The sequence below is a fragment of the Hyperolius riggenbachi genome, chromosome 3, assembly GCF_040937935.1.
Source record: "Hyperolius riggenbachi isolate aHypRig1 chromosome 3, aHypRig1.pri, whole genome shotgun sequence".
Lineage (NCBI taxonomy): Eukaryota > Metazoa > Chordata > Amphibia > Anura > Hyperoliidae > Hyperolius > Hyperolius riggenbachi.
Window position 1 is genome coordinate 82,399,244 of NC_090648.1, and position 120,290 is coordinate 82,519,533.

General features: G+C 46.3%; 3 protein-coding genes across 4 annotated transcripts; 1 reads left to right on the top strand and 2 right to left on the bottom strand.

Moving 5' to 3' along the window:
• The first annotated feature begins 17,206 nt into the window (after nucleotides 1–17,206).
• LOC137561021 (zinc finger protein 485-like) lies at nucleotides 17,207–41,412 on the top strand. The gene is made up of 8 exons (XM_068272232.1): nucleotides 17,207–17,327; nucleotides 20,934–21,271; nucleotides 23,825–23,992; nucleotides 24,075–24,198; nucleotides 28,650–28,774; nucleotides 34,450–34,620; nucleotides 37,092–37,209; nucleotides 40,143–41,412. The coding sequence occupies exons 2-8, from the start codon at nucleotides 21,194–21,196 to the stop codon at nucleotides 41,225–41,227; spliced, it is 1,869 nt and encodes a 622-aa protein (XP_068128333.1). The 5' UTR covers nucleotides 17,207–17,327; nucleotides 20,934–21,193; the 3' UTR covers nucleotides 41,228–41,412.
• A 9,135-nt stretch (nucleotides 41,413–50,547) lies between these two features.
• On the bottom strand, nucleotides 50,548–52,174 carry LOC137562170 (kelch-like protein 31). Its single transcript, XM_068273503.1, has 2 exons — nucleotides 52,068–52,174; nucleotides 50,548–51,904 (listed from the first exon to the last, which is right to left on the bottom strand). The coding sequence occupies exons 1-2, from the start codon at nucleotides 52,172–52,174 to the stop codon at nucleotides 50,548–50,550; spliced, it is 1,464 nt and encodes a 487-aa protein (XP_068129604.1).
• Nucleotides 51,815–105,003, bottom strand: LOC137562767 (kelch-like protein 18). 2 transcript variants are annotated; one of them, XR_011030184.1, is made up of 6 exons: nucleotides 104,888–105,003; nucleotides 97,551–97,654; nucleotides 93,021–93,099; nucleotides 90,601–90,828; nucleotides 68,386–70,661; nucleotides 51,815–51,904 (listed from the first exon to the last, which is right to left on the bottom strand). XR_011030184.1 is itself a non-coding variant. In XM_068274435.1 (5 exons), exons 2-5 carry the CDS (start codon nucleotides 97,645–97,647, stop codon nucleotides 69,233–69,235), a joined length of 1,833 nt encoding a protein of 610 aa, XP_068130536.1. In that variant the 5' UTR covers nucleotides 97,648–97,654; nucleotides 104,888–105,003; the 3' UTR covers nucleotides 68,121–69,232. The 2 variants fall into 2 exon arrangements, 1 of the variants encoding a protein (XP_068130536.1); XM_068274435.1 differs by lacking the exon at nucleotides 51,815–51,904 and having other exon boundaries at nucleotides 68,121–70,661.
• Between the last annotated feature and the right edge of the window lie 15,287 nt (nucleotides 105,004–120,290).

Sequence of the window (120,290 nt, forward strand, 5' to 3'; positions counted from 1 at the left end):
GCAGGGAATGTGTAATGTTTCTCAGCAGTTCATCTAAGCTGTGGCAAGTAACTAGAAACTTAAGACTAATGAGACAGATTCAGCAAGAGCAGAGGCAGCACAACAAATATAAAAGGCACATGTATAGGGATGTCGGTGCTGCCTCCTTCCTATTGTAATGCCCTCACTGCACGGACCTCTTCGGTAACTTACCGAACATCTACCACATGTGTGAAAATATTGATGAATTAGCACAGTGAAGTGTAAAATACCGAATGCGGTATTTTAAGGACTGGGATTTTGTTATCGAACAGCCTTTGATGAATTGAAGCCATAGAAAGCATTTTAAAGACACATGGCAATGCTCATTAACACACGTCAATATACACGCTTTTTATGATCCATTTTTGAGAACTTTTGTAATAATGCAGACGTGTGCTCAGGCCCTAAGTGAACGCTGCATGAGTTTACTGAACTTTTGTGTACAACATGTGGATATGGATACAGCACATGCTTCAGTGTAGTTTAATATATGTAGCATCTCACAAAAATCACTACACTTGTACAGCTTGTATAACATGTAAGTTTGCTGTTCCATCAATAACTCAACACTCAGCCATAAATGTCTGAACCGCTGGCAGCAAAAGTGAGTCCATTCCTAAGGGAAGAATGTCAAAATGATGCCCAAAGTGTCAATATTTAAGTGCCCACCATTATTTACCATTATTATATTTATAAAGTGACAACATATTACACATCGCTGGACAATAAATACATACTATGGTACAAATGATAACAGACATAACAAGGTTATATAACATTGGACAAAGTTATACAAGGCAAACGGTACCAAATACATGATCATGCGATTCTGGGTGGGTTAGGTAGGCCGAGTAATACAAGTACGAGGCAGTCATAGGAAAGGAGCAGAGGATCAGGTAGGATACACTAGGGAAGGGAGGACCCTGCTAAAGGCTTACAATCTAAGGGAAGGGGAGATGGGCACACAAGGTAGGGCTGTAGAATAAGTATTCAGTAGACCTACCTCCCAACTCTTTGAGATAAGACCAAACTAGGGTATAATAGAAGAGGGGTACACAGCAATCAAAAGCATTGAGTCAGAGTTAAATATAAAATATAATTTTATTGAATAAACAAACTGTATAGGAAAGACCGCCAGGTTGACCGTCTTACCCATACCTGACCAACCACTCCTACAGCGCAGACATGCAGAAGACATATAGATGTAATGGTGATCACCATATAATCAAACCCAGGCCTGTATGATGTCCAAACTGCACCGTATTGATGGTGTGCCTCAATATAGCTCCGTACTGAAATACAAAGCAAACATCACATGCTGGTATAGCAAACGGGCAGTTACAAAGCCAGAAGAAGCGCAGTCAACAGTTACTGAACAGGCAGCGAACACACTTGTCAATCAGTTTTCTGCGTACGTTTTCTGCACACCATGTGTATTTCTATGCAGTGCACGTTTTTTTTCACACCAGCTAATGTAATTGATAGAGAAAACTGATAAATGTGCAGAATAATGATGCAGAATGCTATTTTTTTTTCTGTGTGCGAAAAACACATTCATTAACACTAGCCCATTCATTAACATGAGTTCTCAATTTTTCTGTGCAGAAAACGCATAAACACAGTCAAGCGTGTCCCCTGCCTCAGTGTATTGCAGAAACTGTGAGCGGAAAGCAGCGACATGCAGGTCACAGCTCACATAGCAAAAGCACATGAACGATGCAGGCAATATCACAGTGGCAATTGTGATGCTGGCATATTGTACTCAATCAGTCGAACCGGTAAGGCCAGGGGTCACACTTAGCAGAATCGCATGCGTTTTTCCCATAGAACATTTTGGAAATCTCATGTGATTTACTAAATGTGACCCTGGCCTAAGGTGTGATGCCTGTGTCCTGCTGTAATCCCGATAGTAAGAGGATCTTGTGGTGACTGGACAATGTTCAGAACTTAGAATGTCCTCCATACGCAGGCCCAAGGCCAGTAACTACACGTAGCATGGGTGTGTACCGCAGTCCAAGCTGGTCAAATGAGACAAGCCACAATGTGGGAGGCAGCTGACAATTGGAGGATCAGAGTGGAGGAGATCTGGTGTGTGAGCCAAGAGCCACAGGTCCGGCAAGCACGACTAAAGAGCCCAACCTGTTTCGCCAGTACAACTTCAAGGGGGCATGGATAAGCTCACACATCATCACACATACACTAATCTCTCAAAGCTCCCGTGGACCAATTTGATGCTACGCAGCCCTCAGTCTCTTCCCCACACAGCAGAGATGCCGGCCAAAGGAGGTTGGACAGGAGGTGGGGCAGCACAGAGATCCTAATTGACCAAGGAAGGATACAAGATGGAGAATAATCAGTCAGCTTAGTGCTTACAAGGGCGCTCATGCCCAGCATGGGATCAAATATAATTGTTAGAGAAGAAAAAAGTGGATAGTATAAAAAATACATTACATAGTTACATAGTTTTTTGGGTTGAAAAAAGACATACGTCCATCGAGTTCAACCAGAATTCTATGCTTTCGATTATAAGTTATAGGGGCTAATCTAGGCAATTTCTAGCTGCCTGTAAAACTTGATTATATATTTACTGTCAAGTGTATAGTGGGGCTGTGATTCCCCTAAAAAGACATGGGATGCCTCAGTCCCCCAGACGAAGTGGGTGGTCGCCAGAATCACGCCTGTGCGATGGTAAAACTTGCACGCGATTGACCACCAGCACCAGGAAGTGCAGTATATTTTGGGATAAGAAAGACAGGCACTTAAAGGGAACCAGAGACGCCATACTAATAAAAAGAAAAAAGATTTTATACATACCTGGGGCTTCTTCCAGCCCCATAAGCCTGCATCGCTCCCACGCCGCCATCCTCCGCTTCCAGGATCCACCGGTACCGGGTCCAGTCACTTCTGGCGGACGTGTCCAATTGTCCGCATGAGCAGGGGCTCCCTCCATACCCTTACGTGTGCGGCTGCGCAGTATGCAGCCGCACGCCTAAGGGTATGTCGGGAGCCCCTGTGATGCGGACAATTGGCCGCGTGCTGCTGCCGACTGGCCGAAACTACGGGACTCGGTACCGCCGGATCCACGACGCGGAGGACGGCGGCGTGGGAGCGATCCGTGCGTATGGGGCTGGAAGAAGCCCCAGGTATGTATAAAATCTTTTTTCTGGGGCCTCTGGTTCCCTTTAAACCATGCTTACCCACACCCCGTAATCACACCTCCAAAAGAGATCCTAGTCACGCATACCATAAAGATTTCATAAGAAAAAATGTTGTTTTATAATTTAAACCACACTGGTTCTTTCTATACTGGTCTTCGTATTAACATTTGAAAATAAGAAATATATCAATTTAAAAGAAGGAAATAAAGTTAAGATTCAATTAAACACATTTTTCAGTAAATAAAATACATATAGTTACACAGATCTGTTTATGAGTCCTGAAAGTGGGACACATGAAGTTTCCAAAGAGTGAGTGTCCCTCCAAAAGAGGAAGGGTTGGGAGCTGTGAGTAGACAGTTACTGTGTGGTAGGGATTGGGTACGCCATCTAGATGAGGTGGTTTTTAAGGGCTTGCTTGAATGGGTTGAAGGAGGGTACAAGTCTGATGGGCAGTGGAAGTGAGTTCCAGAGGGTGGGGAGGCTCTTGAGAAATCCTGCAGGCGTGCTTGGGAGTGGGAAATGCAAGAGGCAGCCTGGTGTATATTTGTGAAGAAGCTCCGAGATTTAGGTAGGGCAGGTTTTGTGGGCAGATTTATAGGCCAGGCATAGGCTTCAATTCATCAAAGGGTGTTCGATAACAAAACCCCAGTCCTTAAAATACCGCATTCGGTATTTTACACTTCACTGTGCTAATTCATCAATATTTTCCCATGTGTGGTAGAGGTTCGTTAAGTTACCGAACTACTAGGCTTCAATTCATCAAAGGCTGTTAGATAACAGCAGAGTGGTGCAGAGCAGCTTGGAATGTCCGTGTGTTGTTACAAGCTGATAACAATAGAAGGCATCCAGACATCCCTTTAGATGTAAAGGTGTTATAGTTACTGTTATTTATACTGCCTCTGCTGCTCTGAATCTGTCCATCAGTCTTTCTTAACATTTTATTTATTTGCCACAACGTAGATGAACTTCCTGGAGACATTACAAATGCCATGCTTGGTGATTTCACCACCAGCATCTTTGCATTATCAAACAGGGCCTGAAAGGGTTACACCACCGAAGGGAATCTGGGGATATATTTTGACCCGTTCTCTCTGCTCACTGCTTGGGGGGTCTGAAAGCTTGTGTGGAGAAGCCTGTGTGACCTATCAGCGGCACTTGCAGGAGAACAGGGGCTGTTTCTATTGGCTGCCTGCTCCTGCTAATCATGAAAACATTCACACAGAAGGCTTTCGAAGCCTGTAACGACAGGGGAGAGCTTGAGATAAACACCGAATGTGTTAGCGAATGTGGGAACCTTGATGAATTAACATTTGTTGAGCACATGTCGGTAATTTATCTCATTGCTGTGTCATTTCAGCTTCTCATTCGGTAACAGCTTTGATGAATTAACATTTTCTAAAGTGCTTCGTTAAGTCAGCTGTTTTCAGCATTACCGAATGCGGTAATGCTTGATGAATTGAAGCCATAGAATCTTGAAACTTTTTTTTCCAAATTCTTTATTTATTCATATATAGAAAAAAGTTCATATACAAAAAATTTCCATACAACTCCAAAGTGAATAATATATCCATCCATCAGCTCTAAATTAGGTCGACAAACATAATAAATCTTCCAAACAATATTCATTCATTATACATTTGCTTATAAGACATATCAAATCTCATATCTAAATTCCAATAATATCTAAATTCCAATAAAGCAGGAAGAATCTGTTTTATAAGTATAAGCTCTCTAATTAACAATTACTCTTCACTTAGCATTCCTCCCCTACGATAACATTTTAGTTCATACAGTACATCTATTTCCCCATCTCATACAAAGAGAAAGGGAAAGGGATGATGGCATGGACCAGAAAAAACAAACTGACACACATACCCAATCATACCAACATCACTTTCATCTCCATTAACATTTATTCCCTCACATTTCACGACCCGGATCCCATTCCCCTTCTCAAGGCCTGCTGTTATATTTCTACGTTTTTATCCCTCCCTCTCGTCTGTGGTCACAAGGATCCCATTATCCATTTATATTCATCTAGTTTAGTAAATTCTTCCCATTTTTCCCATATATCTTTAAACTGTTGTTCTTTGCCTTTCAATGCATATGTCAATCCTTCCATGCGTAGTATATGGAGAATCTCTCGGAACCATTCAATTAAAGAGGGCGCTAGATGTGACTTCCAGTTTCTCCCAATCAATATTCTCGCCGCATTAATCATATGGCAGCTTAGAGTTTTCCTATATTTATTCACACTGCACTCATTATAATGTATTAAAAAAGTGGCTGGTTCGTCTATTATTATTGTATCTGTTATCTTAATTATATACTCTTTAACGGCCGTCCAGAAGCCTCTTATCCTTGAACATTCCCAAAAGATATGGAAAAAGGTACCCTCCTCCTCCCCACATCTCCAACAGGTCCCATCCACATCCACATATATTTTATTTAATTTAGCCGGCGTCATATACCATCTAGTGAGTACCTTATAACCAGACTCCTGTATCCTTGCTGAGATTGAAGTTCTATATGATAACTCTATTATTTTCCTCCACTGCTCATCTGAAAAAGAGCAATTCAAATATGTAGAAGCTTTCCAGAGGCGCCAATAGAATAAAAGTCACTTAAACGAGCTTAAAACCGATGGGGCAGTGGTGGGCCTCTCCCATCCATGCAGACAAAGCAAACAAAGGAAGGACTGTGGCATCAACAGTCAAAAAACAATTTATTTATACTCCACAGTAAAAAATAGGCAACGCGTTTCACAGGCTCAATCCCGCTTCATCAGGCCAATCAAAAAGGAGCATACAGCTGAAAACAAAGTGTCAGAGGACATAGTGTAAGGCAGGTTTTGTGAGTATCACTCATGTTCACAAACAATTCAATGTCAAAACATAACTATATGAACATCAAAACATATTCAGAGGTACTTATTAGTGTAAGGCAGGTTTTGTGAGTATCACTCATGTTCACAAACAATTCAATGTCAAAACATAACTATATGAACATCAAAACATATTCAGAGGTACTTATTATGCAACACTCTTAAATCATGCAATTCTATGCAAAGTGATTTTATGCAGAACATTGTCATGTAGAAAACTCGGGAAAAACGCGTTGCCTATTTTTTACTGTGGAGTATAAATAAATTGTTTTTTGACGGTTGATGCCACAGTCCTTCCTTTGTTTGCTTTGTCTGCATGGATGGGATAGGCCCACCACTGCCCCATCGGTTTTAAGCTCGTTTAAGTGACTTTTATTCTATTGGCGCCTCTGGAAAGCTTCTACAGATTGCTAAATCCACCCTTGGTGGAGGGTTGTACCCATCTTCTTCCCATCTACAGAGAGCGACTTTTAATCCTGAGTGGAGTCAGGTTAATCTCCCCACCTGCCTTCACAGTGGTTGCCTAATGGTAACCCTGGTTTGTGAGTATTAAATTGTTATATTACTCATTATTAATTATCATCTATACAATATCACACTATTGGGCTCTTGGTGTCCCCCTTCCCTTTAGCAATTCAAATCTGTTTGCCATTTTTGTCTTAATTGAATCGTCTGATCTTCTTTATTCAGTGGTTCTCTATAGATTCTTGTCATCACCTTTTTAACTCGCATTGATCCACACATCCGCTCCATTCTTGTGAGATTTCTGGAGAACTCACCCTTCTTCCCCTTTGACACCACAAAATAATGAAACTGCATCAATTTCCACCAATTTAGATTAAGGGATGGAAATTCTTCCCTTAATTCTGTTAGTGGTTTCCAGTCTTCTCCCTTCAGTAGTGCACCCGCTCTAATTCCAAATCTATCCCTGACTTCTATTCCCCCTGTTTTATCACAACCTAACTTGAAGTCTGGGTTATCTATAATTGGCATAAGTGGGAAGGGAGTTGGTGCAAATAGATTTTTATCTCTAAACTTATTAAATATCTTTATTGTGTGATTCACCAATAGACTCGCTGGGTTCTGACTCTTATAGGGAGAGGTGTACCATAGTATATTATATAGTGGGAATTCTACCATATTTTGTTCAATATCTATCCATCTCCTCTTTTCAGGGTTCCCATGCCAATCAACTGCTCTTGCCAAGACCGCTGCATTATAATATAAATATGGGTCTGGGACCGCTAAGCCTCCCTTATTCTTAGGTTGAGTTATTCTAGTGAATTTTTGTCTTGGCGGATTATCCATCCACATAAATCTTGTGAATTCTCTTCTCAGATCTATAAAACACTTCATAGGTATTGGGATGGGTAATGTTTGGAACACGTATAAGAGTCTTGGCATAACATTCATTTTCAGGATATTAATCCTTCCAAGCATCGATAACTTAATCTTTCTCCACCTTAACAGATCTTTTCTTATATTGGTCAGCACTCTGGACCACTGCTACACAACCCTCAAGGGCGCTTACAAGGCTGTCCCCCGAGCAGCCCTCGGCAACTCAGACCACTGCCTCGTCCAACTAATTCCTAACTACAAAAGGCAACTTGAGAACTCCAAGCCAGTCCTTAAGACAACTAAGAAATGGACGACGGAAGCAAAGCTAACACTGCAGGCCTGCTTTGACTGCACCGACTGGCCAGCCCTTGCACCACCAAATGGCGACCTTGATGAATGGGCAGACAACATCACGTCCTACATCAATTTCTGCGAGAACATGTGCATTCCGTCCAAGACCTACAGAGTTTATCCCAACAATAAACCCTGGTTCAACAACAAGCTACGCCTGCTACGCAGAGCCAAGGAGGCAGCCTACAAGAGCGGCAATCTAGACGAGTTCAGGAAGGCCAAAAATACCCTCAACAAAGAACTGAGAGCGGAAAAAAGAAGGTTCTCTGATAGACTGCGAATGAGCCTCAGCTCCAACAATTCACGCGAAGTCTGGAAAGGTCTCAAGGTGGCCACAAACTTCAAGAGCCCCCCTCAACACACGACTCCCAGCGCTAAGCTAGCAGAAGATCTGAACAGGTTCTACTGTAGGTTCGAAGACAACCAAGTAAACGTACTGCAAGACCTGGTGCCACTTACCAAGACCTCCCCTGCTCACACTAGCCCAGGCGTTCCAGTCTCACTGAATGTGGCAGAGACCGAGGTACTGAGACAACTCAAGATACTCAACCCCAGGAAAGCATCGGGCCCGGATGGTGTGTCCAACCTCTGTCTAAAAACCTGTGCGGACCAACTTGCCCCAGTCCTCTCCTCCCTGTTCTCACAATCCCTAAAAGAACACAGGGTTCCCTCCTGCCTAAAGATCTCCACCATTATCCCCATCCCAAAGAAACAAGGTGCCACGGACCTAAACAACTTCAGACCTGTCGCACTAACATCAAACATCATAAAGGTGTTCGAGAGGCTGGTCCTTTCCCACCTGAAGCAGACCACAAAGGATTTGATGGACCCACACCAGTTTGCCTACAGGGCCAATAGGTCCGTGGAGGATGCAATCAACATCAGCCTGGAGCACATTCTGAGCCACTTAGACAGACCAAACACCTATGTCAGGATCCTCCTCTTGGACTTCAGCTCTGCCTTCAATACCATCAGCCCCGACATCCTCTGTGACAGGCTAGCCCTCCTCAATGTGCATCCCAGCCTCTGTGGCTGGGTGAAGGACTTTCTAAAAAACAGGACTCAGGCAGTCAAACTTGGCACCTTCTCCTCGCAGACACGAGTCACCAATACGGGTGCTTCCCAGGGTTGTGTCCTGTCCCCTATGCTGTTCTCACTGTACACGAACTTCTGCAACTCAACAAACAACTCGGTCCAGGTCATCAAGTTTGCGGACGACACCACCATCCTTGGCCTCATAGACGGGAGTGACGAACGAGCCTATCGCCAACAGATTGAGAATATCTGCAACTGGTGCAAGGAAAATAAGCTGGTCCTGAACACAGCTAAAACCGCAGAACTGATCATCGATTTCAGGAAAGGCCACCCCGCACTCCCCCCAGTTCTCATCGAAGGCACTGAGGTTGCCAGGGTCCCGCACGCACGTTTCCTAGGCACCACCATATCCAGTGACCTTAGGTGGGAGGTAAACGCCACAACGATCGAGAAGAAGGCCCAACAAAGGCTGTTTTTCCTACGGCAGCTGAAAAAGATTGGAATGTCGCAAGATATTATGACCTGCTTTTACTCTGCTGCCATTGAGTCAATACTCTGCTCTTCCATCATCGTATGGTACGCAGGGGCCTCTGCGAACGTCAGGTACAGATTACAAAGGGTCATTAAGTCTGCGGAAAGGATCATCGGTACTCCCCTTCCACCACTCGACCTCCTCTACTTCTCTAGACTGCGCTCTAGGGCCGCCAGGATAGCAAGAGACCCCACTCACCCTGGCAACTGCTACTTCAATCTTCTCCCCCTAGGCCGTCGCTACAGGTCCTTACTCACCAGGACCACTAGACACAGAAACACCTTCTTCCCCCAAGCTATTGATCTCCTCAACCTTCCCTCCCAATCACACTCCCTTGCTCCAGCGTTCACACCTGGGTAGACTCCCGCCGACGACACATATCCTTAGGTGGTCTTGATCTACTAAGTACTCTATTGTCTTCTTGTACTACTATCGCATGTATGTTAGTCTACATTACTGTATATCTTATCTTGTGTACTACTTTGAGCTTGTCTGTGCTAAAAACAATTCCATGTACAAACCCCTGTACTTGGCCATTAAACTTGATTCTGATTCTGATTCTGATTCAAAGAGCAATAGTTTAGCTGGTATATTTTTTGGATCTCACTTGAGATTTTTACCCCCAGATATATACATGTCTCCCCTACCCATTTAAATGGAAAATTTGCTTTTATATTGTCAACTTCTATTATTGGTAAATTAATCCCCGTAGCCTGACATTTTTCCCAGTTAATTCTGAAATTCGAGAGTTCTCCATATCTCCCAAATTCTAACATTAGATTTGGAAGCGGGATGTGTGGATTTCATAAATAAAATAATAAATCATCCGCGAAAGCCGCCACCAGATGTTCTTTTTGTCCCACCTTTACCCCATTATGTCCCTATTGTTTCTAATTGAATTCAAAAATGGCTCCAGTACAATAGCAAAGATCATTGGTGACAGTGGGCACCCCTGGCGTGTTCCATTATGGATCATTAAAGACTCCGAGAGGACCCCATTAACTCTCACCCTAGCTTACAGTCCCCCGTACAGGGCAAGGATCCAGGTCCTCATGCTCTCCCCCAGGCCAACATGCATCAGCGTCGCTTTCAAAAAATCCCAGCTGACTCTGTCAAATGCCTTTTCCGCATCCATTGACAGCAGCATGACAGGGTCAGCTGAGGCCCCGACCCACTGCGCAAGGTCCAACGTTCTAATGGTATTATTGCGCGCCTCCCTATTCGGCACAAACCCTACCTGCTCCGCATGTATAATCCCATGTAGCCAGGGGGACATTCTGTTTGCCAATAGCTTAGCATATATCTTTAAATCAACGTTTAGCAAGGATATTGGCCTGAAGCTAGAGCACAAGGAGGGATCCTTACCCTGCTTATGTATTACCGCTATATGCGACTCCAAGGATTCTCTTCCCCACTTACTCTGTCTCCCCCCCTGCTCAACCAATGAGTTTAAGGCCCTTAACCAATGGGGTTCTAATTCCTTACTGAACTGTCTATAATATTCCAGGCAGAAGCCATCTGGCCCAGGGGCCTTACCACTCGCCATGTTCTGTATGGCCGCTCTTAATTCCATAGCTGTAATTGGGCCCTCCATTCTATCTATCTCACTTTGATCTATTTTTTTCAAGCCTGAACTTTCCAAATACAACAATAGTTCTTCCTCACTAGGTTTCTTTGTTTTTAAGTTATATAATTTTTCATAGAATCGCCTAAATACTTCAGCCTGGGCCTCACTACTATGATGTTTTATTCCCTTGGGGTCGCATATAAACGGGACATAATTTGCTGTCTGTTGGTCTTTTAGAGCTCTGGCCAACATCTTACCTGCTTTATCTCCATACTCATAGAAATGTCTTCTACGTCTCTATGCTGCATATCGTGCCCCTACAAACATCATGGATCTCAATTTCTCTCTTTCTGCCATCAGATTGCCCAAAGTCTCAGGGGCCTGCATATTTTTATGTTCCCCCTCTAAAATACTTATTTTATGTATACTTTCCAACATATCCCTCTCTCGTTCCTTCTTTACTGTGCTACCCTCTTGGATTAATATCCCACGAATCACACACTTATGTGCCTCCCATACAACTGTAGGAGAGGTATCTTCACAATTATTGAAGTCAAAGTACTCCTCTATTTCTCTCGTTATTCTTTTGGCCGTTTCCTCCCTTCCCAGCAAGGATACATTAAGTCTCCAGCTATAACCTCTTTTTTTCCAGCCTGTATTTCCTATTTCAAGAAATACCGGGGCATGGACTGCAAAAGTAGTTACTCCTATTGCTGAATGTATTCTCTCAGAGAGCATTGGGGGCTGGATCCCATTGGTCGTATAAACACACCAAAATATAGCCCAACACCATTCTGTGAGGATCCGCTTGGCTGCCTGCGCAGGCAGGCAGCCTTTTGACCACTATTCAGGTCTGCATTCTGCAGGTCTCTGGAAGAGAGACTTTTTGTCAGTATTGCAGCTTGCTGCTGAGGAGTTTGCATACACTCGTTATGCAAATCCCCTACCTGCTTCCTTTGATGACTGGCAATATAAAGAGCTATGTTTCCCAGAGTCCTTTGCTGGTCATAAGGGTTAGTCCTGTGGAACACTCTCTTGGAGTGTCAGCCTTGCTCATTGTTTGAAGATTAGTTTAGAGTAATTCCTGGAACTGCACTAGGCAGATTCCCTAGTGCAGTTAGGATTGCATATCTGTTTTGTTTGTCTGTTGCGATTGTCCTGTCCCAGCGGTGGTCGACAGGAAGTCGTTCTGATCTTTGTTCTTGGAGTATAGCTGGAGCAGCGGTTGCTACCAGCTATCTCATCTGATCTGTCTTGCCAAGATCGCACTCGCCTTGCGCTAGTGCTGTGGATCCGTCTGATCTCCATCTCTCTTTCTATACTTGGATCGCACTAGTCTCTTGCGCTAGTGCTGTGGATCCTTCTGTTCTGTCTTCCTGGATCGCACTAGCCTCTTGAGCTAGTGCTGTGGATCCTATCTCTCGCTTATTCCTGTTTTCGTGTATCTGTCTTGTCTGCTACGAACGCTTGCTGGAGGCTCGGTGAGGTAACCGTTAAGCAAGCACTCGCGTCCTCTGTTTCATGTATGTCTGTCTGTGGTTAGTTAGGCGTGCTTGTCTCTGTTGTGCTTATCACGCGGAGACCGCGCATGAACGCGTGCACTGTTGCGAATGAGTGCGGTGTTTGCGTTTAGCCAGCGTTTGTTATTTTCCTTATCTTCTCATTGTATGATTTGCTGTGCCTTTGCTACTCTCGTGCTCTGCCTTGCTGTAGCCTTGTGTCACCTCTGACAATCGCCTCTCTCGCGATTGCGTTCCTACTTCATATCTGCTGTTGTGTATGCACCGTCGCAGGGTTGGCGACTAGTTTGGTGCACGCACATACAATCTGTCCCTGTGCTCATTCCCTTTCGCAATCGCTTCTCTTGCGATTGCGTTCTCACTTGGTTTCCTTTGTTGTGTGTCCGCCGTCGCAGGTTGGCGGCTAGATTGGTGGACATACATACATTCCTCATCTGTGGTTATTCAGTCTTGTGTCGCTGTTAGCAATCGCCATCTTTGGCGATTGCCTTCTCTCCTGTTCTTCATGGTTGTGTATGCACTGTCGCGGGTTGGCGACTAGATTGGTGCACACACATACCCTCTGTCGCTTTGCCCTCTCTCCTTCAGGGCTATCTTGCCCTGCGTTTCTTCCCTTCGTACAATTCCTGTCTGGCGTCTGTGGCAGGGCAGAGGAGCTGTTCCTCTGCACTCCACAGCTCCACCTGTCGACAGGAATTTCCCTCTACACGCTTGTGGAGGATTTCCACAGTGTCAGCGCACGTCTTGTGCGCTGATCACGGAGAGAATTCCACAATCGTTACACATTCACTCCACTTCACATTCATTCCAAGTATTGACATAAGCCAAACAAACATCCCTAGTCCTCCTATAAAACCCATTATTGTGGTTTCTGAGGGTAAAGGGGTGCACACGATTCGGTCACCCGTCCACCCCACCAGACCCGCACCTTCCCCGATATTTCCCATCCCCCCCCCCCGCCCCCAGCGCCCAACAGCATACCCCCGGCGGCGTGTGACCGACCGGCGCCGAGACAATTCTCTCGCACGCACGTTGGTCGCAAAGCCCCCAAGGGGGCCGCCCCCCAGCACCAAGGGGGGGGGGGGGGGGTGTCCCGAAGAACCTGCACCTCCCATTATCCACATTACTCTCTCGCTCCTCCTCCCAGCCAGACGACAAACATCAAGCAATAAGGGCATCTGCCCAGACACCAAAAAGAGCCCCCCCCCCAAAAAAAGAAAGGGTGGAGAGGGAGCAGGCCCCCCCCGCACCCCCGGGGGCCGCCCGCCTCTCGGGCGACCCCCGCGGGGCCCCGGGGGAAGCCCGCCCCCCACCACGAACAAGACACAAACAAGACACATCTGCAACAAAAATCACTATTTCACATATCTTTTTGATTCACTTCCCTCCAGGTTGTGAGTATATTAATAGCTATTAACTGTACCTGTGAAAAATGTTCTTTACTAACACTTATCAATCATATACGTGCATATATTATCAACACATTTTCCCTTTTCCCCTTTCCCCCTTTCTCCCTTATCTAAGTGCACTTATTTTTACACCTCTGTGACATTTTTATCTGTGTTCACTTATTGAGATTATACTATCAATATTAATTCATCATACAATATTTCCTCTCTTAATACCATATATTCATCATAATTCCATGTATACAAATATATATAATTTAAATCACTTAATGATTTTATCGTACACCAGGTGCACCCGTATTCATTTCAACCCTAATCCCAAATCCATGTCATTCGGACTCATAGTCCAACCTAAAGAGAAAAAAAAAAAAAAAAAAGCTCCAAAAAACAAAAAGGAGGGGGAGGGAGGCATTACCACACGTTAGGTGTCTCTAGGTGCACCCTCATGTAAAAATAAGTCCACTAATTTAAGAGTCTCTAGGTGCACCCCTCCTCTTATCCAAAATTAGATCCTCTGGGTTCCAGTCGGGTAGCTCCATTGCTGGCAGCTCCATTGTCCTAATCATCTCTGGCAGGTCAGCTGGATGCTTTAAAGTGAAAGTTACAGGGCCCTTTCGTGTTATTAGTGAAAATGGGAACCCCCATCTGTATGTCACATCAGCTTTTTGCAGTGCCTGTAAAAGCGGGCGCAGTGCCCTTCTCTGCCTCAGCGTAATTGGGGACAAATCCTGGAACAGAACTGACGCTTTACCATCGTACAGGAACTGTGTCTGTTTGCGTGATGCGGCCATAATGCTTTCCTTATCTGAGTAATAATGCAAGCGGCATATCACATCCCTCGGCTGATCAGCGTTCCTAGATGGCAGTTTTAATGCTCTATGCACTCTGTCCAGCAATATTTGCTGCTCAGGTCCCCTTCCTAAGGCATGGTTAATTACTTTCTGCAAAGTGTCAGCTAACACGTCAGGGCCCACCGACTCAGTTAATCCCCTGATTCTAATATTATTTCTGCGAGATCTATTTTGTAGATCCTCCACCTGCGTACATAATGTCCCTGTTAGCGTTTGTTGTTTCACTCTTTCTTTCCGTAAATCTGCAACCTCCCCCTGCATCTTTTTAAAGTCCCTTTCCATCTGTATTGTCTTGTTCTTAATCTCCTCCATCTCTAGTCTGATGGATTGGACCTCTTGCGTGGTAGCCACGAGTATCCTGTCCATCTGTTCTGTTAGGTCCTGCTTTGAGGGGGAATGGAGGGAGGAGTGAGCGTCACGACGTAGGCGCGCTCGTGCACGCGCCCGCCAGCCCGCGTCCCCCGAATCAGCGTGTGAATGCTGGCGTGAGGTAGATCTCTGGACGGCCTACCGCTGGTGTCGCCGATGCCTCTATCTTCTGCGCCCGTCAGCCCGCGTCCCTTGGATCAGTGTGTGTACGCTGGCGTGAGGTGGACACCCTGGACGGCCTACCGCTGGTGTCGCCGATGCCTCTATCTTCTGCGCCCGTCAGCCCGCGTCCCTTGGATCAGTGTGTGTACGCTGGCGTGAGGTGGACCCCCTGGACGGCTTGCCGCTGGTGTCGCCGATGCTTCTGTCTTCGGTGGAGGAACTGAGAGACCAGCCTTGCCAAACTGAGCAGCTGATGGCAGGAAAGAACAGGAAGAAGGGTGTGGAGAACGCCGCCCCGGCCTCGCCCCAACAAACAGCGAGTACAGCCAAAGGTACGCAGCGCTCAGCGGCTGAGTTCTTCTCCCCGGGGCCAGCAGCCAATCCAACTAAAATGCCAGAGAAAAAGGCCCAGCAGGCGGGAGGCTCTCCAAGACTTGCAGCGGCAGATAGAGTGGGGCACAGCTTGGAGGAAGTATGGACTTATTTAAAGAATCTTGAAACTTATCCTGAATCGGATAGGGAGCCAGAGCAGGGATTTACAGGGAGATATGGATAGGAAGCGGTGACCTTCAAACAAGCTCTCAAGACTCACCTCTTCACGCTCGCATACCCCCCTACACCAGCACCATAATATGTTCTGTTAGACACCCTCTCAAAAGATGCACCTATTGTCTCCACCCCACCCTTTAGATTGTAAGCCTCTGGCAGGGCCCTCCTCCCTAATATATCCAGCTTGATTATGCAATCTCACTTACAACCACCCCTCTTGTAGACTCGAACAGTCTCTATCTTGACCTATGACACTGTATTGTTATCAAATCATTTACATGATCTTGTTTTGTTGTGAGTTTCCGTATGTTCTACCTGTATGTTAACCCATTTATCTATTGTGCAGCGCTGCATAATATGTTGGCGCTTTATAAATACAATAAATAATAATAATAAATTAGGATCCAGAGGCTTCCCTCTCCTTAGTTAAGTATGTGATTTTAGTACTACAGTATTTTGAGCCTCTGCTAAACATTACACACGCCTGTTAGCATAGCTCCCAACTGTCCCTCTTTCGGAGGGACAGTCCCTATTTGGGAGCCCTGTCCCTCTTTCCTCCTCATTTGTCCCTCTTTCAGGACTTTGTCTCTCTTTCTATGTAAATATATATATTTCTCTACTAAAAAATGTGTTTGATTGACTCTAAACTTTATTCCCATCCTTTAAAGGACTTACGAGGCCAATTTTAGAAAAAAAAAATAAAAAAGTTAGATACCTGCATCAGTTTGGAAGGCTTGGAGGACGCTGTCCGCGCCGGGTCCCTGCCGCTCAATAGCCCCCTGAACGGCCCCCGACCACACGGCCCGGGTCGGGCTTTTCAGCCTGCACAAAGATGGCCGCCGGAGCTGGCCGCGGTACGCATAGCCGTGAGTGCGGCTGCGCAGCTCTAGGGCCAACCCCCTGATCCACGCTACAGGCAACAGCCTGTTACGTGGCTTGGGGGGGTTGGCCCTAGAGCTGCGCAGCCGCATTCGCGGCTATGTGGACTGCACAGCTGCGGCCAGCTCCGGCGGCCATCTTTGTGCAGGCTGGCTGGCCGGGCCGTGCGGTCGGGGACCGTTCGGGGGGCTATTGAGTGGCGGGGACCCGGTGGAAGGGCACTGAGGGCGCGGACGGCGTCCTCCGTGCCTTACAAACTGATGCAGGTATCTAACTTTTATTTTTTTTTTCTAAAATTGGCCTCCTTTAAATTGATATATTACTTAATTTTAAAATGTTACTATGAAGGAAAATGAACCAGGATAGAAAGGACCAGTGTGGTTTGAATTATAAAACAACATATTTTTTCTTATGAAATCTTTATGGTATGCGCGACTATGGGTGTGATTAGAGGTGTGGCTTAAGTGTCCCTCTTTCTCATCTCAAAACGTTGGGACGGGAGGTATGTGTTAGCTCAGCTCTGCTGAGAAGTTATTTCGCGCATGCGCATTGGGCTGTCCACTCCTGGATGCCCACAACAGATGTGAAACTAAATCTCTCTCGTCTCCATCATTATCCGCGTTACGTACACCGAGCGGCAGGTCACGTGGTGCTCCTCTCCGCAGATATTGCCGTGCGGGCGGGTAATCTCCCGAGCTGAGGGTGAGTTATGCACTTTGTTGTACAGCAGAGCAGTATTGTGAAGTTAGGATCCTAGCAGCGCTGCCCGCAGCCATGTTCTTGTAGCCCTCATCTCCCTGCAGTGGCATCATTGGGTTTCCCCGGGCACGAGAGATGTCCCGGAGTCTCCAGTGTGGGGCGTTGTGCTCTGTAGTCACGTGGTGTGAAAGCAAACGCTGGGGAGGCTGAATGAGATGCAAGTTATGAGCTAATCAAATATAACAGCATTTCCAAGCTGCTGCTAATTATAGCAGCTTGTAATTATTTGCATCTCATTGACAAAAGGAGGCAGCTGTGAGCTAAAAAATAAACCCCACACTGTTGTGAAAATTGCCATGCATTGCAAGAAGCATTTTCTGTGCTGCTGTCACAGTGATTGTCTGTGGTTCATTTTCATAGTAGAAAACTGTAAGCAGTATTATTGTTGTTAATTTAAATTTGAAAGCACCCTTTAGGGACAAATTATTTTCTGTTGTACCAAAAATTAACTTTTCCATAAAGGAAACAGCTGAGGATTCATAAAAAAAGAACTAACCTGGGGCTTCCTCCAGCCCCTGGAAGCTATCCTGTGCTCTCGCGGCATCTCCAGTGGCCCGGGATCCCCTCCGTTCCAGATGTAGACTTTGCCAGGTTGACATCTACTGCGCCTGCGCAGAATGCTCCAGACCGGAGCAGTGCTTTTTAGCGCTGCTAGATTTGGGCGCAGCCGGCGCCTCCATAGACTTCAATAGGAATCATTCCTATTGAAGCGCTCAGTGAGTAACGTCGGCTCCGTCAGAAAGACGGAGCCGAAGTTGCTTAAAAACATAATAATTCGGCCTCCAGCAATCGCTGGAAGCCGAATTATTTCATTCCCCCACTATCCATGGCGGCCTGGAGGGGGAATAGTAATTAAATCGGCCCGGACTTGTGCAGAAGCAGGATCAGCCGTATAACAGCTGTATCCTGCGCCCAAGTCTCCCGACGCCGATTTCAAATGTACTCCTCCAGACCACGTGAGTGGTCACCAGCGGCGCTGGCGCAGTGGATGCCAACCTGGCGAGGTCAGCATCCACACAGTGGGGACCCCGGGCTACCGACTAGGAGCAGAGCTGCGGCGAGGGCACAGGATGGCTGCCAGGGGCCTCAGGTAAGTAGATCTTCTTTTTTTAATTTATCCTAGTCGGACATTCCCTTTAAACGGGAACTTTAACACAAGACTGAACTTCATTCCAATTAGTAGTTGATACCCGTTTTCCCAAAGCTTTAACTTTTCTCAAATAAATCATCAGGGGGTCTGTATGCCTGGTGCTGTGGTGAAACCCCTCCCACAGTGTGATGTCATGACCATGGTCCTGACAGTTTGCTGTCTGCAAACCTTGCTGCATTGTGGGAAATAACGTCTTTATTTGGGGGGAACTCAAAAAGGCGATGGAGGCAGCATCACGAGGCCAGTGCCAGAGAGTTTTCATGCTGAAATAGCCAACAGATATCTCTCCGATCAGAGAAAGATCTGTCTCATGGTTGGTCTCTAGCAATGTGTGAGCACCTTGGCCATGAACAATCAAATTCTTGTTTTTGGATCGATTCCATCAATCAACTTTCCCTCTATTGTGGGCCTGAACGATCATAAAGCTGCACTGCAATAGCAGCGCGAGCTCCATGACAGTAGCTCAACCTAAATCCAGGGCTGTTGTTAATTAACAGTAGCGGCCGTGCTAGTGGAGTATTGCGGTTGTGATACTTCACAGCAGCACCCGGATTTAAAGGGACACTTATGGGAACCTAAAATAATTTTTTTTAGGTTGCCTTAAAGTGAACCAGAGACGAAGCACCCTCATGTATTTTACCATGTATATCAGTGGGGACATTAGAGAAAACACCTACCCTGCTTTCTGTTTCATTCTGCACTCCTCAGCCTGCTTCTTATCAACCCTGATAAAATCCCAGACTGAGCATTCAGTCTGGCTTTGCTATGACTCAGCTAAAATGATTCATGAGCAGAGCCAGCAAGGGGCAGGCCTGGGCTTGAAAAGACACGAAAGAACACAGACTGAGCTATAAATATTCCTGAGCAAAGCCAGACTGAATGCTCAGTCTGGGATTTTATCAGGGTTGATAAGAAACAAGCTGCGCAGTGCAGAATGAAACAGAAAGCAGGGTAGGTGTTCTCTAATGTTCCCACTGATATATATGGTAAAATACATGAGGGTTCTTAGTCTCTGGTTCACTTTGTGTCCCTTTAAAGGAGCGCACAATGCCATGTAAGCAGTGTGCATAAGGAAGGCATGCAATACAGCACAACCGCGTGTAACATGCAGCCCTGGATTCAGGTTGCGGTGCTGTCATTGAGCTTGCACAGCAATAGCAGTGCAGCTTCATGAATCAAGCCCTTCACACAATAAATCACCCAAGTAGTATGAGTTTAGTGGACTAAAATGTTGGTGTAGGCCTGGTTCACAAGGGTGGTAACAAAAGCTCCTGAACACCGCCCAAGCAACAACCCTCCCCAGCCAGCCTGGTGGATCACTCGGGCCAAGAGCGTCATGTCTGCCCATTTACCCAGCCGAGTGACGTCACTTCTATGCCACTCAGGGGAGTACCTAGAAATCCCCGGGCCCCCATGCAAAAAAAAAAAAATCCGGCCACCACCACCTCCCTAGGGCCCGCTCAGGGACTTTTGGGGGGCAGGAGGGGTCGCAGCATAAGAGGAGAGTGTGGCAGATCGGTGGGGGAGGGGAAATCTCCCCCCCCCCCTCACCTCGGGCTCTCCTCTCAGCGCTCCCCCTCCTGCAATCAATCATTGGTGGCAGCGGGCAAGCAGCAGCGGCAGGCTGAATACATTACCTCATTCTCGCTGGAGGTCTTTCGATCTCTAAGAGCAACTTCCTGTTTACACAGGAAGTTGCTCTTAGAGAACGGAAGACCTCCGGTGAGAAGGAGGTAATGTATTCAGCCTGCCGCCGCCGCTGCCACCAATGATTGCAGGAGGGGGAAGCGCTGAGAGAAGAGCCCGAGGTGAGGGGGGGGGATTTCCCCTGCCACACTCTCCTCTCATGCTGCGACCCCTCCTGCCCCCCAAAAGTCCCTGAGCGGGCCCTAGGGAGGTGGTGGTGGCCGGATTTTTTTTCCCGCATCCCCTATTGTTACGCCAGTGATGCCACTCCATCCACCACCCCCGCATGGCAACCGGAAACGTCTGAACAGCCTCGGCCCGGCAACGTCACGCATGGGATCGGTTCCAATCACCGCTGGGGTACATGCCTCGTACTTTAGTGTGAGACTTTAGGGTGCTTACACACATCCAATTTTGATTGGCCAATAATTTGCCTACTTTACCACCTCCATGTGGTATGAGGGCCTGCAGATTATGAATACTAAGCACAGATTGTAAACTCTCATACTCCATGGTACAGTAGTGGCAAAATTGGCCATGTGTACCAGGTTTTGGGGTGTGAAGGACAATGCTGTGCTTACTTTGAAGGCAGAGTTTTAATTTAGATCAATTTTCACTTATGATCACAGCATGGTAATTCTGGGCATTGTTCCAATCATGAGTGTTCAAGTTCAACCAATGGTGATGGTGCCATTTACTGGAGATCTTTTTAGTCTTTTCAGACATCACTAGCTGCAGCAGAGTGGAGGCTATTTCACAGCCCAGCCTTTCCAGAACACAGTACAAGAAGTTGATGGAGAGGCATCACTAGCTGAAGCAAAATGGAGGCTATCTCAGAGTCCAGCCTTTCCAGACATCACTAGCTGTGGCAGAGTGGAGGCTATCTCGCAGTCCAGCCTTTCCAGACATCACTAGCTGCAGCAGAGTGGAGGCTATCTCGCAGTCCAGCCTTTCCAGAACACAGTACAAGAAGATGACAGAGAATGAAAACAAGATGACGGAGAGGTTGCTAAATCTGGCTACTCAGCTTGTCTATCTTCAAACAGGAGAGGTGACGCCAGAGTGTGCAGTACATGTAAAATGAGACAGTGCAGCTTGTGCTATGGCTAAGCTGCTGTACGCTAGCCTTTTATGTGTAATTGTTTTTGCAGTTGGTCAAAATCTGCTGTACAAATTCTTTCTCTGATTCCATGTGATCCCCTCCCCAACTTTTCATCGAGATTGGCGTTGCTGGGATTGAGTAGATCCACCCGGCAGAATCACTCAGGGGTTGCCGGCTGCTGTACACACGCCCGATTTTCAGCTGAGGTGGTCATTATCGGGAAGCTTACCGCAACTCACGTAGATCAGCGTCTTCTGCGGTTCGCCCGCTATGCCTCCCATTACTCATGTTCTGGTTGGCACTCTTTGACCTGGACATGCTGCGCTGCACATGCTCTGTATGTCCTATTGGGCTTCCTGTGACAACACTCGCAGGTGGAGCATGTGCATACCCCGGGTACATCCTCATGCTGGCGTGCGCCTGCTCCACCGGCGAGTGCCACGAGAGACACTTACCTCTGGATCCTGCAGACTCTGTAGAAAAACCACTGCACAGGAAGCCTCGTGCCTGTGCATTAACACAGAGCTCGGGAGCTTGCGCTCGTCAAAAAAAGCCAAACCCAATCAGCTGCTGCACCAGCGCGAGGGTCGTGCAGTGCGGCCATGCTTGTTCACGGATGGCTTGTTGATGAGGTTTGGGGGGGTCCTAGCGCTGGATTCGTGGATGCTGAGTGGGGGTGGGGGAAGCCTCTGGATTATCCCTCTCTGAGGGAAGTACCTATTTGGGGCTTTTTTCCTGTCAGGTTCACTTCAGGGCCCGTTCACACTGTGGTGGTGTGGCAAATCGCCGCACTGCTACCGCAGCCTAATGAAAATCTATGGGGAAGTTCACAATCCCCACGTTGCGGTACGCTGCGCCGGAAGTGCCCTATCGCACTTCCATACCTAGGTTACTGCACGGCTCCTGTGGTGATCTGCATCAGGCAGGAAGTCATGTTAGTGTATAGTTCCGTCTACACGGAGCGACGTTACAAAGATGATACATATCAATCGAGCCGCTGATGCGGCTCGATTGATAAGATCCGACAGGTCGGATCTCGCCACCGCCGATTCGCTGCTCGTTCCCCACGAGGGGACAATGGCAGGGAATCGAGCGGAAGATAAGCGGCGCCGGCAGGGATGAGCGGGGGATCGAATCCGACGCACGCTCGGGCGAGCGGATACGCGGCGGGTACGCCCAGGGATGCGGAAGAGGCGATCCGGCGGCTAATCGAGCCGCCGGATCGTCTCGTGTAGACGGGGCTTAAGGGTAACGCACGCTTTAAAAAGAAAAACCCACCACCTGCATTACGCATGCGCTGAAGTGTATTTTAGAAATTGCCGAACAGGAAGTGAGCATCACTACCTGCGACTGGGAATACTGTTAAGTAACGTGGTATTCTCCAAAGACCTGTTTCTGGCGGGTGCGGTGCGACTGCCTCACCGCACCGCCAATATGCAGTATGATAGGGGCCTTAGGGTACAATGTTGCATTTTAACAGCAGAGGAACCAGGAAACTTATTTTTTTTTTACTGTGAATAGGATGACGCTGGGCATCGAGGAGTTAATGCTTACTCAATTTATTCCAAGAGGTACATAGGTTACAAGCACAAGGGTGTCGGGGGGGGGGGGAATAACAGCCATTTCACAGGACTGAACTGCTTCTGCAGAGGCCAAAAGGTCAAGTGAGTGGGAGAGCTACCCCAATATATATGCATACAAAAGTTAATGTAACTCATCACCCCTCAGCAACGCTGGCCGCTAATGCAGAGTCCAAACGCCGAATAATATTATCTTACCTAAAAGAGGTAAAAATCTCCCTTAAAGAGAATCTGTATTGTTAAAATCGCTCAAAAGTAAACATACCAGTGCGTTAGGGGACATCTCCTATTACCCTCTGTCACAATTTCGCCGCTCCCCGCCGCATTAAAAGTGGTTAAAAACAGTTTTAAAAAGTTTGTTTGTAAACAAACAAAATGGCCACCAAAACAGGAAGTAGGTTGATGTACAGTATGTCCACACCTAGAAAATACATCCATACATAAGCAGGCTGTATACAGCATTCCTTTTGAATCTCAAGAGATCATTTGTGTGTTTCTTTCCCCCATGCACTGAAGTTTCAGGCTGCTCTTTTCTTCTTGCAAATAGCTTTGCCCTTGTTTGTAATTCCTCAGTATGTGAAAGCCCAGCCAGCTCAGAGGACGATTTATCCAGCTGATTAGAGCAGCTTCTCTCTTCTCTCTTATCTAAATAACACACAGGCAGTGTGCATAGAGGGGCCAGAAAGGGTGAGTTCATAGCAGAACCACAACACTGAAGAACTTGGCAGCCTTCCAGACACAGGCCGACAAGTCTGACAGGGGAAAGATACATTGATTTAGTACAGAGATAGTGATAGCAGAAAGTGCTGCAGTTAGCCAGAACACATTAGAATAGCTTTTGGAACATGTAGGATGATAAAAAACAGGATGCAATTTTTGTTACGGAGTCTCTTTAAGTTATAATCCTGTGCTTTATTTTTAGGATCATGTTATAATGAGAAAATATGGTGCCTTAAAGAATCAATGCAGTGCAACGAACCGAGCCCAGAACACTGATGGGCCTCCCCCACATTCTCAGATAGTGGAATGTAGCAATGACGAGAAGCTTCTAAAAGCCATCAACAAGATCACCGATCTGCTGACTGGAGAGGTGGGCGTGATTTGGAATTATGGGGTGAACTACTATGGGGTGGGAGGTGTGAGGATAATGACTGTATACTTGTGTATGTCAGGTCTCTGTACGTTGCCAGGATGTCACGGTCTACTTCTCCATGGAGGAGTGGCAGTATGTGGAAGATCACCAAAATGTCTACAAGGAACTCCTCATGATGGACCGAGAGCTCTCCAGATCAGCAGGTAAGTGCAAGGATAATAGAGCCCATTACCGTTTTTTCATCAGATGCGATCTTTTGGTGCACTTTTTACAATCAAATTGTACAGAAAATGTATGCAAAGGATAAAAGCGCTACAGTTCGCTAGAAATGCCTATAATTATAAAGTCAAAAACCGAAAATCAGGAGATAAAAACCATAAGGCATAATATATATTAATAGTGGAGTGCTGTTGGTATTCCACTTAATTCAAATGTATGCAATTGGATTAGCGCACATCCATTATAAAAACGTACCACCAGGGCACCCGCTGGCAATCAAACTCGTCAAATATTTTGCAACCCCTAATAGATGGGTTGTATGTCGTTCAAGTGCCTGGAAACCTCAGCTCATTATAGCTGAGGAGTGTCTTCACTCTATCTTTGAGGCATACAGTGTATGGCAGGGCCGGCCCTAGACTTTTTGCCGCCTGAGGCAAATTTAGAAGAAAATTGCCGCCACCCCCCCCCCCCCCCACTCCGTGGGGGGCCGCCGAGCCGGAGGGGTAGCGGGCAGGACGGGGGTATTGGGCCTAGCGGTGGGGAGGGGGGTCGGACCCCCCCCCCTCCCTCGCCTGGGTCCCCCGATCTGCGCTCCCCTCCAGCTGTACATAGGAAGCAGCCGATGCCCAATAGTAAGAGGCACGGGCGGGGAGGACTCACCTTTTCCGCGTTCCAGCGTGCGCTCCACTGACGTCACTTCCTGCATCGCCGCCCACTGTATTGTAAGTGGACGGCGATGCAGGAAGTGACGTGAGTTTGCGCCTGAGGCAAACGTTTCACCCCGCCTCATGAGCGGGCCGGCCCTGGTGTATGGTGAGCGGCTGGGAGAACCCTGGAATCTGAGGAGCTGAGGTATCCAGGCACTTGAGCGATATACAACCCATCTAATGGGGGTTGCATAGCATTTGGTGAGTTTGTTCCCCAGCGGGTGCCCTGGGGGTGGGTGAAATCCCCCAGAGATGTTTGCAAACTAAGCTTTATGGAAGATTGCAATACAAAGACTGTCTTGTGATAGGGACTTTTATAATTGATGTGCGCTAATCAATTGCATACATTTAAATTGTACAGAAAACTGCACAGTGTGTGGTGAAAATCTCTGTAAAACAATTCTATGGTCGATTGGAATAGAAAATGAAATTGATCCGAAAGTTGAGAGAAAATTCCCCAATTGACCTGTTTATAAGAACAATCGATAATTACCTATCGATTACTTCACATCACATTTGATGAAAAAAATGGTACTGTTAATGGGCTACATGTTTGTTGGTTTCCTGCTGCCTGCACCAGAAAATGGTCGGGCAGCAGATCAAGTATGACTTGCTCTGAAGCTAGGTGCACACATAGCATAGAAAATCCTGCCTTTTCCACAGGTGTGTTTGCGTTTTTGTATTGCGTTTTTGGTACGTTTCTGGTTTGCTGTTTTTTTTTTTTTACGCAGATGCGTTTTTCATGCGTTTGTACGCATTTGCGGTTCGCTAATAGAAAACGCAAATGCGTTTTTAAATATATGCAAATCATTAGGAAGACAACAGGAAGCGGAAACAGGTCAGAGATCTTTATTTTTTTAATTAAAAATGCTTGGAAAACGCAATGCATATGCGGTTCCATAGACTTTCATTATGTGCGTTTTGGCAGCCAGCCTGCATATTATGCAACACTGCCAGCATCTGCAGAACACTTACTGTAAATTGCAGGTGGAACGCTGGTCCTTCTGCGTCCCATAGACTAATATTGCTGCGTAAAACGCAGCGTTTTACGCTCCGTAAGCGTTTCTGCTATGTGTACACCCAGCCTGACAGGGAACATAAAGTAAGGCTGCCATATGTATTACCCTTTAAGCAGTGTCAGTTGCCTGGTTATCCTACTGATCTCTTTGGCTGCAATAGTGTCTTAATCACACACCTGAAACAAGCATGCAGCTAATCCAGTCAGACTTCGGTCAAAGCACCTGATCTGCATGCTTGTTCAGGGTCTGTGGCTAGACGTATTAGAGCCAGAGGATCTGCAGGAGAACCAGGTAACATGCATTGTTCTAACTCATGTCACATAAAAAATGGGTAGTGACAAACTGACTCCAACATAAAAAAGTAACTTTCAAAATTATGAACAAACTTGGGAAAGTCTTTGCAAAACTACAAAAGACATATGTGGTAACATTTTAACCCTGATAAGTTGTAGAATAGAGTTTAGAGAGTTTTAGGGGTGAGGCCCATGTCTTGTGTATTCTTTTTAGCAGAGCCGGGACAAGGTCCTCCAGCACCCAAGGCTGAGAAACCAAAGTGCGCCCCTCCATCCCTGCCACCCCAGCCATCACATACTGATTGCTATTAGACTCAGAGGCGCCACAGGGCCCACAACCTCCCCAACACCTTAATATTTAGCTATCTGGCTTGCAGTCACTGCCATGTATCCCCTTTTCTTATTTCTTTCTGCTTCAAACACAATTAGGAATGACAACTGAATGAATTCTGCGCCCCCTCCTACACTGCGCCCTGAGGCTGGAGCCTCTCCAGCCTATGCCTCGGCCCGGCCCTGCTTTTTAGTCACAAACTGAATCAAAAGCAGTTAAAATTTTGCATATTCTGTACCAAAATAAAAGACTTGTAAAATGAAAACAAAGTGACAGAATATAAGAGAAAAAACATCTGTTACCTCAGGAACTTGGGTTTTTAAATACATATACCATGAGGGTATATTACTGTTATTTTTGCAAATAAGGTCTCGCAATCATCAATAGTGTGCAATGAGAAAGCAAAAAAAGACACCTTTATTTCCAAATGCAATATTGTCACCATACATCGTGCTAGGGACATAATCTAAATGTTGCAATAACCCGGATGGATACGGAAATAAAATTTGTGGGTTTAACTTAGCACGTTTATTGTAAAGCTATAATGGATGTAAATGGAAAAATAGTGTCTTTTTTCCATTTTTTTACCCTCTTTTCCCTTTAAAATGCATAGAAAATATGGTAATTACTTAAGAAAATTTTCACACAGTAAAAGCCTAATTTGTCCTGAAAAAAACCCATATATAGATAATTTGGATGTGATAAGTAGTAATAAAGTTATTGTCGAATGAATGGGAGAAGAGCTGATATGTGAAAATTGGTCTCGTCCTGAAGTGGTTAAAAGGAAATAAATATGGCAGCCTCTATATCCCTCTCCCTTTAGGTTCCCTTTAAGATGCTTATATATCTAACGATATATGTGCAGATCGAGAGAGACAGATCTCGCTTTGATCAAATCAGATGTTGGCTGCTGACCACAGGCTGCAGGCCGATTATTGATTTAAGCATGAAATATCTCGGGAATCGGCCTTGCAATGCCCTCCCCAGTACCTCCCTGGTGCCCGTGCATTGTAATCTCACCTACTCCAGCTGCGGTCTCATCTGCTGCTTTCCACAAGCACCGCCGTCACACATGCCACCACGTGATGGGGTGTGCAGCACATCTCATAAGCATCTAGTGCTGCTGGGGGAAGCAGCAGACGAGATCGGGAGTCAACGCTGCTGGAGCAGGTGAGACTACAAGGCACGAGGTGGAAGATGGGGGCACATTTACATTTGTGGAGACAGAGGTCGGGAGTCTGTCACATTTGTCGGTTGGCACAGTTACCGCTGCGCACCCGATCGACCTCGTCAGACCGAGATTTTCCACCATGCTCGATCACTACATTAGACAGTCGAATCCTCAATTGGGCATGCTTGTTGCAGCACTGGTGTTCATCCGATTCAATAAAATAATTGAATCAGATGGTCGATCGGGCTGCAACATCGCTAAATGTATGGCCAGCTTTAGGCCTGGTGCACATCATGCAATTTTCAAGGAGGAAGTATATTCAGAACTCCTGATAATGCCAGTGGCAGAGTGGTCTAGTTATGGTCCATGCAGCCCTCCAGTATAATCTAATGATATTGGACAAGACCTCTTCTGAAAGGGAACCCAAGGCCAAGGTGAGAGTGATATGGAGGCTGCCATATTGATTTTCTTTTATACAATACCAGTTGCCTGCCAGTCATATTGGTCTTCCCGATATCAGTAGTGTTTGAACCACACACCTAAACCAAGCATGTAGCTAATCTGGTCAGACTTGAGGCAGAACACCTGATCTGCATGCTTGTTCAGGGTCTATGGCTATAAGTCTGAGGATCAAGAGGACAGCCAAGTAACTTTATGCATTTTTAAACAGGAAATTATTAAGGCAGCCTCCGTATCACTCTCACCTTCGCTTCACTTTATTCTAGTCCTTCTCTAAAATAATTTTTGCCTCAGTTCTGCCTCCTTTTTGTGCCTTTGGTTGGCAGCTCCAACAATACATTGTAAAGTTTTTTTTTTTTTTTTTTTTTTTTTGTTTTTTTACACCACCATTTGATTTTCTACACAAATGTTTGTACAATTTTATCTCCTGGGTTTTTTTTTTTTTTTACTTGCAGGTGCCTTAAAAAGCCTATTTCATAAGGACACCGATAAAAGAAGTTGCACTAAGGAGCAAGAGAGCCTTAGAGATGAAGCAGTGTTGAATGCTACTAAAGAGTTAATTGACCTTCTAACTGGAGAGGTAAAGGATTCTCATTATGAAGAGTACATCATCTGACTTGAGAAGTTGTGGAAATCTCCTCACTTGGGGCTTGATACACTTAGCTGCCTTATCAGAGTAGCATAGCGAGCACTACGATCAGGGCAGGACGAGTGGAGCTCTCGTCATTGCCAATTAGCAGGCATAAGTTTGCTGTGCTACTCTTATAAGGCGTGTTAACTTTGATAAGGCATGCTATTTGTCTTAGTGAGTCAAGCCCTTAGTTCCTAATTTCCCAAACCGTGTTGCCCCATCCATTCTCCAGTGGTCCTTCCCCCAATGCCTGTACCCCAAGTCTCATATCTTTTTGCCATTGACTCTACTACAAATATGGGAGGTAACATAGGCCTCAATTCACTAAGCTTATCTCCTGTCTTTAATAACGTTTCTAGTGCTATCACCATGGTGATAAGGCATGTAGTATTCAGGAAACATTTTACCTCAGGCAAACCTAAACTCTTCTTTCTTTAAGTTAACTCTTCAATCCTTAAAATAACTCCAGAATTTTAACGTTAAAGGGGCACTATTGCGAAAAATTGTAAAATTTTAACCACTTAACAACCTCTGCCACGCTTATCTACGCCCCTTTAAAATTCACCTGAGTCACAGGGGCGTAGATAGGCAACTCCTGTTTATTTTCCTGCTGTGCGCGATCGCGTGCGCGTTCGCGTCCGCGTTCGCATGCACGCGGACGTGCATACGCGTCGGGCACCCGCTGGTCTGTGATTGGCTGATGTGAACATGTGTTCACAAAGCCAATGACAGTGCTTATTCATGCAGAATGTGTGTAAACATTGTATCAGTCACTATGCTGTTACAGTTACTAAGATCACTCGTGAGAGGATCTCAGATAACTAACACAGCAATAGTGACTGATCAGCATCAGTGAGGTTTTTTTTAAAATAAATTATACCCCCATTAAGCCCATTAACCCTTGCCTCCTTTAAATGTGAAAATTGCTGTGGTTTTTAGGTGAAAAACCCAGTGGTAGAGAAGTGGTTAAATATGTGCAAACATAAACAAATAAGAAGTATGTTTTTTTCCAGAGTAAAATGAGCCATAAATTACTTTTCTCCTATGTTGCTGTCACTTACAGTAGGTAGTAGAAAGTGACAGGTTTTGGACTAGTCCATCTATTCATAGGGTATTCTCAGCAAGGCTTTTATTCTTTATAAAGATATTCCCTTAGAAGGATTTAAACAATGATGCTGCCCAGCTTCCCTGCTCGCTACACAGTTTTTTGGCAGTTGGACAGAGCAACTGCCATTCAATAAGTACTTTTGAAAATAAATCCCTGAGAATCCCCCCATGAAGAGATGGACTAGCCCAAAACCTGTCACTTCTGTCAGATTTCTACCACCTACTGTAAGTGACAGCAACATAGGAGAAAAGTAATTTATGGCTCATTTTACTCTTAAATTTTTTTGCCATAGTGCCCCTTTAAAGACAGGCTGTAAATTAACTGCGTGTAAAAATAACTACAGAGGAGGAAACTTATCTACAGAGGAGGTAACTAAAGGTAGCCATACACTGGTCGATTTGCCATCAGATAGACCAACAGATCCCTCTCTGATCGAATCTGATCAGAGAGGGATCGTATGGCTGCCTTTACTGCAAACAGATTGTGAATCGATTTCACTATGAAACAGATTCACAATCTGTGGAGCTGCCACTGTCACAATTCACTAAGCAGTTTAGACTAGTCTACTAATGGTTTTAGTCTACTGATGGTGTAATTCAGCTATCAGTCGCATCAAAAGGGAATTCACTAATAATTACTGAATGTTTTATACCTGTTTTTAGACCTGGTTTAAAACATTCGGTTATTAGGTCTAATTACCGTAGGAGGTCTAAAGATACAAGTAGCTATGACTGACCTCCTTCTCCTCTGACGAGCTCTCCTTTGGATACAATTAAACTCTTGCATAATTACCATATTTTTCAGAATATAAGACGCGCTTTTTCTTCCCCAAAAATGAGGGGGAAAAGTGGGTGCGTCTTATATTCCAAAGATGCAGTAAATGTGGCCCCGGAATATACTTACCGGATCCTGTCGCCGTGATACTCTCCTCTTCGTCTGGCTCTCTTCATCCCAGGATGTCCTGTCAGTAATTGTAAAAGTCTTCAGAGCCCCAGCTGCCCGCGTTCCTCCTCGCTGCAGTCTTCTTATAGACTGCAGCCTTGCGATATACACATGCTGCCGCCGCCATCCTTCCTAGTTATGGCGTCCTCCCTAGTTACAGCGTCCTCCCCCGACATCCTTCCTAGTTACAGTGCCTCTGACGTCACACGCAGACGTGCGCCGCAGATCAACCGGCAGAGGGCACTGTAACTAGGAAGTACGTCAGAGGAAGACGCTGTAACTAGGGAGGATGTCGGGGGAGGACGCCGTAACTAGGAAGGATGGCGGCGGCAGCACATGTATATCGCAAGGCTGCAGTCTATAAGACTGCAGCAAAGAGGAGTGCGGGCAGCTGGGGCACTGAAGACCTTCACAATGACTGACAGGACATCCTGGTATGAAGAGAGAAGGAGACTGCAGCTGAAGAGAAGCGCAGCAGCTGGGACCCTGAAGACCTGCATCCTGAATGACGGACCCCCTCTGATGAAGAAAGCCAGATGGGGGAGGAGAGGATTGCGGTGACAGGATCAGGTAAGATGTTTCATCAGGGTTTAGCCAGTGTAGTGTATTTAGTGGTGGCAGAAGGGGTTGGTTGGTGTAGTGTAGTGTAGTGTAGTAGGTGGTTACAGCAGCAGGGGTTAGTTAGGAAAGTGTAGTGTAGTGGGGGCAGCAGGGGTAAGTGAAGAGTAGTGTGGTGTAGATGGGCAGTGTAGCTTAGATAGTGACAGTTTAGGGAGAAAAGGTCCATAAGACGCCCCTGCACCATAGACGCACCTAGGATTAGTTTATTTTTTTTTCTCAGATTTTTTGCCCCCTAAACCTAGGTGCGTCTTATATTCTGAAAAATATGGTAATTCAAGAAGCTCCATCCTCACGTCTAAAATACCTCACAGAATTACTTTACCGACAGAAATCAGCTGGTCTAATCTCTGTCAGAAAAGGTTACTCCTTGTTTGCCTTTGTGAATTGTGTAATTACTGAATGTTTTAGACCAGGTCTAAAAACAGGTCTAAAACATTCGGTAATTATTAGTGAATTGCCTTTTTGATGCGACTGATTTACACCAAACCATCAGTAGACTAGTCGTAAACTGCTTAGTGAATTGTGTTCTTCAAGGGTTTTTAGAACTACCTTAGGGGAAGGGCACGTTTGGCATCAGCTATAGTGTAAACCTCAGAAAGCGTGCTTGATCACAAAACACAGTTGGTCGAGATTACTTTTCAACAGGATTTATGCCTGGTACACACCATGCAATTTCCCATCAAATCAACATTCTGAATTGAAAATTTTTGACAGGTGCAATCTCATTTTGGATTGATTTTGTAGAGAAGTGATCAGGAAATGGATTGGAAAAATGATCGGAAATCAGATTGGACCTGTTGAAGATTATTGATTTGACGGGAAATTGCATGGTGTGTACCAGGCATTAGGAGAAGTCTCTGAGGTCCGAATATCAGGTGGTCTAGAATTGGCTGAGATATAAAGAATAAATTCTCATTTAACTAACTAAAGGACTTTATAATGAATCAAAAGCACTGCATATGGGCGTACAATTCATTCAGATTTTTCATTTTTGGCTTAAAACAGGAGGATTAGCTATATTTATGCCAGGGGGACAAAAACACTTATATAAGTAGATAAATACTTGATCTACTTACATAACACATGTATTGTACTGTCCACTTTTGATTTCAGTGAATTTCATATAGGAAAGGAAGAGAATTCTGTTCCTGGTGGGAAACGTCTTTTGCCCACCGTTTGAGGCTGAATCCTGATGTCATTTCTTCCCTTAACTTTTTTGCTTTTCTCCTCCAATCGCTCAGCCTTGCTTGTAAACAGGAGTGAGCAGAGGATAATGTTTCAACTAGACAGCAGTCTGCTCAGCCAATCAGTAAGAAGCAGGAAGGTGGGAGAATCATTGGCAATGGCACAGAAAAGAGCTTGGGGGACTGAGAAAATATAATAACAGCAGAGAGATTCCTGAATAGATTGGAGAGCTTGTACTTGCAGAAAGAGATTCCTGGCAGCATTTTAAACATACTGCAGTGTTATAGAATTTGGTTTTGTGGCTGACAATCCCGCTTTAAAGGATACCTGTAACCACCTCCCAGAAAAAGACTTAGATACTCTCTTTGGGCCCATTCACACTTGCAAAACGCTAGCGCTTTTGCTAGCGTTTTGCTCTGGCGGTTTTTGGCAATTAACGTGAATAAATCGCCATTCACACTTGGCGAATTTTTCCGCGACCACGTTTAGCGCTTCTATAGCACTAAACGTGATCGCCGGGAAATCGCCTGAAAATGGTGCAGGATACAAATTTGCGTTTGGCGATTTGCGTTAATCGCCGGCGATTAACGCAAATCGCCCAAGTGAGAACAAGCCCATAGGGTATTATGGCACTAGCGCTTTAAAAAGCACTAGCGCTCGAGCGTTTGGCTGAAATTGCTGGCGAAATGTTTAGATGTGAACGGGGCCTTAAGAAGTGGGAAGCCTCTGAGCCCCTTAGAGCAGGGGTGTCAAACTCCATTATGGAACGTGTCAAAACCTAAAACAATCTAAGTCACAGGCCAAAATTGTTTATGAAGAATGAACATTTATTGAACTGCCTTAATTTAAGTGGCATAACTATTGAAAACATGAGGAGCCAGCTCCTCCCCTTTTGCAGAGTAGTGCAGTGGAGCAGTTTAATATTTACCTGCCCCAGGGCTGCTTTGGCAGAAGGATCAAGATGAAATGCGGCCCAAGGAAAGATGATAGCCTTCACTTCCCCCATAGTCTTTTTGGTAAGCTAAGGTGGTGGGGAAGGGGTGTGGGGGTTTACTGGGCACACAAGGGGACTTGGCTTCCAAGAGGGGTCCCTTGCTAATTTGGAGGGGGGGGGGTTGTCCCATTGGATGTTGCTACACTCCACCTCAAACTGACACATTTGAAGCTCTGGAGGGCCACATACGATGGCAAGGAGGGCAGCATTCGGCCCGCGAGCCTTGTGTTTGACACCTGTGCCTTAGAGCCTTCCCGGTCCTCTCTGCATCCCCTCATTCCACCGCCAGGCCCCCTGTTGTAGTGTTCAACTTTTTCGGCGAAGAAGCCTTCGGGTCTCCTCGGAAAGTTACGGGAGTATTCGGGTCTCCCAAGTACTTACAAAGACAAGCAGCTCTGAACTGAGCACGTGTGAGCGCAAACTTGCACATGTGCAGTACGGAGCCACTTATTTTTGGTAGTACTCAGAGACTTAAAGATGCAGCCGGGGGGACATTGAAACGGGTCCCGGCGGTGGAATGGACAAGGACATGGAGAGAGGCCTGGGAGGTTCTAAGGGATCCAAAACCTTCCCTCTTCTTGGTGAACATCTAACTTTTTTTTCGGGTGGGGGGCATGACTGCAGTCACCTGAGAAATGTGTTTCCCAAGCTCATGGCAAGGTCAGCTCAGACATCAGGCAAGGCTTGCAGAGATGTATCGCCTATATATCTGTGCATAGGCTTAATTCTAACACTGTGTGACCCATGACACATATCTCTTTTCTCTTTATTTAGAAATATCTACTTGTGAAGAAGTCTAGTAGAAGAATGACAGATAAAAGAAGCCCAGAAGATCCAAGCAGCCAAAGCTCAATCAGGAAAACGTCATGCAACTCCCTGATGGCTGAAGAAGACCAGAAGATTCTGCAGGTCACCAATAAACTCTCTGAGCTGCTGACTGGAGAGGTGAGGTCTGTTTAGCGTTATAGGACCTTATCCAGTAACAGTGAAGGTGGCCATACATCGGACGACTTGGCGGCTGATCGACCATCCGATTCGATTATTATAATCGGAATTGGATGAAAAACGGTGCCGCCAAATGCATGCCCCTTTCGACAATGCGGCCAATTTCAGGCAGAAATTGGTCGCATGTATTGATTGGACATGCCGCAAGACGTCGGGCCGTCATGGTCGGGGGGGGGGGGGGGGGGGGGGGGATGTGGCTGATTCCCAAGAGATTCCATGCTAAAATCAATCAGGAATCGGCCTGCGGTGTGTGGGCACCCGACAGATCTCTCTCTAATCCGATTCGACCAGAAAAAGATCTGTCTCTTGGTCGAATCTGCCCATCATCCCTAGATCTATGGGCGCAGGGGTCGAGTCCTGCGTGAACGCGGGGGGACGCAGTGGAGAGGAGCATTGGGCAGAGCAGCGGGGAAGGGCGGACGTCTTCCCCCCCCCCCCCCCCCCTTTCCCTCACCTTGGGGCTTCTCTTCCTGGCTCTCCCCTCCATAACGATTGCGGCGGTGGCTGGCAGCGGCATCAGTGGGCGGGACTTGCCTCCTCCAGTGTTCCGGCAAGTTGACGCTGTGCATGCTGCTGCTCTGGTCTTCACTAGACCAGACTAGCTGCACGAACAGCGTCAACTCGCCGCAATCGTTATGGAGGGGAGAGCCAGGAAGAGGAGCCCCAAGGTGAGGGAAGGGGGTGGAGATGTCCGCCCTTCCCCACTGCTCTGCCCAATGCTCCTCTCCACTGCGCTGCTCCCCTCCAGCTGGGGGGACACCTGGCTATATATACTGGGGACACCTATACACCTGGCTACATATACTGGGGTCACCTATACACCTGGCTACATATACTGGGCACATATACATCTGGCTATACTGGGGACACCTATACTCCTGGCTACATATACTGGGGACACTTATACACCTGGCTACATATACTGGGGACACCTATACACCTGGCTACATATACTGGGGACACCTGTACACCTGACTACATATACACCTGGCTACATATACTGGGCACATATACACCTGGCTACATATACTGGGGACACCTATACACCTGGATATACTGGGGGCACCTATACACCTGGCTACATATACTGGGGGCACCTATACACCTGGCTACATATACTGGGGACACCTATACACCTCGCTACATATACTGTGGACCCCTATACACCTGGCTATACTGGGGACACCTGAACACCTGGTTACATATACTGGGGACACCTGGCTATACTGGGGACACCTATAGACCTTGCTACCTATTCTGAGGACATCTATACACTTGGCCTACCTATTCTGGGAATATCTATACACCTGACCACCTATTCTAAGGACATCTATACACCTGGCTACCTATTCTGGTGACCTCTCTACATCTGGCCACCTATTCTGGGGACAACTATACACATGGCTTCTTATACTGGGGACACCTATAGACCTGGCTAGCTATACTGGGGATACCTATTTTGGGGGAACTGCTGTCAGATCTGTATTTTTGGGGAACCGCTGATGCCAGATTACGTGTATTTTGGGGAACTGCTGCCAGATTGTGTATGTTGGGGGACCACTGCTGCCAGATTACATGTATTTTGGGTGTTACGTGTATTTTGGGTGATCCACTGCCAGGTTTCACGTATTTTGGGGAACTGCTTCCAGATTATGTGTATGTTGGGGGAACTGCTGCTGCCAGGTTGTCTATTTTGGGGGAACCACTGCCATATTATCTGTATTTTGGAGGAACCTCTGCCAGATTATGTGTATTTTTGGTGAAATGCTGTCAGATTACATCTACTTTTTGGGGATACACTACGACAGAGCTCAAACGTCCCCTGGCAGACCTTTTATACCACTGCTAAGGCCATGTATATGTGGCCCCACCCATGACCACGCCCATGCCCATGCTATGCTTAACCACGCCCATTTTTGGCGCTGCGCAGAGGTTTTTAGGGTGAGTCCACTCACTTCTTTTTCCAGGACTAGACCCCTGTATGGGCGCCTTTAAAGCGGACCCAAACCAAACTTTTTTTTTTAATTCAAAATATTTCGTTTCACCACTCTGACACATACATAGATAAATAAACACTCCTTCAAGCCTATGAGCATTTCAGTGCATGCTTTTCACCATTTTCTTTTCATAACTAGGGTTATACAGGTGGCAGCCATTATCAATTCCTCCTTTGCTGGACACTATCTACAACACAAGTTTGCCGGATTCTGTCCCGGCAATATGAAAGGAAGGGAGCGGTTTCTCCAATAAATGTAAAATATTTTATATTTGTCTTCATGCGGCTGCAAAAAGGCTGCTATTTATTATTATAATTTAGAAAATAGATTTTATTTCTGAAATGTTGTATTTTTAATTTGGGTCCACTTTAAGGTTATGTCTAAATGGTAACTGCATTGCTCTGTGTACATCAGGTTTCTGTAAGGAGTGATGATGTAGCTGTATCTTTCTCCACTGAGGAGTGGGAGTACTTAGGACATAAGAATCCCTACGAAGACATCATCAGCAAAAAGCACCTCTTCAAGTTAATGGGTAGGTGTATTTTATCTTCTATTGCCATCACTGGTTTGGGTAGCTTTGTGTACTAAACAAAAGTGCATTCCAACTTGCAAAGTTCCACTAACAAGTGGTCCTACAAGTCACATCCATAGCTGTAGTACATGACCCCAGGGAGATGCCAGTATGGTAGGAGGTGCAGCTAGCTATGCAGTCAATTCTCTAAAGCCTGTTTACATTGACCTTGAGCTGTAGCATGCATTGCTTCTATAGTTTCCTAACAAGGACCAGCTCCACTTTCTAAGTAAGCTACTAAAGAAAACTGAAAAGACCATGATAGATATCCTCTTTGTTGGAGGGTTTTTTAATTCAATTTACTCTCCTGCTTAGCCACCTGGTTAGCCTGGCATTTCCGGACTTATAGAATTCTTCCACGATTTACCAATCAACCAATCACTGGTCTGAGCCATGCTTATGCGCTTTGAGTCCTACCGGGAGAAAATGTTATTTGTCTTGTCTTCTTCTTTCTCCCTTCTTTACCTCATACACCTTTTTCTCTTCCCTCTTTTCTAACTTACTATCTCTTTCAATGTTTGCCAAAGTTCTTTCACACTAGTCCTCCACCCTTTTACAGGAAGAGATCACACCAGCAGCAGTCCGATGATATGACCTGCTCAGACATGTATAGCAGTCATATATAATTTAGGGCTGGGACTCAATACATGTGCTTTGTGAAAGTGCCCAGGATTTGCATAATCACGGAAGTGCCGTAATTTCCCAGAGCGGTTGCAATTTGGCTACTGTAGCCACTGATGGGTTTGCTACCAAACTGCTGCAATTGCAACGCTGCTAGTGGGACCATGCCTATCAGGATCCACAGGCAAAGCCCTGCCAAGGTGCACTTAGTGGGCTCCAGCTTAGTGTATGTTTACAGATACACTTCACAAATCTTTATTTGCAGTCTTCTGTGCATGTACATTTTTGCAGAAGTACAGTGTAGGTAGTGGCTGGATAGTGTACTTGTTAAAAGACAAGTTAACCTCCTTGCCGGTTATCCCGAGCTGAGCTCGGGGTAAGCTGCTGCGGAGGATTCCTCACACCCTAGTGGGCCGATTTGCATAATCTTTTTTTCAAACACGCAGCTAGCACTTTGGTAGCTGCGTGTTTGTGCCGATCCGCCCCTACCCGCTGCGAAAGAGGGAACGCCCCCACAAACCCCTTGAGCATGCTGGCCAATCAGCGCCAGGCTGCGCTATGGGGAGGATCAGGACTCCCTCTGACGTCATGACATCAATGATGTCAGTCCGATCGTCACCATGGCGACGGGGGAATCCCATACAGGAAATCCCGTTCAGAACGGGATTTCCTGTTGGGTATTTGCGCCGGCGCAATCAGAGGGGTGGGCAGGATAGCGAAGGGAGGGGGGAAGCATGTAGCTAGCGCTAGACTAGCTACATGCTAAAAAAAAAAAAAAAAAAAAACCTCCCACCGCCGTGTGCCACAATTAATCAGAACGGCAGGGAGGTTAAGGGAGAAGAATATGGAGGCAGCCATATTTATTTCCTGTTAACAATACCAGTTGTCTGGCAGTCTTGCTGATCTGTTTGGTTGTAGTAGTGTCTGAGTCACACCAGAAACCAGCATGCAGCTAATCTTGTCAGTTCTGACAATGCCAGAAACACCTGACCTGCTGCATGCTTGTTCAGGGTCTATGGCTAAAAGTATTAGAGGCAGAGAATCAGAAAGTCTGCCAAGCCACTGGTATTGCTTAAAGGGAACCAGAGAGGAACGAAAAAAAGAAAAGAAAAAGCTTTCATACATACCTGGGGCTTCTTCCAGCCCCATAAGCCTGGATCGCTCCCACGCCGCCATCCTCCGCTTCCTGTATTGGCGGTACCGGGTCCCGTCACTTCCGGCGGACGCGGCCATTTGTCCGCATCACAGGGGCTCCGTCCATGTATGTACGCGTGAGGCTGCGCAGTAGGCAGCCTCACGCGTACATACATGGAGGGAGCCCCGTGTGATGCGGAAAATTGGCCGCGTTTGCCGGCCGACTGGCGGCCATGACGGGACACGGTACCGGCGGATCCAGCCAGCAGAGGACGGCGGCGTGGGAGCGATCCATGCGTATGGGGCTGGAGGAAGCCCCAGGTATGTATAAAAGCTTTTTTGGGGGCCTCTGGTTCCCTTTAAAAGGAAACAAATATGGCAGCCTCCATATAACTCTCACTACAGTTGTCCTTTAGGGGCTCTGCCTTTGACATGGGAGACCAGGGTTTGGATTCTGGCTAGGGTCAGTACCTATTCAGTAAAGTCCTTGGGCAAGACTTCCTACCACTGCAGGGTGGCCTCTTGAGCGTGCCCTAAGTGGCTCCAGCTCAAGTCCAACAGGAGAAAAGCGCTATACAAATGTTAGGATTATGAAAATAACTTGAAGAACTCCAGTGAAAATAATGTAATAAAAGTGCTTCATTTTTACAATTATGTATAAATGATTTAGTCAGTGTTTGCCCATTAAAAAAAACTTTCCTCTCCCTGATTTACTTTCTGACATTTATCACATGGTGACATTTTTACTGCTCGCAGGTGATGTCACTGGAAGGAGATGCTGCTTGCTTTTTTAGGGCAGTTGGGAACAGTGCAACAAGGCTCCCACAGTGCAACAAGGCTCCCACAGTGTGATGTCAGAACCATGGTCTTGACATCACACTGTGGGAGGGGTTTCACCACAATATCAGCCATACAGAGCCCCCTGACGATCTATTCGAGAAAAGGAATAGATTTCTCATGTAAAAGGGGGAATCAGCTACTGAATGGGATGAAGTTCAATCCTTGGTTACGGTTTCTCTTTAATATTACTAAGCCTGAGGTTCTGTGGTTCTCACCTGACCGGGATTCTGTAAACTGTAAGTTGTTTTCAGGTTTGGCACTTGACACCTGCTAATGTAATTATATCTTCTTTCCTTTAGATGGGGCTGTGCCAGGCCATAAGCTCAATGGACACTCGTTTACCTCTTGCCACTCAGATGACAGAAGCACAGTGGCCAGTGTGTTTCTCGGTACTCCGGCCAGAGCTGTGGTCATGGGAGATGAGGGGGATTCTACAGACAATGGTGAGGGAACAGTTCCCTGTTCTGACAGAGGCATAGCAGACAACACCATCTATGGAAAGACTCCCGCTTCTCACACAGCAGCACAAAGTGGAAAGAAGCCTTTTCCCTGCTTGGGATGTGAGCGGTCTTATTCTAGCATTGCTGCACTTAAAGTCCACCAGCGGCTTCATACTATGGAAAACGCATTTCCCAAAGCACAATTTGATATTTTACCGCGCAAGAAGCGGTTTAATGCTTACCCAAAGCATCACGCCATGGCTATGCCATTCAAATGCTCACAGTGCTCCAATAGCTTTTCTACTGCCAAAGCTCTCTCTGCACATTGCCAGAACCACTCTCCAGCCAGGCCATGTTCCTGCCCAGAGTGTGGCAAGAACTTCCCCACCCAAGCCCAAGTCCAGAACCACATCACTTATTTCCACAATGCTATGAAATGCCGGGCTTGTGGAGAAGACTGTAAGGACAAGTCCAGCCTTGAGGAACACCTCAAGAACCACCCGGACTTAAAAAGCCAGTATACCTGCAGCGAATGTGGCAAGTTCTTCTTCTATCCGGGCAACCTGGCAGCCCACTACAGAATTCACACGGGTGAAAAACCGTTTTCATGTTCTGAGTGTGGAAAGACTTTTACGTACAAGTCCCACCTTGTTTCCCACCAGCGCTTTCACACAGGGGAGGGGCTAAAGTGCAGACACTGCGGTAAGTTCTTTGTGGACAGGATTCGTCTTGTGGAACACGAGCGTATACACACTGGAGAAAAACCCTTTACTTGTTCGGAGTGTGGGAAGGGCTTTCGCCGAAACACTCAACTCCGGCTGCACCAACGCAAGCATACCGGCATTAGGCCTTTCAGCTGTGCCAGCTGTGGGATAAGCTTTTCATGTAAATCAACGGCTCAAAAACACCATAAAAAAGAAAGCTGCAAAATGAATGTAGCCTGAAAAGGATGAAGTTAAATAATTATATTGTGGTGCTGAACGCGCATTGTTTCCAGCGCACGGTTTAATTACAGTGGCGTAGCAATAGGGCATACAGAGGTTACGACTTCATCGGGGCCCTCCTTCATCCATCTTACCAACTTTTCATTGGTGCTATGCACGTAATGAACACCAATGTACATACATTGAATAGCAATAATCCTTAAAGGGATACTGTAGGGGGGTCGGGGGAAAATGAGCTTTACTTACCCGGGGCTTCTAATGGTCCCCCGCAGACATCCTGTGCCCGCGTAGCCGCTCACCGATACTCCGGCCCCGCCTCCGGTTCACTTCTGGAATTTCTGACTTTAAAGTCAGAAAACCACTGCGCCTGCGTTGCCGTGTCCTCGATCCCGCTGATGTCATCAAGAGCGCACAGCGCAGGCCCAGTATGGTCTGTGTCTGCGCAGTACACTCCTGGTGACATCAGCGGGAGCGAGGCAACGGCGACGCAGGCGCAGTGGTTTTCTGACTTTAAAGTCAGAAATTCCAGAAGTGAACCGGAGGCGGGGCCGGAGCATTGGGGAGTGGCTGCGCCAACACAGGATGTCTGCGGGGGACCATTAGAAGCCCCGGGTAAGTTCAGCTCATTTTCCCCCGACCCCCCTACAGTATCCCTTTAAAGTGGACCCAAATTAAAAATACAAGATTTTAGAAAGAAAATCTATTTTCTAAATTATAATAATAAATAGCAGTCTTTTTTCAGCTGCATGATGACAAATATAAAATATTTTACATTTATTGGAGGAACCCCTCCCTTCCTTTCAAATTGCCGGGATTTTTCCGGCAAACTGGTGGAGTAGATGGTGTCCGGCAAAGGAGGAATTGCTAATGGCTGACCCCTGTATAACCCTAGTTATGCATAGAGGAGGGTGAAAAGCATGCACTGAAATGCTCATAGGCTTGAAGGAGTGTTTATTTATCTTTGTATGTGTCGGGGTGGTGCAACTAAATATTTTTAATTAAAAAAATGTTTGGTTTGGGTCCGCTTTAATGGTTTTCTTACTTGTATTTTACCTTTCTGATACTGAAACTCTTTAGTAGGTTTTGGGGCTTCATATCAAGTGTGCTTGGGGCCCCATGTAAAACTCACACTGAGGCCCCAAGGCCCTCAGTTACACCGCTGGTTAATTAGATGCCAGAACACTGACTTTTGGGGGTTGTTGGGATGGCTGCAGAGTTTTTAATGTATATTTACCTAGGATAACCGTTCTTGGTGCTTCTTATGTCTTCTTACTGCTACCGATGTGTCTGACCCTAAACGGCCACTTGTTTGTGCTCTTGGCCTGTTCCTTCATCCTAACTGACCATTAGGCCTCTTTTCCACAGGCAGTGAAATGCCTCTCACAACTGCTTGCTTTGGCCTGGTAACTGCTCACTGCTGCCTGGCAACTGCTTGCTGAGAGCCAAGTTCAACTGCCTGTGGAAAAGAGGCCTTAAAGAGGAAGTCCAGTGAAAATAATGTAATAAAAAAGTGCTTCATTTTTACAATAATTATGTATAAATGATTGAGTCAGTGTTTACTCATTGTAAAATATTTCCTCTCCCCGATTTACATTCTGACATTTATTACATGGTGAAATTTTTACTGTAGGGCAGGTTATGTAGCTGCTGCTAGCTGTTTTGGCAGTTGGAGACAGCTGTAAGCAGCTATTTCCTGTCTGTGAACATTGTTACATTGTGGCAGTTTGCCAGGAGCACTGGTCCTCAGAGCTTCTTGTGTGAGGGGTTTCACCACAATATCAGTCATACAGCGCCCCCTGATGGTCTGTTTGTGAAAAGCAATATATTTCTCATGTAAAAGGGGGTATCAGCTACTGATTGGGATAAAGTTAAGTTAAATTCTTGGTTGGAGTTCCTCTTTAATGTGCAAGGGTTGTGGAGTCAAGGAGTCAGCAATATTTGGTACCTGGAGTTGGAGGTTTCATAAACTGAGGAGTCGGATGACTTGTATAATCTCCACAGCCCACAGATGATAGGCAGTGAAATGCCTCTCAAACTCTCACAACTGCTCACTGCTGCCTGCAACTGTTTGCTACTGCCTAGTAACCACTTAGGGCCCGTTTCCACTAGGAGCAGTGTGATGCGGCTACATAGCCGCATTGCACTGCAGTGTTTCCTGAAACACATGCACAGCAATGGAAGAGTTTCCACTGCGTGCATGTTGTGCGGAGCGATCCGAGAATCTGCAGTGTGCTGTAGATTCTCGCACGGCCGCGTCCGCCTGCAGCCGCGTCCCATCTCCTCCAATACACTTCCGCATCGGGAGAAGTGATGCGGCCGGCGGCGGAAATGATGTGATGCAGCTAGGCAGCTGCATTCGCATCACTTAGTAGTGCAAACGGTCCCTTACTGCTGCCTGGTAACTGCCCCTGGAAATGAGCCCTTAGTGAATTGGCGTTTGGCTCGATGTTCAGGAAAATCAGCAGTTTTCTGCATTACCGAGTGCCTAAATGGTTAATGAATTGAAGTCCGTTATTTCTGAAGGAGGAGAAGAAAAATTAGAGGCTTCAGTCTTATTTAGAAGAAATTTCAAAATACTTGTTAAATGGCCTCTAATACATTACGTAGAGGTCAAATTAGAGGGAAACTGACAATTTCCTGAATTGTAATTAATTTATATATTAAACCTGAAGGCATTGTAGGTATTTTAAGCGTCCATTTATTTTGTGTGAACACATTTTCTGTAACGCTTTGCAGAGACCATCCAACACATCACATACATTTGCAAACTGTTGTCTTTCATTACTGGATGATTGCATTACATTTTTATGTGTATAATAAAGCTTTAACACAGGACTGTAGCCAAGATACTCATTTTGCAAAGCTTCATTTTTTTTAATTTTTTTTTTTAATAAGAAACAGCAAAAAGCGATAGCCCTTATGTTCGACCCACCCTAGCAAGGATTCCTGCTGTGCATGGTGCAGCGGGCGCATGGAACCCTTGTTCAGAAATTCCGGTCGTGTCCGTTACTAGGTATGGTCAATGAGCTGCAAATAATTTTGAGTTGATGCAAGATTATGCAAATTTCATATGCAAATTTATGCAGCTTGAAAATGGACCAACTGAATTTTACCTCAGCGGGATTTGATTGGTTCATTTTCAAGCTGCATAAATATGCATACAAAAAAGGCATAATCTTTCATCAATTTGAAATTATTTGTATCCCATTGATCATCCTTATCCGTTCCATCAGACACGAGACAATACACTGGTCAATGGGATGCAAATAGTTCCAAGTTGATGTGGGGTTATACAAAATTGTGTATGCAAATATATGCAGCTTGAAAATGGACCAGTCAAATCTCATCTTGGAATTTGGTCAATTTTCAAGTTGCATAAATTTGTAACAACTATTTGCATGTCATTGACTATCCTTACTATGTACAACACTGACATGGGATCATTGGATTCATTGGCAACGGACATGTATGTATGGCTCCTCAGCGAAAGTTGTACATAAGCTAGATAAAACTCAGCCATGTGTGTACGGTAGCCCCCCCCCCCCCCCAGTGGGTTTCCTCCAGGCACTCCAGTTTCCTCATACATCCCAAAAACATACAGATAAGTTAACCACTTCCTGTCCCTATGAGGTGAATAGAAGTCTCTGCACTCTCCTCCCTACAACACTGTTTATTTATCTCTGAGCTGATAAAAACTATAGAGTTGAAAAGGAACGACAGCAAACCCCTCTACTCCCCCAGGGAATTCAATAGCAGAGTTAAGTAGTAAACAAGTGTAAAATACACATTACAGGAGCATACAGTAGCAGATTGTATACATTACTTAATTGTTACATCTAATACATTATCAAAACAAATGAACTGTTTAACCACTTGATGACCCACCCTTTACCCCCCCTTAAGGACCAGCGTGGTTATTAGTGATCTGTGCTGGGTGGGCTCTACAGCCCCCAGCACAGATCAGGGTGCAGGCAGAGAGATCAGATTGCCCCCCTTTTTTCCCCCCTATGGGGATGATGTGCAGAGGGGGTCTGATCTCTTCTGCCTGCGTGTGGCTGGCAGGGGGGGGCACCTCAAAGCCCCCCTCCGCGGCGAAATTCCCCCCTCCCTCTCCTACCTGTCCCCTCCCCGGTGATCCGGGCTGCACAGGACGCTATCCGTCCTGTGCAGCCAGTGACAGGCTGTCCCTTGTCACATGGCGGCGATCCCCGGCCGCTGATTGGACGGGGATCGCCGATCTGCCTTACGGCGCTGCTGCGCAGCAGCGCCGTACAAATGTAAACAAAGCGGATTATTTCCGCTTGTGTTTACATTAAGCCTGCGAGCCGCCATCGGCGGCCCGCAGGCTATTCACGGAGCCCCCCGCCGTGATTTGACAGGAAGCAGCCGCTCGCGCGAGCGGCTGCTTCCTGATTAATCAGCCTGCAGCTGGCGACGCAGTACTGCGTCGCTGGTCCTGCAGCTGCCACTTTGCCGACGCACGGTATAAGCGTGCGGTCGGCAAGTGGTTAAATAAACAGGAGGGATAGACAAATAAAATGTGTGGGTTTAATGCACAATAGAACTGTTAGAAGGAAAAAGGGAGTTCCACTTACCTGGCTCCCTGCTGCCATCCTGTGCCCTTGCCAGTCCTCAACGATCCTCCGTTCCCCCGCCGTGGGTTAGTTTCATTTTTGCCGACTCTGAGTTGGCGGGCCACGTGTATCCTTCACATTCCCGTTTGCAATAGCATCCTGCGCAGGCATTGTCGTCGAGGACCGGCGCGGGCACAGGATGGCTGCAGGGGCTGGTAGAAGCCCCAAGTAAGTGAAACTCCTTTTTTCCTTCTTGCCTTTAGGTTTCCTTTTAAACTGATTTTTTCATTTCACTTTAGATTTTCTTTAACCCTTTGGGGACCGGCCGCCTAACCACCCTTAAGGACCAGGCGACTTTGCATACGGGGGGTTAGGCAGCCAAATCCCTGCTGGGGCTTGCTTGCCATCGTGTCCCCTTTATGGCCAGGTGTATGCAGCAGCATTTACTCACCTCCCAGGCTCCAGCGATGAGCCGCAGTAGAACGCTCCAGCCGGCATTACCGCTCGTACTGACTGGTCAGTGCCGAGTCCCGGCTTGATATCAGAGGGAGCGGGGATGCCGGCAGAGCGGAGTGCCAATAGTCGTGGGAACATCAGGGAGGTGAGTGGATCCCCCCTAGCACCGCAGCTGTCACAGTGATCACTATGTTCTGCCGGCGCTCCTAGTGATCACGTGATCAGAAGCCATACGCGATGGCTTCTGATCACTGAGGGGAGATGTCAGCTGTCATATGACAGCTTAATCTCCCCTCTCAAGTGCGCATGATCACGTCGGGAGCAGAAACGGTGGGACGGCGAAGATCTTACGCCGCATCAGGCTAGAACAGCCACAAGTGCAGCGTATGCTCTAATAGCTGTTGATGTATACATCTCAGTTTCAATTGGAAAGAAAACATTTTAGAACCTACAGTAAGATAATGACCCAAGACATAAGTCCAACCTATCTGATTCAAATACGTCCTGCTAAATATTATCCAATGAAGTTACATATACTTATGTCCCTTTAGCCCTCATAAGATGCTAATCTTGATATGGGCATATAGGGCTTTTGGGGACAACCAGCTTCTCGATGCATTCAGAGATCCTGAGACAAGTTTTGCATCAGATTATCTAATAATTAAAACATTTTATTATAAACACATCCTATATAATAATGTTGCAATGTATCTGCGTCCCTGCACTTCTTGTGTGTGTGTGTTTTGCGCTACTGCGCATGTGCAGGGAGGGACAGAGACACTGAGGAGAGCTGAGGATAGGGCCATAAGGGGCAGGCGTGTGCGTAGCGGAGTGGTGACAGACCTAGCCTGTTTTTAAATGGGCTAAGGTTACTAGTAAAACATTTAACCACTTGAGGACCCAGCCTTTACCCCCCCCCCCCCCTTAAGGACCAGTGCTGTTTTTTATGATCTGTGCTGGGTGGGCTCTGCAGCCCCCAGCACAGATCAGGTGGCATGCTGAGCGATCAGATCGCCCCCCTTTTTCCCCCCCTATGGGGATGATGTGCAGGGGGGGTCTGGTCGCTCCGGTCGGCAGGCATGTTGCGGGAGGGGGGCACCTCAAAGCCCCCCTCTGCGGTGAAATTCCCCCCTCCCTCTCCTACCTGTCCCCCCTGGTGATCGGGGCTGCACAGGACGCTATCCGTCCTGTGCAGCCTGTGACAGGATGTCCCCTGTCACATGGCAGCGATCCCCGGCCGCTGATTGGCCGGGGATCGCCGATCTGCCTTACGGCGCTGCTGCGCAGTTCAATGTAAACATACGTCTCCTGCGTTTACATTTAGTCTGCGAGCCTATGGCTATTCACGGAAACCCGCTCCATGATCTAACAGGAAACAGCCGCTCGTGCGAGCGGCCTTTCCTGATTAAACAGGGATGCACCTGGCGACGCAGATCTGCGTCGCTGGTCCTCCAGCTACCACTTTGCCGCCGCACGGTATGAGTGTGCGGTCGGCAAGTGGTTAAGAGAATTCACATATAGCTAGAACAGACACAAGCTGATATAGCCATCACAGTAATAAGTGTTACATATGCAATAACAATAGTTCATCATATAATTTTTTTTTTGATTGCATCACAATTGGAAGCAAGAAGTGTGTTACTTGTATGTGGATTGTTAGTCAGGGAAAACCAGCAGGTTCTGTCTAAGCAGTTGTCTGCAGAACAACATGGAATGGAGGCTTCAGCGTGCATCTCTTAAATCCAACCTATGCCAACTAATTTAGGATTAAAAAGAATGACATGGTAATGTTGTAACACTGAGCTTCAAGCTCATATGAGAAGAACTGGACAGAAAAGTGAAGCAACACAACTTACAAGTGCTACAACTTTATGGGAACTTGGGAAGAGCTTTCTTGAAAAATATTTGATTTCCATTGTAGAAAGAATGTCATTAGTGTGTTCAGCAGTTATATCTAACAAAGGTGGCTACGTTGATGAGTCAACAATTTAATATAAGTGGACCAATGAGAATCCTCCTCGGAATACTGTCCAATAGGAACTCATCTCCTGGAGGATACATTTTACATTAGATAAAGGGTGGGAGGAAAAAAATGACCCCCTTTACCTATTTAAATGAAGGGTATCTGGGTGCCTCCCAGCAGCTGAAAAGTTACTGCTCATCTGCCTTCACATTTGACAGGAAGTTTTACTTCTCTGGCCTACATGATGGGGTAACTGGATAAGGGAAAAGGTTAACTTCCATGACAAAATCACCCAAGTGTGTTTTTCTTACCCCCTGCCAGGTGCATTAGGAGCAAGTGACGTTACCAGCTTAATCACTTTGTCCTCCTTGACATAGAACTACGTCAAGGAGGCCATGTGCGCTCACACGGCCGATCACGTGCGCAATCAGCTGCGGATCGTTAGCCCAGGAATTAATGAATCGGGCTATGGTGCCCGATCACTGATTCCTCTCCCCCGCAGAAAAAGCGTCAGCTTCTCTCGGAAGCTTCGCTTTTTCTGCCTCCTAGGTCCCTCTAACGCTTAGAGTGACGTCATGTAAACAAACTCAAGGTTGCCATCTTGTGGCCAAAAAATAAAAATACACATATATTTACCCAAAACAAATACTATTTACATCCCACCCTCCAAAAAATACCCAAATAAAATGTTTAATAGTAAAAAACAAACAAAAAAAACAACAACACACAAATATTTACCTAAGGGTCTAAACTTTTTAAATATCTATGTAAAGATGAAATATTTTTTTTTTCTAAGCTTTTAAATAGTGATGGATGCAAAATGGAAACAATGCTCTTTTATTTCCAAATAAAATATTGTCGCCATACATTGTGATAGGGACATAATTTAAACAGTGTAATAACCGGGACAAATGGGCAAATACAATATGTGGGTTTTAATTATGGTAGCATGTATTATTTTAAAACTATAACGGCCGAAAACTGAGAAATAATGATTTTTTTCAGTTTTTTTCTTATTCTTACTGTTAAAATGCATTTACAGTAAGGTAGCTCTTAGCAAAATGTACCACCCAAAGAAAGCCCAATTGGTGGTGGAAAAAACAAGATATAGATCAGTTCATTGTGATAAGTAGTGATAAAGTTATAGGCTAATGAATGGGAGGTGAACATTGCTCGGATGCATAAAGTGAAAATGACCGAGGGCTTAAAGGGAAGGTTCAGGGACGCCTTGAAAAAAATAAAAATCCATATCCACTTACCTGGGGCTTCCTCCAGCCCGTGGCAGGCAGGAGGTGCCCTCGCCGTCGCTCCAGAGGCTCCCGGTCGTCTTCAGTGGCCGACCCGACCTGGCCAGGCCGGCTGCCAGGTCGGGCTCTTCTGCGTCCCACACGGGCGCGCTGACGTCATCGGACGCCCGCCGGGCTGTACTGCACAGGCGCAGAACTACTGCACCTGCGCAGTACAGCCAAGGACGGGCTCTTCTGCGTCCCACGCGGGCGCGCTGACGTCATCGGACGTCCGCCGGGCTGTACTGCGCAGGCGCAGAACTACTGCACCTGCGCAGTAGAGCCCGGAGGACGTCCGATGACGTCAGCGCGCCCGCGTGGGACACAGAAGAGCCCGTCCTTGGAGCGCAGAAGAGCCCGACCTGGCAGCCGGCCTGGCGAGGTCGGGTCGGCCACCGAAGACGACCGGGAGCCTCTGGAGCGGCGGCGGGGGCACCTCCTGCCTGCCACGGGCTGGAGGAAGCCCCAGGTAAGTGGATATGGATTTTTATTTTTTTCAAGGCGTCCCTGAACCTTCCCTTTAAGTGGTTAAAGTGGACCTGAACTCAGAACTTCCTCTCTGCTCTAAAAGATACACAACTGCATAATAGCCTTTACAGAAAAAACATTTGTTACAGTTGAAACAAATCCTGTAATAAATCTGCAGTGAGTCTACTTCCTGCTTCTATAGAAGCAAACATAGTAACCCTATCCTGCATTCACAAGTTATCTGCTCTGCAGAGGCAGCCAGTTGATATAGCTGAGAGATTAAATTACACTATTGATTAGTCACAGATGAGGGAGATTTAGAAAGGCTAAACTCTACATACATATAGGGTGTAGTTCTCTCTGCAAGAAGTCCACTTCAGGAACATGATAGAGAACGGCCCATTTTGGTTTCCAAATGGATTCCATGAATAATTTAAAATAATAGCATACAAATAATAATTAGTTAGAGTACAATGCAATACTGAATGGCTTGAATTTCAATCAAAAACTGGAAAAAATGTAGATGTTCTAAAACTTTTGACCAGTATTGTATGTAAATGCTACAAGTAGAGGTTAATGAAAAGTTGACCTGCTGGGAATAAGATGGGAAAGTTTTCTCAGAGGTACCTGCAAAGTAACACAACCAAACCCACTCACACCCTCGTGAGGGATGGGTAGTTCTCGGGTACACAATGTCCATCTTGAGTCACCCGGTGTCCAATAATACACATCCTTATAAAACTGTTCCATGTTTTCACCACCAAAGACATAGATTCTTTGACCCCATCGAGCAACTCCAGCAGATGCTATCTTATCAGGAAGTGGTGGAACTTTCAGGTCCTCCCAAACTCGTCCTTTTTCATCCAAGACAAAACATCTAGCTGTGGACAAAGTTGGACCTCTAGATGGATAGTTTTTGCCACCGATCACAAACACCTTGTTATCCATTGTTACTGCTCCAGCATAGCAAACATTAATTTTACTTGGAATGAGACTCCATATATCTGATGCAGTGTCATAAATCAGTAACCCTTTATTGCAATGCTTTTGTCCAGTTTCTCCTCCTATGATGAACAATTTGCCTTTTAGCTGTGTGGATGCAAAGGCACGTAACGGGTAAGGTAGTTTAGATAACTCAGACCAACAATGTTTGGTTATGTCAAAGCATTCCATGGAGTCCAAAATTCTATCTCCATCCCATCCTCCAACCGCATAAAGTTTCTCCTTAAAAGATAAGAGTCCATGCATAGTCCTGGGGCCCATCATGCTCGGAAGCTCTATCCAGTCATTTGTCACAGAGTCATACACATGGAGTGTTTTAGAAATGGAATCATTCTGCAGTACTCCCCCTGTCACATACAAATAATTTCCTAAAGCCACACACCCAGGATACATTAAGGACTTCAAGGGCATCAGCTTATTCCACTCGTCAGAAGCAGGATCATATGCATCCAAGAAAAAATCTGCATCATCAAGGGTCTCATCTTCTCTAGCCTGAAGGTCCATGCAAACTATCCAGTTTTCAAACATTCCTTGCCGCAGTCTGAAATGTGTTAATTTCTGGAGATCACATTCTTCCCAACTTCCACCTTTTTTTACTTCTTCTCGTTCATGGGGCAGCATTAATTGTAACCGGATGACTCTACGGAGTTCCACAGGAAGTGGACAGTCTCCGGAACTGTTGGCTTTCCACCAGCTAAGAGCCATGTGATAAACAGAAAGTTCTGAAGAAACCATCAGCTGATCTGAGGAAAGAATCTTTATTATTTCTCCTAGTTCAAGATGGAGCAAATCTTCATTTCTAGTGAGGCCAGTTATGTGCCAGCTGATGTATTTCATTGCCATTTCCAGAAGTCTACTGTGATTATGGGTAACAGCCAGTCTGTAAGTCCAGAAGCAGTTATCATCGTTTAGTCTCTTGATCAGAAACCTGAAATTAAATCAAAGACAACATGAGAGTCCCTTCCAAACATCCAACTCCAAACACAATTGGGGAGTGTATTTGCAAACATAATTAGGTTTTGCAACCCCTAAAAAGGGAATGTGTCTCCTAAACATTATTAGGCTGTATATGTCCGACAAGCTTTACTTACCCGGAGCTTCTTCCAGTCACTAAAAGCCTATCTGCTCCAGCAGTTCCGTCATCCACCAGGCTGCCGCTGTCCCTTCCATAAGCTTGCAGACCCCGGCTGAGCCACATTCTGCGCATGCGTGGTAGCGCTCCTGTGGCCTGGAGTGCTCTGTGCTTGTGAAGTTCCAGTCCTCGTCAACTGCACAAGTGCAGAGCGCTCCCGTTCACAGGAGCACGATCGCAAGAGGCGAGCATGCGCAGAAGCCTGTGACCCAGCCAGGGGTTGGTGAGCTTACTGAGGGGACAGCGGCAGCCTAGAGAATGGTGGAACTGCACCACTGGAGCAGATAAACTTCTAGGGGCTGGAAGAAGCCCCAGGTAAGTAACGCTTCACTACTTTGGTTTAACTCCTGAATCCTTTAGGCTGCATGCCGCCTTCAGGCTGCCATTGCTGGGAACCTTGATGCGCAATGGAAGGATGACATGACTGTTGGTACGAGCACCCTTAGTCATGTGTCTACAGATGCCAGTGTATTTACACTAAACTACGGACACAAGAGATCTGGAAGATCTAAGTTGGCTAATGAGATATTGAGGCTGATGTCTGTCAAGCAGTCTCAAGATTATACTTGGCTCCTTGGTCGACGCTGGACTTTATTGCATTGCTTGCAATACCGGCTTGGCTTGCGTTGCATACTAATGAATATGCCAGATGCTTCGGCTTGAACTCTTTGCCTATCCGGGCTACTTCTATGCAAATGCACTGTGCAGCAAATGTCCTAGAAAATTGCTTATTGCCTTAATCGTATAGGTTTTCACCATTACAGCACCAGTGACTGCCTAAACCAGTCCCTTTACTGATCCCCTACGCCCGGCCGGTCCATGGTTGGTTGGTGTGTGCAGTGGTTGTAGGTGGTCATCCCACTCTTCCACCTTGCTCGGGTCTTCAAACTTCCTGCTCACCCGGAGTACACTGACAGACTAAACATCTCCCTCCATCACCCGAGTCTGTTAGACACCCCCGACATGGCCTCCTGTCTGTCCAGCTGCACATAAGGGTTCCTGAAGCAGGATTAATTGGTCGCACAGCATCACTGAGGCATCACTGCTAGTGGATACAGGGCAAAAGCCCCAAATCAATGGTAAAAAAATGGAAAGCCCTAAATCTCCAGAGCCATCAAGGCCACTTCTTTGCACACCCGACTCCTCCACCAACCTGCACTTTGCCATCTTTCGCTTCTTACCGATATGCTCTCTTTCTTCCGCTTTGGAATTTATCGCTCCCGCTTTTTCTTTTCTCTCACTGCCCCTCAGTCCTTGCCACTTTGCAGTCACTACAACCCTCCCCCACCACCACTACCACTTTGCTTTTGCTCCTTTTTTCCATAGCTTTGGTCTTTTTGTCTCTGACACTTTAGGGAAAGTCAGGAAAGACACAATTATTTTTGATTGGGGTGGGACATTGTTCTACTTCCAGCAGGGGCGTAGCAATAGGGGGTGCAAAGGTTGCGACCGCATCGGGGCCCTTGGGCCAGAGGGGCCCTCCCTCAACTTCGGTATTAGCTCTCTATTGGTCCTGTGCTCATAATAATCACTTCCATAGATACTTTAAATAGTGGTAATCATTAAACTTAACCTTCTTGCACCTCTGATACTGTAGTTGCCATTGGCAGATTTTGGTGCGCCGTATCAATTTTTATGTAGAGAGTGCATGGGGCGCCCCATTGTAAAACTTGCATCGGGGCCCACAGCTCCTTAGCTACGCCACTGACTTCCAGAGTGGTCTCCAAATCACCGTAGCCTAATAGATCAGTGTAAAATGTCTCAAGGGATTATTTAGAGTGGGGACAGCATAATTTGGTGACATATTTGAAGGTGTGTGTAACAAATATTGGTGTACAGTACTATCTACTACTAGTAATGGAATGCCTGAGTCTGTAGTTGTAGAAAGTATCTCAGGGACGTCATGGCAGTCTGACAATTATAAATTAATTAGTGTGGTAAAAGATTTTTGTAAAAGGAAAAAAAAAATCAAAGAGGTGGTGATAATTACCCTACCCTGAGAGAGCCCTGTGATTCAGGTTGTTTTTTCTTGTACCATATTTTCCACCATATAAGACACTTAAAAAAAAAATGTGAAGAAAAAGTCAGAATCACTGACTTACGAATACCCGCCGATACGTACCGCCAGAACGTTGGGGATTCCCTGCATGTCTGTGTCTCCCCCGTGTGTGTATGTCCACTCTGTCCTGCCCTCTCGCCTGTGTCTCCGCTCCTGTGTATATTAAATGTCCACCTTCTGTCCCCCTATGTGGCCACTCTGTCCCATCCCCTAGCCTGTGTCTCTGCTCCTGTGTACGGTACGTTAAATGTCCCCCTCCTGTCCCTAGTGTGACCGCTCTATCCCGCCCCTAGCCTGCGTCTCTGTTCCCCGTGTATGTTCAGTGTAGCGGCAGCCAGCATGTCTTACCTAATCGTGTAGCGGCAGCCAGAATGTCTTACCGGGGATCGCAGACCTCACTTCTCCCCCTAGTGACCAGTGCTTGTGCTGACGTCATCAGAGACAGAAGGGAGGAAATTTAACATACACAAAAGCGGAGACACAGGCGATGGGGTGGGACACAGCGGGGGAACACGCGATGACAGAAGGGGACACCTAGGGACAGAAGGGGACACAGGAGTGTAACGATCGGTGTCAGCACACAGAGAGAATCTGATTATTGGTGATCTGCAGTATCACCAAGAATACAGATATATACCTGATTATTGATGATCTGCAGAATCACCAATAATACAAGTATAACTAACCTCTGGCCACCTATATAGTGTGAGTGCTTGGTGCAACAGTAATGACTTTGAGTAGGACCACCCGAGGAGCAGGTGGTCCTTGGCAGTATGAGAAATACCTCCCTCAGGGAAGTGCGAGAACGTTCCAGCAGCCTGAAACTTCCAAGGGGGTTGAGCCCCAGGCTGAAAAGCAGGAAGGCCCTGTGGCTAAGTGACACCTAGAAGGTGGGCGTCACAAGCAGGACTGAAGACTAATCTCTCAATGGAGAGGGATAGCTCACAAGGTCGGGCAGGCTAGGTCGGCAACACACGAGCAGATAAGGTACAGAGACAGAAGGCTGATTCAGTAACCAGGGACAGGCAGGGTTGGCAACAGGTAATCAGATATGCGTAGGTACCGAATCAGAAAGCAGAAGGAGAGTCAGCAAAGCAATAGGTCATAACAGATATCAAACAAGGCCTAGTCTTGGGTGTGAGGTCCGTGGTCTCAACACCCTGGAACTAGTCTGAAGTATAACACAATAGTAATCTGGCTCAGTGTGAATTCCCAGGTCTTCCTGGTTCTAACACACTGTGGGATCTGACTATGGTCTGAGTGCTTCCACGTAGTGTTCGCAACGGCAGACAACTTGAGACTGCCCAGCAATAACTATATATAGAGCGGCGCTCCCCGGTGCCACCCATCGCTGATCAACCAACAGCCGCCCGCTCTGAGATCAGCTGACCAACCTGGTCAGCTGATCCCTCCTCGTTTGTCATAAAGGTTCTGCCTCTCAGCGCACGCGCGCATTCCTCAATCTGTGTGCACTAGAAGGCCCAGCCACATCAGAGGCACGCCGCCGCGTGCAAACCACCGCGCTGGACGTGGAAGCAGCCACCTTGGCTGCCAGTCCGCGCCGCGGCTTTTCCTATTACAAGGAGGACACCAATTGGGGGAGAACATTATAAGACGCTCCTAGAATATGGACGCACCAGGTTTAGTATATTATTTTTCTCCTGGTTTTTGCCCTCTAAACCTAGGTGCGTCTAATATGGTGGAAAATACGGTAAATGCCAAGAGGTCCTCAAAAAGGGTGGCAAAAAATAAAAATAAAACAATGGGTGGTTCTAAACAGTTTACAATAAAAAGGTTTCCTGGTAGAAAAAAAATCTGCTTTCTGCTTACTTTGAAATGTAGTTAAATGCTAGTCTAAAAGCGTAAGTTAGTTGAATTTGGTTATTTGGTTTTGGATAGGAGGGGAGGCTCTGATCCAGTGCATCATCTATCTAGTTTTTTATCAGATATCTTTTTTAAGACTGGACAATGCTTTATCTGATACGTACATATTTCACTATGGATATTAGCACAAATAGCCAATGTTTTTATTAGGTTTATGGTATTTAATGTATAGAGATTGAAAGGGGCACTACAGCGAAAAACTGTAAAATTTCAAATATGTGCAATTATATACAAATAAGAAGTAAATTTTTTTCCAGAGTAAAAGGAGCCATAAATTACTTTTCTCCTATAATGTTGTCACTTACAGTAGGCAGTAGAAATCTGACAGAAGTGACAGGCTTTGGACTAGTCCATCTCTTCATAGGGGATTCTCAGCGAGGCTTTAATTCTTAATAAAGATATTCCCGAAAAAGGATTTGAACAATGATACTGGCCACTTCCCTGCTCGCTACACAGTTTTTTGGCAGTTGGACAGAGCAACTGCCATTCACTAAGTGCTTTTGAAAATAAATATATCCCTGAGTATCCCCTATAACGAGATGGACTAGTCCAAAACCTGTCGCTTCTGTCAGATTTCTACTACCTACTGTAAGTGACAGCAACATAGGAGAAAAGTAATTTATGGCTCATTTTACTCTGGAAAAAATGTACTTCTTATTTGTATAGGTTTGCACATATTTGAAATTTTACAGTTTTTCGCTGTAGTGCCCCTTTAATTACAGGCATGGTTAGTGGTATAGAAATGGGGGCTATTGTCTTTGAGAGAAACCAGTTAAAGGAGCACTACAGCGAAATGTAGGCTACTGGGATTATGTAGCAGGTTTGTAATAGGAAGAACAACATATATTAGATAGTGTTGTCGTTAACAAAGATTGGCTGGTTAGGATAATTTATAGCTCACATACAGATCCTGGCGTCAGTAAGGCTTCGTTCACACATAAATCTGCACTTTTCCCGTCCTCTCCTGTCCTGTCTGTTTGGCATCAGTTTTCTATCATTTTTACCTGACTGGATTGGAACTGTACACCTTTTCTGTGTAAACACACCCATAGAAAATGTATACAAAACTGACAGGACTGGACCGTAAAATGTTCAGATTTATGTGTGAACACATCCATAGAAACACATATAAAACTGACACCAACTGTCAAAAACTCACAGTACAGAAAACCTTTTTATGTGTGAACCAAGTCTTTTAAGGTAAGGGAAGTCACCCGCTCTGTGTTCAGTTAGGGTGTGTGATAACACCGGATATCTCTCTCCTCTCCATGATGTGTGCTCACAGCTCTTCTTGTAATGCAGGCTCAGTCAGCAGCAAGTAACTTTACTGTAGAATGTCTAAAGGTTCATACACACCTACCAACTATCTGTCCAACTATCTGCCAGACTTGTCTGATAAGCCCCATTCACATGCTCAACAGCGGTATTTTATGCAGCACAATTGTCAAACAGCTTTTGTTGTGAAACAAGTTGAAACAACTAAAAAAAGTATTTTGCTATTGTTCATAAAGCTGATAAGGTTGCTAAGAAGTCAATCCAACACTTGGACTGACTTCTTAGTCTTTTCAGCTGTTTGAACAAAAGCAAAATACTTTTTTAGTTGTTTCAACTTGTTTCACAACAAAAGTTGTATAGGGCTTAAAGAGAATCTGTATTGTTAAAATCGCACAAAAGTAAACATACCAGTGCGTTAGGGGACATCTCCTATTACCCTCTGTCACAATTTCGCCGCTCCTCGCCGCATTAAAAGTGGTTAAAAACAGTTTTTAAAAGTTTGTTTATAAACAAACAAAATGGCCACCAAAACAGGAAGTAGGTTGATGTACAGTATGTCCACACATAGAAAATACATCCATACACAAGCAGGCTGTATACAGCATTCCTTTTGAATCTCAAGAGATCATTTGTGTGTTTCTTTCTCCCTGCAGCAATCTTCCACTGAAGTGTCAGGCTGTTTCTTCCTGCAGAGTGCAGACAGCTCTGCCTGTATGTAATTCCTCAGTATGTGAAAGCCCAGCCAGCTCAGGGGAGGATTTATCCAGCTTGTAAAAGATAAGAGAGAAGAGAGAAGCTGCCCTAATCTAAATAGTGCAGAGAGGGTCCTGGAGGGGGGAGATGCATCACAGAACCACAACACTGAAGAACTTGGCAGCCTTCCAGACACAGGCTGACAAGTCTGACAAAAGAGAGATAAGTTGATTTATTACAGAGATGGTGATAGTAGAACGTGCTGCAGTAAGCCAGAACACAGAATAGCTTTTGGAACCTGTAGGATGATAAAAAACAGGATGCAATTTTTGTTACGGAGTCTCTTTAAAGGACTTACGAGCTGAAGCAACAAAAAAAAGTTAATTACCTTAGCTGAATGTCAGACCTCAGGGCAGACGGATCGTGCCTCCCTTGCTATTTGTAGATCCTCTGTTACGTTAATCCAGCTATCATTAGTGGCCCCGACCCTGGCCAGGGTCACCATAGCTCATGACGATTAGAATCGCCGCTTTAAAACTCCTCTGCCTACAGCCCTGGGAGCGCACATTGTCGCTCGGTATACTGTTATACGTCATGTGGGTGTCACCACATGACAGCCCACATGACTGACTGCACTTCGAGCCGGTGTAGTGAAAATTTTTGCTACCTATCATATTTTGCAACTTGCCATAGGACAGTGTATGACTGTGTAGGCGTGGCTCCTTTCTGTTAACACGCCTGTAATTTTTTGCAACCACAGATCCCATTGAGCTAGAAGGGGGATTGTTCCCTCCAGGGGGGGTTATTAGTTGAGCAAGAGGGGGGATTGTTTCCTCGGGGGGTGGGGGGTTATTAGTTGAGGAAGAGGGGGGATTGTTCCCTCCAGGGGGGGGTTATTAGTTGAGCAACAGGGGGAATTGTTCCCTCCAGGGGGGTTATTAGTTGAGCAAGAGGGGTGATTGATCCCTGGGGGGGGGGGGTTATTAGTTGAGCAAGAGGGGGGATTGTTCCCTCCAGGGGGGGTTATTAGTTGAGCAAGAGGGGGGATTGTTCCCTCCAGGGGGGGGGGGTTATTAGTTGAGCAAGAGGGGAGGGTTCTGTGTGAGAATAGGGTTTGGTTGGGTTGCATTTTCTGATATAGATAGGTTAAAGTCAATGGCTAGGTTGCACTTTCTGATAGCTATACGTATAAATAAGTGCAACCGGTTGCAAAATCTGATAAAGTTGCAAAAAATTTCACCACACCGGCCGTGCCACCTCAGCACAGAATACCAGCGCTGAGCGAGGGAGGGCGTTACCTAGCTACAGGATTTGTTTACTGCAAATTTGCAGAGTACTTTATCTTATTCAAATCTGCAGTAAACAAATCCTGTAGCTAGTCATGAGCTAAGGCGACCCTGGCCAGGGTCGGGGCCACTAATGATAGCTGGATTAACATAACAGAGGATCTACAAATAGCAAGGGAGACACGATCCGTCTGCCCTGAGGTCTGACATTCAGCTAAGGTAATTAACTTTTTTTTGTTGCTTCAGCTCGTAAGTCCTTTAACAGACAAGTTGGCAGATAGTTGGACAGATAGTTGGTAGGTGTGTATGAACCTTAAGGTAAATAAACAGGTAGCCTGTTTATTTACCTAACATCTTAAGGCTTGAACGCACATCCAGCAAAGTGCACAACCAACTCCACGACATGACCGACCACACGAATTGTATTTTCCGTGCATCAACCTACTGAATGGCCAACTAATTTGCATACTGCGTGCACAAGTAGAATTAAGGATTGCACAACATGACAGCATTCAAATGACTTATACACCTGCGGTCATCTACATGATATCAGCCCAACAGTCATGTGAGTTGATCCGCAAGATGGATCTGGCAAATCACCTGTTATCAGTCACTCGTCTGGTTGTTTGCCACATGTCGTCCAACAGACCAAATTCAGACGACAGTGGGGTGTACCGTGGGATGCGAAAGTTTGGGCAACCTTGTTAATCGTCATTTTCCTGTATAAATCATTGGTTGTTACGATAAAAAATGTCAGTTAAATATATCATATAGGAGACACACACAGTGATATTTGAGAAGTGAAATTAAGTTTATTGGATTTACAGAAAGTGTGCAATAATTGTTTAAACAAAATTAGGCAGGTGCATAAATGTGGGCACCACAATAAGAAAAGAAATCAATATTTAGTAGATCCTCCTTTTGCAGAAATTACAGCCTCTAAACGCTTCCTGTAGGTTCCAATGAGAGTCTGGATACTGGTTGAAGGTATTTTGGACCATTCCTCTTTACAAAACATCTCTAGTTCATTCAGGTTTGATGGCTTCCGAGCATGGACAGCTCTCTAACTCACACTACAGATTTTCAATTATATTCAGGTCTGGGGATTGAGATGGCCATTCTAGAATGTTGTACTTGTTACTCTGCATGAATGCCTCAGTGGATTTTGAGCAGTGTTTAGGGTTGTTGTCTTGTTGAAAGATCCAGCCCCAGCGCAGCTTCAGCTTTGTCACTCATTCCTAGACACTGGTCTCCAGAATCTGCTGATAGTGAGTGGAATCCATGCGTCCCTCAACTTTGACAAGATTCCCAGTCCCTGCATTGGCCACACAGCCCCACAGCATGATTGAACCAACACCATATTTTACTGTAGGTAGCAGGTGTTTTTCTTGGAATGCGGTGTTCTTTTTCCTCCATGCATAACGCACCTTGTTATGCCCAAATAACTCAATTTTAGTTTCATCAGTCCACAGCATCTTATTCCAAAATGAAGTTGGCTTGTCCAAATCTGCTTTAGCATACCTCAAGCAGCTGTGTTTGCGCTGTGGGGTGAGAAAAGGCTTTCTCTACATCACTCTCGCATACAGCATCTCCTTGTGTAAAGTGCGCCGAATGGTTGAACAATGCACAGTGACTCCATCTGCAGCAAGATGATGTTGTAGGTCTTTGGTGCTGGTCTGTGGGTTTACTCTGACTGTTTTCACCATTTGTCGCTTCTGTCTATCCAATATTTTTCTTGGTCTCCCACTTTATGCCTTAACTTGAACTTAGCCTGTGGTCTTCCATTTCCTCAATGGCCTCAATTCACTAAGCTTTACCAAACACTTTATCAAACATTTGATAATTTACCTCATGAGTAAAATCTAATTTTGAATTCACTAACGTGTTATAGATTTATCGAATGTTTTATCGATAAAACGTTCAAAATTAGATTTTACTCATGAGGTAAATTATCAAATGTTTGAAAAAGTGTTTGATAAAGCTTCTAAATGAGGCCAATATGTTTCTAACTGTGGAAACAGACAGGTGAAATCTCTGAGACAGCTTTCTGTATCCTTCCCCTAAACCATGATGGTGAACAATCTTTGTCTTCAGGTCATTTGAGAGTCGTTTTGAGATCCCCATGTTTCTACTCTTCAGAGAAAATTAAAAAAGAGGAGGTAAACTTACAATTGACCCCCTTAAATACTCTTTCTCATAATTGAATTCACCTGCAGGGCCGGTTTTGTACTCTTTACCACCCAAAGCCGCTGTCACCAGCCGCCCTCCTTCACTATAGGTAGCGAGATGATCCCTCCCCCCTTTCCCTCCAGTATAGGTAGCCAGATGACTCCCTTAATCCCTCCTTTTCCCACCCCCTCTCTGTATAGGTAGTCAGCTCGCATTCACACCGCAGCAGCCATCAGTGTCACTCATTTCTCAGTTGGTCTCCAGTGCCGAAGCTTCCTCTTCCCCTCTGTCTCCAATACTGCCCAAGTCCATAGCCGCTGGCCACAATGCAAACATGCACAGAGAGCGAGGTGGCTGCTGCACAGGTTAGCAGCAGAGTACCATGGTCAGGCATTTGCCTGATCTCAATGCATTGCAGCATTTGCAAGCTAGCAAATGCTGCACCAGTTTAGCCTGCTGCTTTGGTGCCCTTCCTCATGTGGTGCCATAGGCCATGACCTAAGTGGCCTTGGCCTAAATCCGGCCCTGTTAACCTGTGTATGTAGGTCAGGGGCCACTGAGCTTACCAAGCCAATTTGAGTTCCAATAATTAGTTCTAAAGACTTTGGAATCAATAAAATCACAACAGTGCCCAAATTTATGCACCTGCCTAATTGTATTTAAACAGTTATTGCACACTTTCTGTAAATCCAATAAACTTAATTTCACTTCTCAAATATCACTATGTGTCTCCTATATGATATATTTAACTGACATTTTTTATCGTAACAACCAATGATTTATACAGGAAAATCATGACAATTAACGAGGTTGCCCAAACTTTTGCTTCCCACTGTAACTGTTGGATGTGTGTACAAAGCCTTTAGACAGTACTTGCGGCTGATGAGCCTGCATTACAGGAATGGCTGTAAGCTCACCTCATGAAGAGGAAAGACATATCAGCTGTTATCACACAACCTAACTGAACACAGAGCACTCGCTTCCCTTGCCTTTCCGATGCCAGGATCTGTGTGTGAGCTATATAAGTATCCTATCCAGCCTATCTTTGTAAACAACACCACTACTAGGGATGGTCAGTGAGATGCAAGGGGGCGGGGGGAGTATTACATACCAGTGTACTATTAATAATGGAACACCTGGGTCTGCAGATGTACAAAGTACCGGAGGGAAGTCATGCAGTTGAAGATTTTGTGGGAAAAAAATTCAAAGAGGCGGCGGTGATAATTACCAGTGGTGGTGGTGGTTTACCAAGAGATCGTGAGAAGGGGTTGCACAAAGAAAAGAATATATACAGTATAAGGTGGGGACAACTTTTATAACAATACCTAAAAGAAAAAAAAACTTGAATGTTCTTCCTCACAATGGAATACAGGTAAAAGCGTGTCTACAATGGTAATATTTATGTGTAGTTTGTTAAATTTGGTTATGTGGTTTGGGATTGGAGGGGAGGCTCTGGTCCAGTGTATCAGGAATGTTTCTCTATGGCTAAAATAATGATGGTGGAGATGAGGTCCAGCTTAGTAAGATGAGCAGAAGAAGGTCCAGCTTAGTAAGATGAGGAGAAGGTCCAGCTTAGTAAGATGAGGAGGAGAAGGTCCAGCTTAGTAAGATGAGGAGGAGAAGGTCCAGCTTAGTAAGATGAGGAGGAGAAGGTCCAGCTTAGTAAGATGAGGAGGAGATGGTCCAGCTTAGTAAGATGAGGAGGAGATGGTCCAGCTTAGTAAGATGAGGAGGAGATGGTCCAGCTTAGTAAGATGAGGAGGAGAAGGAGGAAGAGAAGGTCCAGCTTAGTAAGATGAGGAGGAGAAGGTCCAGCTTAGTAAGATGAGGAGGAGAAGGAGGAAGAGAAGGTCCAGCTTAGTAAGATGAGAAGGAGAAGGAGGAAGAGAAGGTCCAGCTTAGTAAGATGAGAAGGAGAAGGTCCAGCTTAGTAAGATGAGGAGGAGAAAGTCCAGCTTAGTAAGATGAGGAGGAGAAGGTCCAGCTTAGTAAGATGAGGAGGAGAAGGAGGAAGAGAAGGTCCAGCTTAGTAAGATGAGGAGGAGAAGGTCCAGCTTAGTAAGATGAGGAGAAGGAGGAAGAGACGGTCCAGCTTAGTAAGATGAGGAGGAGAAAGTCCAGTTTAGTAAGATGAGGAGGAGAAGGTCCAGTTTAGTAAGATGAGGAGGAGAAGGAGGAAGAGAAGGTCCAGCTTAGTAAGATGAGGAGGAGAAGGTCAAGCTTAGTAAGATGAGGAGGAGAAGGTCCAGCTTAGTAAGATGAGGAGGAGAAGGTCCAGCTTAGTAAGATGAGGAGGAGAAGGTCCAGCTTAGTAAGATGAGGAGGAGATGGTCCAGCTTAGTAAGATGAGGAGGAGATGGTCCAGCTTAGTAAGATAAGGAGGAAGAGAAGGTCCAGCTTAGTAAGATGAGGAGGAGAAGGTCCAGCTTAGTAAGATGAGGAGGAGAAGGAGGAAGAGAAGGTCCAGCTTAGTAAGATGAGAAGGAGAAGGTCCAGCTTAGGAAGATGAGGAGGAGAAGGTCGAGCTTAGGAAGATGAGGAGGAGAAGGTCCAGCTTAGTAAGATGAGGAGGAGAAGGAGGAAGAGAAGGTCCAGCTTAGTAAGATGAGAAGGAGAAGGTCCAGCTTAGGAAGATGAGGAGGAGAAGGTCCAGCTTAGTAAGATGAGGAGGAGAAGGTCCAGATTAGTAAGATGAGGAGGAGAAGGTCCAGCTTAGTAAGATGAGGAGGAGAAGGAGGAAGAGAAGGTCCAGCTTAGTAAGATGAGGAGGAGAAGGTCCAGCTTAGTAAGATGAGGAGAAGGAGGAAGAGAAGGTCCAGCTTAGTAAGATGAGGAGAAGAAAGTCCAGTTTAGTAAGATGAGGAGGAGAAGGTCCAGTTTAGTAAGATGAGGAGGAGAAGGAGGAAGAGAAGGTCCAGCTTAGTAAGATGAGGAGGAGAAGGTCCAGCTTAGTAAGATGAGGAGGAGGAGGAGAAGGAGGAAGAGAAGGTCCAGCTTAGTAAGATGAGGAGGAGAAAGTCCAGCTTAGTAAGATGAGGAGGAGAAAGTCCAATTTAGTAAAATGAGGAGGAGAAGGTCCAGCTTACTAAGATGAGGAGGAGGAAGAGAAGGTCCAGCTTAGTAAAATGAGGAGAAGGAGAAGGTCCAGCTTAGTAAGCGGTGTTGGATACAGAGCAGAGGCAGAGGCCAGTAAAGTAGGCAGATGGAATATAAGGGCTAGTATTTTGGATGTATGAATGGTTTTCGTCTTTAATAAAAATGATGTATTTTATGGTTTATGCCCATAGAATTTATAATTGAGGTCATGTCCAAAAGAACTGAGTCAAGTCAGTTTCCTCTAAAGAACATATAAGAAGTTTGAAGAGACCCTGAGCGCTCTTTAAAAACGCAATTTGAACTTACCTGGGGCTTCCTCTTGCCCGCGAGGTCCCCCGGTGTCCTCCTGGCTCCACTCCCGCTCCTTTAATTTAACGTTCCCTGCAGTATTCATCTATCTTATGTTTTTTTCTTATAGGTTTTAACTAGTTACTGCACCGTGTGCAGTATACAGTAGCTATGCCCTGAAAGACTTTATCTAAAGTTCCAGGGACTTACATAATCATCTCCCGCTGTGATTGCCACTGTGCACGCTCCTGTGCACTCCAATGTGCATCCTCTTTGCCACCTGTTAGCACACAGATCAGCGAGTCACTGATCTAAGTGCCTTTGATCATTGATATACCTTGGTCATTGCCAAAAGTGAAGGTAAAACATACATGCATTACTTCCTCCTCTGTACTTATTTTACACAGGAGGAATAAATGGAGGGGAGGGGCATCTAGTGGCCAAAAAGTAAATTACACCCTAACACATTAAATTCAATAACAATGCATACATCCAACATTAAAATTAACCCTCCCATAGTTATATATATATATTATGATTTATATAGCGCTTTTCTCCCTGGGGACTCAAAGCGCTATATAATATATATATACGTCCCGTCACTGACGTTAGTCGCGGCCAGCGAAGCAGGAGTAGTGCGCCCTCTACGTATCTCTCCAGCGGCTCCTGGAGAAATACGCAAACAGTGCTCTTACGTTAGACTGGCTCTGACTGACGTAAGTGATGGGACCCGACTCCCCAATCTGCGGGGAGTGGAGGACAGCGGCGTGGGTGCGATCGGAGCGGATGGGGCTAGAGGAAGCCCCAGGTATGTATAAAATCTTTTTAATGTTTCAGCTCTGGTACACTTTAAGAATAAAATAATTCTTAGCAAAACGTACCACCTAAAGAAAACCTAATTGGTGGCAAAAAACAAAACCCAAGATATAGATCATTTAGTTGTGATAAGTAGTGATAAAGTTATTGGCAAATAAATGGGAGGAGTGCTGAAATGTGAAAATTGCTCTGGTGCATAAGGGGAAAAACCCCTTGGTGGTGAACTAGTTAAAGGCAGTTCTTTAGTTAAAGGCAGTACCGGCCCTTTGTAAAGATAACATTTGGCTGGAGATTTTGAAAAGGCAGTAGTTTGCTCTGGGAGTCTAATACTTGCACTCATTTAGTAATGTTTGCTTTCACAATAAAGAGTTCCTAACATGAAATGCAAGGCAGATTTTGGCTTGGTGATTTCTTCCACTCATCTCCAGTAACTTCTATGAAAAGTGGAAATAAGCCCAGGGAAAAGGAATAAGAGGATCCAAGTGATGGAAACTATGATGGAGTTCTGATGATCAGCATCAGATATTTAAAGAGAATCTGTATTGTTAAAATCGCACAAAAGTAAACATACCAGTGCGTTAGGGGACATCTCCTATTCCCCTCTGTCACAATTTCGCCGCTCCCCGCCGCATTAAAAGTGGTTAAAAACAGTTTTAAAAAGTTTGTTTATAAACAAACAAAATGGCCACCAAAACAGGAAGTAGGTTGATGTACAGTATGTCCACACATAGAAAATACATCCATACACAAGCAGGCTGTATACAGCTTTCCTTTTGAATGTCAAGAGATCATTTGTGTGTTTCTTTCCCCCCTGAGGGGGGAGTGCATAGCAGAACCACAACACTGAAGAACTTGGCAGCCTTCCAGACACAGGCTGACAAGTCTGACAAGGGAAAGATACATTGATTTATTACAGAGACTGTGATAGTACAAAGTGCTGCAGTAAGCCAGAACACATTAGAATAGCTTTTGGAACTTGTAGGATGATAAAAAACAGGATGCAATTTTTGTTACGGAGTCTCTTTAATGGAAATTACACGGAAACTGTTCCATAAATAAGAGGCGACTTGTCCCAGGTCTTATTTCTGTGTACCAGGCAACAATAGTTAGGAATATCTCACAATTATTGTAAAATACTAGCCTCATCTGTAATGTAGATCAAAATCGAAACAAAGAAAATGGTAGAATGTGCTATATGCCCAAAATAACAATACCTAAAAGCCAGGCATCAGTGGCATCACTGATATAAATATGTACAGTGTATATGTATGGCAAACGTGTGTGATGAATTGGTCGGAATCAACTTGGATTCCTGGATGGTACACAATGTATAAAAAAAAAAAAGTGACTGCTTTCATCGGTGAATGCAATAATCAGACACCATAGCACGCCACATAAGCTTCAGAACCAACATTTGTAATGTTAGTAAAGCAGCAAGTAGCAGCAACACAGTTATAGTCCAGGCAAATACGAATGTAAGATGGTCCTCCTTAACCTGCTGAGCGGTCTGGACGAGCTCAGCTCGTCCAGTACCGCTGGAGCCTGCCGCTCAGGCCCTGCTGGGCCGATTTGGCTCAAATAAAAAGCAGCACACGCAGCCGGCACTTTGCCAGCCGCGTGTGCTGCCTGATCGCTGCCGCTCTGTGGCGATCCGCCGCGAGCAGCGGTGACAGAGGGTCCCCCCATCCGCCTGAGCCTAGCGTAGCCGGAACAAAAAGTTCCGGCCAGCGCTAAGGGCTGGATCGGAGGCGGCTGACGTCAGGACGTCGGCTGACGTCCATGACGTCACTCCGCTCGTCGCTATGGCGACGATGTAAGCAAAACAAGGAAGGCTGCTCATTGCGGCCTTCCTTGTTTATTCTGGGCGCCGGAGGCGATCGGAAGAACGCCTCCGGAGCGCCCTCTAGTGGGCTTTCATGCAGCCAACTTTTAGTTGGCTGCATGAAATAGTTTTTTTTTTAATTAAAAAAAAACCCTCCCGCAGCCTCCCTGGTGATCTTAATAGAACGCCAGGCAGGTTAAAGAGAACCCGAGGTGGGGATCTTAGAATGAAATCTATACACAGAGGCTGGGTGTGGCTATAGTGCCCAGCCTCTGTTGCTATTTGAATCTTCCCTAAGTCCCCCCCTGCGCTCCGCTCTCCCCCATAAATTACAGCCGCGCTGGCGACACGCAGCGTGTCACAGCGGGCTGTATTTACCTCACCAGTGTCACTCACGCCGCTCCCCTGCCTCCTGCAGAGTGCCGGTCCCCGCCCACGTCCCTTCCCTCGCCGCAGATTGGAGGGAAGGGACGTAGGCGGGGACCGGCATGAGTGACATTAGGGAGGTAAACAATGCCCGAGAGCGCGGCTGTAATTTATGGGCTAGAGCGAAGCGCAGGGGGCACTTAGGGGGGATTCAAATAGCAACAGAGGCTGGGCACTATAGCCAGACCCAGCCTCTGTGTATAGATTTCTTTATAAGATCCCCACCTCGGGTTCTCTTTAATTACCTGCCAGATAATTAGGACGGTAAGGATAGACTGTTTGGGACTTCGGCTGGGACAGCAATTGCAATAAGATCTTGTCTAAAATACATTTCAATTGTATCCCACAGGATCCATAGGATTATGCATCGCTCCGCCTGAAGCCGCTCACAACTGTCATTGCCAGGCCAACCCACAATTCAAGGCACTGCCATCATAGAGAATCAAGCACTATATCTGCTTACTCATAGCGTGTGAAGTCACTGCCACAGGCTCCGCCCACCTATGTGGTTCACCCAACCAGTCCATGCTTCATCAGGGTCTTTAACGTAATTGTCTTGAGGGAGTTTACTCTAACTCCTGCATTGTCCTTTTAGGCAGATTCTGTAAAGCTGAGTGCAGTAATGATTATTATTATTGTTGGTTTATATAGTGCCAGCAACTTCTGTGTCACTGTACAACAGCATACAGGGTATGACAATACAAAACAAACAATACAACAGTTAATAAGCGGTGAACAACTCAACTACATATTTTTACACAGGGAAGGGAGATATGCAGACACATTACACAGCACTGAGAGACAAAAGAGGAAGAAAGCACTGGCCAAAAGGCCTTCCAGTCTAAAGGTTTAAAGAATAGGACAGTAGGTGAAGGGAAGCTGTGTAGGAGATGGTAGAAATGGTGGTCAGTGGTTGATGTGCCCTAGGTAGGAGAGTATGCTTGCAGGAAAAAGTGAGATTTCAGATTGCACCTCAAAAGGGTAAGTGTGGGTGAGTGCAGATGTGTTAAGGGAGGGTGTTCTTGAGGAGAGGAGAGGATCAAGAGAAGTCTTGTAAGCAAAAGTGAAAAGAGGTGACCAGAGAAGTGTGCTTATCTTCCATATCTCTGGGTGATCCCGGCATCCAGATATTTGTGGATGCTACAAGTATACACACTAGCCAACAATGCTGAACAGATGTCAATCAAAGGCTCCCTGCTCACTGCAAATCCGTTTTCCGATTCCGATTTTCCCTGAATACATTCAACAGAAAAAAACGGATCAAAAAACGCAGCATGCAGTAAAGATTAAAAATCGGATGTAAAAACCGATCAAAAAGTGGAATCAGAATCGGAATCGCATGCAGTGTGCAGGGAGCCAAAATCTGACCTGCCTGGAATAAGATGGGACAGTTTTCTCAGAGGCACCTGCAACGTAGCACAACCAAACCCACTTGCACCATCAGGAGAGTGAGGTATTTCTTGGAAGAAATATGTCCATTCTGAGTCACCCGGTCTCCAATAAAAGATTTCGGCATGTAACCGTTCCCCATTTTCACCACCAAAGACATAGATTCTTTGACCCCATCGAGCAATTCCAGCAGATGCTACATTCAAATGAAGTGGCGGGACTTTCGGGTATTCACAAACCCGTCCTTTTTCATCCAAGACAAAACATCTATCTGTGGCTGAAGTTGGATCTCCAGATGAATAATCATAGCCACCAATCACAAACACCTTGTTATCCATTGTTACTGCTCCACCAGAGCGAACATTAGTTTTACTTGGAATTAGAGTCCATATATCTGATGCAGTGTCATAGATCAGCAATCCTTTAATGCAATGCTCCTCTGTAGTTGCTCCTCCTATGATGTACAATTTGCCTTTTAACTGTGCAGATGCAAAGGAACGTAACGGGTAAGGTAGTTTAGATAACTCAGACCAACAACGTTTGGATAAGTCAAAGCATTCCACTGAATCCAAAATTCCATCTTTATTCGATCCTCCAACTGCATAAAGCTTCTCCTTAAAAGATAAGAATCCATGCGACATCCTGGGGCTCATCATACTTGAAAGCTCTGTCCAGTCATTGGTCACAGAGTCATACACATAGAATGCTTTAGAAAAAGAAATATCCTCCGAAAAAGAATCATCCGACGATATACCTCCTGTCACGTACAAATAGTTTCCAACAGCTACACACTCAGCATGTGACACTGACCTCAAAGGCATCAGCGTATTCCACTCATCAGTAGCAGGATCATATGCATCAATGGAGAAATCATCGTTGTCGTTACCATCATCATCATACATTTCATATGTATCCTGAAGGTCCATGCAAACAATCCAGTTTTCAAACATTCCTTGCCGCAGTTTGAAAGGTGGTAATTCCTGGAGATCACATTCTTCCCAACTTCCACCTTGTTCTACTTCTTCTCGTTCATGGGGCAGCAATAATTGTAACCGGATGACTCTACGCAGCTCTACAGGAAGTGGACTGTCTCCGGAACTGTTGGCCTTCCACCAGCTAAGAGCCATGTGATAAACAGAAAGTTCTGAAGATACCATCAGCTGGTCTGAGGAAAGAATCTTTATTATTTCTCCGAGTTCGAGATGAAGAAAATCTTCATTTTTAGCCAGGCTAATTATATGCCAGCTGATGTATTTCATTGCCATTTCCAGAAGTCTACTGTGATGATGAGTAGAGGCCAGTCTGTAAGTCCAGAAGCAGTTATCATCGTTCAGTGTCTTAATCAGAAACCTGAAATTAAATCAAATCCAACATAAAAAAAAAAGAACTATGGGAGAGTAAGTGGACAAGAAGATACACTTATTAAGACTTCTGACTGGATCATAGTCTCATCACTGTAGAGATGTTATAACAAAGAGAGATGTGAATGGTGGATGTGAGTTACTAAACTATGCCATGATATACTGTAGTGTAACCATTATATACCAGAGGGGCTTGGCTAGGAGACTGGAACTCAGGCACTCTGCAAACCTCACAGGGAAATAAGCTGAGCTTGTAATGTTCCACCACAGAACAATTAAAGGATGTTTTTGTTCAACTCTTCTGATGAATCTACTTGTATAGAGGGCGAATTAACCCACTGATAAATGTGCCATATGCAACTATAGAATGGTGTACATATGAAACCTCTCCTGTGGAATGGGTAACACAATAGATGCAGGCTAATGTCCTGTAAGTAGACTTTGCCAAGAAAGCAATACTCCTGGAAACAGCAAGGTGGTGAAAGGCAGTGTTAACAAAAGCAAGTACATAAGCCTTTCTACAATGGTGGGTAGGGGTGTTTAGTGATATTGGCAATGGAGAGGGGGGGGGGGGGGGGCAGAGAAGGCCTAGGAGATCCTAGTGGAATGCAGCAGTGACGCCCAGGAGAAAGCTTGCTCCATGCTGAGTAGTGGAGGTGGCCCCAACTTACCACATGTCTACCTGCTCTGTTAGTCTCTGATATTTGTGTCCCTTTTTCTCACTCTACCTCTCTCATTAGCTACTACCTCTTACACTCTCCTCAGGCGTAGCTGCTTGGATGCCAGACTATCTGGGGCAACCGTGCAGCACAAAGTGGGCTGGTCATGAAATTTATGGCCCCATCCAAATGTATGTGAACCTATAAGGGCCTCTCTTGTCAAAGACCCCAAGTACCTTAGACACAGTCATATAAGACATAAAATAGCGTGTGTATTTTTTCAAAATTAACCACTTCTAGAATCTGGGATCTGGGAAAGGCAGCAAGTACCCCAGAAACAACATATACAGGCAGCAGGTTTCCCTAGACCAGTGGTCTGCAAACTCATTCGTCAAAAGAGCCAAAGATCAGCAATACAACGATCAAGATTTCTTTTGAGAGCCAAACTTATTTTCAAGAACCATATTTTAGGAGTCCGTTTAAACTAGCTACTGACATTAAAGAGGCACTTAAGCCTGAAAAAAAAAATCAGTTTTACTCACCTGGGGCTTCTATCAGCCCCCTGCAGCCGTCCTGTGCCCTCGCAGTCAGACGCAGATACTCCTGTCCCACACCGCCAGCTACTTTCGTTTCGCCGACAGGCCTGGCCACGCGTAGTCTTCTTCACGTTCCCATCTGCTATAGTGTCCTGCGCATGACGGTATTGCGGATGGGAGCGTAAGAAAGAGACGCATGGCCAGGCCTGTGCAGGCACAGTGAACCTGTTGGCCAAAAATGAAAGTAGCCGGTGGCAGGGGACAGAAGGATCCTCGAGTGATCCGCAGGCCTCATAGTAATCTTATATTATGTTTATATTATGACCAAAAACGATAGATGACATTAAAATAGAACTAGGACAACACTCACATTTAATGTGAAGAATGACCTTGCATCTCCTTGGAATTTTGATAAAGATTAGCCCCCAAAGTTATTGACAGCCTTGCATTAATAATGATTAGCCCCCATACTGACACAGCCTTGCATTAATAATAGTGGGTGACACTGGGCCGACTCACAGGTTGATACTAGACTGACTTTAGACCTTTCAGCAGTGTGCTGGTAACTACCGGTAGTACAGTATTGTAAGCACAATAAGGGTATAAGAGGCGCCCTGGTGTAGTATAAAAGCATCTAAAAACAGTTTAAAATGAAAAATAAATTTGAAGTAGCTTACCTTAATGACGAAAAAAATCTTTGTAATGACAAAGGTTTTTATTAGCAGCACAGGCAACGCGTTTCAGAGCCCGCTTCCTCAGGCCAATAACAGTGCAAGACTAACTGGAAGATTCAGCAAAGGGAGCGTCGCTTTGCTGAAACTTCCAGTTAGTCTGGATCTTTTTTCATCATTGAGGTAAGCTACCTCAAATTTATTTTTTGTTTTAAACTGTTTTTAGATGCTTTTATACTACACCAGGGCGCCTCTTATACCCTTATTGTGCTAACATACCCCCTTACCTCACCCGTTTGAGGGGTGGAGACAGAACACACATGGTTTCTACCACGGTGGACTTTTGTCCCCTTTTTTTTTTACCAAGGAGAGCGACCGCATCCAGGTCCCCTGTGACCACCCCGAGTGGAGTCGGGTTTGTTGTCTCCACCTGCTTCCTGTGGTCGGTTGCCCCCCTGCAACCCACCTTTGTGAGTAGTGTTTTACTTTCTACTATCCCAATTTGTTTTTGATATACTACACTATTGGGCTCCAGCTTTTGTCTCCTGTATCCTTTTCACCAGAGGGTGCTTGCGACACCAACATCCCACTACAGTATTGAAAGGTCTAAAGTTGGCCAGTTGACATTATTCAGCCTGCGTGGAACTACAAGAACCAGCAGAGATCGGTTTGGTTTATTATACAGTCCCTATCTGTTCCTATTATACAAGTTGAAGGTACACCAAAATAAATCATGTACATCCCTGCTGGTTCTTGTAGTCTCATGCAAGCCGAATTATTTTGACTGGCCAACTTTAGACCTTTCAGCACTGTACTAGCCATGATGGAACATGAAGCCCCCTAGTAGTGCTTGCCCTGCCCGTTCACATCCATCACATACTGGGATTGATTCACAAAGGTAACTTATTTTTCACCTTAATTGTAAGGAGTGCTAATGCAAGAGATAAACAAATAAGGAGAGATATTCACGAGCTAAATAGATAAGAAGAGCTAAACCATGATTTAAGTCAGTTAAGGAGAGTTATACAATGAATCAAGTCAGTTAAGGAGAGCTAAACCATGAGTTAAGTTAGATAAGGAGAGGTAAATCAGGAGTTAAGTCATTTAAAGAGAGATAAATTGTGAGTTAATAAGTAAGGTGAGATAATTTAACAGAAAAGCTTTGTGAACCAGGCCCTAAGAGCTATAGTTACAAGCAGCAGCTCAGGTAGCATACCATTACATCTCGCTGCTGCTGATTCTGCTGGCAGAGTCCAAGACTAGTTTGGTGGACGCTCTGAACAAGACTGTGCAGTACAGTACAGCCCGGGTTGTGCTCATATAGTCACGCGGCACCGCTGTAGAGAGGTCCAGAAAGGAAGTAAGGTTTTGCAAGGCTCGGCAGACTGTGCTGCACCAACTGGCAGCTACAGTAAGGAGGGGGGGGGGGGGGGGGGGGATCATAATGACAGGTTAGCCCCAGCAGCTAGCAGAGCCTCACACAAATGGTTAAATTAAAATATTGACATGTCTAGCTAGCTAACAAGAACCCATTTTCCTACAGGACTAGCTGGGGTTACAATTGAGTCTTCTCACACCAATGAGATGTGGTGGCAGCTTACCCGATCTCTGAACGAGATTGCAGAGTGTATAGATTACATATACAATTGAAATTGTATTGTGTGGACTCCACAACCAATCCAAAAGGTTACTTTGCCTGCAGTGCTGGATGCCTTCAGAATTCCCTCAGTGTCTGAGGGCTGAAAGGTAAGCTGACGCAAAGGGAACAGGAATTGGAGAGTGAGGTCACATGACGCAAAGGGAACAGGAATTGGAGGGTGATGTCACATGACGCAAAGGGAACAGGAATTGGAGGGTGATGTCACATGTGCCTCCAATATTTTTTTCTTTGAAATACCAAGAAGTCCTCAGAAATGGTGGCATAAAAGAAAAAAAAATGTGGTGGTGATAGAAAGTTTATAATAAAAGGTTTCCAGGTAGAAAAAACAAATATTTCCTCCTCATTGTAAAATTCAGGTTAACCACTTGAGGACTACAGTCTTTTCGCCCCTTAAGGACCAGAGCTTTTTTTTTCGATTCAGACCACTGCAACTTTAACGGTTTATTGTTTCGATCATACAACCTACTATCTACATGAATTTTACCTCCTTTTCTTGTCACTAATACAGCTTTCTTTTGGTGCTATTTGATTGCTGCTGCGATTTTTTGTTTTAATTATATTCATCAAAAAAGACATGAATTTTGTCAAAAAAAAATTTTTTTTTTAACTTTGTGCTTACATTTTTCAAATAAAGTAACATTTCTATATACATGTTTGTCCAAATTCATTGTGCTACATGTCTTTGACAAAAAAAAAAATAAAAAAAAAATTCAGTGTATATTTATTGGTTTGGGTAAAAGTTATAGCGTTTACAAACTATGGTGCAAAAAGTGAAATTTCCCATCTTGAAGCATCTCTGACTTTTCTGAGCACCTGTCAGGTTTCACAAGGTGCTAGAAATCCAGGATAGTACAAATACCCCCCAAATGACCCCATTTTGGAAAGAAGACATCCCAAAGTATTCACTAAGTTGCATGGTGAGTTCATAGAAGATTTTATTTTTTGTCACAAGTTAGCGGAAAATGACACTTTGTGACAAAAAACAAACAAACAAAAAAAAAAGAGATTCCATTTCTGCTAACTTGTGACCCCCCCAAAAAATGAAATCTGCTATGGACTCACCATGCCCCTCTCTGAATACTTTGGGGTGTCTACTTTCCAAAATGGGGTAATTTGTGGGGTGTGTTTACTGTCCTGGCATTTTGGGGGGGTGCTAAATTGTAAGCACCCCTATAAAGCCTAAAGGTGCTCATAGGACTTTGAGCCCCTTAGCGCACCTAGGCTGCAAAAAGGGGTCACACATGTGGTATCGCCGTACTCAGGAGAAGTAGTATAATGTGTTTTGGGGTGTATTTTTACACATACCCATGCTCGGTGGGAGAAATCTCTGTTAATGAGATTTTTTTTCACACACAATTGTCCAGTTACAGAGAGATTTCTCCCACCCAGCATGGGTATGTGTAAAAATACAGCCTATGTGTAAAAATGCAGCCTAGGTGCGCTAAGTGGCCCAACGTCCTATGAGTACCTTTAGGATTTCACAGGTCATTTTCAGGCATTTGGTTTCTAGGCTACTCCTCACGCTTTAGGGCCCCTAAAATGCCAGGGCAGTATAGGAACCCCACAAGTGACCCCATTTTAGAAAGAAGACACCCCAAGGTATTCCGTTAAGAGTATAGTGAGTTCATAGAAGATTTCATTTTTTGTCACAAGTTAGCGGAAATTTATTTTTATTTTTTCTTTTGTTGCACAAAGTGTCATTTTCCACTAACTTGTGACAAAAAATAAAATCTTCTATGAACTCATCATACACCAAACGGAATACCTTGGGGTGTCTTCTTTCTAAAATGGGGTCACTTGGTGGGGTTCCTATACTGCCCTGGCATTTTAGGGGCCAAAAACTGTGAAGAGTAGTCTGGAAACCAAATGCCTCAAAATGCCTGTTCAGGGGTATAAGCATCTGCAAATTTTGATGACAGGTGGTCTATGAGGGGCCGAATTTTGTGAAACCGGTCATAAGCAGGCAGGCCCGGATTTCTGCAAAGGCCACGGCCTAGGGCGGTAAAAAAATCAGAAGGATAAAAGGGCGGCAGGACCTGAGAGAGATAAGAGGCTGCATGTCAAAATAAATCATTTCTCCTGCTCCGAAGCCGCCCTGCTTTGCTGCACACAGTCAGAATTCCAGAGCTCCGTGTATTTTCCTTACTTCGTGGTGTGCGATGAGACAGTGCTATCTACTGAACATACAAGCTTCAGTTTATTGCCAGGGGTGAGAGAAACATGGATTGCCATGTGCTTGCTGCACAGTCTGTGACTCCAGTAAGGTAAACATTTTAACAGAATTATTTCCACTTTACAACTCAAGCTGGGCTAAACAATGTATTGCTGGTCAGACTCGGTTAATGACTTGAGCCATTCCTTCTCCTCTCTCCCCCTGGATTGTAAATCTTAAACAGAAAGATAAGGTGTTTTTTTTCCTTAGAGATTTATGGCAGCCCCTTCTAAGCTAAATCTTAACCCCTTGCTGGCTCATTTTAAAGGCAGCAGTAGTCTGCAGTAGTATGAGATAGACAACTTCTCTATAATTATAATTGCAAATGTACTGTTGTATACGTTTGTATTGTTACATTCTGTTTTGTATACCAAAAGTAATAACATATACTAAAAATTAAAAAAAGATATATTTGTACCGTATTGGCAAACAGTAAAAAAAAAACCTGTGAAAGAATCAGTACAATAAATACTAGGGATGGGACGTCGAATCCGGCGAATCCCTCGAATATTAGGAAATATTCGAGATTCGTGGATTCGAATCCCGAAGCCATTTTCCGCTCGTCGAATCCGCCGAATCCCGACGCTGCATCGCCGCGCATCCGCCGCTTCCCCCGCTCACAAGTGTCCTCCTCCCGCTCCCCGCAGCCTCCTCCGCTCGCCCGCCGCATAAATAAGCAGCCGCCGCCTCTCACCTCCAGCGTGGAGCCCGGAGCGGCAGACCTCCTGCAGACTTCCTTATTCCCCCTAGTGACTGGCTCTTACTACGCGTCATCAGTAAGAGCCGGTCAGGCGGCCACTAGGGGGAACTAGGAAGTGAAGTCTGCTGCACTGCACTCCACGCTGGAGGTGAGAGGCTGCTTCTGCTTATTTATGCAGGGGGGCGAGCGGAGGAGGCTGCGGGGAGCGGGAGGAGGAGGATATGACCCAGCTACCTACTGCAGTGTAGGTAAGGTAGCCCACCCAGCCTGCTAACTACACTGATCCCCCCAGCCTGCTACCTACACTGATCCCCCCAGCCTGCTACCTACACTGAGCCCCCCAGCCTGCTACCTACACTGAGCCCCCCAGCCTGCTACCTACACTGAGCCCCCCCAGCCTGCTACCTATACTGAGCCCCCCAGCCTGCTACCTACACTGAGCCCCCCAGCCTGCTACCTATACTGATCCCCCCAGCCTGCTACCTACACTGAGCCCCCCCAGCCTGCTACCTATACTGATCCCCCCCAGCCTGCTACCTACACTGATCCCCCCAGCCTGCTACCTATACTGAGCCCCCCAGCCTGCTACCTATACTAAGCCCCCCAGCCTGCTGCCTATACTGAAGGCCCCTATACCCTGCTGCCTATACTGAAGGCCCCTATACCCTGCTACCTATACTGAAGCCCCCTATACCCTGCTGCCTATACTGAAGGCCCCTATACCCTGCGGCCTATACTGAAGGCCCCTATACCCTGCTGCCTATACTGAAGGCCACTATACCCTGCTGCCTATACTGAAGGCCACTATACCCTGCTGCCTATAATGAAGGCCACTATACCCTGCAACCTATACTGAATGCCCCTATACCTTGCAACCTATAGTGAAGGCCCCTATACCTTGCTAGCTATACTGAAGACACCTTTACCTAGCTACCTATACTGCGGGCACCTATGCCTGGGTACCTATACTGCGGGCAACTATACCACGGATCGCACAATTCTTATGTGCAGGATTCGTTAGATTCGGGATTCGAAAGGTTCGAGATATTCGAGAACCTTTTTAGATTCGGATCCGGATTCGGATTCGAAGAAATTGTGGATTCGTCCCATCCCTCTGGACACCACCATATACTTCAGGGGTAACAACATACAAACCTCTGTGTATCGCAAACCTACAGACCGTCCCACATACCTAAGATATGACAGTTTTCATCCCAAGCACATTAAGAACTCTATAATTTACAGCCAAGCTATAAGGTACAACCGGATTTGTTCTGACAGGATGGACAGAGACAAGCACCTGGATCACCTTAAGAACACTTTCATTAAACAAGGTTACAGTCCTCCTATGGCTGAGGCCCAAATCAGGAAAGCCAGCAACTTCCCCAGGACTGAACTCCTGAAATATAAGCAAAACCAGAAAGAGGAACGTGTCCCTTTGGTTGTCACCTACAACCCACACCTGGAAATCTTAAGGAGGATTGCTAAGGAACTTCATCCCATTTTACACAAGGATCACAGACTGAGAACGATATTCCCTAAACCTCCACTCTTGTCATATCGGCAACCACACAATCTAAAACAGATGATTGTCAGGAGCTCTTTGAATAGGCCTCAACAAAACGGAACATCACCCTGCCGACAAAAAATATGTGGGACCTGCGGACACATTTACTCCACTGACAGGGTAACGATACCAGGTTCACAACAGGAGTACAGAGTACAAGGTAAATTTTCTTGTGGGTCCACCAATCTGGTATATCTGATCATGTGTGCTAAATGCCCCAATGTTATGTACATGGGAGAAACTGGACAAACTCTGCGCAAACGTATGAATGGACACAGGCACACTATTAATGATACCAAATCTGGACTCCCAGAATTTACGATACCTCTGGGTCAATCCTAATACCAGGTCTGTGAGCAATAAAGTAAACAAGGATCCTTATCTTACCCCATTTAGATGGTCTGTTTGTATTAAGGCATCTTAATGATGTATTTATGCTTGAAAAAAATATCTGTTTTCCCTTTTGATGTTGCATGTATATAAGCTGTCTGTACCACCAGCTTGCAAACTAACAGGATGTAAACCTGACGAAGGCTGCAAGGCCGAAAGCTTGTTTATTCTTATTCATTTGTAGTTAGCCAATAAATGGTATCATCCTGATTTAAAACTTCTTGCTTTTACTGATGGCTAACACGGTACAATACCCTACTGCTACTAATAAATACTATAAAATAAATGCAACAGATCTGTGATTACAGAAGAGCAGAGAGGGAGATGAACGCCGCTCTGCTACTCCATGCCTGGTACACACCATGCAATTTGCCATCAGATAGATGGGTTCGAATTGATTATTTCTGACAGGTCTAATCTGATTTCTGATCATTTTTCTAATCGACTTTGTATAAGTGATCGGAAAATCGATTCAACCCATCTATCTGGTGTGTACCAGGCATTAGGGACTCACTGCTCTGACAGGAAAAACAATCACTCATCATTTTTCAGAGGTATACACGAGTCACTAAAACAGGCATTTCCTCCTGCAAACAAGTGATCGTTAAGGCTCATACACACATCAGACTATAGTCTTTGGAAAATGAAAGATCACAGACCAATCTTACCACCCTTCATGTAGTATGAGAGCCATACCTACACAGTCTTTTCTATGGAGCTGAACTCCCCATCAGAAAAAAATCTTTGCAAGATGCTGCACACACAGATGCTGTACACATGCAACAGATCAGTATCTGCAAAAGATCTGTTCCTGTCAATGATCAGTTCCTGCAAATTGCATTCATAGTCTATGAGATCTGCAGGTCATCATACACACCTTGTTTAACTGACATTCATCTGCAGATCAGACAATCATCTGCAGATCTGAAAATCCATCTTGGTGGATCTGATCTGCAGATGAATGTCTGTTAAATAAGGTGTGTATGAGGATCTGCAGATATCATAGACTATGAATGCATTTTGCAGGAACGGATCTTTTGCAGGAACAGATCTTTTGCAGATACTGATCTTTTGAATGTGTGCAGCATCTTTGTGTGCAGCATCTTGCAAAGATTTCTGTCTGATGGGGAGTTCAGATCCATAGAATAGACTGTGTAGGTATGGCTCTCATACTACATGGAAGGGGTAAAAGTGGTCTGTGATCTTTCATTTTCCAAAGACTATGATCTGATGTGTGTATGAGCCTTTAGTCAGGATGTTGGACAGAATGATATTGAGTGAAGGTGCATACACACATCAGACCATAGTCTTTGGAAAATAAAAAGATCACAGACCAATTTTACCCCCTTCCATGTAGTATGAGAGCCATACCTACACAGTCTATTCTATTGAGCTGATCTCCCCATCAGATAGAAATCTTTGCAAGATGCTGTACACATTCAAAAGATCAATATCTGCAAAAGATCTGTTCCTGCAAACGATCCATTCCTGCGAAATGCATTCATAGTCTATGAGATCTGCAGATCATCATACACACCTTGTTTAACAGACATTCATCTGCAGATCAGACAATCATCTGCAGATCTGAAGATCCATCCTGGTGGATCTGATCTGAAGATGAATGTCTGTTAAACAAAGTGTGTATGAGGATCTGCAGATATCATAGACTATGAATGTATTTTGCAGGAATGGATCTTTTTGCAGGAACAGATCTTTTGCAGATACTGATCTGTTGCATGTGTACAGCATCTGTGTGTGCAGCATCTTGCAAAGATTTTATCTGATGGGGAGTTCAGCTCAATAGAATAGACTGTGTAGGTATGGCTCTCATAATAAATGGAAGGGGGTAACATTGGTCTGTGATCTTTCATTTTCCAAAGACTATGGTATGATGTGTGTATGCACCCTGAGAGAGAGAGAGTGTGTGTGTGTGTGTGTGTGTGTGTGTGTGTGTGGGGGGGGGGGGGGGGGGGGCGGTTGGTGGTACCAGGCCTAGGGCACTGGGAAGTCCAAATCCGGCCCTTTAAGCAGGTTGGCCTCTTAGATTGACAGGTGGTATTGGCACTGAAGTGCAGGAAGCGCAGGATGTTCTCAAATCGTGACCTGGACATGGCAGCAGAGAACATGGGCATGTGATGTACTCAGTGCGTAGACCAATAAGACCACAATACATTCTTTTTTTAAGGAGAAGGAGGCCCCAAAAAATGTTAAGTTCGGAAACTTGGAGTGGTTTCCACCGAAAAGGCTGGGCATGGTAGCTTCTTGGATTGGCGGTTGCGTATTGTGTGGCATAATGGTTGGTCTCAGCGACAATTAAGTCGTAGAGACCAGCAGTGATCAGAAAGAAAAAAATTCTGTCACTGCGGTGGGGCGGGTGAGGGTTTGGCCGGGTGATCAGAAGCCCGCAGGGGGCAGATTAGGGCCTGATCTGATGGATAGGAGTGCTAGGGGGTTACAGGAGGTGATTGATGGGTGTCTCAGGGTGTGATTAGAGGGGGGAATAGATGCAAGCAATGCACTGGGGAGGTGATCGGGGGGGGGGTCTGAGGGCGATCCGAGGGTGTGGGCGGGTGATTAGGTGCCCGCAAAGTGGCAGATGAGGGTCTGCTCTGATGGGTATGATGGGTAGCAGTGTCAGGGGGTGATTGATGGGTGATTAGAGGGGAGAACAGATGTAAACAATGCACTGGAGAGGTGTTCAGGCAGGGTCTGAGGGTGATCTGAGGGTGTGGGCGGGTGTTTGGGGGCCCGCAGGGGGCAGTTTAGGGCCTGATCTGATGGTGGGTAGCAGTGACAGGTGGTGACGGGGTGATTGATAGGTGATCAGGGTGTGATTAGAGGGGAGAATAGATGCAAGAAATGCACTGGCGAGGTGATCAGGGCTGGGGTCTGAGGGCGTTCTGAGGGTGTGGGCAGGTGATTGGATGCCCGCAATGGGCAGATAAGGGTCTGATCTGATGGGTAGCAGTGACAAGTGGTGACAGGGGGTGACGGGGTGATCAGTAGGTGATTACAGCGGAGAATATATGCAAGCAATGCACTGGCAAATTGATAAGGAAGGGGGGGGGGGGTCTGAGGGAAATCTGAGGGTGTGGGCGGGTGATTGGGTGCCCGCAAGGGGCAGATTAGGGTCTGATCTGATAGGTAGCAGTGACAGGTGGTGACGGGGTGATTGATGGGTGATTAGAGGGGAGAACAGATGTAAACAATGCACTTTGGAGATGATCTGAGGGCGGTCTGCGGGTGATCTGAGGGTGCATGCGGGTGATCAGGTGCCCGCAAGGGGCAGGTTAGGGTCTGATCTGATGGGGGTTAGTGTCAGGGGGTGATTGACAGGTGATTGATGGGTGATTGACAGGTGATTAGTGGGAAGAATAGATGTATACAGTACACAGGGAAGGGGGGGGGGGGTCTGGGGAGGATCTGAGGTGTAGCGCTGACAGATAGTGACAGGGAGTGATTGATAGGTGATTAGGGGGGTGATTGGGTGCAAACGTGGGTCTGGGGGGTGGGCAGGGGGGGGGTCTGAGGAGTGCTGTGGGCGATCAGAGGGCAGGATCAGTGTGTGTGTGTGTGCGTGTGTACGTGTGCGTGTGCGTGTGCGTGTGCGTGTGCGCGTGTGTGTGTGTGTGTGTGTGTGTGTGTGTGTGTGTGTGTGTGTGTGTGTGTGTGTGTGTGTGTGCAGACAGGGAGGGCTGCAGCCTGCCCTGGTGGTCCCTCGATTACTGGGACCACCAGGGCAGGAGGCAGCCTGTATAATATGCTTTGTATACATTACAAAGCGTATTATACGCTTCCTATGCGGCGATCTTCGGGTTAACAACCCACCGGCGCTTCCGATTGGCCGGCGGGTTGACGTCGCGGGTGGGCGGAGCCTATTGCCGGAGGATGCGCGCGCATAACAGCGCGCGCTCCCCGGCCAGCAGCCACATAACGAGCCGCCGCCGATGGGCGTATTGCGGTCGTTTAGGCCCGGCCTTTGCTGTAGGCGGTCGTTATGTGGTTAAAGGACATTAGTCACGGAAAAAGTGGAAACCTAAACCTTTATTAAATGATAAGTAATAAAATAGTGTATTGGGCAGTGCTATGGCTATTGTAAATATCTCCCTAGTTTGCAAATAAATGCCTTATAAAGACACAGAGATTCAGTTTGGACATGGGTTAAACCAAGTCACAGGGAACATAAACACGGCTTTATGCTGTTATCTTAATAACACTCCTCCACACTTGGTCTAACCCTTGTCTGTGCACCTTCTCATGACTCCTGCAATGGTAGCTGATCACAGGGAGGATCCTCAGTCAGGACCCCTGTGATATACACCAGCTGTTAGGCTGTGTTCCCACTAGAGCCGAGAACGTTCCCCGTTCATTGATAACCGGACAGGGAATGGCTCCTATGCCACACGTGACACTCTGGAATGGATCTGCGGCAGTAAGCAGACCGCGATAATCCCAGGCAGGCGGATGCGCCTACATCTGCCCTGGGCTACGCTAATCGCCACTGCTCGCTCCCTGTACACAGGCAAGTAGCACTAGGATCCCCATTGAGACGCAAAAGACCAGTGGGAATCCTCAGCAACAGGGGGAATTCTCATAGGTTCATGGTGGACCAATGAAAATTCCCCTGTTGCTAGGTACAATTGGCCTAATGGAGCCTATGGAGAACCCATTGCTCCTGCCGGCCTATGGACTGAATGTAGACAGACTGTGCAGTGGTGGGACAGGTGAGCGGCGATCGCTTCAGACAGCAGGTGGACGCGAAGTGGGTGCAAAACGGCCATTTTGTATCTGCTCTAGTGGGAACACAGCCTTATAAGGGAGCGGAGGACAGCCGCACAGCCGCATATCACTATGCGTGTGCCGGCGTGACAGCACAGCGCATGCGCGGTTTAATCGCACATGCGCCGTGCTGTCAGCCGGTCGCCGTCATGACGCGCGGCGGCCGGCGTGTGACGTCATTCGTGACGTATAAGGAAGGAGAAGGCCCGACACTCGCCAGTGTCGCCCGGGGGACCGGCCTGTACGCGCTATGCGGACAGCCGCCGGGAGAAGAGCCAGGAGGCCGGCGTGGGACGTCCCGACCAGGGCTGGGATGGAGAAAGCCCCGGGTAAGTGCAAATTTTATTTTTAGTCTGAGCTCGGAGTCCCTTTAATGGTTGGTAGGGGTTCAAAAACGTATTTCACTCAATGAAATGCAAATCAGTTGCTATCTTTTATTTAAGGTTCTTTTTTCGATTTTCCTTTTGATGTGCTATCTGCCACTGTTAAAATAAACCTACCATTGAAATGATACTGTTCTGAGACTTTTCATTTCTTTGTCATTGGACAAACTTACAAAATCAGTGAGGGGGTCAAATAATTATTTCCTCCACTGTATACAGTCACAATCAGATGTGTATATCTGACCTTAAAAATACGGGAACTGCTTTATTGAAGCAGCACAAGTAACTAATTTTGATTGGTTTATTTCATTTTTGTGGACTAAGCACAGCTATTACTGTATATATACACTGTATATATACATTATTTTTAATGACTATTATCTGAGAAATAGAACATTTTATCATATTTTCTATTTTAATTAGTTACAAATTCATTAGGAGTCGGAGTCGGTGCATTTTTTCCCCGACTCCGACTCCAGGCACCCAAAATTGCCCGACTCCACGACTCCGACTCCACAGCCCTGGTTCTATTGAGTGGCTGTCCTCGGCTCGCCTGCACAGAAGTGTCATAATTCACAGGGTCCTCTTTTCCCTCTGATCAGCTACATAGTAGGATTACTGGCATTCCTTACTGCAGGGAAGGTGAATGAAGCAGATGGAAGGCAGCACCGAATTGCCAACAGTTGGAGCATGCCCTGATCCAAACCCCAGTGCCTCCTGGGGAGCACCTATTCCACTCAAGCAAGAAGGACCGGCTCAAATGTAGTTAAAACTCTTTATTAACCACTTGCCGACCGCACACTCATAACGCGCGTCGGCAAAGTGGCAGCTGCAGGACCAGCGACGCAGTATTGCGTCGCCAGCTGCAGCCTAATTAATCAGGAAGCAGCCGCTCGTACGAGCGGCTGCTTCCTGTCAAATCACGGCGGGGGGCTCCGTGAATAGCCTGCGGGCCGCCGACGGCGGCTCGCAGGCTAGATGTAAACACAAGCGGAAATAATCCGCTTTGTTTACATTTGTACGGCGCTGCTGCGCAGCAGCGCCGTAAGGCAGATCGGCGATCCCCGGCCAATCAGCGGCCGGGGATCGCCGCCATGTGACAGACCACATCCTGTCACTGGCTGCACAGGACGGATAGCGTCCTGTGCAGCCCGGAACACCAGGGGGAGGCAGCAGGTAGGAGAGGGAGGGGGAATTTCGCCGCGGAGGGGGGCTTTGAGGTGCCCCCCCCCGCCACCCACAGCAGGCAGGAGAGATCAGACCCCCCCAGCACATCATCCCCATAGGGGGGAAAAAACGGGGGCAATCTGATCTCCCTGCCTGCACCCTGATCTGTGCTGGGGGCTGCAGAGCCCACCCAGCACAGATCAATCAAACCAGCGCTGGTCCTTAAGGGGGGGTAAAGGGTGGGTCATCAAGTGGTTAAAGTGAAAAATGGCAGCAGGACAGACAGCTGTTTTGGGACGAGCCCTTCTTCAACTGCTCAAGCCATGCATAAATGTGATCCCATACACCCTTATATTTCCCCGGGGTGGACCTGATGGGAGACTCAAACACTAACATTTAAATTCTATGCAAATGTATAGAACACAGAGCGCAGACTCACCACATGGAGCATGCACCAGAAGCGCTGAATGTCACTTTAATAAAGAGCTTTAAAGTGGATCTGAGATGAAAAACTAACTATAACATGCAACTTGTCTATATATGTTACCTAAAGTTTAGATAGTTTACACAGCAAATCTAGCTGCAAACAGCTTTAATAGAATATGATTGATTATTCCTGTGATACAATGACAGCAGCCATGTTGTTTGTAAACATTACACAGAGGCAGGCTTATCTGTATCTTGAGTAAAAAAACCTAATCCCCCCTCCTCCTCCCTCCTCCCCTCTGCCTCTGAAATCTCTGGCTAGTAATACCTCCCCCTCCTCCTGCACAGATTGAGTTCCCATGAGCCCTTGCTACTGTCTGAAAGTGCCTTGGCTCTCTGAAAACCCGTGGGTGTGGCTTGTTTAGTTTATAGGGAGTTAGAGTATTAAAACAAAAACAAAAAAGTATTTGGCTTGAGGAATGCCCTATAAACAATAGGAAAGGAACAGAATTATACAATGAGTAAAAGTTCATCTCAAATCCACTTTAACTACATTTGAGCGTGCCAGTCCTTCTTCCTTGAGTAACTGCAAGGAAGAAGCAGGACATGGACTAGGGATAAACCACACGTAAAAGGATGTTATTATAGGATAACAGCACACTGCAATGTAAGTGGAAATTTAAGTTCCCTACTGATTTAGTGTGATCCAGAACACGTGATCTGCTGGTCTGAATATCAGAATCCTAAAAATACATGTATGTTATTGAGTGAGTAAATTTAAAGAAAATCTGTAAGAAAATAAACCCTCTGCCTTAATCCTCCACTTGAAGAGCTACCAAAAGGTAATCACGGAAAAAAAATCATCCTTTCTATCACAAGAGATTGCAAATGCAGTTAACAAACCAGCCCAACTGTTCCGCACAGTGGAAAAACTCTGCAACCCGGCATGTCAAAAACTTAACATCGAGTCTTCAAAGGACCTCTGTGACCAATTTGCCCATTTCTTCACAGACAAAGTCTCCGCTATAAGGTCCGCCATCCAACTTACAGCATCTGAGCCTAATATAGCGCCGAAGACCATTAGCAGAGACAATGGGTATCATTCATAAAGCATTTCCGCATGCGGAAATGCTTAACACCGGTGACTTTCCCGACCACTCAGCATAAGCCCCATTCATAAAGGCTCTTTCCGCATGAAAAGGTGACAGAGCGATACATTTCCGCCTTGTGCAGAGTTTTTCTAGATTAATCTAGAAAAAGTAACAAACACATCCATTCATAAAGATTAGAGCAAGCGGTATCCGGAAGGAAAATACCGCTTGCTCGACAGTAGCGATAGGCGGGCGGAATACATATAAATGAATGGGAGGGACCTCCCAAGCAGCATCAGACAGAGCAGCGCAGGGAGGGAATCGGGCAGCTTTTAAGTTTCCGCATGTCTTCCGCCACGCTGCCGCCAGCTTCCTCCAGAAAACCTGCGCACTTCTACCGCAACAGGCAACTTCTTTATGAATGACCACCCAGAAGTCTTAATTACCGGTTGCGGAGAAGAACGGTGTTTTCCCGCACTACCGACAGCCTGTTTATGAATGATACCCAATGTAACACCTTGGTCAAACTTCAAAGAAATTGATGAAGAAGTCACATCAAGCATCCTCCTTCACATCCGCCTAACTACCTGTGACCTAGATCCTGGCCCAACACAGTTCATGTTGAACTGCCCCGACCTGTTCGTACCGGTATTCCTAAAAATTGTTAACTGTTCCTTAAAATCAGGGATATTTCCTGCTTTACTGAAGGAAGCAATCATCAGGCCTCTCCTCAAAAAACCCTCCCTGGACCCAGATGCAATGACCAGCTACAGACCTGTCTCTAACCTTCCCTTTCTGGGCAAGCTAATTGAAAAAGCTGTTTACCTCCAGCTAGAAGCCAAAATCCTACAAAACAACAGTTATGACCCATTCCAGTCTGGCTTCAGGAAACACCACAGCACTGAAACGGCCCTCATCCAAATATGCAACCACCTGCTCATGGCAAGAGACAGAGGAGAGTGCTCCATCCTCATACTGCTAGACCTTTCTGCAGCCTTTGATACAGTTGACCATGACATCTTGATAAACAGGCTACAGGAATACTGCGGCATTGATGGCATAGTTCTTCAGTGGTTCCAATCCTTCTTGAGTGGCAGAACCCACAAAGTGTCTATGGGGCCCTTCCTGTCCACCCCTGTATCACTTAGGTATGGGGTGCCCCAGGGCTCAATCCTCTCTCCCCTGCTTTTCACGATTTACATGTTACCGCTGGGAAAACTAATCCAAAAACATGGCCTGACATACCACTGCTATGCAGACGACACTCAACTATATCTTTCCTTCAAGCCTGGTGTGACAGACCCAACTCTAACTATAAACGCCTGCTTACGTGAACTACAGCAATGGATGAATGACAACTGGCTGAAACTAAATGCAGACAAGACTGAAGTCCTTCTGATAGGAGGGCAGAGCATGATAACAAAACAACTTAACTTGCAGTCTTCACCACTGGGAATAGGAGGCACGGATCTGCGCAGCTCTGATCATGTGCGTAGCCTGGGAGTTCTAATTGATTGGGATTTAAACTTCAGAACTCAAATCTCTGCTGTGGTGAAATCATCCTATTTTCACCTGAAGAACATTGCAAAAATCAAGCACCTCATACCCCCAGAAGATCTGCCAACCTTAGTCCACGCCTTCATCACATCCCGACTGGACTACTGCAATGCTCTCTACACTGGCCTTCCAAAAAAGGTCTTGTACCGACTACAGCTGATACAGAATACTGCTGCCAGACTGCTAACCAACCAACCCCGTCACTGCCACATAACGCCAGTCCTGCACTCCCTTCACTGGCTACCTATAGAATGGAGGGTCCTATTCAAGATCGGCCTACTGACATTTAAATCCCTGAATAATTTAGGCCCTGGATACATGAAAGATATGTTGCAGCTGCGTAGCAATCCCCGCATTCTCAGATCAACAGGTTCTAATAATCTAGTCATACCCAGAGTCCACTTGGAAACTTTTGGTCCCAGAGCCTTCTGTCATGCTGCCCCTACGTTTTGGAACTCCTTACCTCAACAGATCAGGACAGCTCCATCCCTGGACGTGTTTAAATCCAGACTGAAAACCCACCTGTTCAGTTTGGCATTTGCAGAAATATAACTTTTGTTGTGTGAATACTTCATCCTACTAATTACTGAATCTGAGAGAGCCTAAGCGCTTTGAGTCCTATGGGAGAAAAGCGCTATAGAAATGTTATTGTATTGTATTATTGTATTATTTAACTCGGGAGCAGGAAGCCTCTAGATCCTAATAAGGCTCCCCAGTCCTCCTCCATCCTGGCAATCCAGCAGTGGAAGGTCCTGTACAACGGAGAGGTAAATATTTACTCACTGCAATCCAGCGCAGGTGCAGTAGCAGCTCTCCGCTTGGGCTGTAGCGGAAATATCCGAGCCTGATCAGGTTCACTCTACTGCAGTAGGAGAACAGAGGAACCAGCAGGATAAAACCTTTAAAATTTGTTTGGAGGAAGTGGTGGACTTACCTCCATAAAGCAGACACGAAAGACTGTCTCAATAGTAGCAATCACATTTATTATATAGTACGACAAAAAATGCAGTGCAATGCGTTTCGCAGGCCAAGCCCGCTTCATCAGGCAATAGACGTGGGGACAAAACTGAATTTCGGCAATAGCAGGTGTAGTGCCTCAGTGAGGAAGGTAAAATATTGCAGGAGGAGGTACTTCCCCTGCACCACAGCTGACATCCTTGTTGGCTGTGGTTTCAGGCCTACAAGTGCTGGATCCCAGGATGGAAGAGAACGGGGGAAGCCTCATTAGGATCCACAGGCTGTCCCCTCCCGAGGTAAATATCCCCCAAAGGTTTTACATTTCTTAGTTCTCCTTTAAGTAAGCATAACACGATTCAGTACAATATATTATTACGCAGTGTTGTTTTTCTGCTTTCTTTGCGACTGATGTCCTTAACAGCTTAACTAACAATGTTACATTTATGTGTGGTTTGACTTTTAATTGTAGGGGAGGCTCTGGTCCAGTCTGGTGTCAGGAAGTTCTATTTATGGCTAAGATGAGGAGGTCCAGCTTTGTAGATGTTGTGGTTGTACTGCACAGACTGATGCTAGGTACACGCCATACAATTTTCTGTAAGATTTAGCTGTCAGATAGATGATAATTTCCAACATGTTGGAAATTATCTATCTAACCATCTATCTGCCGAGCAATAAGGCATTGTTCTACTCAGCAGGAGAGAACCAGAAGATAATGCACCAGAGATAACGACCAGTCTCTACAGAAAATAATCTAATGCTGGGAATACACGGTTAGATCCGGTGGCTCGATTAGCCGCTGGATCGACTCCCGCTCGTCCCCACGGCCGCCCGGATTGATTCCCGCTCGTCCCCGCGGGCACTTCCTTATCTTCCACTCGATTTCCGCTATTGTCCGCCCGCGGTTATTGAGCGGGGAATCGATCCGCGCGGTGATCGGACATGTCGGAAATTATCAATCGAGCCATCAGCGGCTCGATAAGAATTATCGACCTGTGTATGCCCAGCATAATGCAGAAAATCTAACTGAAAAATCTAACAGAAAATTGTATGGTGTGTACTAGGCATGAGGCCAGTAAGGTACGAGGGTGGAAATCGAGGTTTAGTATGTTGGCTGTAAATTCCCCGTTCCTGTGTGAATGTATGTCCTATCTGTGTTACACATCAGTGACTCACCTGCTGCATTGCTCCTGCATGGCTGTAATCTGCAGGCGGCTGGATACAGTAAACAGATCCTCAGCATTGTCCAAAGTGACGGCAGCCTCACCGGTGTATATGAAGTGCAGGATGGTCTCTATGGTGGAAGTGGAGACATCTAGGAGAGAAACTTCCCCTTGCTGAGACTCTACCATACAGGTGGTGAACATGGCTCGGAAATAGGGGCTGACCGAAGCCAGGACAACCCTGCAGAAACACAGAATAGATTTCAGCACATCTCTGGATCATAGCTGTTCCTGTGATTGTCCTACAGCCTTGCTTCAGTGGGTGTGTATTGCCTGTGTTATAGTGACCCTATAGAGTCCATACCCATACCTTGTCCAGTCATGTGATGCAGGTGCGGGGGCAGGAAACAGGTTCTCCAAGAGGGGATGTGGGAACTCTGGGAATTACGCCTACAGTGCCTAGTGGGGTGAATCAGTTAATTTGGGTGCATAACCCATTCATTAAATTAGGCACCCCCATAGACCTTAATGCAAATTGTGGCAATAGGGGCACTGAGTGAGCGAACCGAGTACCGGAGTTCAGCCATTATATAGTCAACTACGGACTACTGTTATTAGCTATGATGAAGGATTATTGGCTACGGTTCTTGGCTAAACAGGTAGGTGCTAGGTGTAGATGGGGGGGGGGGGGGAAGAGGTACATGTTAGGCATAGGTAAAGGTGAGGATAGTGTTAGGCATACGTATAGGAGATATTACTATTAGGCGTAGGGATTGGTGAGGTTAGTGTCAGGCGTAGGTATGGGTGAGGTTAGTGTTAGGCTTAGGTATGTGAAAGGTTAGTGTTATGCGTAGGGAAGGATGAGGGTAGTGTAAGGTGGTGGGATGGGTGAGGTGTTGGCATGGGTGAGAATAATGGTATGGGTAAGGGTAGTGTTAGGCATAGGTATAGGTAAGGGTAGTGTTAGTTGTCGGGATGGGTGAGGGAAGTGTTAGGTATATGGGTAAGGGATATTGTTAGGCGTAGGGATGGGTAAGGGTAGTGTTAGGCGGAGGTATGGGTGAGGGTAGTGTTAGGCATAGGTTTGGGTGAGGTTAGTGTTATGTATAGGTTTGGGTGAGAGTAGTGTTATGCATAGGTTTGGAGGAGAGTAGTGTTATGCATAGGTTTGGAGGAGAGTAGTGTTATGCATAGGTTTGGGTGAGAGTAGGGTTATGCGTAGGTATGGGTGAGAGTAGGGTTATGCGTAGGTTTGGGTGAGAGTAGTGTTATGCGTAGGTATGGGTGAGAGTAGTGTTATGCGTAGGTATGGGTGAGAGTAGTGTTAGGCGTAGGTATGGGTGAGAGTAGTGTTATGCGTAGGTATGGGTGAGAGTAGTGTTAGGCATGAGTATGGGTGAGGGTAGTGTTAAGCGTATATATATTGGTGAGGTTAGTATTAGGTGTTGGCATGGGTGAGTATAACGTTAGGTGTCAGGATTGGTAAGGGTAGTGTTAGGCGTAGGTATGGGTGAGGATAGTGTTAGGCATAGGTATGAATGAGGGTAGTGTTAGGCATAGGTATGGGTGAGGTTAGAGTTAGGCGTAGGTATGGGTGAGGTTAGAGTTAGGCGTAGGTATGGGTGAGGTTAGTGTTAGGCGTAGGTATGGGTGAGGTTAGTGTTAGGCGTAGGTATGGGTGAGGTTAGTGTTAGTCATAGGCATGGATGAGGTTAGCGTTAGGCGTAGGTATGGATGAGGTTAGCGTTAGGCGTAGGTATGGGTGAGGTTAGTGTTAGGCGTAGGTATGGGTGAGGTTAGTGTTAGGCGTAGGTATGGGTGAGGTTAGTGTTAGGCGTAGGTATGGGTGAGGTTAGTGTTAGGCGTAGGTATGGATGAGGTTAGCGTTAGGCGTAGGTATGGATGAGGTTAGTGTTAGGCGTAGGTATGGATGAGGTTAGTGTTAGTCATAGGCATGGATGAGGTTAGTGTTAGTCATAGGCATGGATGAGGTTAGTGTTAGTCATAGGCATGGATGAGGTTAGTGTTAGTCATAGGCATGGATGAGGTTAGCGTTAGGCGTAGGTATGGATGAGGTTAGCGTTAGGCATAGGTATGAGTGATGTTTGTTGTAGGTATAGATATGGGTGAGGTTAGTGTTAGGCATAGGTGGGGGATGGGTTAGTGTGAGGTATAGGTCGTAGAAGCCAATAGTTTGAATAGTAAAGTAATATCACCAATATTTTACTATCGGCAACAGCAGGAGCCTCAGTATAACAGCCGCTATTATTAAGATGTATGTACGGACAGCAGATCAGTTAAAAAAATGACTTATTTACTTTTGCTGTGCAAAGTAAATAGTTTAACTTGTGTGATAAGTTCACAAATCCTTCAAGACAGATTTTCAGATATGGCAATATTCTACATTTGATGTATCGTCACAATGATACTAACCTGTGGCACAGAAACCTTCTGCCTTCAGTCACGATGGTCACATCACAAAGTGTTTCAGTAAAATAGAGATCACGCAGACCTAACCAACCAGAGGAGACAACATCTCAATTCATTTAAACAAAAAGGTATGAAAACCGATAACAAAACTGACATCATGTTCTAGTGTGAGGAAGTTCCTGTATTGCCGCCACATTACAGAGGGAAAGTCAATCTGAGTGCAATCTTCAGCCATTGTGTTGATGTGCAGATACACTGCTGTAAGTTACACATAATACTGGTTATGGTGAGGAGGTGTGAAGTGCTGCATCTGGGGCCGGCAAAGTGCAACGTCTCACCTGTGACTTTCCTCACTAGCGGAGATTTCAGCCACAACAGGTGTGCAAAACGATCCCTCACCTTACCTAAGGTATAGAATATTCAGAATACTGAACAGCACATTTCCCAGATAGAAGAAGTAAAGGTATTAAAGGGAACCAGAGGCCCCAGAAAAAAGCTTTTATACATACCTGGGGCTTCCTCCAGCCCCATACGCACGGATCGCTCCCACGCCGCCGTCCTCTGCTGCCTGGATCCACCGGTACCGGGTCCTGTCATGGCCGCCAGTCGGCCGGCTGACGCGGCCAATAGTCCGCATCACACCGAGCTCCCTCCTTGTATGTACGCGTGAGCCTCCCTACTGCGCAGCCTCATGCGTACGGGTAAGGAGGGAGCCGCTGTGATGCGGACAATTGGACACGTCCGCCGGAAGTGACGGGACCCGGTACCGCCGATCCAGGAAGCGGAGGATGGCGGCGTGGGAGCGATCCAGGCTTATGGGGCTGGAAGAAGCCCCAGGTATGTATAAAAGCTTCTTTTTTTTTTTTAGCACGTTCCTCTCTGGTTCCCTTTATGGCTTTACACACGCTTGATTAAAGTCACTCGATGGGGATTGGGACCAGCAGATGACATTTCTGGGCCGAGGCTGTACAGCACGGTGGCGTAGTGGTTAGCGCTTTCTCCTTGCAATGCTGGATCCCTGGTTCAAATCCCAGGTGAAAATCTTCATGGAGTTTGTATGTTCTCCCTGTATCTGTGTGGGTTTCCTCCAGGTACTCCGGTTTCCTCTAACATTCCAAAAACATACAGATAAGTTAATTGGCTTCCCCCTAAAATTGGCCCTAGACTACGATACAAACACTACATGATACATATACAGACATACGACTATGGTAGGGATTAAACTGTGAGCCCCTCTGAGGGACAACAAAATGACAAGACAATATACTTTGTACAGCACTGCGGAAGATGTCGGCTCTAAATAAATACTAAAAATAATACTAGATTACGTGCTCGGTGAGTACCCGGAATGGCAGAGGGCTGACGGAGCGGCACCGATATGATGTCACACAGTGGGCGGGACGAGCGGCTAAGTTGATCCGCCTGGCAGATTGCTGGCTGAGCAATGGTCTCTGGCTGCTGTACACACGCCGGATAATCGGCAGAGGGGGGTGTTATCGGCTGCCTCAGCTGAAGCTGACTGTAATCTAGCGCATGTGCGGGGCTTACATTTTGGTTAACCCTCCTGGCGGTTTGCTAAAAAATCGCCAGGGGGCAGCAAATCTTTTTTTTTTTAAATTTTTTTTTTTTTCATGTAGCGAGACAAAGTCAGCGGCATCCCCCCGGCATCCCCCCAGCCCCTCCGATCGGCGATCAGGAGATCCCGCTCAAAGAACGGGATCTCCTGGAGGGCTTCCCCCGTCGCCATGGCGACGGGGCGGGATGACGTCATCGACGTCAAAGGGGATTCCTATCCACCCCATAGAGCTGCCTGGCACTGATTGGCCAGGCAGCGCACGGGGTCTGGGGGGGGGGGGGGGGGGGGGGGCGGCTGCGGCGCGACGGATAGCGGCGGATCGGCGGGTAGCGGCGGGCGATCGGGCACTGCACGCAGCTAGCAAAGTTGCAGAAAAAAAAATTATGCAAATCGGCCCAGCGGGGCCTGAGCGGTGCCTTCCGGCGGCATAGCCGCCAGGAAGGTTAAAGTGACACTGAAGCAAAAAAAACATCATGATATAATTAATTGGTTGTGTAATACAGATAATTACTAGAGCATACATGTTAGGCATAGGTAAAGGTGAGGATAGTGTTAGGAATACGTATAGGAGATATTAGAATTAGACAACACAAATAACATTTATATAGCGCTTTTCTCCTAGAGGACTCAAAGCGCCAGAGCTGCAGTTACCAGGACACACTCTATAGGCAGTAGCAGTGTTAGGGAGACTTGCCTAATGTCTCCTACTGAATAGGTGCTGGCTTACTGAACAACCAGAGCCGAGATTTGAACCCTGGTCTCCTGTGCCAGAGCCCTTAACCATTACACTGGATGGCATAGGGATTGGTGAGGTTAGTGTCAGGTGTAGGGATTGGTGAGGTGATGTGCAGATACACTGCTGTAAGTTACACATAATACTGGTTATGGTGAGGAGGTATGATATAATGAATTGGCTGTGTAATACAGATAATTACTAGATAATTAATAGACCATTAGTAGCAAAGTAAATAGTGTCATATTTTTATTTCCAGGTATATAGCTTTTTTTTATAACATTCCATCATTATCTAATAATTACAGTTTCCACAATACACTCAGCATTTTAAATTATTTTACAGAGCAGGTTAGTGACCCTTTGAACTTTTCTCTGTAGAAAAAAAACATAAACAAAGAAGAAACAATAAGAGACAGTTGAGATAAGTGCTTCAAAAGTCAGTGCTGTCCACGACTTTATAAAGTCGCAGAGCTCAAAGAAGCTCTTTTGCATAGATAACAACTGAAGTTTCTTAAAGGTGGCCATACACTGGTCGATTTGCCATCAGATTCGACCAACAGATAGATCCCTCTCTGATCAGAGAGGGATCGTATGGCTGCCTTTACTGCAAACAGATTGTGAATCAATTTCAGCATGAAACCGATCACAATCTGTGAAGCTGCCGCCCCCAGGGCCCCCGCCAGCTATACATTACCTGCTCCGGCCGGCTCGAGTCCCCCTCTCTCCCCGCTGTCTTTTTCTCCGCTGGGTTCCGCGTTCTGGCTGGGTTCACTTGTTTCTGTCCGGGAAGTTTAAACAGTAGAGGGCGCTCTACTGATTAAACTTCCTGCCGGGACAGGAAGTGAAGCCAGCCGGTCCGCAATCCGAAACCCAGTGGAGAAGAAGACAGCGGGGACAGTGGGGGACTCGAGCCGGCCGGAGCAGGTAATTTATAGCTGGTGGGGGGCATTCGAACGCCGCTATCGACGCACTCCCGACCCGCCGGCGATCAAGCAAAATCTTCAGCACGGGTGGCTCGATGGGAATCGACGGGAACGATTGATTTCGGACGTAAATCAGTCGTTTGCACAACGATTTCACAGCAGATTTGATCACAATTATCGAATCTGCTGTATATCGGTGTGAAAATTGTTAGGTGTATGGGCCGCTTAACTCTTCCTGTACTGGAAACAATATGAGACTCATATCTGTGCTAATAATGTTTTATTTCTTAGCAGTACTACACATACAATTCATTATAGTATACGTTTATTTTCACCTCAGATTCCCAGCAAATAATGGTGAGTAAATGCTTGCTGCACACCTGATTACAGAAAGTCAATTTCTTACTTTTAAAATGTGTGGAAATCAATGTGAATGCTAGCTCACACATGAAGCGCTTGTCCTGATTTATACCCATGTCCTGATTTCACCTGAAGTGAGGAGGATATAGTGGCTGCCTTATTTATTTCTTTTTAAGCAATACCAGTTGCCTGGCTATCCTGCTGATCCTCTTCCTCCAATACGTTTAGCCATAGACCCTGACCAAGCATATGCAAATCAGGTGTTTCTGACATTATTATTTTTAGAACTGACAAGATTAGCTGCATGGTTATTTCTGGTGTTATTCAGACACTACTGCAGCCAAACAGATCAACAAGGCTGCCAGGCAACAGGTAATGTTTTACCTGTCGCTCCAGCTTCCCTTTAAGAAAGGGGTGTCCAAACATTTTAGGATAAGGGCCACAGCACTGTTCTTGAGAGTGCCAGTGGGATGAAGTAGCGAAATTAAAAACAATTTTTTTTTGGAGGGGGGGGGGGGGGAGGGTACTTTGGTCATGCCTTATTTAAAATATATCTGTGGGCAGCACGGTGGCGTAGGGGTTAGCGCTCTTGCCTTGCAGCGCTGGGTCCCCGGTTTGAATCCCAGCTAGGTCAACATCTGCAAGGGGTTTGTATGTTCTCCCCGTGTCTGTGTGGGTTTCCTCCGGGTACACTGGTTTCCTCCCACATCCCAAAAACATACAGATAATTTAATTGGCTCCCCCCTAAAATTGGCCCTAGACTACGATACATTCAATACATACATAGTCCCGTGTCTATGGGACTGTGGTAGGGACTAGATTGTAAACCCCTCAGAGGGACAGTTAAGTGACAAGACAAGATACACTGTACAGCGCTGCAGAAGATGTCGGCGCTATATAAATAATAATAATAGTGGTGCGACTCCTCCCCCACAATACCTTGCATCACAACACATTGTTGAGTCCCTTCATCCTCACTGGAGAATTCTGCATCGTCATCCGTGCACCATGGAGGGGGTCTACAGGATTCCTCCATTGTGGGTCTGTGCACAATATACAGAAACATGAGAACATTAACCACTTAGCAACTTCAGCCACCCTTTTCTACATCCCTGTTTATAAACACATGTAAACACTTGGTTCTGTTTTCTATTTTTAGAGAACGGAGTTAGTATAGCACCATCTTGTGGCCAAAAGGTAAAACTACTTCCAAATACACCATTATACCATTATACACTTACCATGGAAAAATTAAAAAATAAAAATTTATGAAAATGTGTTTAATTTTTTTTTTATTTCCTTAACCCCTAACCCAAAATAAAATATCATTGCTATACATTGCACTAGGGACACAATTAAAACACTGTAATAACCGGGACAAAAGGGCAAATAAAATGTGCCTGTTTTATCTACAATAGCACATTTTCTTTTTAAATTACAATGGCTGAAAGCAGGGCCCTTTTCCCCTTGCAATCACAAACGCCAGCGATTGCAATTTTTCATTAATTTTGTTATGCGATTGCGATTTTTCATTTGCATTGCATTATCCCTCTAAGGGCCTTTTTCCACTAGCCTGCGATTTGCTTCTAATCGCAAATCGCAAGGTACATTAAACTAATGGAAACTGCAGCAGCAATTTCCATTAGTGCGATCCGATTGCGATGCGATTTTGGTCAAAGCGCAATCGCTGTCCTGCTGCGTTTTGTATGCGATTGAGCTGGACTATAATGAGTATAGTAGCTCAATCGCATGGTGGAAATTGAAACGCGATTGCGATCGCGGTGGAAAAGAGCCCTTAAAATCGCTCCAGAAAGCGATTGCGATTTGCAAATCAAATCACTATAGTGGAAAATACTTCTCATGATTTCTATGATAAAGTAGCAACCTTAGCGATTTGAAAATCACTATCAATTTGCGATTTTGCGATTCAGCGGTGTAGTGGAAAAAGGCCCAAATGGTGATTTTTATTTTTTTTCCATTTTTTTCTTCTTCTTACCTGTCAAATGCATATAAAATATTATAATTGTTAGCATAAAGTACTGCCCAATGAAAGCCTAGTTTGTCCCACAAAAAAATACAGTAATATATAGATCATTTCAGTGTGATAATTAGAGATAAAGTTATTACCTAATGAGTGAGAAGAGCTATTGAAGGGGAAAAACAGTGGTAGAGAAGTGGTTTTAACAGTGTAAAGGAACAAATGCCAAATCTGAACTTGCCCCTCTATTTGCCTCCAGGAGCCGCCTGACCCCAAGTGTGGCCACAGACAGTAAGATAAAGCAATCCATGTTCAGCACAATCTGCTGCTGCACTAAAGACTCATCGATAATTTGCCATCGGTTTTCATCCACCAAATATCCATCAGGATATTTCTCTAAACGGACACTTAATAAATAGTTTTGAACTGCACTGTAAAATATGAATGTAGGGATAGGAGAGTCAGCTGATTCAGTTCCCAGCAGGTATCTGTCCTCGCACAGCAAACCATGTGAGATCAGTGTGCTGTCCTCTGATCCTCCGCCGATGTCCGGGGCCCTCCTGCTGATCGGAGCCATGCTCCTCTCCTGCACAAGCACTGCCACACCTGCGCAGTAGTATGGAGCCGCACATGCGCAAGCAGCTCTGGCTTGCTGTGTAGGCATGGCCATACTTGTGCAGGTGCAGTGTGACCGCGCTTGCACTCGGAGAGGAGCCCTGATCAGATTTTTGAAAAACCCTTGTTGGATATCTGTGGAGGGTCTGAGCTCTGGCGACGCAGGACCAGAGGAAAGCGTGGGAAGCCTCTATAGCATCCAGAGGCCTCCCTCTTAGGTTAGTATGTGATTTTGCTCCCAAGCAAGCACCCCCCCCCCCCCCCCTATCATGGGAGAACATGCCCAACCAGCAAAACATTCCCTGGGCTTAGGGCCGTTTCCACTAGTGCCAAATTCCATAGGAATGTCTGTTCAATTGCTTTGCCATCCAGATTGAACTGCTGTGCGAATCTGAACACAATGCTGTAGATTTCAGCAGCACGCACCCGAATCCCTACATCCTGCATAGTACAGCTTAGCGATTTGGGCTTCCAAGCACAATGGGAGCAACTGCAGTATTGGACAAAACTGGCCTTAATCCAAACACATACAAATGGCTACAGAGTGAAGGTTCCAATTAGATTTCCCATTCTCATGAGCTCTCTTGCTACAAGATAACAGGAAATCACCTTGCTTTGAAGATCCTTGCAAATAGCTGCCAAATGTATATTGCTCTTTCCTCTGATCAGACAGAGTTTATTGTTCCCTGCAGAAAGCCTGGCACCAGCTCAGCAGGGAGTCTGAATGATATGCATGTAGTGAAGGGGGTTACGCGTCAATAGTCTGCAGGCTGATGTCTCCCCTCCTTTCCCATGAATATTATTATTTAATATTTATATAGCGCCGATACGCTGTACAGAGTATATTGTCTTGTCACTAACTGTCCCTCAGAGGAGCTCACAGTCTAATCCCTACCAGAGTCATATGTTTCTGTATGTATCGTAGTCTAGGGCCAATTTACGTATCTGTATATTTTTGGGATGTGGGAGGAAAATGGAGTGCCCGGAGGAAACCCGTGCAGACAGACACGGGGAGAACATACAAACTCCCTGCAGATGTTGATCTGGATGGGATTCGAACCGGGTACCCAGCACTGCAAGGCAAGCCACCGTGCTGCCCAGATACAGAATCCGTGCCCACCGTGCTGCCCACGGAACAATACAGAAACCTTCTGCAATTGGATGGGAGTCTACATCTAGCGATGATGGGCAGATTCGACCAAGAGACCAATCTCTCTCTAATCAAATCTAATTAGAGAGAGATCTGTCAGCTGCCCATACACCGCAGACCGATTTTTGATTAATTTCATGCTGAAATCGATCTGGAATCGGCCTTTGGATGCCACGTCCGCCGCCTCGCCAGCCCAAAGCTGTCCCCCTAATGTGCAATGTGCCCCCCAATGCACTATACGTTCCCTGTCCGTGTCTGCCACTGGCTTCGTCCTTCATCCATACACGCGACCCACGTGGTTGCCGAAGTAACGCGGGAGCGTGTGATGTTACACACATCCACGTTACTCTGGCAACCATATGGAGTGTGTGTATGGTTTGTGCCTGGAGCCAGCAGCGGTTAAGCGGCAGACACAGAAAGGTAATGTACAGTGCACTTGGGGACACATTGCACATTGGGGAGAAAGTGTCGCTCGCCCCGATATTGCTCGCTGTTACCACTGCGTACCTAGTCGAGCAAGTAGGCCCTACACCTTGCAGCATGTCCGACCGATTCATGTGGCCAATTTTAGCCTGAAATTGGTCGCATCGCCAATTGGGCATGCACTTGGTAGCACCGATTTTCAACCAATTCAAATATAATAATCGAATCGCTTGGTCGATCGCCCGTTAAGTGGCCTGATACCTGGCATACACACCATACAATGTCCGGTCAGATCAAAGGGTCGAATCGATATTTTCTGACAAGTCTGATCCGATTTCCGATCGTTTTCCCGATCACTTCTAAACAAAATCGATCCGAAATCAGATTGGACCTGAACGAAACAATCAATTCAACACATCGATCTGACAGGAAGTTGCATGGTGTATACTAGGCATAAAACTCTCGCTATAAATTTAGGAGGTCATGAAGTTCTAAGGTGGCCCTACATCTACCGATTTCGCACCTCCATTGACCAGTGGACAAAATTTGATGCAGCAAAATGACTGCCTGGTCGACATGCTGGAAAATCTCGGTCAAAAGCGCTCAATCAAGTGTGTAGCGGTAACGGCACTCGATATCATGGCGACAGGTGTACATGACGGATTGCTGGCCACTGTCCCCCAAGCCCAGTGTAACATGTGCTGTTACACACGCGCCTGTCCTGGGTTAAGGTTATTTGTCCTGCTATGTCTTTTGAACTCCTCAAGCAGCCTTTGTTTTCCATACTGGACATGTGCGAGGCTGGACTCATGTGTGCGTAGTACAGATACACTCATCTTCAGAACTACTCACATTCCTGAGGAGAACTCAGGAACTATTCTACATAGAGTAGGCTGAAAAATTTCAACCAGGGATGGTGCAGAAACGACAGAACGGACCAAGGATCGGGAAGGCTCCATTGTATCTAGAGCCTTTCCTCTACTTAGGTATGTATGTAAACATAAACATAGATTCCACAGGGTTCTGTAGAGGGGTTAAAAAAAAACAAAAAACCTTACTTATGGCTTCTATCAGACCCTGCAGCTGACATGTGCCGCACCGTCCTCCTACGATCCTCGGTTCCCCGCCGCCGGTCCAATATTTGTCTAAATAGACGAATAGTACTCGCTCCCGCGCGTGTCATCAGGCGCTTACTGCGCAAAACAAAGTTTTCTTACTGTACTGTGCACTAAGCTCCCAGTGACACACGTGGGAGCGAGCAGGCGCGCAGCCACGGCCGTGGCCGAATTAGACCGTGACTGGCAGATCGTAGGAGGACAGCATGGGACATGACAACTGCAGGGGGCCGATAGAAGCCCCAGGTAAGTGTCGATTTTTGTTTTTTTTAACACCCCCAAAGAACCCCTTTAAAGGGACTAAAAAAAAAATCCCTCTGGGGGGTACTCACCTTGGGAGGGGGAAACCTCTGGATCCTATTGAGGCTTCCCCCATCCTCCTCCATCCCACGTGGGTCTCGCTCTGGCCCACGGAATGCACAGCCGACAATTTGTCAGGCTGTGCAATATTTTCCTTTCCCTGTTCCAGCGGGGGCGCTGTTGCAGCTATCTGCTCAGAAATAGCCGATCTTAGTTGGGTCCACTCTACTGCGCAGGAGACTTGCGCCTGTGCAGTAGAGTGGATCCAACTGTGAAGACAATATACTGTATACCATGTACAGCGCTGCGGAAGATGGCGCTATATAAATACTACGCAGGGAAGGTAAATAGTTACATCCCCACTGTTTGGGGAGCTATATCACTGCTGCCGTGGGATGGAGGAGGATGGGGAAGCCTCAATAGGATCCAGAGGCTTTTTCCTCCCGAAGTGAGTACCCCCAGGGGCATTTTTTATCGATACAGATCCTCTTTAAGCAAACAAAATCCCTTAAAATTTTGCCTGCTCCCTTATCCTGATTAATAAATGCACTAATACAGATTATATGGCAAAGTAAAGTGTGTGTGTACAGCTGATACAACCTCTTTTGAAATTAAGTTGGCAGCCAATAAATGGTATTGTGCTGATTGAAAATTTTCTTCCGATCCTAAAAAAATGCTAGCAACGTGTCTGGGGAACGCTTTCCATTCGCCCATCTGCATGTTCAATGTAAGAGAAAGAACTCACTCACCTACTATGTGGCTCCTTACACACTGCTAGGAGTTCCAGTTCACCAGGAGCTTGCTGGGCAATCTGTAACTCTTTTATCTAGAAAGGGAGTCCTGGCTCACTTCAGCCTATATTTACTGAACAGCAACATCCTCATTCCCCATCCCACCATAATAAACCCCGCTGACCTATCACTTCTGACCTGAGATCAACTCTGGCCCTCCCCAGGTCACGCCCCCCTTGCCTGGCCAAGCCCAGCTCTGGAGGTTGCTAAACAGTAAAGATGTTTTCCTTTCATGTCTCACATAAAAAGATCGTGTCACATGCTGCATGTGTCACACCTGCTACACCTAATTGTCTATGAATTTGTAAATAGTTTGATATATATAACTCTGCTTTAAAGAAAACTTTAATAAAAAAAAACTTTAATAAAAAAAACTTTATTAAAAAAAAAGGGGGGCAGTTATTTACCTGGGGTTTCTTCCAGCCCCCTGTGCCCCCTGACGTCCTGTGCCCACACTGAGACAAAACGATCATCCGATCCCCCACCGCGGCTCACTTTCGTTTTGGCAGTCGGCAGCCACTGTGTCTGCATGGCCCTGGCCATGCGCTTCCTCGCTTCAATCGGCAGGAGCTCCTGCGCAGGTGCAGCATGAGAGCAAGGCCAGGTCCGTGCTGGCGCAGTGTACTTTGTAATTCGGCAGTAACGAAGCCGCGGCAGGGGACCAGAGGATCCCACGTCGCCCTCCCGCAGCTGGGAGTGTACTGCGCAGAACTCTCCCAGCGGTTGGGCGTGCAGCGCGCCGCGCCGAAAAATGTGCCGAACAACTGGGGGCTGCGCCGCGCCGAAAAATGGGCGTGGCCATGACATTATATGGGCGGAGCTAACATAATGATGCAACAGCGAGGCATAAGAAAGCAGTGTTTACGCCATGATGTGGTCAAACGAGGTTTCGCATAATGAGTGTGCAGAAACTGTGTGATGCTATTTAATAGTATACCGTAACCCCAAAGCAGCAAACATAGCCAACTATGACCATTAAATAATAAATGCAGCAACAGTTACCCCAGACACCAGAAAATAAACGCAATGTGGGCAAAATTTCAGCACAAAATAAACGCAATTTGGGCAACAAGTCAGCACAAAATAAACCGCATTGTGGGCAACATGTCAGTACAAAATAAATGCATTGTGGGCAACATGTCAGCACAAATTGAACGCAATTTGGGCAACATGTCAGTACAAAATAAACACAATTTGGGCAACATGTCAGTACAAAATAAACGCATTGTGGGCAACATGTCAGTACAAAATAAACGCATTGTGGGCAACATGTCAGTACAAAATCAGAGGAAGGTGTGGGAAGCCTCTAAAGCATCCAGAGGCCTCCCTTCTGTGATTTTGTACCTGAACAAGCACATGATACATTGTAACTATAAAGTCTCAAACCCACTGTGCCTGCGCGGCACACTACCGGTGACGTCAGTGGAAGCGAGGATGCATGCTGTGCAGGCGCAGTGGGTTTGCAACTTTAAAGTTGCAAATTCCGGAAGTAAACTGGTGGCGGGGTCCAGAGAATCGATGACTGGCTGTGAGGGCACAGGATATCTGTCTGCAGGTGACCATTAGAAGCTCCAGGTAAGTTCAACTCTTTTTTCCCCCACCACCCTCCTTACAGCATTCCTTCTAAGTTCCCAAAGAGAAAAGGTCACTCTGACAAAGGGACAGTTAGGAGCTATGGCTAATATATAGGGAAAAAGCAGTGCTGATACTGAGCATGAATAGGAAGCAGTAAAATGCTCGTTATACCTCCATACAGGGGATACAAGGAAAGGCTGAGCAGGAAGCAGCACACTGTGTGGATGGGATCACTATATATTGAATGGCACAGATGAAGGAGAACACACATACAAGTGGCTGAATCCCTGTGACTGGAGAGAGCTGCCACATAGATCACACTCCCTTACCTACAGCAGTAATGACAGAGCAGCAGCAGGTGGCTGTGCAGAGGAACAAGCAGCACAATCACCAGAAGCTCAGAGCTGCAGATCACAGGCAGGAAGTCCCAGCACTTCTCTGCAGCCATCCAAGCCTCCTTGTGAAGCGGCTCACTGATTGGCTGTGACGTCATCAGTGATTCCCCTGCTGCACACGCCTGTAAACAGTGCCATGTGGAGGAATCAAAGCTGCTCACTAGAGATGGGAAGTTCGGATCTTTTCAATGATTCGGATGATTCGAATCGGATCATTGAAAATATCCGGATCTTTGATCCGAATCTCGGATCATTTTACTCCAGAAGCATTCAGGGGAGAAATTACTAGCAGGACAGGACTTTCCCTGCGGTGGACAGAGAAGGGGAGGGGGTGGACAGTAGTGATGGGAATTCCGGCTCTTCTTGGAGAATCGGCTCTTCTGAATCGGCTCCCATTAAAGAGCCGGCTCTTACCGCTCTGAATCGGCTCTTCATTAAATATCATTAGCAGGGGCCCCAACCGTCCCGTTTTCACCGGGACCGTCACGGGTTGGGGGAGGGGTCCCGCTGTCCCGGGATAGCCCCCTTGTGTCCCGGCAGGCAGCAGAGGAGGCAGCGGAGGAAAAAAAAAGGATCGAGGCGCCAGCCGCGGATGCGGTGTGCGGGATGCGGGTCTGGGTTAAGCTTGTCCCCCCTCCCTCCGAATGTGCCCCCCAGTGTCCCCCTGTATGGCGAGATACGAGCGCAGCAGAGCGGCAGTCTTACCATCTTCCTCGCGTACGGGCATCTCTTGCTTCCATCTACTTCCTGTGACATCACAGGAAGCAGGAAGCGGAGAAGACGAGATGCCCATATGCGACGAGGAATGGTAAGACTGCCGCTCTGCTGCGCTCGTATCTCGCCATACAGGGGGACACTGGGGGGCACATTCGAAGGGAGGGGGGACAAGCTTATCCCAGACCCGCACACCGCATCCGCGGCTGGCACCTCGATCCTTTTTTTTACCTCCACACCCATGGGCACCCTCACCCTTCTCCCCACCATTCAGATTATATATATATATATATAAATTTTTTGACTAGGGGCGTGGTTGGGGGCGTGGCTTAAGTGTCCCGGTTTCTCATCTCAAAAAGTTGGGAGGTATGCATTAGACACCTCCCTAAAAGCCCCGCCCCCGTCTCCATGACAACTCCAGACTGCTTCTCTGACTGGGGCGATCCCTCCTGCTACTGCTCTGCTCCGCCCCATACACTCCTACAAGCTGCAAGAGGAGGACTACATCTCCCAGCATGCCTCAGCGCCCTTTATTACACAGCAAATCAGAGCGGTGTGGGGTGGCTGAGGCATCCGCTGTTGGTATGTGTGCTCTACACATATCTGGCAGTAGCACCCATGTCCCCTCTCTCTCATCTACCTGTGGCTGTGCAAGGCTGCCTCCCCTTCAACAGAGCCATCCATCTCTGCTCTGCTTCCAGGACCCCGCTGCCCGCTGAGAGGGGGGGGGGGGGGGTGTGTGTCGCTCCTGGCCCCGCCCCCTTTGCGATCCGAATCATTCATTTTGATGATTCGGATGATTCGACTCACAAAAGAGATTCGGATCAAAGATCCGGACAACACTAGCTCACACAATGAACCTTTCCTATCTGAATTCTATTTAATTTTATTTTCTTATGAGATTAATATCTTTAAACCTTTTGGATTCCTGGTTTTCACTCAGGCAGCCCAGATTCCTCTCCTGGTACGGGAATTAGTTTATTTTGATTTGGGGTGTGACTATACAGTGAAGCATACAGTATACTGAAAGTATGCTTCACTGACACCATAAAGGCGCCCATTACTGTATAAACGCATTGCATGCTGTGTAAAGGTGGCCATACACCTATAGATGGCCACCAGATCGACCATCAGATCCCTTTTTGATGTATTGGCTGCTCACAGATTTTGAATCAATTTCAGCATGAAATGGGTTCAAAATCTGTTTAGCCCCAAATGCCTGCCTGGCCTCCCATGTGTTCTCTCCCCAGCTGGCAGCAGAGCTCTCACCTGTCCGGCTGGAGAGTGTCCTCCGGTGGTTTAACTTTATGCAGCGGGTCTCCTCCTCATTTGCTCTTCCCTTCCATGTCACGTGTCAGATGCTACAGTTCAAATACTAGAGCTCATGTGTGTAAGCTGCCAGAGCTCCAGTGTTTGAACCTCGGCTTGTGTCATATGACAATGAAGAGAAGAGGAAACAGGGAGGAGACTCGCAGCATGAAGGTAAACCACTGGCCTCAGGAGACCACGCGTCAGGTGAGAGTACTGCCACGATTCTGCATCTGTCATCGCCAGATTTAACACCACTAGCGACACGCTCCTGACCTGCCGCTGATCAAGCAAAATGTTTCATCTTGCCTGATAAACCAAATCAAGCAGATTTGATTACAGTGATCGACTCTGCTGTATATATACGGTACACATTGACTAGTGTATGGCCAGCTTTATTCCCACAGACCCGCCAATGTGAGCGTCCTATAGAAATATCATTGCAGTGTTTCAACTCGATTATATTGTCCATAGCGACACAGTTTGAACGGGGCCCTATTGTCAATGAGTTATTGCAAATTGCATGCACCTCGGAGATGGGCCAGAGGATGACAGCTTGTAGTGGTATTCTATACCTACTAGTTGACCCAAGCCCATTTAAAAAGGGCTCTAGGTCTGTTTTTGCGCAATGCGCATGTGCGTGCACCCATCCCCATGCGCACACTCCGCCCCGGCTCCCTGGTCTCGTCCTGTCTCAATGGCTGTCTGGGTCCGTGCTGCGCACATGCGCAGTAGCATAAAGCAAAAGGCTACACAGAGACAGCACACTCAGGGACACAGGGGTTTTATTATAGAGGGTTTTTGTCACTTTTTTTTTCAATTTGCTTTAAAAGAAAGCAATGTGTGCTTGTGTGTACACTTAGGGGTGAGGAGGTCACACTTGTTATATAACGCCTGGCAGGTGGCTTGGGGGAGGGGGTGTGAATGTAAGTGGGCCCATCAAAGTTTTAGGGCCCATTTCCACTATTATTATTATTATTATTATTATTATTTATTGTATTTATAAAGCGCCAACATATTACGCAGCGCTGCACAATAGATAAATGGGTTAACATACAGGTAGAACATACAGAAATTCACAACAAAACAAGATCATGCAAATGATTTGATAACAATACAGTGTCATGGGTCAAAATAGAGACTGTTCGAGTCTACAAGAGGGGTGGTTGTGAGATTGCATAATCAAGCTGGATACGTTAGGGAGGAGGGCCCTGCCGGAGGCTTTCAATCTAAAGGGTGGGGTGGAGACAACAGGTGCGTCTTTTGAGAGGGGGTCTAACAGAACATATTATGGTGCTGGTGTAGGGGGGTATGCGAGCGTGAAGAGGTGAGTCTTGAGAGCTTGTTTGAAGGTATTAAAGGTGGGGGCGAGTCTGACGGCTGGTGGGAGCGAGTTCCAGAGAGTAGGGGCAGCCCTGGTGAAGTCCTGCAATCGTGCGTGTGACTGAGTTATGCGTGGTGCGACTAGGCGCAGGTCATTGGAGGATCGGAAGGGGGCGGGCTGGTATGTGCCTGTGGACCAGATCAGAGATGTAGGTTGGGCAGGTCTTGTGCACTGATTTGTAGGCAAAGCACAGGATTTTGAAATTGATCCTAAAGCTGATGGGGAGCCAGTGTAGTGCTTTACAGAGCGGAGTTGTAGAGGCGCTGCGGTGAGAAGAATGTATCAGTCTGGCTGCCGCATTCATTACCAATTTAAGTGGGTCAGTACGGTTAGAGGGGAGGCCAGATAAAAGAGAATTGCAGTAGTCTAGGCGGGAGATGACAAGGGCGTGGATAAGGAGTTTAGTGGTGTCAGGGGACAGGTAGGAGCAGATCTTGGAGATGTTGCGGAGGTGGAAGTTGCAGGATCTGGCAATACCTTGGATGTGGGCGGTAAAGGAAAGTTCAGAGTAACGCCTAGACAGCGGGCTTGGGAGGTAGGGTGGATGGTAGTATTTTCAATAGTGACGTGCAGATCTGGGAGGGGTGCAGCTGTGCGGGGTGGGAATATTAGAAGCTCAGTCTTGTCCAAATTAAGCTTCAGGTACCTGGCAGCCATCCAGAAGGAAATGGATGTGAGGCAGGCAGAGACTTTGTCCATGGTAGAGGAGGAGAGGTCTGGGGTGTGGAGATATATCTGGGTGTCGTCGGCATACAGGTGGTAATTGAAACCCATGGAGGAGATGATTTTGCCAATTGAGGCAGTATAGAGTGAGAACAGTAGGGGTCCTAGGACGGAACCTTGAGGAACACCAACTGAGAGGGGTGCAGGAGTGGATGAGGAGCCATTGAAAAATGTTGTAAAGGAGCGGTTGGAGAGGTAGGAGAAGATCCAGGCTAAGGCTAGGTCCTGAATGCCCATTAGCTACAGGGAGTGGAGGAGGAGGGAGTGGTCGACAGTGTCAAATGCCGAGGAGAGGTCCAGGAGGAGCAGGATGGAGTATTTGCCTTCGGCTTTGGCAAGGTCGTTTACCACTTTGGTGAGAACGGTTACTGTAGAATGGGCTGTGCGAAAACCAGATTGCAGGGGATCGAGAAGGGAGTTGGAGTTAAGGAAGTTGGTCAGGCGTTGGTGGGCCAGGCGTTCAAGAATTTGTGAGGCAAAAGGGAGGAGAGAGATTGGGCGGTAGTTGGATGGCAGAGCAGGGTCAAGTGAAGATTTCTTTAGCAGGGGAAGCACAGTGGCCTGTTTGAATACGGAGGGGAAGATGCCGGTAGAGAAGGAGAGGTTGAACAGATGGGTGAGGACAGGGGCCAGATCAGAAAAATGTGGGCGCAGAGAATCAGATGGGACCGGATCTAGGGGGCAGGAAGTGGCAGGTGAAGTTGCCAGTAGCTGGTTGACTTCCTCCACCGTGACAGGATTGAAGGAGGTAAGGGATGAGAAAGAGGAAGGAGTCGGATGTGGTGGGGAGGCGGGGGCGATAGAGTGGAGGAGAGAAATATCCCTCCGGATGGTTGTAATTTTGTTGATAAAGTAGTTAGATAGGTCAGTGGCTGAGAGGGTGGAGGTTGGGGGGGGGGGAGGTGTGGGGTTAAGTAGGGCATTGAAGGTGGCAAAAAGACGACGTGGGTTGGAGGCTTGGGTAGCGATCAAGTGAGTGAAGTATATCTGTTTACTATCAGCGAGGGCAGTATGGTACGACTGCAACTTGGTCTTGTATCCCAGGAAATCATTGTTGTTGCGGGATTTCCTCCATTTGCGTTCTGCGGCTCGTGTCTCATTTTGTAGTTTTTTTGTGAGGGCAGTGTGCCAAGGTTGGGGGTTGGGGCGACTGTTGGTACGAAAGGTCAGGGGAGCCGCATGGTCTAAGGCTGCAGAGAGGTTACTGTTGTATTGAGCTGCCGCTTCGTTGGGGCAGGTTAGGCTGGGGAGGGAGGAGGAGAGAGAGTGGAGGGGTGTGGCTAGTACATTGGGGTCAAGTTTGCGCAGATCTCTCTGCCAACGTCCAGTTTGGGGAGGGGGACAGAGGGTGCTGGATGGAGTGAGGGTGAAGGTGATGAGGTGGTGGTCGGAGATGGGGAATGGTGTAATGTCCAGGTTGGTAAGTGCGATGGCTTTGGAGAAAATTAGGTCCAAAGTATTACCAGCACTGTGGGTTGTGGCGTTAGTATGCTGAGTGAGACCAAGGGAGTTAGTGAGCGAGAGAAGCTGAGTGGCAGCAGAGGTGGTAGGCTCATCAATTGGAATGTTAAAGTCTCCAAGGATGAATGTTGGGAGGTCGAAGGACAGGATGTGTGGGAGCCAGGAGGCAAGGTTTTCTAGGAAGTGCGATATTGTACTGGAGGGGGGGCGGTATAGGACTGCAATAATGGCTGGGAGGGGATGGTAGAGGCGGATAACATGGGTCTCAAAGGAGGTAAAGTAAAGAGAAGGGGGAGGGGTAAGGACACGGAAGGTGCAGGATGGGGAGAGGAGTAGGCCCACCCCTCCCCCAGGCCTGTTATCTGGTCTTGGGGTATGGCTGAGGTGTAGACCCCTGTAGGATAGGGCTGCAGCTGCAGGCAGGTCAGAGGGGGTGAGCCAGGTCTCAGTAAGGGCAAGAAAGGTGAGGGTTTTTGAGATAAAGAGGTCATGGATAGTTGTAAGCTTGTTGCGGATAGATCTGGCATTCCAGAGAGCGCCAGATAGAGGGAGAGATTGTCTGAGTATGGGGCGGATGGGAATGAGATTGGAGCGAGAATGTTCGTGGGTATGGGGAGGGTGGGAGGTGCGGCGGCGAGAGGGGCTTGGTGGGTAAATTTGGTTGTGGTGGGTGAGGTGGGAAGTATTAGGAGGGGAACGGGGGGGGGGGGGGGGCTGGGAGACCGGAGCGGGCCTGGGGTTAGGATGTGTGGTGTGCAGTGGACAAGGGACCAGGGGGAGGAGCAGATAGAGCCAGAACATGAGGCACCAATAGGGCGGGTGATAAACGGAAAGAGGAGGTGGTATGAGGGAGGTACGCATAATGATGTGTTGGGGATACATACTGTTGCACTGGGAGTGGTGGTGAAAATAGGTAGGGAAAATGGGAGGTTGGAGGATACTTGGTGGTGGGCTTACCTAGGGCAATGGAGCAACGTTTAGTCGTTTATCAGTGCAGTTTGTTTTTATGTGGTGGGGTGGCTTGTAGGCTGTGCAGTTCAGAATTAAGGGCAGAGATGATCGTTAGACAGCAATAGTGTGCAGCAATACAGGTAAGTTACAACAAAGTAAATGTTACCTTGATGTGGTGCTTATTTCTGTTGAATTACTGGTGAATTTTGGTAAATTCGTTTTTGCCCTTTGAAAGCTGCCCTTAGAAAGCGAACCGACTTGTCTAACCGACAAGGTGCTTCTCCTCATATACACATAGCTAAAGCAATGTGTAATCAGGAAGGAAAGCCTAGTCAGCTGGCAGACAATATGCTAAGTAATAGGGGTGGTCTTATTTCCTGCAACTTCAAACAGATCCGTATGTGATACAGGCTATGATGGAAATTGCAGATCAGCCACCAGAAAACAAAGTGCGATCAAACAAAGCCAGAGTTCAATAGCAATTACAATACTGTCTGTAATGTAACTCAGGTGCTAACACTATTGCAGAGGAAGATCAAGAAAGCAAAAAGTGAAAAGATACAAAAGATTCAGAGATTAAACATACAGCAGATGCAGGAGGAAATTAAGCGTTTGCTTGCAGATATTTCAAAAGCAGTTTAGATTCAGAGATTAGACATACAGCAGATGCAGGAGGAAATTAAGCATTTGCTTGCAGATATTTCAAAAGCAGTTCAGATTCAGAGATTAGACATACAGCAGATGCAGGAGGAAATTAAGCGTTTGCTTGCAGATATTTCAAAAGCAGTTCAGATTCAGAGATTAGACATACAGCAGATGCACTAGCCACAAATTCACATCACATCGCAGCCAATGCATGTCAATGGAGTAGTTTCCTTTGCATGCGAATTGAGCGATGCGACCAGGGGAAAAAAAATGGGATGCACACTGCAGATATCCGCAGTGCACATCAGATTCCCCTAAGCAGTAACAGATGGCTGCATTCAGACTTCCGGTAGCAAACTGGAAGTCACCTGCGCCTATTGGCGGTGCAATACGACCGCATCCGCGCTATGGAAACGGGCCCCGAGGGCTCTGTGACTGGTAGTTACACACCTTAGCAGGGTGATGATGTCATGACCATCACAGCTTTCAACTAAACTGCAGTGTTTAAAGAGACTCTGATACGAGAATAAATCTCGCTTCAGAGCTCAAAGTTAGCAGGGGCACGTGTGCCCCTGCTAAACGCCTTTATCGCGCCGCACAAAGGGGGTCCCTTCACCCCCAAACCCACCCCAGCACGACTTGGTCGTGCATTTGGTCGCTCCTGGAGGCAGGGCTAACGGCTGCAGCCCTGCCTCCAGTCGCGTCTATCAGCGGCGCATCGCCGCCTCTCCCCCGCCCCTCTCAGTGAAGGAAGACTGAGAGGGGCGGGGGAGAGGCGGAGATACGCGCTGACAGACGCGCGTGGGGCAGGGCTGCGGCGGTTAGCCCTGCCCCAATGCAGAAGCGCTTCCCCGCATTACGGAGGGGATTTGGGGGGACAGGGACCCCCGTTAAGCCGCGGGATAGCAGCGTTTTAGCAGGGGCACAAATGCCCCTGCTATTTAGGAGGTCTGAAGCGAGATTTATTCTCGCTTCAGACTCTCTTTAAAGGATATCTGAAGTGAGAGGAATATGGAGGCCTGACTGTCCTGCTGATCCTCTGCCTCGAATACATTATTAGCCATTAGTGATGAGCAACGGATGAATTCCAAATAGGTTTTATTCGGAATTCATCCAGGTAATTAGCACACCTGAGCGGGGGGAGACAGGTGGTTGGGTGCCGGAGGGTTAAACTTATCCAGGAGCCTTCTGCTTTAATCCATCCCACGCTGCGTTCCAATTCATGGTCAAGGGACTACTGTACTTCCTCCTTCTGGGTTGGAGGAGGAAGTGCGGTAGTCACGTGACCGTGAATTGGAATGCAGCGTGGGACGGGTAAAGCAGAAGGCTTCTGGGTAAGTTTAACCCTCCCGCTGAGGTGTGCTAATTACCTGGATGAATTCTGAATAAAACCTATTCGGAATTCATCCGTTGCTCATCACTATTAGCCATAGACCCTGAACAAGCATGCAGCAGATGTTTCTGACTGGATTAGGCTTGGTTCACATTTGTGCAAATACAGAATGAAAACAGAACACGCATCCATGAGGTGGATGTGATCCATCCGTTTTGCATCCGCATTGCACAAAAATACCCGACTGTTCCACGTCCGTTCGCAGCATCGCTCACATCGGCCAATACGCATCGCCGCTCACCTGTCTCGCCGCTGCTTGTCCAGCCGCTCGGTTCCTTCAGCAGCCTGGAGGCCAGCAGAAGCATTGGGCTTTCCATAGGCTGCAACAGGCCAATTCTGCCTAGCAACAGGGAGAATTTTCATTGGTTCAGCATGTTGCTGAGGATTCCCATTGGTCTGTTGCAGCCCAATGGAGAATCCCCCAGCGATGGGAGGTGGGACATGTGAGTATGATGTCTCATTGATGGCGTGAGTGCAGGAGAAATGGACGACGCGGATGCGACGACTAGCCTAGTGAAAACAGAGAGTGTGCATTCTCATAGGCTTTCATTGGACACATTTTCCTGTCCAGTCCAGAAAAATTTGCCAAATCCAGACTGCGTTTTGTCTCATGACATACGGACCCATGTACCATCCGTGTAAACCCATCCGTGTTTTTAACAAGTGAAAGCAGGTCCTATTTTTAATATAAGAGCCGCTTCTTGCGTTTTCGGGGAGCTTTAAAAATATACCTCATGGATACATTTTCAAAGCAAGTGTGAACCGACCTTAAGTCGCCTGCTTGTTTCAGGTGTGCGATTTAGACACTACTTATGCCTGAAATATCACGAGGCTAGGATCTAAAGAGCTGAGATTTAGTAAGGGAGACTTTGCTTTGGCTGTCTATCATTTGAAAAAGGCTAACCTGCCTGCTGATTGGTTGCTTGATGTGCCTTGCTGGGACATTGTGCTGCGCCAAGCTGCAACTTGAGCCTTGCGTATCTATTGGCAGCAATTCTGATGATGCAGTGACTATGTTGGCTATTATCTGTGTGACCTTTGGCCTTTTAATCTGGATGTGTCTCTACACGCTTGACTAAAGTCAGCTGATAACGACTGCCTCAGCTGATAATCAAGCATAAAGGGAGGGGGGACACCAAGAGCCCAATAGTGTGATATTGTATAGATGATAATTAATAATGAGTAATATAACAATTTAATACTCACAAACATTACCATTACCATTAGGCAACTACTGTGAAGGCAGGTGGGGAGATTAACCTGACTCCACTCAGGATTAAAAGTCGCTCTCTGTAGATGGGAAGAAGATGGGTACAACCCTCCACCAAGAGTGGACTTAAGGTGGCCACTAACGGTCCAATTTCTAGCAAAAAATCGTTCAAGCGATCAGAAATTCTGATCGGATTGGTTGTAAATAATCTCCATTGGTGGACAAACAAAAATGACAGCGCTCACAGGCTGCAACTGGCTTATAAACCATCAAGGGGCGTGTACAGACCCCCAAGGGCTAAATACACGCCTTGAATCCAAATCAGATGCAAAATTATGCAAATTTAAATGCTAATTTATGTGCTAGTCCCTAATCTAAAATTTGAATGCAGATTGGATGCAGGCTACCACAAGTATACTTAGAACATTTTACATAGAGAAAAGGGTGTAGGCAGCGCTTCCAAATACAGAAGGCTGCACCTGAATTGATTAAGCTGCAGAGAAGTGCAGAGCTCCAATGGACCATATTACACAACATGCATTCAAACAGGTACAGCAATGGAGGGCGTTAGCTTCAGCAAATAATATGTGCACAAATCATTTCCTACTAGGGGGGAAGTCTAGTAGGAAATGATTTGTGCACATATTATTTGCTGAAGCTAACGCCCTCCATTGCTGTACCTGTTTGAATGCATGTTGTGTAATATGGTCCATTGGAGCTCTGCACTTCTCTGCAGCTTAATCAATTCAGGTGCAGCCTTCTGTATTTGGAAGCGCTGCCTACACCCTTTTCTCTATGTAAAATAATCTCCATTGGTGGACACAATCGATTATGAACGAGTGAAAAAAATATCGTCCGAATGAATTTTCGTCAAACCAAAATTTGGATTTTCTTGTTGGTTGTGATAGATAGGAAGCAAAGATTGGTTCATTGATGGTGTAGTGAACGATGTATTACAATATTTCACTTCCGATCAGAATTTCTGATCGCTCAAACGATTTTTCGCTAGAAATTGGACCGTTAGTGGCTACCTTTAGCAATATGTAGAAGCTTTCCAGAGGCGCCAATAGAATAAAAGTCACTTAAACGAGCTTAAAACCGATGGGGCAGTGGTGGGCCTCTCCAATCCATGCGGACAAAGCAAACAAAGGAAGGACTGTGGCATCAACAGTCAAACAACAATTTATTTATACTCCACAGTAAAAATAGGCAACGCGTTTCACGCATGTGTATGACAGCCCCCAACCTGTAAACAATCTGCCTGGCAGATCAACTCATCCGATGGACGGCCCATTTCTGTGAAGATTCCAACCCCCTACATGACATCACTTGCGCACCACTCCGTCGGCCCTCCACCCCCCGCATAACAACAGAACTCCTCGTGAACTGAGATGCGTACGCACCTTTAAAGGATACCCGAGGTGACGTGTGACATGAGATAAACATGGGTATGTACAGTGCCTAGCACACAAATAACTATGCGGTTTACCTTTTTTTCTTTCTCTGCCTGAAAGAGTTAAATATCAGGTATGTAAGTGGCTGACTCAGTCCAGACTCCAGAGACTACAGTGTGACCCTCACTGATAAGACATTCCAACTATAAAAAAAAAACTTTCCTAGCAGAAAATGGTTTCCGAGAGCAGGAAAATCATAAAATTGGTCAATAGTTCATATATTTTAGCTCTGGCATACTTCAATGAATGCGTCATTGAGCAAAAACAATAAAACAGTTAAAACTTAAAAAGTAGATTTAAACATAAATTAAAACTGTGGAATATCTTAAAAAGTCATTTTTAGGAGACGGAAGATACCGTATTTTCCGCCGTATAAGACACACTTTTTCTCCCAAAAAAATGGGGAGATAAAGTCCCTGCGTCTTATACGGCAAAGGCAGGGAATCCCCGCCGATATGAACCGCCGACCCTCCGCCATTGGGGATTCCCTGCCTGTGTGTGCGATCACTGTGCCAGGCTCCCCCAAGTGCCTCAGTTCTTCCCCTCTAATTTCCTCCTGCCCCCCTCCATACGTGCGCCTCCTCTGTCCCACCGCGTGTCTCCGATATGCCCGATGTAAGTCCTTCCCCCCCTCCGGGTCTGCAGCAGCTTACCTGATACATGCCGCCAAGAAGACTGCAGACACCTGGCTACTCCATATGTTTCCTCGACTGCGCGGCTTGTACTGATTGCGTCATCAGTAGCTGCGCAGTAGAGGAAACATATGGAGTAGCTGGGTGTCTGCAGTCTTCGCGGCAGCATGTATCAGGTAAGCCACTGCCGCTGCAGACCCGGAGGGGGGAAGGACTTACATTGGGCATATCGGAGACACGTAGGGGGGGGGGGGGGGGAAGACGCACGTACAGGGGGGGGCAGGAAAACAGGGTTGTTGGAGAAGCCCCTGCACCATGGATGTGCCAGATTTAGTATATTTTATTTTCTTCCTTGTTTTTGTTCTCTAAACCTACGTGTGTCTTGTGGTCCAAAAAATGTGAAAATACGGTGCATACATTGAACATCAGAAAGAAGGTACATTTTGCAGATATAAATAAATGTTAAATGCCTTAATTACAAAACATTTAAATGGGGTCCTTAAAAGAATGTTTGCTAATTTATGACAAATAGAGAAGACCCTAAGTTCACCAAATAACTTTATTGGTAAAACAAAAAAAAATCTACACAAGGCAGACATACAAACCAGCATAGACAGAACTCATAAAACCAACATGTATCTAAAAGTGAGGCAGCTGTGATGTCACTGAGAAAAATATAAACAGTATATACTGTATGTATGGCAAACGTGTGATGCAATGGTCAGTATAGACAGATTCCTAAACAGTGCTCGCTGTACAGAAAAAAGCATCTGCTTTCATTGATGACTTGCTAACAGCATGAAATAATCAGACACCGCAGCATGCCACAAAAGATTCAGTGAAAAGCTCTGTGGTGTTGTTTAAGCGGCAAGTAGCAGCAACACAGTTCTTGTCCAGGCAAATTCGATAGTAAGAACGTCCTCAATTAGGATAGTGAAGACGGAACAAACAGTTTGGGACTCCAGCTGGGCAGCAGTTGCAGCTGCAATAAGATCTTGTCTGATATACAGTTCAATTAAATCTCACCAGACCCAGGGGCAGGGCCAGCACTTACATACATGCCCCAGGTCCCCCTAGATGGCTGCTGTGAACAACCCCCCCCCCCCCCCCCCCAGCTTTATTGTGGTCTCCTGCAAAGCTTTTAGCAGTGTATAGACTGGTGCACTTCTCCATTACTCCATGTGATCCCATCTTAATCCTCGCTGGCCACGTCTTCCCAGTGAGCTGGCGAATGTTATTATATATTAGCATGCGCCGGGTCACTTAAAAGAGGCATCTGTGGGGATTAAGATCTGGAGCACACCGAGAAATGGAGGAGTACACCACCCGGGACAGGGGAGTCACTATGCTGCTGAAAGCTCTGCACGGGCCCCGGAGACCACTCTAAGATCTGGGTAGGGAGTGCAGACAGTTCAGGGGCCCTGAGGGGAATTTTCCAGAGACAAAGGGGACCCTAATGTCACTTTTCATTTTGCCCTGGGGAACTAGAAGCTCACTGCGGTCATTTCCAGGCCAATCCTCAATGCAAGGAACCACTTTAATAGAGAATCAAATACACAATGCGCTCATTCATAGCGTGTGAAGTCACTGCCACCAGCTCTGCTCTCCTATGCAAATTCAGCTGGCCAATCCAGGCTTAATCAGGGTCTGTAAGGTAATTGGGCTTGAGGGAGGACCCCAACACTGCTGCACTGTCCTCTTAGGCAGCTTGCAGATATACTGTATATACTTGCATATAAACCAAATACCAAATTTTTCAGCACAAAAAAAGGCTGAAAAGTCCCACCATTGGCTTATACTCGAGTCATATACTTTCCAGGTGTGCGGACTGACTTTCTGCAGGGCCCCGAGTGCATAGCCGGATCAGTAGAACCTGGTATGAGAGCAGGAGAGCAGAGGGGAGTGAAGATTTCAGCCACTGGACACATCCAAGTGGCTGGGATGAGCGGGCCTTGCAGGTGTATCACGCCAGGAACCAGAGCGGCGTGTGCAGTCATGAGTGGCTGGGATGAGTGCAGACAGAGCGGGCCTTGTAGGTGTATCAGGCCAGGAACCAGAGATGAGCGGGCCTTGCAGGTATATCATGCCAGGAACCAGAGCAGAGCAGTGTGTGCAGTGATGTGCGGCCGGGAGGAGTAGAGACAGAGCAGGCCTGCAGGTATATCATGCCAGGAACCAGAGCGGCGTGTGCAGTTATGAGTGGCTGGGATGAGTGGAGTAGAGTTGGGCCGAACGGTTCGCCTGCGAACGGTTCCAGGCGAACTTTGGGGGTTCGCGTTTGCCTGCATCAGGCGAACTTTTGTGGAAGTTCGATACGCCCCATAATGCTCTATTAAGCAAAATTTTGACCCTCCATATCACTGTCAGCAGACATGTTATTGTCAAACACACTGCTCTCAGTGCTAGAGAACCCACCCACCCTTCAAGCTAGTTCCTTTATACCATTTGACTCAGTTGTCTGCCTACACTAATTAATTATGGGACAGCTGGTACATACTCTGCTAAGGAGATTTTAATTGCTCTCCTCCCTCCTCCCTCCTCCCTCCTACCAGAGGGAGGAGGGTCTCTTCTGCCAGGGAATTATACTATTTTAAAAACCAGTATACATCATACCATAGCTGGGAATCAAACCCAGATCTCACTGTGTGGTGGGCAAGTCACCCTAAGCACTGTACCACTACAGTAGTAAGTGAAGCTAGCCTAAAATTTACAATTTATGCTCAATGCAATAGAACCATTAGGTTGCTTAAAGGAGAACTGTAGTGAGAGGTATATGGAGGCTGCCATATTGATTTCCTTTTAAGCTATACCAGTTGCCTGGCAGCCCTGCTGATCTATTTGGCTGCAGTATTGTGAATCACACCAGAAACAAGCATGCAGCTAATCTTGTCAGATCTTACAAAAATGTCAAACACCAGATCTGCTGCATGCTTGTTCAGGGTCTAGGGCTAAAAGTATTGGAGGCAGAGGATCTGCAGGATAGCCAGGTAACTGGTATTGCTTAAAAGGAAATCAATATGGTAGCCTCCATATACCTTTCACTACAGTTCTCCTTTAAAGGGAACCTTAACTGAGAGTGATATGGCTGTTTCCTGTAAACAATACCAGTTGCCTGGCAGTCCAGCTGATCTTTGTGACTGCAATAGTGGCTGAATCACACCCTGAAACAAGCATGCAGCTAATCCAGTCTGACTTCAGTCAGAGCACCTGATCTGCATGCTTGTTCAGGGGCTGTGGCTAAAAGTATTAGAGACACAGGATCAGCAGGCGATTCAGGCAACTGGTATTATTTTAAAAGGAAAAATCCATATCCTTCTCCGTTTAGGTTCCCTTTAAGGATTTGTAGTATAAAAGCCAACTCACATGGGCTGGGATTTGAACCTGGGTCTCACTGTATGGTGGGCAAGCACACTAACCACTATACCAACTGAAGCTGGCCTAAAATTTACTATTTATGCTCAA

Bases quoted from the DNA above. Each gene is read 5' to 3' on its own strand.
- LOC137562170 (XM_068273503.1), bottom strand. From the start codon at position 52,174: ATGTGGCTCAGCCGGGGTCTGCAAGCTTATGGAAGGGACAGCGGCAGC. The intron at 51,905-52,067 runs GTAAGTAAAGCT...ATTTAATTTCAG, and splicing joins GTGACTGGAAGAAGCTCCGG to GTTTCTGATCAAGAGACTAA.
- LOC137561021 (XM_068272232.1), top strand. From the start codon at position 21,194: ATGACAGAGAATGAAAACAAGATGACGGAGAGGTTGCTAAATCTGGCT. The intron at 23,993-24,074 runs GTGGGCGTGATT...TGTGTATGTCAG, and splicing joins CCGATCTGCTGACTGGAGAG to GTCTCTGTACGTTGCCAGGA. The intron at 34,621-37,091 runs GTGAGGTCTGTT...TGTGTACATCAG, and splicing joins CTGAGCTGCTGACTGGAGAG to GTTTCTGTAAGGAGTGATGA.
- LOC137562767 (XM_068274435.1), bottom strand. From the start codon at position 97,647: ATGGAGGAATCCTGTAGACCCCCTCCATGGTGCACGGATGACGATGCA. The intron at 93,100-97,550 runs GTATTGTGGGGG...CTGGTTGGTTAG, and splicing joins ACAATGTGTTGTGATGCAAG to GTCTGCGTGATCTCTATTTT. The intron at 90,829-93,020 runs GTTAGTATCATT...GTGTTTCTGCAG, and splicing joins AGAAGGTTTCTGTGCCACAG to GGTTGTCCTGGCTTCGGTCA.